This window comes from Melanostigma gelatinosum (genome assembly GCF_949748355.1).
Source record: "Melanostigma gelatinosum genome assembly, chromosome: 8".
Classification (NCBI taxonomy): domain Eukaryota; kingdom Metazoa; phylum Chordata; class Actinopteri; order Perciformes; family Zoarcidae; genus Melanostigma; species Melanostigma gelatinosum.
In genome coordinates, this window is record NC_136641.1 from 4,736,726 (window position 1) to 4,879,081 (window position 142,356).

Sequence of the window (142,356 nt, forward strand, 5' to 3'; positions counted from 1 at the left end):
TTTAACTTGCTGCTAGGACCACTGGTTCACCAAACCTGCTTGCTTGCAGTCTGTGTTCCACCACAGTCCCCGACGCTGCTCTCGTGATTCATTTTGTTTCTAAAGATAGATTTGATTTTGTAGCGAGTAACGAAGGTTTCAGGGGAAATGTATCGGAGTCAAAGTATCAGTTTTCTTTGCAAAATGTAGTGAAGTAAAAGTAAAAGTCAACAGAAATATAAATAGTAAAGTACAGATATCCAAAAAAAACGACTTAAGTACAGTAACGAAGTATTTCTACTTCGTTACTGTACACCACTGCCTGTATGTCTCACTCACACTAATAATATAACTAATTTCCTGTCGGTTGCTGACGGGGAACTCTTGTGCGTTTATGCTCTCCAGCGTTGTCATGACAATTTAAAAAATGAATGGGAAGTGCACCATGTGACTGTCCCGACTGCAGTTGCAAAAGCAGTTAACTGGGTGAATAATGGATTCTTTCTCAGTACAGTCACATTTTCTTTTTCAAATTCAAGTTCCCTTTTTCTTTCTTTTTCTTTTTTTGTTGCTGGTGTATGATTAGCCAGACAGAAACTGTGCTGTCCAGACAAAAAGACAAGCATTTGTCCTTGGTGGTACGTTAATGAAAACCATATCAAACGGTCTGCAGTAGCTCAGGTCCAGCAGCTACTGCTGGAATGTGTGGGGGAGTCACTGTTGCCAAAACAAGGACTCAACTGTTTGGGAGTTACTAAGACTTCCAGGATTCGGCTTTTTGGTGACCAGCAGGAAACAAATCTGAGGAGAACGAAAAACCGTCCTGAGCTGATGTTCTTTTGTGTTCTCTCTCTCTCTCATCTTCTCTCAGGTTCACCCTCATGCTCACACAGATTATATGGCCCCTATAAACACACTTTTGTAGACTTCCCTATTCAGACCAGGCTGTTCTCATACAGTGTTTGCAGCTTTACCTAAAGTAATGCACTATAATTTGTTTATAACTCATGTAATCAATTTTATAAGTAATCGCTGTAATGGTGAGCCCGTCAGGTGATGTGTAGTATAAAGAGTGACAAAGTTTGCATACGGAGGAGGTCGGGTTGGTCTAGAAAACACAGGACTGCTGTTTGTGTCCCGTGCAAAACCAGAAGTCAACGATGACTTATGTGTCACACAACATGTGTACTTAAGAAATGCCTTTTTCATTGTTATTCGAACCCAATGTTGACTTATTTGTCATTATACTTATTTGTCATTATACGTGTGAGGCAGTGAAAGGAGATGAACATGACGACCCTGTGACACGTTGACTCAGCAGCTGCTCGGTCCACTGTCCCTTCAGTCACATGGGACTTTCAAGACACACAACATTGAATGTTCTTTTTTCCTGTAGAAATAAGAATCTGAGCATTTTTGTGTCATTTGACAACATAGACACCCAACAATTGAGCCATATATTGTTTCACACTACACCAAATACATCATAAAAGGTCTGTCCTAAGGTTTGCCTCGAAGTGGGAAAAGTCAAATTTGACTCTATGGGACAACGAATACACTACTTTGTATCTCCCATTCACTGATCTCCCCCTCAAATGCAAAGCCCAGAGCCCATTGGATAGTTCAGCTACACGTATTTCAGACACACAAAAATATCCTTGGAAGATTATAGTCACGGTGGAATAATGAAACTCATGCAGTGACGGCAGTAAACTGAGAGCAGAGATTCAGAGAAATGGAACTTAAATTGAAAGCAGGAGAAGAGTGACCCTTCTGATGTCTTGGCCTGCACTGCTCCCTGGTGATGTTTGAGTCGAAGGACGTGGAGGGTTTTTCTTTTTTATTGAGTTTGACCACAAGATGCCACTGTTACAGTATGCTCAGTAGTCTCACAAAGACTCCGGGAAGAAGCAAAGTTAGTAATGTGCATTAATGGGACATGAATTGATACAGAAGGAGAGAGAGAAGAGGAGAGAGGATCTCAGTTGATCCTAGGAAGTCCCCCGGCAGTCTAGGCCTATAGCAGCTTATCTAGGGACTGGACCAATCATAGGTAGGGACCTATCAATCACAAGGTAGCCCCGCCCTAAAGCATACCCTGCTTTATGGTCTATGTGACTGTAAATGGACCATAATGTACTAAATGAACATCATGCTGTGTTAAAGAAGACTTGAAACTAGAGATTGAGACCATAAACTCATGTTTACTGAGGTTATAAGTCAAGCGAGTAGTAGAGTCATCTTCTCATAGACTTCTATACAATCAGACATATTTTTGCAAGCGGAGTCGCCCCCCCCCCCCCCCCCCCCCGATGGTCAGTAGAGAGAATGCACTTCACTTTTCAGAACTGGGCGATGTGGAATAGATTACAAAATAGTTTTAGAAAAATCATTAGGATTAAATGGTCACCATGACCATTGTATGACTCCAGAAACCCGAGATGCATTTCATAGTAGATGTGATGTTTTCATTTGTTATTACTAAAATATACACAAAAAGATTTGATGTATTTGTAGTGGCATGACTGTCATGCTGATTTGCTGTTCAGTCCGTCTGCTACTTGGTCATTTATGTTGGTGGCCTGTTGCAGAAGGAAAGCGTGTTTCCATCATCTGAGTTTGTTTCATACATCACAGCTGTCAAAGCCAATGAGATCAGTTAAAACTCTGCCATTAGGCCTGGTGTCTACTAGGTATGTCAAGGATTGCAGTGCAGTGCTGCTGTGTGAAGTATGTAGAGACAACGTTCTACCACATGGTGGTGCTCTTTCCATACAGAATAGTTCTGCTGTCAGGAATAGAAGCAATGGTTCATGACGTTACTGTACTTGGACTTTCACATTAGGAGATGTAGGCAGCAGCATCAGAATGCAAACAAACAACAAACAAATACACTGCCAAGAATTGTACTATTTGTAAATCTGTAAAATGTACTGACATCGTACGTCTAACAATTTGCAAATTAAAACTGTAAACACACTTTCACATAATTGTAATGTCATGCATTTTCGAGAAATATCAGAAAAATATACTTAACAGAGAGCAAAACATCTTGTGATTTAAGTTGACATGGTACATGTATTGCTAAACAACACAGAATGACCATGTTTCAGAATAAAACAACACAGAACACTGAACAATCAAAAGAACTGCACCGCTGCAGACTCTCGCTCACTAAATAGAAACACAAATATGCTCCACATTATGCTCCTTTCTGTTGGTCGTGTCATGGGAGTTCACGGTTAGGACCAAATAGCAAGACCACAGGAGACAGAGTACGGTAAAACTGATTTTATTTGCCAGAATAAAGACAGGAAGGTGTGGAGCCCGTGGTCCGACACCGGAGGTCAGGCAGATCCACGGTGTGAGTCCCGTGGCTCGACACTATAGTCACTATGGATATCTTAACGTCCAATGTTACACCCTGAGAAACAAATAACCGTAGCCGTGGCGCCATCATGAGGTTATTAGGTGGTGTTTCAGCTGCAGGACAGCACTGAAGGCCCAGGTATAAAATGCACGGCCCGCCACTGATGGAACCCGGAGAGAGGACCGGCCACACAAACACATAACAGGCAGAACTCAGTCCACACAACAAATTTACATCTTTGATGTTTCCACACTGAGCAGCAGTGGAGGGAAAGTATGTGGTTCCATTTCCACAATACTGAGATATTGGGTACGTGTTAAATCGCCAAGCAGCAGTAAAGGCGGTGTGAAGGAACGCAGATAGTTTGTGGGATTGTTATTGTGACAGGAAGATGAAGTTCATTGTGATGGGCATATTCACACCGCATCCTAAGCTGAACGAATGTGAAACTCCACACAAGGCCTCGGAGAATCGGTTTACAAAAAGGATCTGCATGCAAAAGCATGCCCATCGTACAATGTTCATAAACCCGCAAAAGTGCTGCAATCATCCGCAGATTATGTTCATTTAGCGTATTAACAATATTGCATTTGTCATTTCACGCCAAGGCGATAGAGTGCTGCAGGGATGACGTAGTTAGCGTCACACTGGTTCCCTCTACAAACGGTAATGGACTGTACTTGTTGAGCACTTTTCTAGTCTTTCCGCGCACTCAAAGCGCTTTCACACTACTTGTCATCATTCACACACTGATGGCAGCCAAGTGCCACCTGCTCAGCCTAACTCATTCACACACCGTAGTTTTGGAGTTAAGTGTCTTGCTCAAGGACACATCGACATGCAACTAGTGGAGCCGGGGATCGAACCGCCGATCCTCTGATTGAAGGAGGACCCTGCTCTCCACTTAACCACAGTCACCCTAAAAACAACAACACAATGAACGGGATTTCTTATGATTGTTGAAGCGTCAATGCAATCAGCAGAAAAAGCTCACTCTATGAACAAACTACGGTCACATGACTTTGCTGTGATGATGTTTTCTGGTGTCGAGACACTTGTTAGCAACCGCTTTTTTACGACACGTAAAAGCTTTAAAATTCACCAGAGGTGTATCTACTGCCGTATTTTATATCGTAGAACAAAACATTAAAATCACTTAAGCGTGTGTTAATCACAGACCTTATTTTGGGCATCTTACCAAAAACTATTGATGTTACGAGATGTGCCGACGCTTCGAAGCGTGTGTCGAGTAATGGAGGGGGCGTTTCCTCGAAGCGCGTATCGAGGCTTGCTTCATTTAGGGGAGGAGCCAAAAATGATGACGTCCGAAGCCTCGCTGCCCGGCTGTACCACGTGACTGCTTCGGGAAGTGGTTCAGATTTTGCCGGGAGGTTTGACAGCAATATAAACCCCTCAGGCTCCATTCAAAATGTGGGTTGTTGGTGGAGAGTTGCGGTCAGTTGAGAGTTTGGATAGTTTGGAGAGAGAGAGATAGTTTGGAGAGTTTAGAGAGAGAGAGATAGTTTGGAGAGTTTAGAGAGAGATAGTTTGGAGAGTTTAGAGAGAGAGAGATAGTTAGGAGAGTTAGAGTGAGGAGAGAAGGATAGGTGATAAGATGGAGCCAACTAGGAAGAGGAGGATTTCCCCTGTGTGGGAACACTTTGATTTGATAACTCCTAATAAGGTAAGCTAAATCTAACTCTATTTCAGACACATTAGGTTTGCTTATCAAGAACTGTATTTTTCACAGTTTCTTATTTTATTCAAAGGTGAGGTGTTTATTGTGCTCCAAGGAGTTGGGGTACAATAACAACACCTCATCCATGCTAAGGCATCACCGTGCCTTGCATGAGAATAAGGAGGAAACTGGAGCTTCAGCCAGCCATTGTAAGTCATTACAATATTACAAATGCACCATCACAATTTTTCCCTGTTCACTTTTGTTTATTGTGCAAATAAAGACAGGTAACAGACACTGTATTTATTCTCTTTTAACCAGCCACCAGAAAAGAAGAGCTGGATGAAGCCCTCGTCTCCATGATAGTGAAGGACACACAGCCCTTCAGTATTGTGGATGATGTTGGATTCAGGGCATTTGTGTTTGCATTTTTGTGCACGCTAGCATCTTCTACCATAGTTAAACAGACAGTTTGCAGAATCAAACCATTAAATTATAGCCATTTTGATTAAATGTTTATGAATAATTGGTCAAAGTACAATACTGAGCAACTTGTTGCTCAGTATTGTACTTTGTGAAAGGGTGTTTTCAAAGGCCGGAGAGGTTGTGTCAAAAAAAAAGGAATCGTTTAAAACTAAAAACTGTTGAGAAACTGTTATTTCTGAATAAAAATGAATAAAATGTCCCCTGTCCTGTACATCACTGTCCAAGTTACACAAGCATATTCAGTCCCCTCTTCCTCGTTCCACAAGCACTTTCACTGTCCTCTGCCTGCTTAAGCCCATGCCATTTTCCTAAAGTGACATAATAACATTATTACACAACCTGCCATATCATATGATACTACCATTTTGGGAAAAATTTACACACACAGAATACTTTCAAAAAATATTTTATTCTGCACATATGTGATAATTTATGTATAGAAATGATTTGGTCATACATTTTTGTAATTCATAGTCATTCCCAACAGCCATAACAGACACAACAATTCAATGCATCACATTATGTGGTTCAGATACAGCTGCCTGTGATTATACACTTGGCCAGTAGGTGGTATCGTGTGCACATGAAGCTTCGAGAAATGAACCCTTTCTCGAACCAATTGGCTGAAGTGGTTCGATGCCTCATGAGGCTTCATCTCGCCATCACCACCAAAAACCCTTTGGCTTTCAATTTGAGACAAGGGAACCGGAAGTGCAAAAATGCTGACTCATATCCAGGCTTATGTATACAATGACGGGTGTGACAAGTTCGGAGTGAGACCCGTTCGTTAAATCCCACTTAAATTGCTGAAGTGATTAAAAAGCCCTTAAAAGTGGCGCGCTATTCATATCGCTTACCAAGAGATCACGCTGTCGTGTCACACCTGCTGGGATGTCTGCTGCTTCATGCCGTCCTGACATTAGTGCCATTCGGTTCTCCCTGGGTAACCAGTTTACATGAGCCATTGAAGACAGCACTGTCTTTAAGATGGGGGTGCAGGCGCTGCGTGTGAACACTGGAAGTTTACTTGATGAAAGACTAATGTGCCAACCAACTTCTTTATGTTCAAACTGACAATGAGTACCAGAGTTTTGAGCTTAACTGAAAGCTTTATATGTTTTTCAACAAGGCAGTAACCTGCTTCTGAATACTACTGTAACCTGCTGGAGAGTTACAGTGCACATTTACTGGAAGAGGGTTTTTATTCTCTGACACAAGAGAATGCAGCGGCGGACCCAATCAGCCAGAGGATTTGGATGAATTTGTAGTATAGCTTAGCTCTTATATTTCACTTTCCCCCTCATATTTTCCGTGCTGACTAAAAGGCAGAAGCCTTTCAGATCGCAACACTCTGTTTCCGGCTTTTGTAGTCGCTGAGTGCTCTGTGTCAAATCTGACTCAGTCACAAATGTCCCTGACTTTGGTGCATATGAGCAAAAACGTTGCCGCCCTCATATGCACTGAACAAAACCATTAAGGCACATCCTTTGTTTTTGCTCCCGTTTTGTACAAGTTGAAATAAGAGACTTTTTCTATACACACAAAACTCTCAAATTTTGGGCACAAATGTGTTAAAATTTTGGCAATATGCTCGGCACCAATGTTGACACGTTACACATTTACGTAATGACGCTTCCTTATTTTATAATTTCCTTGAATACACAGTTGTTGTACTAGTTGCATGTAAAAGTTGTGGCTGACTGATGTGTTTCAATAGCTGTTGGACATCAGTGGAGCTGTATGGCAGCACAGAGGAAGAAGATATATCAGGCGTTGGATACTCAGTGGTCAGTGGTTCTGGTCTTTTGGTGGGATTTGTTGACTACAAGAAGGATATCACCACCCTTGTCCTTTACATGTTGAATCTGCATTAAGTTATTGTTGCCCACTAAGGGCAGACCAACTCCAAGACAAACCCAGACAAATACAGCTCTCATGTATTAAACATCATATCGAGGGTCTTACAGAAAAATGTAATTCAAGTGACAATTCTATCAGCAATTGATTATGTTGATATCATATACATGCTGGTTCATCGTCTTTGAAAATGTTAAATTCATTAAATCCTGCTGCTCTACGATTTGTCTTTGATTCAGGTCTATGCACACATCAATGCAGTTTGTATGACAAGGTTGGTTTGTCCTCTTTTTACAACCAAAGGATGGAACATTGGTACTTTTTCTGTGTATGGCCATATTAGACGTACTGCCTCCTTATCTATGTTCTCTTCTGACTCCTAAAACTATCAGCAGCTGCAACCTTCGACCATGCAGACAAATTGAGTACGTCATACCTAAACTGACACCTTGTTTGTCGAAAGTGCTTTTACAGTTTTTGGACCATCTCAGTGTAACCTACAGAGACATTTTAAACTAGATTATTTTATCAGCATGTACGATTTTAAAAACAGAATTTAGGGTTAATTTGAGCATTGAATGAAACTTGATGCAATTTGTTGGTTTATTTTATATGATTTTTTAAAATGTATATTTAGGTTGTTTTTAAGTTTGTGCTGTTTAAAAAAAATCCTTTGGGTCTCATGCTTGATGAGATGTGAGCTAGACCCTTGGCATGGCTGTCCTAAAAAATGTTGTTGCTGTGCACATCCAACACCAACCCTGAAGTTATGGTGTAGTTCAAGACTGACCCACAAAATAAGATGCTTGGACACAGCAAAGAGGCCAAATAGAGGGTGCGAGAGGGTTGATTGGCATGAGGAGACGTTAACGTGGGCACACCACACGACTATTTTACAACTTCGGGAAGATGATGGAAGTCATCAACTTGAGATAAATCTTCAGTCAAAGATGTTCTGACATATAGACTGTTTGGGTAGCGTCATCCCCGACATCGTCACAACTATTTCTGTACTCCTTTGTGTCTTCAGATTGCACAATCCCTTCTCTTTCTTTCTGTTTCAGGGGTGTAAATATAGAGATTACAGGCAAGGCAGATGCATCGGGGCCCATCCGACAATGCGTTGAAAGAAGAACGAGCTGATGAGAGTGATTCCAGTTGCCACCCTGTAAATATGTCTGTATACAAAGAAGAACCATAGACTGTATATAAGAAATGCATAGTCACAGAGGAATGCAGTTTTAAAGCCTGGACTTAAAAACTGAGCCATCGCCATCTCGGTTTCTAGCGTCCCCATCTTGTTTTTTTCTCCGTTGCCATTTTTCTTTTTGGCCATCGCAATCTTGGTATTTGTCCGTTGCCCTCTCACTTTGGTAAAATAGTAAGTCGCGATTATTTGCTTATTCTACATGAACTGTGTGCTTTTTGACTGGTAACTAGTGTGACCCATGGTCACTACCTTGCGACACTGCTCTGTGTTCTCCATATTTGGACTTGGTTTATCTTGTCTCTCTGAAGTCTTCTAAGTCTTCTCTCCCTCCATTCCTCCTTAAAACTCCTGGAAAACTCTCCTTAATCTTCACTGATCCAGATTGAAACTGGTTTCTGCCAAGACTCCTAACGGGGGCCAAATATGCTGCAACGGAATGCAGCCATATCTTTGCCCAAAAAGACTTAGCATTAGTACCATATTTCCGAATCAAATCTTATTTGGCAGTATAGGCCTCCTAGATAATGGCTCTCTCGTCTTTCTCTATACTTTCCAGATGCAAAAGCAGGATTATTGACCAGAGTTGATTAGAAGGAGTTAATTTCATGGTATGTAAAACCAGTGGGGGGGGGGGGGGGGGTGCTAAATGCTGTCTGCAGCCTGAGCTCATGTCTGAGACCTTGCGTGAGTGGGAGGAGTTGGATTGATGGTAGGGTATAGGCGACTGTGGCTAAGTGGAGAGCAGGGCCGTCCATCAATCACAGGATCGGCGGTGCAAGCTCCGGCTCCGGCTCCACGACTCGCATGTCGATGTGTCCTTGAGGAAGACACTTAACCCCTTAGGTTACCACCTACGGTATGATAGAATCTGAATTGTAAGTCACTTTGGATAAAAGCATCTGCTAAATGACAGTAATGTAATGTATAGGAAGGGTGTAAAAGGAAGGACACCTGGAAGGCCTGTCTGGGGCAAAGTGCCTGTAACAACAAGACTGCCTCGCTGCTGCTTTCTGTCTGAGGAGAGGAAAATAAAGGAACGAGGGAGTCACGGAGGAGAAACACAAAGAAGGGGGGGCCTTTGGAGCTGCATCAAGAATTTGCCTTTTAAGGGGTACAGTCTCACTCGTCCAGGCCTCGTGAGCTCTGGCACAGTGGCCAAAAACCACTCTGGGGAGAAGAAATAAACAACAGCAAAGAGGCCGGCGAGGGGGAGAAACTTGAGTGACGCTAATGTTTCTTACACTTTTAGCAATATTAAACATCCACAGGGCCTCTTTGTGCTTGAAATCCCTCTCCGTTATTTGGGCAGCAATCATCAAAAACAAAAGACAAGGATGCCTCTGACATGCCTTGGTACAACTCCTAGCATCCTTTGTAATATGTTAGGTGCACACATTCTGGGGTGAAAGAGAGCTTGTTTCACACTCGCAACATGGTAAACAATGGGGAGGCTCAGGCCAGCGAAGGGCCCGGCCCGCTCTGAATCACTGGTTTGCCCGGCATCACAACAGCTGCCCTCACTGTTTGGTTTTCTTGGTTTTCTGGACAATACCAACAATGTGTACGCCCGAGCTAAAAGGAGACTCTGCCTGTGTCTGGGGGTGGGGTAGTGGGGGGCAGGAAACCGCTGAGAAGAGAGGTGGGTGGGGGTGAGAACAGAGAGGTAATTGTATATGTAAGAGTGAGGCAACCCTAGTGGAGAGGTGGGAGAGGGAGGAGAGAGCGAGCGAGAGAGAGGAGGAAAGGGGAGAGATGTGTGTTCTCGGGATGGGAGGACTGGGAGAGAGGAAGAGGAGCAACAGGAGGGGGAGAGTGAGAGAAAAGGGTGAAGATGCAAAAGGAGAAGGAGAGCGAAGCAGGATCCTTGAGCGTTGACTTTCTTGAGTCGAGGGTCATGCGCCTGCGTCCCGGGGGATGTAGTGAGTGCAATCGACTGACAACAACAACAAAAAAGAGAGAGAAAAAGTAAAGTAGGGAGCTTAAGTGTGTGAAACAAAGAAAGCACCGTGAGAGAAGGGGGGGCGGAGGCAGAACAAATGAGGAGTCCACATGTGACTGCAGCATGACGGAGTTGGAGAGAGAGAGGTGTTTTTCAAAGTGTGTGTTGAAAAAGAGAAGGGTGGTGGGTGATCGAGAGTGTGTATCCTTCCCTCTGTCCCTGCAGCGGGGCTGAACGAGAGCCAGCAAAAGGGGGACGGACCTCCCTGTCCTCCAACTCCAGCTGACAAAAACAGCTGCCCCGGAGCTGGAGCCTGCATCGAGGACAGAGAGGAGGAGGGAAAAAAGTGTCCAGAGTCCAGGACCCCCGTCCATCTACATGGGTTGCGTCCTGAGTTCGGACTGGTGCGGGGAGGACGAGGCACAACATCTGGTGGCGGTTAGAAGCTCGTCCCTGAAGAGAAGGAGTCTGGAGAGGAGCGAGAGTGGCAGGATGAGGCTGACGAAGGTCAGTGTGCATGCAGGGTTCATGTGAGTGTGTGATGGCATGTCCACAGTGAGTGATTGGGCGTTTGTAGTCAGTGCTGTTGGACATCGCATGGCACAGAGTGATATTTGTTGATCAAAGGTACATTTAAGGGAAAATAGATGAGTCTCTTTACAGGTGTTGGGAGTAGTAGTGCACATGTGTTTTGCACTCGGTCAGAGCAAGTGACGCAGTATACTGAGCAACTGTGATTGAAAGATACGTAAACAAACACAGGACTTTGATCCGGGAGGCCGCTGTTCGTGTCCCGTGTTAAACCAAATGCAAGCAGTGACATTATGTTTTTTTCCATAACATTGTTACGCTTGTTACGCAACGTTACTTAAGAAAGTCCACTACGGACGGTTGTTTATTTATGGTAGTTACATTTTTACTCTTGTTACGTGATATTTAACACAATCCTTTTTCTAACTTCAACGTAGCAGTTGTGTTGCCTAAACCCAACCAATCGTTTCACGTTAACCACGTGGCATTGTACGTTTTTGCAGGCGTGATATGAGGCTGATTTGAAGCGTATTTTAGAAACGCTGTTTTGGTTCAGAAATGTCGACAATCAACTCATCCTGTTGTTTGCAGAAATGTCCAATGCCAACATTTTGTCTGCCGACTGTGTCGTGTGAAATCTGATAAATTGAAAAGAAAAAAGTGACGATGTGGAGCAGCTCGTGGCTAGCAGCTGGAGGCTACATCAGTTCAGTCGCTACTAGCATAGCAAATTTGCGACCAAACTCTCGGCAAGCTAGTTGAACTGTGGTTAATGTGTGCGACAAATTTTGACAAGGAATAAGAATAAAAAAAGACGATATCTCTGGCTCTGCTGCATAGATTTTGATACTTTTGTGAAACTGCTGATTGTAAATCCAACCAATGCTAAATCAGTGAAGTTCTCTTTTGATACAATTTTGAAGGTTGGTGTGTTGAAGTTAATCCAATGGTATCTAATAATGCGGTTTTTTTATTTTCAAAAATACGTTTTATTTCGTGCAGATCTCCAAGAATACATGTTTGGGGTGAACGTTTTGAATTCCCCTGCCATAAATGTTTAAATGTATGGCATTCTCACAGAAGGTGAAGTAATGACGCTTCATTTCACAACGTACCCCTTGTTAGCAGATGAGCAGGCACGTTTGAGTATTTTGTTTTTGCTTTAGTTGATTTTATTTTGAAACAAAATGATGCTTCGCATTTTTATGGAACCAAAATTAAGTGGGAATCAGTAGTGAAGAACTGGGTATGTCAAAGTTCAATGCGATGTTATTTACGTTACACATGCCTCATGGACATGTGCGGGACATCTGAAGTTTGAAGAGGGATTGTTTATCTCCTTACAAGGAGTGTGTGTGTGTGTTTTGTTCGAACCCTTGATTTACAAGATGATGCGGATGACCAGAGCTGAGCTCACATCTGTGCAGACACAATGGCACTGTTGTGGCGGCCTTCGGCATCTGCTGGGGAATTACCGCTGTGTAAACAGAGGCATGCTAGCTGGCCGGAGTCATCGTAAAATTGCCATTAGCCACCAAGAGGACATTGTCATCCTTGACCTCAGGTCTACCAGTTTACATCACATGGAAGCACATACGGACACATGAGTCTCTGTGGCTTTCGCATCCAGATGTGTGAATTATCTAAATGTGTTTGCGTGCATTTTTCTAAACGTGTGTGTGTGCGTGCATGTTCGGTTGCACCACACCACAGTCCCAGTGGCTCCATATCACATGCCGAGCAGCGTGGGAATGTGGAGCCCTCTGGACGACGTCATCCCGCAGTGACTGACCCCGCTACAGGGGTGTGGGAACCAGTCGGATCCCACCGATCATCCTAGAGGAGTAGACGTCTTCTCGTCTATTTATGCTCATTTGTTTTCATTAACTAGTTCTTTTCCACCTCTTTGCAGACAATCGTAGTTGTGACACCAGAATGTGACTTGACTTGAAATGATCCACACGCTGCTCTCAGTATGATTACATAATGATATGATGTTATATCAGGCACATGGGAAAGGGATGTTTTTTGTGCGTAAGAGCTGTATATATGCTTGCAGTTTGCAGGGTGGGGTCCAAACACATCCTCCAGTGTCAGCAATATTATTTACTTTCTTTTTGTTTATTTCATTCTGTGCCCTTAGAATAGGCCTCACTGCCTCACCGTCCAATGCTTCTTGGACAGCTGTTGACGGAGAGTATCTGAGCATCAATAAACAACTTTCTAAAAATGGATTCCTGAAATAAACTCTGGTCTCTGGTGGTTGGACACGGTAGTTCATATGGTTCTCTTTGAAAAATAAAGTGCCAATCTGTGTCGAATGATGCAGGTTTTTAAATATTTTTTTGTGTGTTATAACAAACAGATCACTTTGGCATTGAAAGTTAAATGTGAATATCTTCCCCGACGTCACAGCCGAGTGTGGCTCAAGTCTGAGAGTCACGAACGGAATCACTCGGCAGTTGAATTCTAATATAAAACATACTCTAGCACTGCCTCCATTGCTGTGGAATGGCAGGGTGTTTTTAGCCACGCTAGCAGATAGCATTGTCAGCCGATCCACCACTTTGGTCCAGACTAAAATATCTACTAAATGATGGATTGCTGTGATATTCAGTATATATGCCCGAATGACTTTGGTGATCCAAAGACTTTTCCTCTCGTGCAACCGTAAGGTGGACACTTTTGGTTTTTACTGAAATACCTATTGGATGGATTGCCATGAAATGTGTTTCGTGCTAACTAGTGCTACCTTGCTAACACACTGAAACTCAGCCGGTTAACGTGGTATTGTGCATGCTAAACATTCGGGGGTTAGCGTCGTCACTGTAAGTACATTAGCATGCTGGCGTTAGCATTTAGCGCAAAGCATTGCTGTTTCCGAGCTGTTTTCACAGAGTCGCTGGCGCGGCTGTAGAATCTCATGTCTTGCTCTCGTCGCATGGTTCGACTCCGACTTGATTCAACTGACTTTTGGTGCCAGGTCCTTTTTCTATAATTTGTTTTTTTCACTGCGATTAGTACCCTCTCAGTGTGGGCGGGATTCTATGCTGGTCACCACAGGAGGTTGAGTTAAGCTGCCGTGACATCATCTTCAATGCTACACTCGCTTAAATCCTCTTCATCAGAGGAACGTCTGCGCTTGGTCAATCGTACGGCGTAGTTTTTATGGGCTGCCATGTTGTAAAATCTAAGTCAAGCAAATAATAAAGTTGTGGCCGATATTGACGGTAGCTTGTCTATTTAGAAATGGTGTGTTTGTGTGGGAAGTCTCGTGTCGCGCAAATATGATTCTCTCTGACCAGTTGGACAGAGGTGGCACGAGAAAAAAGTACCAGACCAGGTGCTATGATCCACAATTTTTGCAAATGTAAAACCAATAAACAGGAAGTCAAGTCAGGTTGAGCTGTGCCGTACCAGGCGGTGGAAGTGTGGCTTTAGTCTAGTTCAGGGGTGATATGTTGATTTATTTTTCTGTAAAGTTATACTGCTTTTGTTCCTAACTATACAGGAAGTGTTATGGCTTCCAACGTTGCTTATTTATTATGCTAATGATCTACAAGTTTAAGTTCATCCTACTCTTTCAACACGCTGTTTGTACCACTGAGAATACTATAGTAAAATTTCGCAATCCCACTAGTTCTGTTTTCTTTTTGTGTTGTTGTCTCTAGAAAGACATAGAGAACTGGCGTTGTGACAGTGGTTTTATGTGTATTTGTCCAGCTTCCTTGTAATTTCTCATGAGCAACAAAGTTTAGATTGGCCGTGACCAATACTGAGGCCTTGAGCCACAGGCATTCACTACAAACACACACCCAACACAGGAAGGAGCACTGACCGGTTAGGGTTAAATATAGAGGTAATTCTCACACACACACAAAAAGATGAATTCCTATGTAAACTCCGGACTCGGCAGGTGGCCGACTAGATTGAAAGCAATGATCGGACCACAAATCGAGAAGGATTTTTAAAGGAATGCTTGTTGTTGTGTGTCGCGGGCGAGCAGATGGAAGCTGATCAAGGGAAAAGAGAAATACATAAACCATTTCCTCTCTTGGAAAGTCTGGGAAAGAAAAAAAACAACAAATCCCAGCACGGCCCTTAAGAGCAACACCTCGCGGCAAACTATGCACGGGATATTTTCTTCTCTTACACTCAAAAATGACTTGACGTTTGCCCCAGTTTTGAGAAATGTATTTTGGGCCTACAGAAAGGATTTTTGTTGAACTCATTGGCACAAACTGTGACGTCAGCGTCTCGCCCACTGCTTTTCTCGCTCTTTCGCTCCTTCAACAGCTGCACCTTATCAGTGTCTGGCGTAGCGCTGTCCCACGCGATCCTTCGTCCAGACACGTGGCCCCCCCTTTTTTCTAGCCTCCTCCTCCCCTCATTTCCTCTTGCCCCGTCTCCCACTCCGGCCACCTCTTTATCTCCATGCGTGATCCAAGTCCTTCCACTTCCCAAATTCCCTGTTCCAGACACCTGGTATCCGACACCGAGCGCCTTGTTTCATGACGTCGACCGCGGCCTTTCAGCCTTTTAGCTCTAAGCGCAGAGGAAGCTTGATTCTGGATTCGCTCCGTGTTTCTGCAAAAGCGTCCCCCTCCCTCTTTCCTCATCTCCATCTTTCTTCCAACACGACCCTCCCCCACTTTACTCATTCCAAACCCAAGTACCGGTTTCCTGTCTCTCTGTATTTTTTCATGTGGCCTCCTTCTACCACCTTGCTTCTTAATCCATCCCTGCCCCCTCTTCCAACGCTCTCCTCTTCATCCCCCTCCCATCACCCTGTAACAATCCAAAAGAAAAGGGAGCAAAAGAATTCCAGAAACAATTAAACTCCCCAACCCCTCCCCTTTTTTATGTCATGAGCCGGAAATTCTCTGGTTATGAGCAAAAGGAATGGACTGCATTACTGCATGTGTTGTTTGAGGGGGATGGTGTGGGGGGGGGGTCGCCGCATACGCCGTGACTTACAGTCATGTTTCACATGTGCTGTACCTGCACGTCGATCCAACATATATGGAAGCGTCTTGGGGATCAAGGCAACAGACAGAAGTCATGCTCTGTGCATTAGCGAGTCTGAAGCTGGGGAATATCACGGGCTAACAAACAAAAAGTCTCAACGGGAATGAACGTCCACGCACACACATGGGCCTATGTGTGGAGTGTAAACACAGCTGTTAGCAGTTAGCATGCACAGAAAGGTTGGTAAGGACGCAAAGATGTATATCATCAATCTCAGACTGGTTTTGCCAGATGATAAAAGAAAAAGAAAAGTTGCTTTATTAGTGTTTTCAAGCTAATTTCAAACATCTATCACTGCATTATTAGATGTTTGTAGGTTTCTGAGGAAACTCACGAGCTACAGAGAAGGCATGTTTAAACTGTCAAGACCATACCTCACCTGCTGCATTTCTCTTATTCCACCACTTGGTGCTGCTACTAGCACACTAGTGACCCAGCAGTGTCCACGCATGTTGATCAAGGCACATGTGTGTGTGTGTGTGTGTGTGTGTGTGTGTGTGTGTGTGTGTGTGTGTGTGTTGAGGGGCATGATGTGAGAGAACAGGGGTGCTGACAGCGTCCAAGTTGAGGGAGGGACCTTTGAACAAGGACTTCCAACCATCAGTTAGCAGGGTTTTACGAGGTCAGATTGTAGAGTAGATCAGGTCGAGGTCATTTGAAAAAAAAAAAGATTTATGAAGAGAACCACTGAGCTAGAGTGTCTTGACTAAAACACCTTTCGTTCGGACTGCATTAAGTTCATGCACTATGTGTTGACATGAACATGTCTGTTACACATGTAATAATGGTGGTGTTATACTGTTGGAGGAGAGGAGGAGGCCCCGGAGCCACCTCGCGCACACAAGGCCCGTAATTTAAAAAAAGCCTCAATATGTGTGTGTGTGTGTGTGAGCTGGATACATGTTTGTTTACATGCTAAGGCCTATTTTATGACTGAGTCACACCCAGATCCACTACCACAGTTTTGACCTTGTTATGAAGGTAAGGGGGTTGATTCTGTGGTTAACAGTTATTTATATTTGTTTTTTTTTAACTTCTTATGACCATAATATTGCACAACCATATCATTCATGTATTACTACCACTTTGGCACTCTTGTTGCTGTCTCTCTGTCACTTTGTGTGGTATCGCTGCTGCACAGTTCTCTCTTGAGAATACAACACCTGGCGTTTTAATGTGATCACCTTTATAAATAAAGTTTCAATACAAATAAATACTGTAAAGGTATGTGATAATGATGTGAAAAAATAAAAAAGATACTATGAAGGGGATACTGGATCCGGTAATGACCTAAATCACACCAGAGGTTTTATTTTCCAGGGACTATCACAGTGTTTAATTCAGTCAATCCAGATCCAGTATCCTTGAAATCCCAGTAATTGTCCTCCACACATGCTTTTTCAGCCGCGTGTAGCTCCGCCCAGCAGCCCCTGTACGGAGGGGCTGGACCGGAGCAAAAGAAAACAAGTTATCTCAGTGGCAGGCCATGTTATTGAGGGTCTCCTCTGAGAATGAGGGGCAGCTCTTGAAAACCAGAGGATATGATTAGCGGGAAAACGAACAAGGTAAGACCGTACAGTCTGTGAGCCCGCGGAGAGAGAACGTGAGGGTCCGGTTGAGTTCCAGTTCCCTAAAAGTCAGCATGGAGGATTTCTGGATGTCCGTGTGATGCTGAGTTTTCATGCGTTGGCTGCGCAGTTGCGCTCTCGGGTGAATGTGTATTCTTGTTGCCGCTTTGCCCCGAATGAGCTGTCTGCTTGCTGCTTAGTTTTCGCAGGCGGCTCCATTATGAGAAAATATATTTGAGTTTGTTCAATAGAGAGATTTAATGTGACCTGACGGTTTACTCAAGCTATATTCTCCTTTTGATAACCCCGCGTTATAGAAGGCTATGCTTATTAATGTGTTGGCTGTAATTTCACTGCAAACATTTTGAAAAAACCGTGGTGACTAAAGTGGACTTGTTCTCTGATGCGTCGCACTTCATTAAACTGACAGAGAAGTGTTCTGAATAAAGTCATGATGCGTTTAGCGCCCCCTCCACGAGCCCCTCAGTTACGTCAGCGCCGGCCAGTTATTGTCAATGTCGCAAAGTCATGTTGGGGGGGGGGGGGGGGGGGCGCATGTTTCTTATGAGTGCGTGTGTGCAAGGTTTTAACCGAAAATGACTGGGATTTTAATTGTTTTTGAAGGGAGACAACGTATGTTTAAATTGAAAGCAGCAAATCTTAAAGTATTTTGATTAACTTTACTAATTAGTAAAGTTAATATGTATTAGTCAAATGTTACAGCCAAGGACAAGAGCTCCTTGCCTTGTTTCTCTTACTCACACTGACTTGAGTGACACAAACGCGTGTAATGCACAATTTTCCAAAGGCCACACCAGGAGCACAAGTTCACTGAAAGGATGCTTTCAACCAACACATGTTTTCATTGTGTGCATGATCACACTATACTGTAGGTGCGTGTACGCATGGCTGCACTGATTAATGCCTATTGATGGCGGTTTGCACACCCCTCAATTAGTGTTGGCTCCGTATCAGGATCCCTTGTCAGAGTTCCCATCCTGCCTTTGCGACATGAGGAAAGCGGCTACGCATTAACAACAAGATAACATTGTCCAACCTCTCCAAGCTTTCCTCTGCTGATAACGGGTCATGAGCACTTTATTCTCCTGTGTGGTCCGTATGTAATGTGGATAGGCGGTGGTCAGTCGGCATTCTGATCGGATTGAAAAAGGAGCTTATATATATATATATATATAAACTTCTCTTTGGAAAACCTGGGCAACAACAAACACTGTTACATTGGCGCAAATCACGGGAGTGCTCCACTGGAGTAAGCAGCAGCAGCACAATACTGATGTTGTACCCGGTGTGCAGTCGGTATTCTATATTTGTAATTATTGGGTGTGACTGAGTGGTTTGATGGTCCAGAAATGGCCCATGATGGCTGTTCACTGCCAAGCTGAGAGGCTGAAACAGAGTCTGTTTCACATTCCCTCGTGCCGGATGCAGTTACGCTGAGGTCCAATCTACAGTGGCGGCCATTCAGTCTCACCTGGAAAAATCCTGCAGGAATAAAACAGAATGGTTCCAAGTGATTCACGTTTTAATTCAGCAGGACCAGCTACAGGTTTCCTTGAAACAGAACTTCTGCGAATAAAGGGGCGACCTCACGGTCTGAATACTTCTCTCTTGATTTATTACCTCAGTAAACATTGTAAACATGAGTTTATGTCTCAATCTCTCGTTTCAAGTCTTCTTCAATGCAGCATGATGTTCATTTAGTACATTATGGTCCATTTAGAGTCAAATAGACCATAAACAGAGTATGCTTTAGGGCGGGGCCAACATGTTGTGTTCTGCCAGTAAATATCAACAACTGCAGCAGTGTGTGCTGGTGGTGGTGCTGGAGCAATAAGGCCATCGTGCGTGTGTACCTTCCTATCCAACAGTGGACTTCGGCCTCACTACACATTCACCAACAGGGGACATTTTGGAAGTCCCCAGTTGGTCATGCTTTAAATCATGCTAACATGATGTCTAAAAACCTCTTTAAAAATGTAGCCAAGAGCAGACTTGTGTGCGTGTTTAAGTCCATGCTCAGGATTTTAACAATTCACAACCTCCAAATTCCAAACCTGGAGTCAGAGACCAATGAAACCAAGACTCGCCAGAGAGAGAAGGCCAAGGGTCATGGGCAGTACACCCGGAGCATCCAACTGGACCAACAGCTGGAAGACAGTTGGCTCATCAGAATAACATTTCCTTAACCTTATTCACAATTTAGTTTTCACAAGGAAGCATCTTTTTCCCAATAGTCTATATATAATTTACAAACCGATTCCAATATGCCACGACATGTGGAATAGAGACGTCTCATTGAAATAGGGCACGTACAATCGTTTCAATGTTTTTTATTCATAGCAAATGAGAGAGAAAAATGTTTTTTTTAAACAGTACTGAGTTTTGGTCATGATTTATTTCAACCAATTACTCACGAAAAAAGAGGAGGAGCAACCTCCTCTTCCTCTATGGAGCAGCCAGGCAAAACAGTTGAGAACAGATTAGCATCTGATTCCACAGTCGGCTTCAGAGATGTCCTGCTAATTATGAACCACGGTACACGGCGTCAGTGTGTTTTTGGATGCCGCTGTGTGTGTGTGTATGTGTGTGTGTGTGTGTGTGTGTGTGTGTTTGTTTGTTTCTGTGCGTTAGCAGCAGGAGTCCAAGTGACCGGAAGTGCATCACGCTGACCTCACCTCGGGAACAGGCAGTCTCTGTTCCCTCACAGCCTGTCCCACCCTTTTGGACACACACACCCACCCGTGCACACTCGCATACGAGTGAATTGACACACATTTTATTAACACACACGCTGGCCTTGATGGCCAACAGAATGAGGCAGGAACTCGGATGCCCAGACCCATGTGAGACGCTCTCAATGGAGGGCGGGGTTTAAGTATGCGAGGAGTCATAAACACACTACTGAATTGAATGGCTGTTTGAGTTGTAGTGCATAAAACATACTTTAATAAGCAGACATTACAAAGATCTGGCTTGTTGTCCACTTCTAATGAACATTCAATGTTCCTTTCACAGAAAAGGAGACTCAGGGTATAATCCATGGAAAATGAGGCTCAAGTCTGTTCATTTCTTGAGATTATTCCCTCTTATTTTAGTAGACTAGGTATATGGTTTTCAGTGGGAAAACCTGCTTTGCACTCAAACTTTTGCCGAACATGATGCAATTTGATCTGTCAAATGGCTCAAACTATTAATTGATTGGTCTTCTGATGGAATAATAATCAGCTTCGCTTTTGATAGTTGATTAATCATCAACTCATCAGCAGAAATGTTGCTGCCCGTCTTCGTCGATACGATATTAAAGTAATTATCTTTAAAGGTTTGGACCGTAACAAATACATCTCTTGAATAATCTTTGTGAAATAGTTGTCCTATTACCAGCCATACACTGTAAAGTGGACTTAGTCACCGTGACGTCACCCGTTGGTTTTGGGACTGCCAAATTTGAGGCCTCGCCTTTTCGTAAATGGACCATCATCTACTAAATGAACATCATGCTGCATTGAAGAAGACTTGAAACTGAGATTGAGACCATAAACTCATGTTTACAATGTTTACTGAGGGAATAAATCAAGAGAGAAGTAGAGTCATTTTCTCATAGACTCCTATACAACCAGAGGAGTCGCCCCTGGTGGTCAGTAGAGAGAATGCAGGTTGCGGTCACTTCTGCATTGGATTCACTTTTCAGATCTGGAGGTTGATACTTGTTTGCAACAGAGCTAACAAGCGTGCTAACTATCTGTGGAGGGGAGAGCATGTTACCCTGCATTGACTCTATGTTGAATGAAATGATGTCCTGAGAACAAAAACCAGGGAGGAGAGATAACAGTCCAGTACACTGAAAATAGAAAGAAACCCAGAGAGCTTTTGTCACTGACGAGTGCTAGCATGTTGCCGCTGTCATCCCTACGTCACCAAGCTATAGAACAACACATTTCTTGAAGATCTGCCAAAGAATTTAGCTTTGCCACTTGAAGACACAATCTAGAGTCAGACTAAACAAGCAATTTCAACATGTTACTTAAAATGTAGGATATTATGATGTCAGTTTTTCCGGGACTTTCTGCATTTGTATTAAACTCCAGGTGTTGCAGAGCACGACTGCATGACGAATAGTTTGTATAAAGCCTGTTGTGGCTGCAGAGGGAGCGGCACAAAGTCTGATAAATATACTTCCATGATGTCACTTGAGCCATTGACGACGTTTATATGCACAAAACATTCTGGGTTTTGCCCATTATCTGAAATAAAAAAATCTTTTTTTAAACTATCCATCGTACATCCGACAACGTGAGTAAAGCTAAATCAGAGGAGTGCTCTTTTAATCCAGAAGTTAATCAGCATCTTTATTTATTAAAGAAAACTGAGTTGCAGTTGTCAGTGAGTGGGCGATGATGAAATGATGAGAAAGTTTTCATGCAGTTTTGACCTGGTGCTTATCAGACGTTCAAATTCAAGTGTCTCACATAGAAAACAGGTCAGCGCCATCAAATGATCAGACCTCTGGTTTGAGCAAAGCTACTGACAAAAGTGATCTGAAGACAAAAGGTACATTCACAGAGTTCTTCTAATGACAAAATCAGTAGGAAGACTTTCCCCTCAAGGCTTCCTCCAATGCGTGCCCTCACTGACCATCTGCAGCTGAAGCTGAGGTCACAGGCCGGTAGTCAGTAATGTACCAGTTCCACACAATGCCCATCATTGTGTAAATATCAAGACTATTTTTAGAGAGAAAAGGAGCGAGAGAGTTTCCAGGGATGTGCGTGTGTGCGTGTGCGCACAAATAGCTTCTGTGTGTCTTGTTTTTTACATTCGTACGCATACATGGCTGCCGTGTGTGTGTGCGTCTGTTGTGCGAGCGGCCGACCCCTCCCTCGTTCAATCCAGCTACTGTTCTGCGACGGGTGGCAGACGTTCAGCGAGGAAAGGGGAGGAATCTCTGCTTAGAAAGCGTTTCTTTGACTCCAGTAAACCTCTGGGTCCTTTTTTTTTCTGCCAAAAAACCTACAAATATTAGAAAAAGGACCTTCTTGTGAGTAGGAGAGGTGGGGCCTGTCCTGGCTCAGGGGGGGGGGGGCAGAAAAGAGGAAAGGGGAAGGCTGTCTGTTTCCACCGGACTGTCTTGGAGGGATACACGTCTGCACGTGAGTTTTTCTTCCTGTGGTCTCAGGTGGCTGTTTACAACTCGAGTCACTTCTGTGGAGATGTGGGCAGTTTCCCAGCTGGTTGCTCAGATGGTCACATGTGCTGATGTTATTGTCTGTGAAGGCAGATGGTCCTGGTCTGGTTCACCTGCGTGCATCTACAGCACGAGTGAACGGATTTACATGTTCATTTCCTGCTAAGTAGATGATAATTGTGCTCTTGTTTTGAACGTTTCATCCTGTTGTTCAGCTCTTTTCTCTCCGGCAGCAGAAATGATCTAACCCGGTGTCTTTATTAACCCACTCCGTGACAAATAACACATGTTTCTACCGGGGGAAGATGTTTTTCATCCATTACCGTGGTCACGGTAATTACTATCCTGGGGACCGGGCTCAGCATCACAGGTTGCTTTTTTTGAAGTACTTATACACTCTACACTCTTCCAGCTGTTTTCTGCTTCCTCTGTTGAAGTCATCCTTAAAGTTGTAAACCTCCCTCACTGAGGTTTCCTCTGGCCGGACTCCCGAGTTGTGAAGAGTTGTTTGGAGAGATTTGGTAGTTAACCAAGTTTGCTTTCCTTATTTTGAGGTGATGATGCATTTGGAAATATTTCTGTTGGGCATTTCTTTGTTCTTTCTTAGCATAATATGTTAATGTTAAAGTTGCTAAATTCAAAATTCTGAGCATTAATACAGCAGCAAACAACTACTTTCTCTGAATATTAGTTGCGGAGTTCAAACCTGCAGCCTTTTTGGAAAAGAGTTGGCTCACGTATCACGTTTCATTTGACACAGAAAAGCAGCTCTCCCAACTGCAACATTTGGAAGATACTTGTTTCTTTCAGCACGTCATGCCTTTATACTCAAAATTCAGTTCATGGCATGAACCAGAGTATGGCAGCTGATCCACACCAGACTTTACACAGCATCCCGTAGCGTAGTGGTGTATCACTGCCTGACCGTGAGTGCCTGTGGTCTTGATTGTGTCTGTAACAGGAAGAGTGCTGCCAACCTCTCATCTATGTGTTTATCTCTCAGCCCACATCACCGCTGTGGTTTAGCTGACAGTAACTGTTGCTTTTTTAAACTCAGTCTATAGACTCATGCATGCCTCTATCCACACACACACACACACACACACACACTTCACGAGATTATTGCACACGTTCACGGAATAGAAGGACTGCATGCTAAAGATTAAATCTACAAAAAGACAAGAATCATTTTGTGACAATGGGTCAAAGTTTATATCCAACACGTGTGGTCAGCAGCAGGCATAAAAGTCCAGGCAGAGATAATGAGCGAGGTATACGTGACGTTGTTGAATTGGTCGTGAGGCGAAGCGGCATTTGTCATGTTTAGGGTTCAGGAAAGGGTGGACTTGGAGTAAGGAAGGAGAGATGAAGCAAGGATTCATCAAAACGGGATCGAGATGAGTTGAGAACTTTCATGAAGTCTGTGGATTTTGGTTTGTTGCTGCTAGAAAAGTGAATAGGCTGAGTCATGCTGAGGTTAATAAAACTATAAGAAATGTGCGATTTTCCACAAAGTAATGACGACACAGTTTTAAAATCCCAATCCTCATGACCACACCATGTTACATAACCGCCCACCGCCAGCCCCTGAGCCGCCCACTCAGTTCCACTTCCACCATCCGTGCTGCGGCTGTAGTACACTTGTACTGCAGCAGGGCCAGCTGCCGCTTGACACGGCGGGCAGAGGGTGATGCCAGGCAGGCAGCTGTCCAAACACCGTCCAGCCCCTAGAACAGAGCCAAGAGCGCCAGGATAATGGAAAAGGAGTGTGTAAACAGCACCCTTTCTTTGTTACCGAGGAGGAATAGCACGCACAGAGGACAAAAAAAAAGCTTTGTGTATCAGCTTAATTATCCAAAGCTACAGACACTGATACAAGATTACATTCGAACACATCATGATAGCGTCATAATTGACCTTTGCCCAGTACCCATTTTTCCTGAAAAGAGCTTGAATGCATCATAATGTAAGTCAATGCATCCTCCGTTAACGTTAGCTGTTAGCCAAGCAGGACTGTGCTGCCCACCGGCTGCTAACAGCTAACCTTAACTAGCTCTCCTCCTGCTTATTTCAACGCAGATGTGTTGTTCACAGTGCATTATCATCATCAGTTTGCACTTGTGCAGTCCGGATCTGGCACGATGTACGGACTGGATAGCCAGTGACGTGTGTTGTTGTTCCTGTGTAGCATAAATGAAATGACATGACGTGACATCCAATCAGTGCATGCACTCACGTACTCGCTGATATCTGGTCCAGCTTTTTAGGTTGTATCGCAGGCCTTTACCCTACCAGTATTAGTGTCGCAACAACTCTCATTTGCTCTCAGAGCGGATAGAACTTTCTGCCACAAGTCCTACCCCTTTGACTGGATTCCTGCCAGTTTCCAGAATATGCATGCTTCCCCTCAGCATTACATTGCACACACTGTTAATTCACAGGCCCACCCCCCCCCCCCCCCCCACACTTACTTTTCTCCTGACGTCATTCAGCCATGCAAGAAAACATGCAAAGCAATCCCCACACTTAGCCCTGGGTTGGTAGAGTTCTCATGTTCAAAGCCTCCACAGAGTCACGTCGGGCCCAGTCATCTGTAGACGCAATCCCATGTTGGGTAACAAAGAGGCACTAGGCGGGAATACCACAAACACACACGTCCCTTTATTCCTATCTTTGTTAGGACCCTCATTGAAATACTGCTTGTCAAGCCCCTTATCCTAACCTTAACCATCACCACTAACCTTAACCTAATTCCAACCCTAGACCTTAAACAAAGTCTGAACCCTCAAACAGGCCCTCTGAAGGTGTGAGGACCGGCGAAAATGTCCTCACTTAAACGTCTACATTCAAATGGGTCCTCACAAAGACAGACATACAAACACTTAAACACACGCAGACTGAGGTATACACACACACACATTGTGAGAAATATGGACATGAGAAAGAATTGCGATGAAGAATTAGACCAACACATTTCCTCCTTTTTTCTCTTTCCCAAACCACACACACACACACACACACACACACACACACACACACACACACACACACACGCACACACACACACACACACACACACACACACTAAGGATTATAGTGTGGTATGGGCGGGAACCACAAGGATTATTACTGGAAGACAGTTACACAACCAGCACAGGAGTTCAAGAAGCAAAGGGAGTAGAGAATGGATGTAGTCATATTATGCACATGCATACCATGCACCCAAGTCTGTCTTACACACAGGTTAAAGCTGACAGTCCTGAGCTCCTGTCATTATTACAGTCCGCTAACTCACACACCATTACTTTGCTTTCTTCCTCTCCTTTTATGAAAAAAGTTGGGGGTGTTGAATTTCTTTCTTGGTTTCATCCTGTCCGACGGAGGAGGATAGAGGGTTAAACTCTTGGATGAATGTCAAACAAGGATTCTTGCATTTGTTTCCGAGAGTAGGCAGCTCTAACAGACTGCGTTGCCACGTCTGGTTCTGTGCTGTATCGGGTTTCTAACTGAGCCTGAATTTCGTTTTCCCGTGTGTGTGTGTGTGTGTGTGTGTGTGTAGGGGGGGAAGGGAGAGCCCCACGTCTTCAAGGAAAAGACCTTCAAGAAGAAGCGGCAGTGCAGCGTGTGCCGCCAGAATGTGGACAACGTCGGCTCCTTCTGCAGAGGTAAATGTTGCGAGCATTGCGTAGTTGTTGGTGGTAGAGCAGTTTGGTCACTCAGGACCAAGTGAGTCTGAAGCACCAAGACGAAACGTGCTAAGCGTCATAATGGCAGGCTGCAGGATGTAGGATGTGTCACGTATGAATGAATGAAGGGCAGCGCACACACCAGCTGTGTCACGTTGCATCCTGTCAATCCCTGTCGATCATACTGGACTTTGACATTCGGACAAAATACGAGTACGGATGCCAAACCTGGTGAGCGAATGAAACGACTAAACTCGGTCAATTTTACTTTAAATGGACCATAATTCACTAAATTAACATCATGCTGTATTGAAGAAGACTTGAACATAAACTCATGTTCACAATGTTTGCTGAGGTAGTAAATGAAGTGAAAAGTAGGAGGAGTCGCCTCCTGATGGCCATTAGAAAGCATGCAGGCTGAAGGCACATCCACGATGACTTCACTTTTCAGGATCCGAGGTTTCCGCCTGGTTTCTAGAGTTTCATCACGAGTTGACGCAAAGTAGGACTGTTATATATTGGGTCGATATTGTAAGAGCACATTCAAAAAAAGGAACTGGTGTTTTGACACGTGTCATAATCTCGGCGTGTGTTGCTGTTCAGCATGCAGAGATTATGTATTGTGTGGTAATACAGCAGGATGATGTCAAGATCTTTACTTGGGTCTCGCTGTAGAATTTGTCATGCAACTAAACAAAGATTGTAGTTGCGTTTCTGACAAATACAAAGCAGGTTGACCTCATTACTTCATATGTAGACTAAACTCATACTATATACTCATTTTGTTGTCTTTCTTTTTTTCCCCCCTCCCTCCTCTATTCACTCCTCTTAGTATGCAAGACAGCCACCCACAGGAAGTGTGAGGCCAAGGTAAGGATCCACCTCACACGCACGCTTTCAGAGCACAGCCTCAGAAGACTCAGTGTATCATCAGTTGTGAAACACTCATGGACAGTATTGAATGTGCTGTAATCAGCCGGGCCAGAGGATATCATTATTGTTTTACTAACCCAAATTTTTACCTTTTATTCTCCACTGAGCAGTTGGTTATTACCGCATGCGTTTTCAGCCACGATCATTTTCCATTTTCATTTATTTGTTTTTCGATATGCGCATAAAAAAACAAAGCAGAAACAATGCAAAGTTAGAGAGAAAAACGCTGAAATATTGCAAATTTTTACGCTTAGCTGTGGTGAAAAAATTGACAGCGACTTAGTGCAAAGGAAAAAGGAGACATTCATTTGTATTTGCTTTTGCCTTTTTTTTCTGTAAACTGTAAAGACGGAAAAATGACGACTGTCAAGCTCCGCCCAAATGAGATGGATTCAAGTAGTGACCTGAGAGATGTCACATGAAACAAGGTCAAAACACTCAAGTAACAAACAGATTAGGGCTGGGCGATAAATCGATTTAATCGATTAATTCGAATGTGTGCTTTAAGGCGATGTGTTTTATTGAAAATCGAGAAAATCGCCCCCACCCCTCCCCCCCGTTGGGTTCCCGTAGTAGAGTGCGCGCGCATTGTTTACAAACGAAAACAATGGCGGCCAGCAGTGAAGCTCTCGTTCTTAAGAGAGGGAAGAATGTGTCTTCGGTGGTCTGGAAATGGTTCGGGTTCGTGTCATCTGACACAGAACAAACAGCACCACGATGTAAGGTCTGTCTAAAAGCTATTGCTACAAAATCAAGCAGCACAACAAATTTAATGCAGCACCTCAAACAGAGGCATGCCGCCGAGTGGGAGAAGTGTTGTTGCCCTGAGGAGGGAGAAAGGACCGCGGGAGCACAAGCGCCGCCGCCGCCACCTCACAACAACAACCCAGCATTTTGGAGACATTCACCAACTGTACTCCGCATGAGAAGAAGAGTGCCCGGTGGAAAGCCATCACGGATGCAGTCGCGATGTATATCGCAAAAGATATGGTGCCCATATACACCGTGGAAAAGCCGGGGTTTATTCACCTTCTCAAAGCTTTGGACCCCAGGTACGTGCTACCAAGCCGTAAACATTTTTCTGACGTTGCCTTGCCTCGGCTGTACAATAGTACACGCCAAAGGATCTCTGCGGAGCTGGAGGGGATGTCATTCTACTCCGCAACAACTGACCTGTGGTCCAGCAGGTTGACCCAGACACCGATCCACTTGACTGGTGGAAGCGTCACCAACTTAACTTTCCAAGGCTAAGTACTTTAGCAAAGAAATACCTCTCTGTGCCAGCTACAAGTGCCCCCTCTGAGAGGCTTTTCAGTGTGTGGGGGGGGCATTGTTACATGCCACCGTGCATGCCTGAAGCCAGAGGTAGTAGACAGGCTTGTCTTCCTGGCAAAAAATATTTAGAAAAAACATGCACTACTGTTTAATACTGTTGGTTATGTTGTGAATGCACTTGATTTTGTTTACATGCACTTATTTACTGTGCAAAATATGTTATGTTGATGTTAGATCAGATGTTGCACTTTTGAAAATGTGAATGTTAAAGGGTCACATACATTTTATTTCATGCTGTGTTTGTATCAGTGTATTCAGTTAGAAAAGCTTACTGTAAAAAGTTACATTTGCACAGTTGTTTACAATGGAAGGCTACTATTTAATGCCATTTAATGTTATGTTTAATTTAATTTTATATTTAAATGATTCAGGGAAACAAAAGAGTGACCAAATACTTTTTGTATACTACAGGCACCTTTCTACAATGTTCAGGTTTTGTTTGCACTTTATTTTTATCAACCTACTTGGGAAAATCATCACAAAATAAAAGAAAAAATTGTTTTCAACAGCTTCTGTCATCTGCAAAAAAATTTTGGGGAAAAAATCGATTTAAATCGTGAATCGGATTTTTTGTAAAAAAATCGGAGATTTTTTTTTTAGGCCATATCGCCCAGCCCTAAAACAGATGAAGAAAAATAGAACATAAATGTGAAAGGCAATGCTACTTGTAAGCCATAAAAGGATTACGTACCTAAATATAGGTCATATAAATAAGCATTGGTGACACATTTCCAGTAATAATTCCGGTAAATCTTATAAATTCGATATAATTCCATGAAATCAATACAGCTTGATATTAAATAAATCAATCAGTATTGTTCACTGTAGTATGACAAACTATTTGAAGTCCTCAGTTTTGGCACAGCCTTCTCTGTAGCAGGTTGAATGAACTCACTAATTCAAGGTTAAGGCCAGATGCTGATCCGCTAATCTTACTGGGACAGGCCCTCTTGGGAGATAGCCGCCCGTGTCAAGGAATAACATGTGAATGCGTATCTGAGCTGTTTAGTTGATTGTCATGCCAGTGAGGTGTGAAAATTGACACACAGCAGTAGTACGAGGGTCAGGAGTCTGGACATCTCTGCTCATGTGAAGGCCGCTCGGTCGCATTCCTCAGAAAGAGCTGCGAGCCGCGCTCCGACCCCACGCTGCTGCCCCTGTGAAAGGATCATTGACGGAGGGGACGGCGCCATGAATAGACAGAGGGATGCAGAGGGGGAGAATGCCAGCCGGGGCCAAAGTGATGAAGAGGGGGTATGGAGGCTGAGGCAGCGAGCCAGCGGGCGAAGGAGGAACGGCTAGGGGCGAAGGCATGTGGCAAAGCCGGTCCTCATTCCTTGAGCATCACTCCGTCCTCTCGTCTTTTATCTGAGGAGAGCCGAGCCCTGAGGATGATTTCAGAAACGAAAGCTTTGAATCACGCTTTTCACGACAACTTGTGATGTATGCTTTTGTCCTTGACTAGGGTTTACAAGTTGGTTTGCTTCTGGACAAGTTTTTCTTTTGTTTTTGAGTGGCATTATGGGAAATGTGCCTATTTATTACTAGCAGAGTTACGGTCTTAACACACCGGAAATGTTAATTCTTTCGCCATTAATTTGTACATCAATATATTTTTTTCCAACTATTATTTCTGTCATAAGTATACATAAGAACATGAATATCAGAGGCAGAAAAGTGACACATTTCTTTTTCATAGCAAGGTTGATTTTCCTGAGCTTTTGGCTCCTCAAATAAAGGCATCAACCATCCACGTTTGGCGGAAAAGACGTATCCAAAGCGCACACTACACAAATACTAGATCCAATCCTTCCGTCCTTACCTTTTCACAATAAAAGCCCTCGACATATATACTGCGTAACTGTTTACCAGAGAGAACTCAAATTCACTCATAGCATTTTGCTCAAAGGAAACTCAATAAAATAGCTCACAGTTGCTTAGACTTTAAAACATTTGTTGAAAAAATGTCGATATGAATAGTTTTGATGCAAAATATTCGCAGGCTAGTATTTCAAATGTGCTTGTTTTTTATTCATGCCCCCTGCGTGTTTGTATTTGTACACTAAACTGAAACTACAGCCTGTGTGCTACTTGGCTGAGCACAAACCCTTAAAGCAGTGGAAAGCAGCTTCCTTAGGTTGTTATAGCTTTAAAGATACAACTTAGTAAAGTTAAAAGGTGCTTGAGGTGTATTTTGTTGCCTTTGAACCATCTCATTAGTCGTAGTGTTATTCTCTTTTGGAAAGAAAAGCTGAAACAGCAAAGAAATGTATCTCAGTACAGAAAGGAGCGGGTCCTTGACGTCTGGTTGTTGACGGGTTGTTAGACAGTGATTTCCATCGCTGCTGCCCAGGAAGGGAGAGGTCTGATAAGGCCGGCTGCTGTGTCCATCTCACATGGCATGTAGGGGGGAGACGGCGCTGGGACGCCATCAATCTGTTGGCTTCTAAAAATCTGGATTATTTTGCAACGATGCAGACATTCATTCATGTGAATAGCAGATCCCAGCGGTCTGCCTGCCAAGCTGATTAGCTTTAGACCTCCTCCAGAGAGCGGTTTTTCTTACACGCCCTTATTAGTTCAAGGTGTTTCTCCTCGCTTTGCACCTCATTCACATTTGGCAGTTATTACCAATAACCTTGTGTACGGATCTTTCCCCCTGCACCCTCCTCCACGAGCGTATTCACCGTGAAGATCTGTCATCTGTAAACCATCCCGCTCTCCCCAGGCTTCTATTTACATTTCCGCCCAGCATGGGGTTGCCGTAACTTTGGTGACCAATCATTTTACCACACCGTCCGGTACGCCATTAGTGCGTCTGCTCCAGTTCTCTGGAAAAACCCTTCACTTAATTGTGAAACTCCCTTCTCTTCTGTCACTGTGTTCCCTGATCTTTGGCCACAACAGCCTCCAGCTGACTCATCTCTGTTCTATTAAAAACACAGACTGTAGAACAGAAGGTCATCAACCGCTTTACCCCGGCATGTTCTTCTCTCAGATAACCGTTCCTCCTTATCTTTGATCCCAAGTGGAAAATCTAGTCCGCAGGGACTTGAAGGTTGTTGAAAGACATGGGGAGGGGGGGGAGGTGTAACAGTGGGAGGAAGAAGGATTCGAATTAGTGAAATGCAGCCCGTGACGAGTTGACTGGCATGCCGGCCTAATTAGGCAAGAAGAGACATTTCCGCTGGTCAGAGGAAAAAGACAGGGAGACCCAGGAGAAATGGTTCACTGAATGTATAAAAGATTTTCTTTTCAATATTTATTACTGTGAACATGGTATTTACACTTTGTTACATCTTTTTTTTTCATTTTGAGACAGCTTAATGTATTAAGGACCATTGGTTGAAAACAAGATGCCGAATTTACCACATTGTGTGGCATAGCTGAAACCCAAGGACTGGGCTGGCTCACGAGGAGACTAGAAATTGACACGGACTCACTCAAAGTATTTGGCGATCGTCTGACCGTCATGCCTAAGCAGACCGCGTGTGACCACTTTGAGTTTCTTTATGAGATCAAAGACTCACCAACACGATACCTAAATGACAGAACAAGTTGTTTGCCGCTGATTCCCAAAACGACATGTATGACCGTTGTTTTTAACGTTTGTAAAACGGTCACAGTTTTAAGCACGTGGTTAATGTTGTGGAACGGAACTACTCGGCTAGGTTTAGGCTCTAAAACTAAGGTTTACGAAAAGATTGTGGTTTGTTTAGTTCGGTACGGAACTTTAAATGACTCGACATGTTGACTTCTGGTTTTACGTGGGACAGGAGCAGCGGTGTCCTGGGTGAAAGTCCTGTTTGTTTGACCCAACCTTCTCTCCACGCGGACTTTTTCAATTTTCACACTACATCAGCTGACTTCCTCCTTTGCGCCTGTCATAATTACTGAGGCCACTAGATGTCGCCATCTAACGACAAACGTAACATTTTAGCAACACGTGTCAATTTACGCACGTTACATGCTTACGGTCTTTTCAAAATAAAGTTCCGTCTTCACAGGAAACTAACGCTACTCAGTTAGGTTTAGGCAACAAAACTACTTAGTTAGGTTTAGGAAATATCATTGTTTGGATAAAAAGAAATCACGTTAGTGCCGTAACTTAAGTTACGTGACAAATGAATCAGCATTGACTCGTTTCCCACGGGGAGCGATCAGCGGTCTCCTGGGTGAAAGATAAAAAATCGCTGTTTGTTTGTAGATCTCTGTAGAAAAATGGACCCATTTAGCTCACATTTGCGAAGATGTTACATTCCTGGTGTACTTGACATCAATCAATAAGAATGATATCACAGAACCATCGACATTTGTGCGATTCTTCACAAATGCGACTAACAGACTCAAGCTCCAACTGATTGACTGATAAACCATCCTACAGATGGTGCATGTTGGCAGAGCCGTGTACCACTGTAATTACAATCCCTGCTTCCCCTCTGCGCATTAGGATCCGTCCTCGTCTCTCGTCCTTATCCGCTGAACACGGAAAAAAAACATTTGACATGAGACCGAGCTGAGAACTGCTCCTCTTTACATGAAGAGGATGTCCAATCAAGTACAGATAGATGGAGCGGAAGTGGGGGAGGATGCAGGGATGAGAGGAAGAGCAACAACTTTTGATGTTTCTCCGACATAAAAGGACAGATGCGGTTTGGAGTCCCGCTCCCTCCGCAGCCCCTCTTTATTTTTAGTAAAGAACATGCATTCTAGATGAGAGGGCAGCAGCGGGAGGGGGGGGGGGCAGCAGTCTGCTAACTAAACGTATTGTTTCAGCCCCGTTCTTTCTTTGCTGGAACCATTCTCCATTTACATATATTTTAGGAAGCGATGAGGAGACTGAATGATGGCGGCATTGTCAGAAAAAGACCACCGTGTTTTCCACCCAACGGGCAGCTCAAACATCACAGCTGACCCTAACCCGACAGACTTCCTGTCAGATGGCTTCCTGTGATGTTGCTCCAGGAATATGTCACTCGTTGCTGTTAAAACATGTCCGCCGCAGCTTAGCGTTCAGTGGTTTTCAGTGCCAAGGCTACAAGTTAAGGTATTGAACCATGCATTGAAACAGTTTACTGTAAGCAACCTTCTGAATCTATTCAATAAGCGGTGGAGGGGGGGGGGGGGATCTAAGTGACATCAATACGTGAGTAATCTCTCGTTGGAGTTTTGTGGCCTTGCTCTCCAGGGCCTCTGGTTTCCCTCCTGCAGGCTCTGCACTTCACCAGATAATCAGCGTGAGTCGCTCTGGATAACAGGATCCAACTGTATCGCTTTGACATCACAGAGGCCATGACTACAGGAGCCGCCACCTCGTCAGAGACGGCCTCGGTAATTGCCGAGATAGGCCGGCGTGTTTCGAGTCAGAGCCGTGAGCGACGTTGATGAGAGTTAAAACCATAAGCATGACTGAGCTAAGTTAGCCTCTATGGGACCCGGCCAACATACTAATTGGCTGGTGGGATCGGCCCTTCATGAATCTAACGGGGAAGAGACCCATTTGGATGTCTACGTTGCCGGGGACAAATCGACCATTGATTCCCACACCTCCTGGTGCGGGACACGAGTCACAGATTTTAGCGATGGCAAATGTCTCAGTGTCTTTCTAAATTTGACTCCTCGGAAGATGAAAATAAATAATCACAGGGAGACAATAAAGACGACAGAGCCGGCCTGTTTGTGAGCCCCGGCGCTCCGGCAGAGATCGGAGCAACTGTGCACAATGTCTGTCTGAATGCGTTTTTTGTGGTAAACACTGAGGCTGCAGAGGAGGGGAAGTTACGCTCTGGCGAATAGCATTCATTCTCTTTAACAGGATAAATGACAGAGACGACGCTCAGCCGCGGAGCGAGGGAAGGCCTGATCTGTAATAAAGCCCCGTGGTGGTCGGTGCACAGGAGGCTTTCCCATTGTCGACCTCTCCGACAATCTCAACCCGAACCACTTCCTGCTTTGTTTATTTACCCGCGTTTATTGTCGTCCGGCTCAGGGCTTCCAGCCCGTGTTTGGAGGGTAAAGATGGGCGGACGTCTGCATATCTTTAGGAGTATATCTGCGCATGTGTGTAAAGTGTTGACCCAGCTCCATAAGAGGGAATTGCGTCCCCCCTCAGTCATTAAAAAGCTCCACCGCGGGGAACCCACGTGACCTGCGATGTCTTCGGCCTCCCTCTCAGCTGCTCGGAGCGAGAACCGAAAGGGCTGCAGACCAAGACTTTTTCCTTCTGGGGGTCAAAAGAAAGTGTGGGAATGAGGGACGAACGGGTGAGAGAACGGGAAACACGTGCTGAAAAATACAAAGAAGGAAAGAAAACACGGATAACATACAGAGTCCAGAGGATAGAAGTGTTTCACCCAGAGGTGTTGTTTTTGCTCAGCCGTGGCCCTTGAAGTCCCCTCGCGCTATAGGCTGGCTGCTTTTCTGCTTTTCTCCCGAAGCCCACCTTGTCACGATTAAGGGGCGTTAGACATGTGGGGTGCATTTGACGGGTAGTGGTGAAAGCGAGCCAGGTGACTCTGTGCTTGCACGTGTAGCCCACAGGACAACGTTTAGGTTTAAGAGACACAGAATGCTATACAGAGTGGACCAAGAGCAAAGGAAAACCATAAGGGCTTTAGTTAACAGGTGGATACACATGTGGAAATGTCCAAACATAGAGCATGTGATTGCCAACCTCTAGTCCCAACACACACACACACACACCATCATTCCTTGTTATGTATTTTCCTCCCCTTTAAAATTATTCTATGACAGGAAACAGGTGTAAGACATTGAGACATTTCAATGAATAACGTAGTAAATATTTGTTATTCTTCACACATGTACACTGAATCGCTCTCAGACTGGCGGGCCCGTTTCTCACACTAATAACATACCAAGGCTGCTACCTCACCCCCTAGTTATCCCTCTCTGAGCCCACAGCTCTTAAGCCATGCGTTGAGAGCAGAGAGCTGTGCATTATCCATTAGCACTGCTGCTTCTGGCTCTGTTGGATCAAACGGCGTGTCAAAGAGCTGGAGAAGCCAGAGCGAGCGTGACACAGAGGAAGAGGACAGAGGGCTGGTCGGACGGACATGAAGAGGGCAGGGAAAGGGATGGAGGGAGGGAGGGGGGGGGGGGCTGCTCCAGTGTTTACTTTTCTATTTGTTAAGAACATTTTAGACATGTAACGGGCAGTATGAAACCGGAGCAAGTCAGAACAAGCTAGGTGTGGGTCTTTTGTCTCTTTCGATGATATTTGGTTTCAAACCTGTCTGATCTTCTAGGTTTTTTTTTGAGACACTTTGAGACCGGGGACCAACAAAGATGCAAGAACAGCAGCGCAGGTTCAGAAAGGGAGGCGCAGGGAACAAGCTTTTCAAGGTGAAGACAAACGGGAAGGTGTTTGTTGGAAAATCAATTAGAGGAGAAGAGAAAGGGGGGAGGAAGAAGAAAGGAAGGTTAGGAGAAATTGGAGAGAGAATCAAGAACGAAAGAGATGAAAAGATAGAGGGAAAGAAAAAATGTCAGGAAAAGAGAGAAAATGAAAGTACAAGATTTGGAACAGCTGAAGTTGCAGAAACACGACGTAGAAAAGAGAGATGTGAACAGGGATGAGAGCTGGATGAGTTGAGATGGGTGGAGGTCTGTTAGCAGGAAGTTTGTGCGTAAGTGTTGGCCCAGGGAGATGGAATCTGGCTCGCTGTGTTTGCTCTGGCTTAGCGACCGCCCCCTTCACTGGGCACTGGGAGAGAGGGATGAACGAATGGAGGAGAGGAGGGAGAGATTAGAAAGAGATATAGCAACCCAGGTGTCGCCTGATTCACGCTGTAATCAGAAATAAAAGCAGTTCAGGGTTTAAAACGCTTGTTTAAACTTGAAGTGATGTGGACTATTTCCAGGATTAAGGAGAAGCTGGAACCAGTAGATGATTCCAGAAGGTTTTTATTTGTCTCGTGAGGAGTTTAAATGCTGAATTGCTTGGAATTTTCCAACAGTACCTCCAGATTTCATCAAGACTTTTGCGCCCTGGCTTTCATCGACTGTCTGGCAAAGCGGGAAATGATGCGTTCGCTGACCCGCTGACGGGCAGTACTCGCCGAACCTCTCCGATTTCCGAGAACTTTCCCAATTTACATAGTCCTCGCTTGGTAGAAAAATACTCATGGAACAATACATTTCACCATCGTCATGGCTTTCTGAGGCCCTAAAGCACACATGCAGCCTTACCCATTTCTGAATGACAACGTGATGCTGTGCTCTGGGAGGCGGAGAAATGTTGAACTGTCATCACATTCTGCACTCCAAACGTTTTTTATGCCACACAGCTGTTCTAAAGAACTTGCTCTTTGAGGTCAGACTGTCTCACAGTTGCGCAAATGTGTCAATGAGGTTCTGGAGCAGGCGCCTGTGTTTTAGTAAATGCAGGCGCACGCAAACAAACAAGCAAATACATTGAAAACAATCCCAGGATCCCACGGGAATTCATGCCGGGAAAGGAGAATATTCAACCCTGCATCCAACTGTGGACATGTGTTCTGCAAAATACCAGTGCTGCTATCTGTAAAGAGACATTTGACCGGGACAGGAAGTAGGGTAATTGCTTGCTTGCCATGACAGTTGGATATTTAGTTCACAAGAATGACAGGGCACAGCATGCAAAGGGCCCAGAAATCAAGCTCGGCCCTGTTCTGAAGAACACAGACCCGATGGAAAAGCACATTTGTGTCATGGCAGATGAGTTTCACATGTCGCTGCAGAGTCAAGCCCCCTGTCTTTATAAACCGGGACTTTTAGATGTGCTATCTAAACACAACGCATTGTTTCACATGCTCTTGATTTAAGAAAGAAAAAGACTGATATCCATCAGCCAGAGGGAACTAAGAAATTAGAGCCCGGCTCCAAACTATCTGGTTGTGAATTGGGTTCAGGCAGGGAATTAAAAAGAAAGAATAATAACCACAACACAGGATACGATTTGAGATTCAATTCCTGACAGAAATGGAAAAAAAACATTAATTCTGCAAGTGAGTCACACAGGAACATTGTCCAAATAGTCGTTTGATAGCCGCACCTGAACCCTGTTTCCTGCGACTTCTGCCCAACGAGGAGAGTCTGGATTTAGCTCATTATCTGTTCCTCTGGCTTCCTGTTGATGTCTGTAGCTACGTACGAGCATCGGTAGGAGACTGGGCTAGATCGCTTGAGAAAGACTGAAGAAAGAAAGATTAACAGTACAACACACAAACACCCACGCACACACACTGTGGTGACACACCCACAGGTTCAGGGCCTGTGCAACTTCCCCTTTGTGCACAATGAGATATACACAAGCCCTTGCCCTTTTCCTGTATCCAAATAAACAGTCCAAAAAAGGGCTATGTTGCGGGAACACTGCTGTGTGTGTGTGTGTGTGTGTGTGTGTGTGTGTGTGTGTGTGTGTGTGTTACGTAAGCATGACTGTGGCCCTTCATTAGGGCTGCTGTTTGGCTCCTGCTTCCTTTGGTCACAGTTCACCAACCTGTCGGCCCATAACAGAGATGGGAGTTGGACGCGTCGCTGTGTTTCTGTCCCGGTGCTCCTCCAGCTGTGTATTTAGCCTCAGTATGCTTTACATGTTACAGACATGCCCTCAAACATCAGCTGCACTTGTATGCACCCGGCGCTTAAGTGCGTCTAAGTAGCTTCACAGACAGTGTTTGGGTTCCGTTCACTGTCGTGTAGCTCTTAAAAATGTCGTTCTCTGTGTATGCCCCCCCCCCCCCACAGCCTGGCCTCAACAAGTTGCACTGCTGAGCTGTAAGTGGTGAAATACTATCTTGAGCTTAGATTGGGCAGCGTTGCCATTGGCGGTTGACAAATTGAGATACAATGTCAAAATGTCAGGATTTTTTTACACCTGATTTTCCTGCACAACAATACAGAGGCAGTTACTGTCTATTGTACATTATTTATTTCCTCCCTGTGCACAAGGTTTGGTCCCCTGCCTTGCTTGAGTGACAAACGTCATGGCTACAGTGCTAAGCTAGATACATATTAGCCAGACTTTTTTGTTTTCTTAAAAATCTTAAAATGTTAGTTTGGTATTTTAAGAAATATCCATTTAATTCCTTGCCAAATGTTGAATGAGAGGATTGATACCACTCTCCTGTCCGTCAGTTAGGCAAAATATGGTGCGAGGAGACGATTAGCTTAGCTAAGCACAAAGACTAGAAGCAGGGGGAAACGGCAAGCCTAGCTCTGTCTGCTTTGAAGGTAAAAAGAATACACCTACCAACACCTATACAATTCACTAATTTACACATTATGTCTCTTTTGTTAAATCCCGTACAAAAAAAGAAAGTAAAAACAGTAAGTTGGAGTTTAGGTGCTGCAACTTTATTTTCGTAGCCAGTCTAGCGAAGCTAGTAAAGTTAATGTTCCAAGCTAACATTGCAGGAAGCTCACATTACTGTGAGGCAGTCGCATTTTTACCACTTTTACATTTTTTTTTAAAAGTGCTCTCTCACATTACGTCTGAGACGCTTCAGTTTCATAACTATGTGTTTGGCGCGACATGCTAATATTTTTTTAGCAAAGCGAACAGCATAGCATAGCCTGAGTGAGGCTAACAGTCTCCTGGCCCCGGCGTCATATTCAGTGAATATTCTCATCAACTCTAAGCAAGAAAGCGAAAAAGTACATTTCCCTACTCCTATAACGTGAGCTTTAGGTTTTATTTCTGGATGTTTCCATCTTCATTTTTTTTGTCTGAGGAAGCATTTGCTCTTCATCATTTACCAACTCTGACTCCTTCCCTCTGCATTCACATGTGGCTGTCTGTCTCTGTCTGTTCCAGGTGACCTCCGCGTGCATCCCGGTCCCTGCCAATGATCTGGTGAGTTTCCTTTTCTTTTCCTCAATAGCATTCTGTTTACAACGACGAGTTTTCCCTCTTCGTCTGGTCTTATTACAAGGTATGGCTTCCCAAAAACCACCCTATGGTTTCCTCCGGCTGAATTTCTTTTGGGAAGCCGAGCCCTCAACCCGGTTAGAGCTCGGGTTTATTCCTGGAGCACTGGAGGGTTCCAGTCTCGAAGAAAGAAAAAGAAAATTGTTGATGTTGCTACAGGAAGTAGTAGTGTTTATCCATTAGAGAGTCTGTTTGTTTAATTAACTCTCCTTTCCTTCCTCTGATGCCCCCCTCTTTTTCGCTTCCTTCTCTCCTCTTTTCTTCCTCTCTCTCACCTCCGTTCGACCTCCTTCTTTTGCCCTACTTCCTTCCCACCATCCTCCCCTTTCTCTTCTCCCTCGTCCTGTCACCGCTTCTTCCACGCATCCAGCAGCGTAGAGGGACCGCTCCGTCCCGACACATCCAGCACCTGGTGAGCACACCTCCCATTCTTTCTCCTTGTCCTCCCAACCCGCATACTTTCTTTCTCTGCATCTTCCCTTTTTCCTCCCCCCAGTGTCACGCTATCCCTCTTGAGAATGTCCAAACATGTCAGAGAAAAACCTGTTTGTGGCTTCATTAAATTTGATGTAGCACATAGACCTGCTGAAATAATCAATAGGAACGTGTCAGACAGGTTTGTTCTGATGGTTGCGCTGGAGTTCAAGTCATGAAAAGTCATTCAAGTCAAAAGGTGATGTTGAATGTGCTCAGCAGATTTGATGGCAATCTGCCGACTAGATGACGAGACGTGTTAGAGCTGATGTGTTGTGTCAGTGGATGATCTGGCCTGGTGGTGGCGCTAGAAGGAAGGTCAGGGGGACACCAAAAACATTATAATTCAATCCTTGGGGATGTGAATACTGACGTCATTGTTTAAATAATAAATGGAATGGAATAATGTTTTGGCATGTATTGATTGAGGGCAAATATTTGAGGGAATATTTTTGTGTGGAGGGGTTTGATAAGCAACAAAGGTCCCAAGGCCGGAATCGAACCTGGGAGGTTTAGGTGATGTGGCGTGCGCTGTGATCCCTTAGCTACCGTGTATTTTTAGCTTTAACAGTCTAAATTTATAATAAGACCGTTAGCTCGGGTCAGTGCTGTTAGCTACTAGCTGCCGGCTCAGTCGTCGCCACGTCAAGAGAGCGCGTGGAGGCAATCCCTCAATCATAGACGTGCTCTGAATTTAGAATGAAGCACCTTTAATACAAAAACTCATTTCTTTCTGATGAGTCTGATAAGAATAAAACTGTAAATCTGACATTTTAAAAAATCTAAATAGAATATTGTATTTTTTTATCAATGATTTTGAGAAGTATGTTCCTTCACTAAATAATTGTATCAGAGAGAAAATAAAACCTCCAGATAACTCAATTTAAATGCTTCAGTAATTTACTCCCTCCTTGTTTTTTTATGTGATTGTAACTAGATAAATACTGTATGGTTGATCTGATGTATTGGTTCAATATGTGGAAATAAAATAAAAGCATTTGAGTTTGACTGCACCATGTATGTGGATTATGGGATGGCCTCATGAACCAACCTTATCTTTTTTCCCCACAGGGGTCCACCAAGTCGCTGACCTACACCAAACAGAGAAACACCCTGCCGAGGTAAAGGTCATCTCATTCATTTGTTGTGATGAAAGCATGCTGTTGAAGTCGCTTTGCTCCAAAGAGCAATTTATTCTACAGAAAGCATTCAACGCAAATCACGGCAATGGGTTTCCACGTCTGCGCCGCTCCCCTCCCCCCCGTCCGTTTTATTCTCCTCCCCGTTCCTCCAGGAGCTTCAGCGTGGACCGCGTGATGGAGAGAGTGATGGAGCGCCACTACGACTTCGACCTGACCTACATCACCGAGAGGATCATCTCCGTGTTCTTCCCCCCGAAGCTGGAGGAGCAGAGGTACCGCCTCAACCTGAAGGAGGTGGCTGCCATGCTCAAGTCCAAACACCAGGACAAGTTTCTGGTGAGCGAGCAGAGATGCGCCGCACAGTAATTACAGGAGTAGTAGTTTGTCTGTAGTGTTTTGTTGGAGCATAGATTCTACCTCCCTCCGTAGAGTTTCATTCAGCTGAGGATGCTTGTTGCACAATAGAGACGATCAATTTTGACACTGAGCAACCCACAAATTAGCAGTCTGTTTTTCTTTGCCACACCCACAATAAACCCGCTGAAACGATAACTGGTCACAGTGATAAACATTGTTTCTCCTTCAGCTCCTGAACCTCTCCGAGAGGCGCCATGACATTAACCGGCTGAATACTAAGGTAGTTTTTCTTCTTGTAGTTCTCGTCACTGAATTCAGTTCACAGCCTTTGGTTTAATCTCCTTTAACCACACGATCTCTGCCCTCCTTCTCGACCACCAGGTCCATGACTTTGGCTGGCCCGACCTCCACGCCCCACCGCTGGATAAGATCTGTGCCATATGCAAGGCCATGGAGACGTGGCTGACCTCCGACCCCCAGCACGTGGTGGTCCTGCACTGCAAGGTCAGAGTTCAGGGGACCGCCAAGGTTTTTCCATCCACACCGTTTCCCAGCCTTAGAAACGGGCAGAAGTATCGAAGTGTAGTGATGAGTGAAGTTTTGAAGTATCACAGCAGAATTGTAGTGCACAGAATACTTTGAGCATTTTCATTATCTGACATCAGCATTTTCAACATATGTTTTAAGCAGTGGTGTATAAAGTACCCAAAAGCCATACTTGAGTAAAAGTAAAGATACCTTACTGGAAAATGACTCCAGTAAAAGAAAGTCACCGATTAGAATACTACTTGAGTAAAAGTCTTAAAGTATCTGATATTTATTGTACTTAAGAATCAAAAGTAATTTTCTGATATTAAATGAACATCATAACCTGTTCATTGAAAGTAAAAGTACAAGTAAATGCTGTTAATAAAAAAGCAAAGGGTCAGAATTTTGAGAATTATGAAGTTTATTCTTTTAAGTGCTGTGGCACCATGACCAAGGACATGGAGCTGTGTTGAACATAATTGGGTTGCTGTGATCCATTCAGGAGCAACAATGTTCAACATAATATATTGTACATAAGTATACTTTTGCATCTACTATGAACTTATCATCATAATTCTCCGAAAAGCAATATGACACTATGAAGGAGTTGTAACAGTGCGTTTATAAGTCTGCTCATTAGACTAGAGGATGTAGAGGACAAATGCATAATATTATGTTCAGCAAAACATATCCACTTGATGCATCAGGTCAGTGTTTAGAGAAAGGACGCCTGCCTTGTAAACTCCTATGGGCCTGATTTGAACACAATAGACAAAGGTTTTGCTCAAGATGAATCTGCAATTGGGCGACTGCTGCCATCATAACTCCATCTGATCATCCACAACATGACTCAAATATCAAAACATGATCAATACTAAAGCAGCACCGAAAGGAACAACCCAGTCATTACTTGAAACTGAAAAATGTCCTGTTCATCTTCAGAAGACAATTCTATTAGAATGTAAAGAAGTTACATTGTATTCTAATACAATGTAACTTCTTTACATTCTGTTAGAATGTAAAGAAGTTACATTGTAATACAATGTAACTTCTTTACATTCTGTTAGAATGTAAAGAAGTTACATTCTATTAGAATGTAACTTCTTGACATTCTAGTAGAATGTCAAGAAGTTACATTGTATTAGAATACAATGTAAAGAAGTTACGGTACATTGTATTAGAATACAATGTAAAGAAGTTACATTGTATTAGAATACAATGTAACTTCTTTACATTCTAACAGAATGTAAAGAAGTTACATTGTAATACAATGTAACTTCTTCACATTCTGAGTTACATTGTATTACAATGTAACTTCTTTACATTCTAACAGAATGTAAAGAAGTTACATTGTAATACAATGTAACTTCTTCACATTCTGAGTTACATTGTATTACAATGTAACTTCTTTACATTCTAACAGAATGTAAGCTACAGTGTGTAGAATGATTCTATTGAAGTTATTCCTTTTGTAAATGTTTTAGACGAGTCACTAATCACTTTTAAAGAGTGATTATAGCTGATTTAACTTACAGACATGAGATTGATCTTCTCATGTCACTCTCTTTATACAATGATATAAATTCATCCCCGTTTTATTGATATCTTATGAAAAGTTACTCCTCATTTTTCCTGTGTTTTTCCTGCAAAAGTCCAGCAACATGAGTCTGTTTTGGCTTGTTACATGCATACTGTCTTTTCAAAATAAACTTCCATCTTCACAGGAAACAACTGAGGTTTAGGCGATGAAACTACTTAGTCAGGTTTAGGAAAAGATCGTGGTTTGCGTTAAAATACTACGGAAGTGGCGTTGCTTAAGTACGGAAGTCACGTCACAAATAAATCAACATTGGCTTCTCGTTTCACACGCGGCACAAACTGCGGCCTCCTGGAGGAAACACAGTGTTAGTTTGACCGTCCACCTCTCCTCATCCCACCCGTCCTGAGTGGAATGCTACTCATGTAGTCGCTCGCTAGCTTATAGCATGTAGCATCCTGGCATCACTGGGAATCACAACACCGCGGCTTTGAGAGCACTTGTTTGCAATTGTGCATTAACGTGATTAACCAATGATTTAACTTGCTGCTAGGACCACTGGTTCACCAAACCTGCTTGCTTGCAGTCTGTGTTCCACCACAGTCCCCGACGCTGCTCTCGTGATTCATTTTGTTTCTAAAGATAGATTTGATTTTGTAGCGAGTAACGAAGGTTTCAGGGGAAATGTATCGGAGTCAAAGTATCAGTTTTCTTTGCAAAATGTAGTGAAGTAAAAGTAAAAGTCAACAGAAATATAAGTAGTAAAGTAAAGTACAGATACCCAAAAAAATTACTTAAGTACAGTAACGAAGTATTTCTACTTCGTTACTATACACCACTGGTTTTAAGTTATAACAAACAAACAAACAAACAAAAGGTCCTGCAATTTAAAGTTTCACAGTGGAAAATGTGAAGTGTAATACAGATGTCACATCAGAAAAATGTAATTAAGCTGTCAAGAGTAAGAGTTCTCTTTGTGCAACACAATTGTGTAACTACACTGCTTGCAGTCTGGTGTGTAACAATGTGTCATCGGCAAAGTGACTAGCAACTGAATTACTGCCAGAAGTGTATAATGGAGTTAAAGTGCAATATTTCCCTTTGAAATGGAGTGGGGGTAGAAGTATAAAGTAGCATGAATTACCCAGGAACAAGTACATCAAAATGATACTAAAGTATGCTGAATGTTCTTAGTTGCATTCCACCTCTGCCAGATAGCTGCTAACACAGTATGGAACAATGTTCCAGAAATATACAACCAACCACCTGAATGCTTATTGATGATTACATTCTGCAGCTGCCATCATGGATCAATATGAACATGTGTGATAATGTATCTCACTAGCTTGTACGTTCAATCAATCCTAATTTCTCCATCCACTTGATGTACTACTGATGTAAAAGTGCTATAAATTCAGTTACATATTGCAGTGAAAATATAACTTGACTAAAACCAAAATTGCAGAGTGCACCACATAATCAATGAGCCAGAAAATGAACCCTACAATCTGCGTCGCACTGTGTCAACTCGATGCTTAACTCCCAATTTACGTCACCCTGAAGGAAAGAAGTGTCAATGTGAACTTTTTCCCCGCTACCAGGCGGGTGACCAGCTAACACTGAGAGCGACCGAGCTCACACGGCTTGTCTGGTCGTTTTTATTGATTGGTTTTGGTCAGGAGAATTTAAACGCTAAAAGCAGACTGCTTCTGTGGTCCGCTGACTTCCCAGAACATTCCAGCTGTACAGGCAATTCTTTCCCAGCTGCACATCACGCCAGGGACGGGAGTAAACACAAGTTTGTGTCAATGAAGAATCTTCCGTTGAAAGGCACACGGAGCAAAACAAGCTTTAATTTGTGCTCCGAGCAGAAGTGCAGCCTCCTTATTGGTATCTGGAGGGGTCGCATTAGGAGCTTGAGGCTGGGATGTCTTCGGAATGTGTCAGGAAGTACGGAGCACCCGGAGTGACAAAAAAACAACCACAGGGAGCTTTTTAATTTGAATCCAAAGCTGCTTGTCCCTGGCGTGTCTCCGTCATTTCTCTCTGTCTAACCCCTGCAGAAATAAAATGTCACATATTACAAGCTGTGGAAATCAGATGTCTCAGCGCAAAACCAGCTCATCATCACTTCCCTCTCTCTCCCTACAGGGCCACAAAGGTAAAACAGGCGTGATTATTGCAGCCTACATGCACTACAGCAAGATCTCCGCGGGGTGAGTGTGGAGGCATCCAAAAGCCACAATTTAACATTTTTTGGTTCGTCAGAATATCCACACATGGAACACATTCACGGTTATTTGAACTGACGAGCTAAAACACACTGGATTTAAGGTCAACATCTCACAAGTGTGTTTAAAAACTCGTGCATCTAGTGGCTGATCTCTAATTCAAGTATACGCAGCACAATGATTTCCATTCAGGCGTTTGTTGATAGGGCGTTTGATGAATTAAGCCCAGTGGATTTTGTGCAGGAACAGTGGAAACTGGTTCATCCTGTAGCCAATTCCAGCTGTATCCTCTCCATGTACTCTCTGGCATCTGGAGGGTCTGGTGCAAGTCCCATGATGGAAATTGTTGGCTTAAAGCGTGTGTGTGTGTGTTTGTTGGTGTGTGCAGGGCGGACCAGGCTCTCAGTACTCTGGCCATGAGGAAGTTCTGTGAAGATAAGGTGTCCTCGTCCCTCCAGCCGTCCCAAAACAGGTGAGGGGAAATTGGCAAGGGGGGGGGTGGTTGTTATGGGATTCCACATCATAACAGAAGTTATTAAATGCATCCCCATTTAGCATCCTATTTAAGGGAAAGAGAACACTGCTTTTAGCTTCGAGCTCTTCATACGTACATCTGCAGGATGTGATTGATCTGTAACATCAGGTTTAGGTCTTTTTCACATCTGACATTCTTGTTGATAATAAGATGGCCAAATTCCATTTCGCTGCTTCAGTTGGAGGGTCCTGGTATTGTGCATGCTGCCTCACTGTCACGGCTTACTGGGACGCTTGAATAGAACAGAGGCCTTGTTAGTGTTATCAGTAACACATGGGTTTTTCCTACTATGAGTCAAAATGTCTCCTGTGACATAGAAAACAGTCAAAATAAATGTAAGGAAGCAATGTGATAGTCATTGAGAGTAAAGAAAATGATTAAATAATGATAATAAAATGAAACAAAGTTCAAAGTGCTTTCCCATTTCATTCACTGCAAACAAATGTCTATTTGTACACTAAAGAGAATGATACACAACAATACATTCTCACATTGTCACAGAGAATAGTTTCAACATTTTGGAGAATACACTTAATTGCTTTCTTGCCGAGATTTGGATGAGAAGATCTGCTCTCATGTCTGTATGAAGCTAGAACCAGGAGGTGGTTAGCTTAGCTCAGCTTAGCTTAGCCTAGCTTAGCATTTGGACAGGAAGCAGGGGGAGCCAGCCCTGGCTCTAGGTGTCTGAAATTCCAAACACACTTACAGATTTACATTAATCTCACACTGCAACCCAGTCGGCAGACATTTTTCAGACATTATACATTTCGGCAAACCACTGGATAAGTTGAATAACAGATGTTTCAGAAGCAAAAAATATGTTTCATATCAGCCTCGTATCACATGCAGAAACGCACTTTGCCATGTGGTTAACGATGTGAAACGATTGATGAGGTTTAGGCAACACAACTACTTGAATAAAGTTAGAAAAACAGTCATGGTTTGTGTTAAAATGATTACTTAAGAACGCCGCGTAGCAACGCGGCGTAGCAACGCGGCGTAGCAACGCGGCGTAGCAACGCGGCGTAGCAACGCGGCGTAGCAACGCCGCGTAGCAACGCCGCGTAGCAACGCCGCGTAGCAACGCCGCGTAGCAACGCCGCGTAGCAACGCCGCGTAGCAACGCCGCGTAGCAACGCCGCGTAGCAACGCCGCGTAGCAACGCCGCGTAGCAACGCCGCGTAGCAACGCCGCGTAGCAACGCCGCGTAGCAACGCAGCGTAACAACGCAGCGTAGCAACGCAGCGTAGCAACGCAGCGTAACAACGCAGCGTAACAACGCAGCGTAACAACGCAGCGTAACAACTACTGCTTGCTGGCTATCTGACAACAGCTCCTTCCACGTCTCCATCTGTTATTGTTATTCCACATGTTGGTCTCACTCATTTCGTATCGCATCAATCTGTCTCTTTCAGGTACATCTATTACTTTGGGGGCCTTCTGTCCGGGGCGATCAAGATGAACAGCAGCCCTCTCTTCCTCCACCAAGTTCTCATCCCGTCACTCCCCAACTTCCAGGGTGAAGGAGGTGTGTTTATTTAGTCTTTTTAGCCAAAACACCAGGTCTAGTTACACAATGTAGCCAACTATATTATATCTCAAAATGATGGGGCCGAGAGTATTAAATGGTAATTTTACATTCAGAATATCAACACAATCAGAAGCAAATCATGAATACATTTAATGATTGTATTGCTGCTAGTGGAAATGGTTTGAGCAGTTTACAAAATGTGGTCTGACTAGTTGTACAGCAAACACAGTAAGAATTACCTTTTTAATGTTTGTGTGGGTGGATTTTAAGTGCAAATTAGTAACGGGTAGTAGTAGTAGTAGTAGTAATGACATCACATTATCTGCAAATACAAACTCCAATGCATAGAAAGTCATTCTGATAAGCAGATATCTATGTGAATGTAGAATCTGTCTGCAACGGGACAAGATTTTGGTGTCTGACGTGTCCTGGTTTTGTTTGTAGTCCGAGTGGTATTGTCCAATCACGTTTGAGCGTGGGGCATTTAGGCTTCACAAGTGGTCGCGGAGCTTGGTCGTGCACTTGTTAGTAAGATGGTGCGGCATGTGCGATCACGTGACTGTCACAAATAGTTCACTTATAAAAGCAGGGATTATACAAAGAAGGCCAATTCAAATTTAAATGTTTTAAATGCACTTAAAAATCATAATTTGAGTAAATATTTTGCAGCCAAATCAAATAGTTTACAGGATATTCAACCTTAGTTTCTTTTATAATACATGTAATAATTGACTTCTTTCTTTACGGAGCTTGTACAAAGGCAATAAAGTAGTCTATGAATATGAGATATGAGTTTACAGATATTGTTACAATCCCTCCTCGGCCTTGTGGAGGTTGCTTTATGGCATAGACTTCTATGGGCCAGTCTCTGGGTTATGCTCATTGTATGTTTCATTCCTCACAGTTCATTTAGTTTGTTTGCCTAAGAGGCATCTTTAAATGTACATGTGATGTGACGGCGCTCTGACAGGCTTTCCCTGCTGAATCACAGTGATGCTGCTCTGCTGACTGCAGAGCGCTCATAAGTGGTCACATTCACCCTCCACCCACGCAAACCATTCTAGTCTTGTTTATCTTTAATCTGCTGATCGAGTCCTTGGCAGGCATCACATTCCTCTATCTTCATGTCGATAAAGATTGCTCAGTCTGAATTTCTCTCCTCCTCTTCCTCCTCTTAGGTTACTACCCCTTCTTGAAGATCTACCAGTCCATGCAGCTGGTCTACACTTCAGGCATATAGTGAGTCTCTCTTGCCGTCACATGGCCAACTGATGGCACAGATCATGTACTTGTTGGCTCTGGGGTGTTTTTGGCTCATGAGCTGAGGTTTCAACACCGCCATGGAGTGATTAAAGAGATTGGAGTGAAGGAAATTACACAAAGGACATCTTTCTTCTTCGATCCAGCTTTGAAGTCATATATTGTAACTTGATTGTTTACGTCAAGGCCTTTCCAAGCTGATACTCTGGAATATAGCCACTGTCAAGTCAAAACATGATGAAAATGTCTGTGACACACAAACAAAGAGATCAGTTGGTCCCACACTATCTGCTTGCGTTCCTTATATATTGTACTTATTTAACGGGCTTGTTTGTGTCTGCTGTGTTGTCGACAGTGACCTTCAGGGCACCGGAGGCCGGCGGCTGTGTGTGACCATCGAACCGGCGCTGCTGCTGAAGGGTGACATCATGGTGAGTCCACATGGGAAGGAAATGACAAACGGAGGAACCCGTGGTGTGGGTGGGGTCGCAATAATGACTTATTAGCTTTTTAATCTTCAACAGAGAGGAGAAATATTTAAATAAATAAAACATACACTGACTTTTTTTAAACTTTTGCCATATCTCATCTCTGAATTATACATGTTGGTCTGGAAAAAGGTTTTGTCGCTTTGTTAACAAGGAGTCACAATGTGGCCGTCATTTCGGAAAGTGTAGGTGCCGCTCCGTTTGGAGCACAAAGCCTCCGATTTACTGCCCTCGTTATCCCACATGCATTGTGAGCTGCGTCTCCCCCCCCCCCCCCCCCCCCCTCTCTGCCGCCCTCTGCAGGTCAAATGCTACCACAGGCGAGCCCAGAGCGCTGACAGAGACACCGTGTTCAGGTTGCAGTTTCACACCTGCACCATCCACGGATCCCAGCTCTGGTTTGGCAAAGGGGAGTTGGACGAAGCTTGTACTGGTACGTTTATTTAGGTGGTATAGAGCATGTTTTAATCCTCTCCCTGTGTAAATTTGGTACTACAGTATTTGATTAACTTTTCCTCTTTTGGGAAGCAGGTATCCTGTGTAGTATGGGGCGTGTACAATGGCTACAATGTTATCAGGATCCCCTTAAAGCATCTATAATAGTCTCTAATATTTTCAGTATTTACAATGCATCACACGACTACTCAAACATACAAGATAAGAGACTTTGCCATGCGGTTATTTCATATTGACTATGTACTGAATTAGCAGAAAACATGCTATACCGTGATATACATCGTTATCGAGATATTAATGACCTATACAGAGAAAGAAGATGTTGGCTATATCACCCAGACCTAGATTCATGTAAAGTTAGCTAACATTAGCCACATTAAGCTCACTGGCCATACCTGACCAATTCAGGCTTGATTAAAAGTGTATTGAATTGAGCCTGTGTGCTCCTTATTATCTCCACCAGGAGATTATGTAATTGGTCACGTGTGAGTATGTTTGTCTGTCCGTCTACTTTTAATCTATACTGCTGGACCCTTCAGTATGGTCAAGGACCTCTTGTGGTTGCTACTCATGTCGGTAGGAGGAGAGCTAGTTGGTTGTTCGTAGCCGATGGGCTGCAGTGTGTTTGGCTAACAGAGCTAACAGCTAACGGGACTAAGCACACGGCAGAAAAATACCTCTGGTACTCTTGCAATCTAGACAGGGGGACATTAGAGTTTATATTCATGTAAACCAGTGATTTTCAACCGGTGTGCCGCTGCACACTAGTGTGCCGCGAGAGATCGTCAGGTGTGCCGTGGGAAATTTTCTAATATCACCTAATTAACCATTGTCGGGTGTCTGTGCTGTAATAAAGTGTCGCAGATAATGTAATACTCTTCTATGGCAGTGGGTGGCAGCAGAGGGATTTAAATACCTGTAAAGACAATAGAGTTAGTGCTGCGCGACACGTGACAGTGACAGTTTGGGATCAAAGCAAGACGAGCAAGTGACAGTGATGAAAAACAAAACAAAAAAAGTGACAGTGATGGAGAAGTTTTTGAGAAGGGAAAATGCAAATGCCGAACAGGGCCCTGGACAAAATTCTGACCCAGATGAAGGCCCAAGTATGAGTGGTCGACAAAAGAAAAAAGACAAGACGGTGAGCTCGAGGCAATACAGCGAAAGCTATCTTTCATTTGGGTTTACGTTCACCGGGGATGCAACGGCACCGAGTCCGCTGTGCTTGGTGTGTGGTGAGAAGCTATCCAATAGCGCCATGGTGCCAAGCAAGCTTAAACGCCATCTCCAAACGAAACACCCTTCCGTTCAAAACAAGTCGATGGACTATTTTGTACGCTTACGTACAAACAATGAGAAACAGGCAACTGTTTTGAGAAAAACCACAAAGGTAAACGAGAGAGCCCTCGAAGCTAGCTACCTTGTTGCTGAACTCGTAGCTAAAACAAAGACGTCCCACACCGTGGCAGAAACATAAATACTGCAGCTTGTAAAGCCATTGTGAATGAGATGCTCGGCCCTGACGCGGCCAAAGAGATCGCTAAAGTGCCTCTCAGATAACACAATTGCCAGACGTATTGATGACATGTCTGCGGACATAGAAACTGTTGTTTTGGAAAAGATGCGCATCAGTAAGAAATTTGCCTTGCAACTTGATGAGTCGACGGATATTAGTGGACATTGTCAGCTCTTGGCCAACGTGCGTTTTGTGGATGGAGAAGCCATTAGAGAAAACTTCCTATTTTGCAAGGCACTGCCAGAAAAATCAACAGGAGATGAAATATTTCGGGTCACGTCGGAATATCTTGACAAAAGCGGGCTTACGTGGGAAAACTGCACAGGTGTCTGCACTGATGGAGCCGCAGCCATGGTCGGGCGCATCAAAGGCTTCGTAAGTAGGGTCAAAGAAAGAAACCCAGCTGTTACTGTTACGCACTGTTTTTTGCACCGTGAGGCCCTCGTTGCAAAGACCTTACCAGCAGATCTAGGTCCTGTGTTGGATGATGTTGTGCGCTTAGTGAACTTTGTGAAGACGCGACCTTTGAAATCTCGCTTATTTGCGTCTCTGTGTGAGGAAATGGGAGCGGAACATAAAGTGTTATTGCTCCACACGGAGGTCCGGTGGCTGTCGCGCGGCAAAGTGCTGGCCCGTGTGTATGAGCTCCGAGAGGAACATAAAGTGTTTCTGACAGACGAGAGGCCCGATTTCTCAAAGCTGCTTGCAAGTGATCAGTGGTGTGCAAAGCTGGCATACCTGGCTGATATATTTCATCATCTGAATGAACTGAACACACGGATGCAAGGCCGAAATGAAAACCTGCTTACAAGCACTGACAAAATGAACGGATTCCGTTTAAAGGTGCAGCTCTGGCAACATGTGCAGCGTGGCAACCTTGAGATGTTCCCACTCACCGAGAAACTGCAGGATGGCAACACTGCTGCAATGTGCGAGGTGATTGGCAAACATTTGAAAGCTCTGGAGGAGAAGTTGTCATTTTATTTCTCTTCAGCCTTCACAGAATGCCTTGACTGGGTTAGGGACCCATACAGCTCAGCATCCGTTGCTGGAAAGGACATGACTTTAACGGAGCAAGAGGAACTCATTGAACTGAAACAAGATCGTGGTTTAAAGCTAAACTTTGCTGATCTTCCTTTGGACAGTTTTTGGTTAGCTGTTGCCAAGGAGTTCCCCATTCTGGCCAACAAAGCTATTTTGACATTGCTCCCGTTTTCAACCACATATCTGTGTGAGCTGAGCTTCTCAAGCTTGACAGCGATAAAAACTAAAAACAGAGAGAGACTGAGAGCTGTTGAGGAAGAGCTTCGTGTGTGTCTTTCTACCATTCCTGCCAGGATATCCATGTTGTGTTCATCGAAACAGGCCCAGGTTTCACACTAAGTGAGTACAAATACATTTAGAAACTATATTATTAACTATATGTATTATATGTACTGTGTTAGTGTCTTTTTGTGTCATTTTGGTTGGTGGTGTGCCCCAGGATTTTGTAAATGTAAAAAGTGTGCCGCGGCTCAAAAAAGGTTGAAAATCACTGATGTAAACATTACAGCAGTGGTGCTTGCAGACACACCTGGCAGAGATCTTAGTGCACTAGTTGCTTATGAGTTCATCTTTTGATTCATAAAATGAAGTTTGTGTTAAATCTTAAAATCAAAGGTTATACAGTCTCCCTTCAGATGTAAAATTAAGTATTTTGCTCACTCAATGCCAGATTGGATTTGTTCTTCCTTTGATATAAATTGTTATAGGATAATCCTCACATACAACTAACTGACATAGTCCTTGAAAATACCCATTGTGTGAATGTGTTCACAGTGGTTTGCTGCCTAGAATGCCCTCATGTTACTGTGGTTGAATAAATCCCTTAATAGTAGTATCTTAAGCTCCATCCTGGACATAATAACAGCTATATCGAGAATGAGTTGTACTGTGTGCAGGGAGGGAGTGTCTCTAACCACCCCTCAGAGAGAGCAAAGAGGCTTGGTGAGCACCGGCCTGTCTGTAATGAATATGCTCATTACCTCATTTCCTCCTTGGTTTCACTTTCTCTGAAATGAAAAATGTCTGTTGTGTATGTGGTCTTCAATCCATAACACTATTTGTTTCATGAATCTGTGACTGTGATGTAGAGAAACTTTATTTTTATGTTAGGATATTGGGATATTTGGCATGTTCTTTGAGAATTTTAACATATTTTTCCCTCTATGTTTTGGTTTTCCTTCCCTTCTCCCCAGATGAGCGTTTTCCATCTGATGCCACAGTTGAGTTTGTCTTCTCCTCTGGACCTGAGAAAATGAAAGGTGGGTTCTCTCTACTTCAAATCCTCCTTCATAGCTGTTCCACTTTGAAAGTTTAGTTCATATTTGTCAAATGGGTGAAAGATACGTTGAATGAAATGCTCAACTGCACTAATACTAATAGCCAAAGTAATGTAAAGTGGATGCGTCTTTCCCCAGGCCGCGAGTACCAGAAGAACGACCCGGCTGTCACAGTCGACTACAACACAGCTGACCCTGTGGTCCGCTGGGATTCCTATGAGAACTTTAACCAGCGATACCAGGACAGCCTGGAGGGTAACACACTAACTGTTCTCTTCAGATCCAATCTCAGCATGATGTTATGTAATTACTGAAGAGGGATGAGTACAAGAAGTTGGCAGACATCAGTAAAAACAGACTTCAAGTAGATTTCAGGCTCATAAATGGCAATATGCCAATGACTACTGTCAATTTGAGAGCTGATCGTCGTCATCTTCTTTCTCTTACAGCAGATATTGCCCACACCAGAGGTCCCGTAGACGGCAGTCTCTACGCTCAGATAAAGAAGCGCCGAGGGGGCGGCTCTGGTTCCCTCACCTCAACCAATGGCAGCAGCCCAGCGGCGGGCCCTGAGGAAGACAGGCCAGATCATGTTACCGCTCACGGTTCTGACTCCGCCCTCTCAGCCCACTCCGTCCATTTGAACCAATCATCCGTCCATCCAGAGCGCAAGGAGGATCCCATCCGCCTGCTGCCCCCGACCAGGCACGAGAGAGAGGAGCTGGAGCGTCTTCTCGGAGGCATAGAGGGAAACCGGGATGGAGAGCGAGAGACGGCCATCTTGGACGACGGCGATTCTTTGCCCTCCGAGAGAAGTGGAACGCTGAGGCTCAGTCGGTCCTGCTCCTGCCGGAATGGGTACCGGTCCCAGCGTTGCGCCGAGCCTGGCTGCGACCGCACCCTCCTCATGCCCAATGGTTACTGCCTCGACCGGGCCCCCGGCACCAATGGGCACCACGGGGCGACCCCTTCTGCCAGCCCCAACCCAGCTTCTCCTCCGTCACACATGGATCTGTGCCAGCACTACAGCCCCCACTCCCACCAGAACCTTCCGCCTCCAGATCTGGTGTGGGACCGCCAGAGTGGCCCTCCGCACTACCTGCACCGCTCTTGCTCGGAGGCTCCCTCATCTCGACTTATGTGCCCCTACCCATCGCCAGACCCTCACTCTCACAACCACCCGCTTCACCACCCCCTGTCTGCCCCGGGTCGCCTCTGCTGTCGAGAGGACGACTACGGCCCCTATCACCACCCTCCTCCACCTCACAGCCACCACCATCCCCACCCGCACCACCCCAAACCCTCCACCAGCCCTACCTACCACGATATAATGCTGATGGATGGCCTGCCCTCCCCTGGCTGCCCTTGCAGAGACTGCAGCATCAGGAGAGACGACTCGGCGGCCTATCACAGCCTGAGGCTGGACCAAGGTGACGGCTTCCACTGGGACAGAGAGGCGGAGCTTCAGCAGAGGGAGGTGGGGCTTAGGAGAGCCAGGGAGGCGGAGTTACCTAGAGGGTCAGAGCTCCACTGGGAGAGGGATCCTGGGATGAGACGAGGCCGAGAGATGTCCCTCCACTGGGAGAGAGACAGGGAGGCGGAGCTGCAGTGGGAGCGGGACAGAGAGGCGGAGTATTGGCGCAGGAGGGCCACCGTGGCCTCCTACGGCCCACAGGGCCACGATCTTCCAGCCTTCACGTTTGACCCCTTGCCATCGGGTCACCCGGCTTATCCAGAGGCGTCGAGGTCGCATGCTCATTCCCACATGGACCTGAAGTACAGCAACAGCAGCAGCGGTTACCAAACGCCCCGCCAGGTGTGCCCCTGCTCACCGTACCAGCCCTCACCGTCTGAAAGCAGGGGCTACGCCTCGGGCTACCAGTCTGAGTCCACGTCCCCGCTGCCCCCGGCTTCCTCCATGACGGGGCCCTGCAGCCACAGCAACGGGCCGGCAGACCACAACCATCACCATCCAGACTCACAGCAGTCATACGGCTCTGACTCACACACTGGTGAGTCACACTGAATCAGACACACTGAAAAATGTGAACAACATGTTTGAATTATCCATAACCAACAACAGCATGCACTCAATCAGTAATGCTTAACCAGACAGATGCCTTACACATTACTCACAATGTCTTCTCGCCATCGTTTCTTGATTTTACATTTGCCTCATATAAGCTCATAATATCTCCACTGAGCTTCCTTCTTTTTGTTGATGTTCTCCATTGGTCCCGTCCTTTTCAGACGGCCTCCGGAGCTCCGGTGAAAGTGTGGGCTGGAGGGATCACATTACCCACGGTTCCTTTAAGAGGGTCCACAGAGACGGCCACGCCGCATGCTCCACGCCGTCCGACATGTCTGGACCGCCCACCCCTGTCCACACCAGCAGCCCTCTACGCACACAGGAAAGGTATTCCACGCTTTCTCTTACTGAGGAGGGATGGTGGCGTCGGTCAGGGTGCTCCTCACCACCAGGGTGGAGAGAAACATGAATGAATGTATCTGACAGGATCATATTGGTATTATAACATGATGGAAAGAACCCGACAGAGAAAATTACCTTTCTGGCCTGTTTATTTGTTGCAAAATACAGAAAGGCTCCTTTAATAAGCAAATGTGATCGGACCGCATTTACACCCGGCAGAGATCTAACCACAATGCGAGCCAGACCGCCTCCAGATGTGATCTGGCTGATCCGATCATATGGCATTCATCATTTACACATCAGTCATCATCCGCTGTTCCTTATCCTTAGATAGGATATCCAGATACAGCTCGCATGTTACAGCACGGTGAAAATTGAGCATTGATGACAATGAAGATTTATTTATTCTTCCATGTCGAAACATTTCACTGGTTTGTGCAGGTCTGAGATAGTAATTGTCATCATAACTGTCTGTCCCTTTAAGCCCCAGTCCAGGAGGGAGGGAGTATGAGATCCGGACCACAGACATCATCGGCAGTGACTACGAGACTTCCGGGCCCCAGGACGGACACTATCGCGCCGATCTCATCGCCCGGGAATCTCCTCAAAGCCAAAGAAGCAGCACGGAGCCGCTGTCGGCCAGACATACGCAACCACACACAACCACACCTGCGCAAACTGAGCCCCACAACCACTGCACTGCACCAACAGACCCGTCCCCGACCGCGCCCCAACAGCAGCACTGTCGCCCAAATACACCGCCAGCTTCAGCGACGCAGAACCCGTCTCCTTTTGATTCTGCAGCGCCGACCGCATCAAACCAGCGGCTCTGTCGGGCTCCCTCATCCCCGATCCGTGCTTTGTCGGCACCAGACGCACACTCCCAGTCTGGCCCTCTCGCTCTCCAGACCCCCCATCCCTCCGAGGCTGCCGCTCTGCCTTCCACTGTGGCTCAGGCGGTGCCCCAGCCTCAGAGCCAGACCCAAACCCAGGTCCCCGGATCTTCTCCCACCAGGGAGCCACACCCAGAAGCCGCAAAACCCGCGATAACCCACACCGCCACGTCTGCCCCCGCGTCTCCCGCCTCAGCTTCATCTTTATCCGCCCAGCCGGCCTCCAGCAGGATGGAGGGCTCCCCGGTCTCTGATGCCCCAGTCCCTGGCTTTGCCACTTTGGGTAGGAGGCTACTGTTGAGTGGGCCTGACCCCCACCACCCCAACCACATCCAGCAGCACGGACCCCCGCACCACCACTACCCAGGCACGGAGCACAGCGCTGCCGGGCACACATCCGCTCCGGACACCAACAAGAGGCCCTGCTACTCCGCTCACGCTCCTCAGCTCTCCCCGCCCTCCTACTCCAATTACTCCACCATCTCCATCCCCCTTCCTCACCCCCAGCCGCCGCTGCCAGAGAAGCGCCACCCACCCGTTCAGTCGGGCTCACCCAACGACGGGGCGTCAACTCTGAGGCCGGCCGCAGGCCACGCGCCTCCCTCCTCCGCCGCCGCCGCCGCCCAGCATCAGCTCCATGTCACCTTCTCTCCCACCGTGGGGGAAATTGCGCCCCCCACAGGCAAAACCGACGGAGTGGCGTCTGTGGAGAGTGAGAACGCGAACAGGGTCAGTGTGAAGTTTGTCCAGGACAGTTCAAGGTTCTGGTACAAGCCTGGAATCTCCAGAGAGCAAGGTAGGCCATTCTTTTTTAAATTTCAACAAATAAAAATGTTTGCTGCGAACGCATTTCACTGTATAAATTTCCTTGGTTGTGTTTCGCTGCAGCAATCGCTGCTCTGAAGGAGAGAGAGCCGGGAACCTTCCTGATCAGGGACAGCAACTCTTTCCAGGGGGCCTACGGCCTGGCCCTGAAGGTGGCTACCCCTCCCCCCAATGCCAACAACCACAGCAGCAAGGGTAAAGACCACCTCCAACTGCGTTAGGCAGCATTTGACTTCTTCAGCAGTTGCTTTGTCCTTGGTACACAATGACACTTGCAGCTCGTTCACAGTGAATCTCTGCTGTTACAGTGAGCGACCCTCTGGAGCAGCTGGTCAGACACTTCCTGATAGAAACCGGCCCTCGGGGAGTCAAGATTAAAGGGTGCCAGAATGAGCCCTACTTCGGTCGGTTTTCCTGTGGACATTTTTCTTAAAAACATCAAGAATACATTGTTGGTGGTAATGAATCTTTTAGATATGATGATGTCATAGGACTGGACTGTTATTTCAAAAGAGCAAAAAGAAATGTAAGTCTCTCTCTACTGTATTCTAGATATCTACTCGCTCTGTAATTGGACTTTTTCATGATGAGTTTGAGGATGATTTCACATCTGTGTTTCTAGGACAATACTTTTAGTACCAGGAATGGGGCGCCTTCAGGAAAGATGGTTTTTTTATTTGTACGTCTTGTTACTTCCGGGGGATGTAAAATCTATTTGTACTGCTGTCTGTTACCCACAGGGAGTCTGTCTGCACTCGTCTACCAGCACTCCATCACACCCATCTCTTTGCCCTGCGCCCTTAGGATCACGGAGAAAGGTCGGTACTCCAGCGGCTGCAACAAGATCATCTTTTTGATTGATCTCCAGATTCTTTTCTCCATTCATCATTTTGTCTGTAAATACATACAATGAATAGATTGTCACTGTTGTGGTTGATTCATTTCCTGTTGATGTACAAATTGTTTGAGATTAGTCAAATTTGAACATAGCGACCCTTTAAACCTCACATTGATAAATAAGCTCTACGTGTTCGGAGATGAACTTTGACGTATTTTACAGGAAATCTTCTTTTATCCGATGTAACCGTTCTTATTCTATTCATCTCAGATCTAACAGGCGAGGTGCTGGAGGCTCAACCGGTGAATAACATCAGCACGGCCGCTGACCTGCTGAAACAAGGAGCAGGTGACTTCTCCATCCGGCCTTCTCTTCCTGAGACACAGAAACACCTTTTGAGGCGTGGTCATCATGCTCACCTCTCTCGCCTCTCTGATCCCCCCCCCCCTCAGCCTGCAACGTCCTCTACCTGAACTCGGTGGAAACGGAGTCCCTAACCGGCCCCCAGGCCATCGCCAAGGCGACAGACGCTTCCTTGGGTCGTAACCCTCGTCCCGCCGCCACTGTGGTCCAGTTCAAGGTGACGTTGCAGGGCATCACGCTGACTGACAGCCAGCGCAGGTAAGTCCTTCCTAGGCATTCCCTGATAAACAACGGACAGCACTGTAGCGACAGAGTGTGACAGACTGTGCTGTCATTTCACTTCAGTGATGTCTCGCTCCATCTGTGTCTTTCTTCTTCTAGGGTTTTCTTCAGGAGACATTACCCAGTGAGCAGCGTAACCTTCAGCAGCATTGATCCTAAGGACAGGAGGTAGGCAATGAAAATACAATTTTTTTATATATATATATATATATATATATATATATATATATATATATAATCTCCTTTGATTCCTGTAGCTGCAGTTTGAGCCATAACTAACCTCAAATCAGCGGGAATCAAAGACTCGTCCACCGCAGTCCGTTGCACCCGTGATCGTTCACTGCATTTGCTGCTATGAGCCCTCGCATGGACCCTACGTCTGTCTTTGTTATCGAGCATGACGGCCGAGGCTGAGGCTGCATCGGCCTGTGTTTGTGTGTGTGTCTGAGTCTGGTTTCTCTCTCTCTCTCTTGGCCTTAGGTGGACTAACTCAGACTACACCGCCGTTAAGTAAGTGCTCTGTTTGTGTTTGATGACGGAGAGAAAGGAGGAAGTGGGTGCATGTTTAAAAATAAAGGGGAGTGTAGATTAACCCCCCGTGGCTGAGAAGTGACAGAAGAGCCTCTGCATGGCATCAGATTGTGTGTGAGTCTTGGCAAAAATTTATTCCAGCAAACAGGATTTAACAATGAAATCAAGTTTCCCGTGACCCCTATATTACATAATACCAATTATTTGATGGAAGTCAACTCAACAGAAGCCCTGAGAGACGAGTGAGAAAAAGAATAATGCAGGAGATCCACTTTCTAACTCTGATCTAAACTGTTTTCTCTCCTGTGTTCATGACTTAAGAACAAGTCAGTTCCTTACAACAAAAAAATCTTTATATATATAATCTTTTATCGTATATCGTGGCATAGAAAGGAAAAAATCTAAACGTTTTTTTAAAAATTTAGGGGAGGAGAAAATCGACTACTATATATACTTATGGGTTGTGTTGCTCTCCAGCCCCCTATGGCTGAAATTAGCATTACAACAACAAACACTTGAATATCATGATGTTGACATGTCATTTTCCACTACCAAAATGTTTTTCCCCACCTGTTTTCACAGATGGGAAAAAAGGAACTTAAAAAAATGTTTCCCCTTTTCTTAAAGGGACAGTGTGTAGGATTTAACGGCATCTAGCAATGTGGTTGCAGATTGCAACCAGCTGAACCCCGCTGCTCACTCCTCCCCGTGGTAACGTGAGACGCTGACTGTATAAACCCGCGGGAGCGCCGCTCAGAGGCCATCCATACCATAACAAACACTACTTTAGGAGCAGCAGAAGTCAGACTGCAGCTGGCGGTACCACGTTTTTATGGGGCTCACGTTACTGCAGTTTCACTAGCGATATACGTTGGTGTTTGATGTTTGTATTTGGTTCTGTAGTAGCACTAGAACCAGTGTTTTGTTTGAAATGCTACACCCTGGCCCTTTAAGTCAATAAAACCCCAGGAGAGAGAGAACTATTTCGATCAGACCTAGAAAATGGATCACCATTTAAATTTTCCTAGCCTGACCGGAGCTTCCTCTCACGCTCAGTAACTTGTATCCTCGCACCCTTCTTCCTCTTCCTTCGACTCCCTCCCCTCTCAGGGTGTTCGGTTTCGTGGCCAAGAAGCCGGGCAGCTTGGCCGAGAACGTGTGCCACCTGTTTGCCGAGTTGGACCCCGAACAGCCGGCCTCCGCCATCGTCAACTTCATCAACAAGGTCATGTTGTCACAGCGCCGGTAGAGGGCGACGGAGAGGAGAGCCAGCTCAGAGCAGACGAGCGGAGGCAGAAGTGACTGCTTATGTTGTGCAGAAGTGGCCGAGTGCCAGTGCTTGTTCGGGCCGTGACGCTAACGCAGTCTTTGTCAACCAGCTGGCATGAAGACCATTTTGAAGGCTGAAAATCCTAGTCCATGATCCCTACTGATGCTTTTTCATTTGTTCAGTTTTCCACTGTCTGCTCCGGAAATGTCCACCTTTCCCTGAAAGGTTGGTTGGCGTTATAACACTCCATGTCATTTTTATTCTAATATGTTCAGTGTTACAACTCCTCCAAGGACAGGGAGGCTTCAGAAGAATCCACTGAAGCTTTCCAAGAACACAAAACCATCTACCAGGGGCCTGTGCCATGAAGAAGAAATGAGTGGGTTATCCAGCCGTATTTGGGCATAACTCTGGGTTCACTGGTGTCATGAAGCTGGCTCTCTATTCAGAGCGGGTTCAGTTCAGAGTCAACATGGATCAAGATGCTGACTTGGACAAAAACTACAAAACGAAGTGACGTGTGATGGTCTGATAATTATGTCAAGAGATAGATGACACGTGTCAAAGCGGGACTTTTAGCGCCACATTAACAGACTTATAGATGTCAAGTATAGATGCATACTAATAGTGCACACCGTTAATAAGCTCAGTAAATCATAAATCTAACATCCTGGTAAGATTGGTCTTAGTCAGCATTCATTTCTCTTCTTGAGATATTTTATTATTTTACTCTGTACTCAAGTATCACTTATGCATAATACACATGATTCATGAGAAAAGACACACCAGAATGTGACGATACTCGTTGCTCGACTGGGTATGGAGTAATGAGTCTTGAATGTTTCATGTCACTGGTGAATTAAAGCCTCGCTGTGCGTTCCAGTACCCGTAATACTAAACTATTTGGAGCGCCAGAAGAAAGATTTAGTACGTCCCAATACAAAGTATGTCAAATGCAGTGTACGTCACAAATACCAGGATGTTCTGCTACATATTGCGATACGCAAGCCAGCGGGCTTTCCTGGCTGTTCTGACCCACAATCCTTGATGTTGCAGAGCAAGAAGGGCAAAGTTCAAGGTGCCAATGTTATGAGGAAGCAGTTAGTCCCAATTTAGTGCATACTGCTTCCAACAGTACGTACGAAAAGGAAAAAGTTTGCGATTTGGAACGCAGCTCAAGTGTCCAGAGACTCGCTCATGCTCCTGCTTATGGAACAGCTTCATGACACCGGTTATCCAGAGTCCCAGACGCCCTGGTTGAACACAGCTTTCATCATCTGGTTTACCTGACGATGTAATTTAGTTCCTATATCTAGAGATGTTCAGGTATATCAGACGCATTTACAGCCACTCTTGCCTTTCGACAGCACCTTTTATAAGTTGTGACACGTTTAATCACAATCGACAATCGTGGTTGTTTTTCCAACTCACATACACTTAATAATCAGAGCGAGCGAGAGACGAAAGTCTCTGATGAAAGCAAACGTGAATGTGAGGTTTTTAACAAGTGTGAGTGTGTATGTGTGTATGTGTGAGGGAGTGGCGTGCGTGCGTGTTGAGGGTATTTTCGGAAGGTAATGTCTGGTAAGGGAATCAGTAACATCCATTTTTAAAGAGAAAGGTATGTGAAAGCGCTAGATGGGGAAAGGACGTCGTGTTTGGAGCACACCTTTGCTGTGAAATGTTTGGTGTCCACAGATTATAAAACATTCACACAAGAGAGGACCGGTAAACACAAGTTAAAGAGAGGACCGGTAAACACAAGTTAAAGAGAGGACCGGTAAACACACAAGTTAAAGAGAGGACCGGTAAACACACACAAGTTAAAGAGAGGACCGGTAAACACAAGTTAAAGAGAGGACCGGTAAACACAAGTTAAAGAGAGGACCGGTAAACACAAGTTAAAGAGAGGACCGGTAAACACAAGTTAAAGAGAGGACCGGTAAACACAAGTTAAAGAGAGGACCGGTAAACACACACGTTAAAGAGAGGACCGGTAAACACACACAAGTTAAAGAGAGGACCGGTAAACACACACGTTAAAGAGAGGACCGGTAAACACACACAAGTTAAAGAGAGGACCGGTAAACACACACAAGTTAAAGAGAGGACCGGTAAACACACACAAGTTAAAGAGAGGACCGGTAAACACACACAAGTTAACAGAGGACCGGTAAACACGAGCGAGGCGCTGGCCTAAAGACAGATGTACTTAACCAAAGACAAAGCACTCTTGTATTAATAAGCTTTTTATCCAGCTATATTTTTGTACTTATTGCATTTAGTTAGTGTGTTGCCTTGTTTGGTATAAATAAAATAAAAACTAGAAAAACACCATTTGTATTACAGCGATAATATATCGTCTGTTGTCTTGTCGATCTGTATTATGTAGTAATATATTTTCACATGCAGCTATAGGACAACGTATGAGACATAAAAAAGGAAACATTTGTATGTTTGAAAAGGACATTATGCTATTTTGTATGCAAAAAAAAGAGAAAAGAATTAAACTGAAATGATGTGGTACCTGAAGTGCTTTTGGGTCGCTGTTTTATTTGGAGTTAATGGTCGTAAGGGCCGCAGCTATTGATTCATTTACACGGGTAATATATTCACTGTAAGACAAGGCTTCTAGTTTCCAGCGACTAATTGAAAAACAAACAAATCTGAAACAAGCATTGGAGTCCATCAGTTTTATTTATTCACACGTCCCTTTAATTGCATGACAATATAAACGATTCTTTGAAAACCAGAGTAAAAATTCTCACTCACAAATTTACAAATAACTGTCCCTTTAAAAAAAAAAAAAAAAAAAAAAAGGTAATCACAATTGCTTTGACACCGTTATGACGCATCCACTGTAGCAGAATACTTTGACGTTAAATCCACCACCAAGATGTGTAATAAACGTACTTCCTGGAGCAGTTTCCCTCTATGACACGAATATGGGCGTACACTCCGAATCTAAAAGCAGTGTGCTTAGACCTGCTGTGAAAGCACTTTTAATAACATTTAAAAACATCTGGGATATGTTGAATGTTGTTAAATAACACCGTAAAAGCAGTATGTTTAAGAATGTGTCCCGGGTTCTTGGGTGCCAAAAAAATAAATAAATACATCGGCCATTAAATTATCCCTCCTTTGCATCGCATCCAAAAACAGAAAAAAAAACAGCAGTCTTCATATTTTTTAAAGAAATGTCAGCAGGACTGTCCGAGACTGTTGCAATGACTCGGGACAAATTCTCCCCAGTGGAACATTCAGCAGGTCTGAAACAGCTCAATGAGCCGTTACACTGGTATTGTAGACATGGTGAGTTCAGGCAATCAGCCCCAGTAACAAGTGGCAAGGAAACTATGCGACAAACCCCTATATCTGTTGCATTCTGGGATGTCCGCTGAAAGCCAATGTGTAGTTTAAAACAGACTTCATCATTCACTGGCACAAGTTAACACTTAGGGTCCCTGTGTCGGAGTGAGCTCAACAGAAAGCACCATTTGGTATTTTGCCCGCTGGTGACGGAGAAGGGATCCGTCCACTCACAGCAGAGGCGGCGGCGCTGGCGGCGAGCGGTGCTGCCCGTCCGCCCGGTAGCGCGTGGTGTTGGAGCCACAGTCTATGTAGCGGTAGGCCTCCAGGCTGTTCTGGGACGTTCGCACCATGTACGAGGTTTTCACCGTGGTTCTGGAAACAAGCAGCGCATTCCAGTAGTTATCACAAAGAGCATGATGTGGCAGCAGGAACGACCATAACTCTCTCTGTGCCGTCATATTTCATAACAACTAGCGAGGAAAGGCTCAGAAAGAACGCTTCAGTCTCCAGTGTGGAGATGACACAGAGTGGGTTTTTCTGTTTAAACTACAAAAGCAACGATTCTAGAAGTACTGGTGTCACACAAGCACTGACGTTGAGGAAGTGGCTCTTGTGTGAACACACAGCTGCCTCTTGACTGATTAGCACTCGAGTGCTGCTGCTTCATGCTTCTGCGTTTCAGAGGGAAATAGAGTTCCCGTTACTCAGCTGTGTTCATCTGACAGCTGGACTTACTCTGCAGATTTTGTACTTTTATTTTTAACAAAATATGTTTTCAGCTTCTAAAATGTGATGATTCCCCAACGGTCAAGTCAACAAAAAAAAGACAAATGTTTGTAGTTGGTTGAGGATTGGCTAAAGACATTCGTGTGTTGCAACCTGCAGCATCATCTCATGTCCGAGGAAAAGATTAGAACAGAATGAAATAACACTTTTGAGGTTTTTGCACAGAACTTTACAAAGTAGGAAACAAGAACTCTACTTTTACTTTTGATAATTAAGTGTGCAGTAGTTTGCTGCCAGTGCTTCTTAGCTTCTACTTGAGTAACATTTTCAACACAGGACTTGTACTGGAGTACTTTCACACAGTAGTCTCAATACCTTTACTCAAGTATAGCATCAAAGTACTCCTGAAAGGTAGAGAGATACTTACCGCATATATACGACAATGTTGTGGACCTTAATGCTGGGCATGGAGCAGAAGGCGCTGGAAGAGAAACAGAAAAGTTTTAGATTGGAATACTGACTTGGAGCGTTATTCCACCAGTGTTCTCTTTGTGTAATTTACACGCGGCTTTATCGCCAACACAGCAAAAAACAAAAACACTTTAATGTGTTTTAAGTAAAACAGAAAAGGAAAAAAAGCCTGTGCTACAAACTGGAGGTGTGGAGCTGAAAAGACATTTAGGAGACAGGGAGGCTCCAACAGAAGATGCTGTCGCGTTGCATCGTGGGAAACGTAGGATCGGCCGTGTTTAGAGCTTGAGCCACACTAGACTTAAAGCCGGGGGGGGAACTCAACCTGTGCTGCTTCAACCTCGACCACTCCTTCATTATCCGTCTCTCTCTCTCCCTACTTAATGGAAGTCTACATGTAGAAACCACCGGAGTTACCCTTGAAGCCGATGAGAACCGCTCATAAGGAGATCATCATCAAATATAGAAAAAGAGAAGTTGTATTTCTACGAAGCCACTAGAACAATCAGTTTGAGCAGGTTTGGGTGGAGACACTTACTAGACGTAGGGCGCGCTGCTGCCGATCTTCACGCTGACGGTGTAGTTCACCTGCAGGAGACAAACACAGCACGCTTAACGGGTTAGCTAGAGCCGAGGACGACGTCATACTCGACTGTGAGGAGCAGCTGGGAAAGTCAAGGGATGAAGTTCGACATCTTTGCTGTTGGAAACAAATCCAATGAGAAGACCAAAAACCAACAATGTGTTCTCTCAATCTGTCCACGGCGGTGAGCAGCGAGCAGTTCATTCCTGCCAGACTTGTTTACAAAGGCTCCAGCCGTTCCTAGATCAGCTGGTCCTGCAGTATTCAGCAGACGGTACCGACACACATCCATTTTGTACGTGTACTTGTTTTCCCCGCCAAAGATGTATGAGTCTACGGCTGTAACTAACGGTTATCTTTCATTAGCCATTAAGCTGCCGACTACTCCCTAGATATTCTTTTCGGCGATAATATAAAGAAAATATTTTAAAATGTCCGTCCCGGTTTCTCAAAGCCCAAGACGATGTCTTTACATGTCTTCAAAACGTTAAAGAGCTCCACATTAGGGAGGCTAAAAACAGCATTATTTATATTAAAAATGACTTAACGGTGAATCAGTTATCAAAATAGCAGCAATTACTTTTCTGTCTGTTGACTTATTGTTGCAGCTCTAGGTTGTCATATTAGAGAGTGCTGTTCTGCTGTTGGATGATTATGAACTCCAGCTCCCATCTCTGTGCTGGTCAACAGTGAGCAGGACGAGTCAGCCCTGGTGTTGACAGTAATGAATGACGTCAGCCTCATTCTGTCAGTGTGTTGTTCTTCAGGAGAATTTAACCCTTTAGCTCGTGTTGTAAACGCGTCTATGCATGCTTTAAAAGTGATTGTTGGCATACTGAACTCTGTACTGGGAGCAGTGTCTGGAGCAACCAGTGATAATGTTTATTATGCACAAAGTACACATCTCCACTGGTTGGTTGGTGTGTGTGTGTGTGTGAGTGAGACACACACACAGTATGAATGAGTGGGTTTCACCTGACTGTGACCGAGCGGCAGGATGGTGGTGACACTGTCTAGCTGCTGAGTTCCGATCTCCGTCTTCATGTAAAGGACCTGGCAGCTCACACTCTGCACCAGCACCGAGAAGAAGTTTGGGTTGCTGAGGTTCAATGTACTCTGGGGGGGAAGAGAGTAGCTTGACAAAAGGAAACATGTCTTGCGTGGATCCTGTACCAGATTAAAAACAGGCCTCTCGTATGATAACAGAGGCTCTATTTACAGAGAACCGCTCCAATGAGACCCTTCAGGTTCAGACCAGGATCATATTTATTCATCACACAGGTACGTGTACCCATACGAGGAGTTAGACTGTTCTTTTGCATCCCTCTTAATATACTTACACAGAAACAGAATAAGAGTTAGGAACCAGGAAACATATGAAACATGAATCATTTATGGGAACATTTGGATTAGGGCTGCAAGTAACAACTACTTTCAACACTATTATCAAATATTCTCTAAATGCATCGATTCATCGTTCTGTCAACATTTAATAACTAAAAATTATAATTTAGGTTAAAAAACAAACAAAAAAAAAACCACTCATTTTTGTCATTATGACAAAAACAAAAGCATCCAATCAGCTCGACTGAAGAGGAAGCATTTGCACACGTTGAGCCTTTGATCTATTCATCACATGAGCTCTCATTTAAGGACTCCGCTGAACCGGATCACTCACTCTGCCACAAAGTGAGGATGCAAACAAATAAGATTTATTATCACACAAATCTGACTTCAGAGAGTTGAAGTTTTTAGAATCGCTGAGGGAGAAACACCGCTGTGTGTGATGCCACAACCTTCATCCTCCAAAATGAGAAGCAACCCTACCGTCATGTTCATGAGGACGTTCATGCCGGAGGGGTTGAGGAGCACGGTCACCGAGTGCATCCCATCGTCCACCACCACCACGGAGCGAGGGAAGAGGAAGAAGGCCACGAGCGAGGATGCAAGGAGGCACAACACCACCGACAGGACCACGTACAGCTTCCTACGACACAACGCCAACAAACAAAAGGTAGATCCTCTCTCACCGAACGCTTGGATACACATTTTGAATGACGTAGAAAAACAACTTGACTTGAGACCTTTGAGAACCACAGAGAATGTACAGCGCGCAACAGAAAGCTTCTCATCTTTCTCCAGCATGGTCGAGATCCTCCTCGTGCCACAATGTGTGAGAACACCTATTGTTGTCACGGCAGGTCAGCTGTTGTAAATTGTTTTTATGATTCTAGTTAAGTCATTCCTTCTCTTCATGCATCCTTAGAGCAACCACTCTGTGTTTCTCATTCATTTGATTTATCAACGGTTTCACTCGTTTTGGAAGAAAACATACCGGTACTCTTTACAAATAATTACTTTTACAGTCATTTACAACAATCGGCAATAATAATAATGAAAAGAATTATTTTAAATAAAAGTCCAAGTTAGTTAACGTAAATCAAAGTTATATAATTTGGGATTGATGAGTTACCCTTCACAGCACATTCTTCTATTCTTGTTTTGAGATGGTTTTATCTTTCTTAGAGCTCTGGGGAAGTTTCATTAACAATGGCTCATGTCTGACCGCGCTCTAAGCCCAATTTACTACGAAATAAAACGATATAACACAATAGGGTGCTCCATGATTGTATAATATACACTGTGTATGTGTATGTGCATACATACATACATGTATACAATATATATGTAATATATAATTGCATGCACACAATGACTATATATTATCAGGGGTGTGGATATCTAGAAAATGTATTTAAGATTCCCATGTTCTATCGACTTACTTTTATAAATTATTTCACTTTTTTTTTCAAAACAAAAGCAGAGGCAGGACATTCCGTTGTATCTCGAGAGATGCGTGACAGCCATTTCTCGCGACGTCGCTTGGATAGCTCCTTCGTGTCATTTCCTTGATGTGTAATGACCGCTGGCAAACCAAAGAATGATTTCTTGTCTCTATCAGCTCTGCTGCCACAACCAAAGACAGCACAAAAGTTCACCACCGATAGGTTATGCGACTCAGCCGTGCATGCCAGTGGCTTTGTGTGTACTCCAACATGGCCGACAGCTAAACTGTGACGTCACACGAGACCACTCTATACACGCCGTAAGATTACTCACGTTCTTTGGGGCCGCAGCCTTTGGTCGCTGTACGGGATCAATGCGACCAGTTCATTCACTTGATCTATCGGGAGGGGAGATAGCGGGTCATGCAACATGCTGATTAGTGTCTCCCTGATTAGTGTACATTTGATGGGACACAGGGCGAAGCCTCTGAGATTGCATCAATGCATTCAAGTCTGCTCATCAAATGTTCAAGCAAAAACAACAACAAAGTATTGAGTCTGAAATTGAATATGTATTACATGTGTATTCATCAGGCCTTGGTGTAAGTTTAATTATCAATAGTTCGTCCAGGTTAGGGTCCATCTTCAGTGAGGTGCTTAGCTTCATTCGCGCTAGCGTTGGTCCTACTCACCTGAGGGTATCCGTCCGCTGCCTTGGCACGTTGGACACGTTATGCTGTCCCTGCCGGTGAACTCTACGTAGGGGAACTGAGCTATGTCCTCCGGTCGGACGAGCCCGTCCAGAGAGGCGTTGTCCGAATCCTCCTCTTTCCGCTCGGAGCGCTGCCTCTCCGGGAGGAGCGACAGGATGCTGCCGCTGCGAGACCACAGTGTCCCCATGGCAGAGGGCTCAACGCGCGGACGGTCAAGCCAGTTTCCCACCGAGTACCAGGGCGATCTGCGTGGGAGTGAGAGCGAGCCGTTCAGCCATGAATACACACGCCAGCATATTGACTCGGGCGCGATAGGTCAGCTGGTTATCGACATAATGCCCCTCCTGTGTCCGCCAGTAACGATACAGCTGACGGAGTGAAAATGTAACCTTAGCGGGCTGCAATGTTGTTCTCTGCTAACTAGTTTGCTAACAGAGGTGTTCTACAAGTGAGCTCTTAGAGTTCAGTGACTGTAGCCATCCGTAACGTTAGTTAGCTTACTTACAAACTTGACTTACATTTTAGACCAAACAGCTCAACGTATCCATCCCAAAGTTGGGTTTACACCGGCGTACACTCTGTGCCCTCCGTCATACCTGCGTTCATGATGTGCTGCCTTCAAGTACAGCTGCGTACATCCGTCTTCTGCTTCTTTTTCTTCTTCTGTGGTGTTTAACGGCAGCTTGCATCCTATTAGTTGCATTACTGCCACCTTCCGGTCTATTGTAAGTGGTGATAGCATGTTAGCACAGTTTCTGGTGCCGGGCAGTGCTCACAGAGGCCGGTTGGGGGATTCCACTGTTCTATTCTCAGCCTTGATCCTTGATATTGGGGATGATATTTGTTTCCTCCCCTATATCTTACACTGCCCACTTTACCTTGCATTGGGTCCCTTCTCCCCCTCGTCCCAATGTTGTTTCCATATTTGTTCCTGATGCTGCCCTTTCCCCTCTGCTTTGGATTGATACAGATGTCCATATTATTTTTCTTCAGTGCTTGTTCAGCTAGGTTGTCCACTTTTTGTATTCCCTCTGATACCCGTGTGAGCTGGAATCCATATAAATAAATAAATAAATGCATACAACTCAACTGTATACAGAGCAAAACAAATATGCGTTGAAATATTTCTATTTAGTAACTCAGTAAACAGTCTGTAGCTGGGTCTTCTGATCCATCGGTAAAAACACGCGTTCTGCTTCTTTGAGGTTTTACAGCAGTTCAATGCATCACTCCTGGATGTACTCCTCCCCAATGTTGGTTCCTTTCAACGTCGGTTTCTGCCCTCCACACGTTTATGTTCATGATTAACACTTGAAATGAGGAAGGCACTTGGAAATATCAAGGACAATGACACTATAACATTGGTATTAACGAATTAAATCAGATTGTATGTTTTTGTTTAATATTCCAGTTTCCGTTTCACACATGAACACATGTTCCAATACCAGCTTCAAGCTATAAAATACAGTATACACCACACATGCACATTTGATTTATTATCCACTTGTACAGAAGCAAATCAGTAGTTGCTGGCATCAAGATCATTAGATGGTGGATTAAGCTGCGATTTTCTACTTATCCTGCTTTCATTTAGCCGTGAATCTGGTTCACGAAAGAGATTCAACTATTCTGTGCAGCTAGCCGGCTCCAGATCCGTCTCACAGCCAGCCTGGATTATTTTGACGACCTATTAACATATATTACTTTTTTAAACCATACAGTCTGCTTTACTGAGGCAAATAAACTGAAAATGAGTCAGACTAACTAAAATAAGCCTGGCTTAATTGGTAAACTCGCTTTTTGGAACAGGCCCCAGGACACGACAAATGGAACTGAGACTTTTGTATATATGATCAAACTTTCTGCCCTTCATTGTTTATATATATATATATATATATATATTTCTCTGTGGTACTTCAGACTTTCTTTTGTTCTTCCTGAAGGCACAGGAACACACCTACAATTGAGTCAACATGAAAAAGAATAACACATTATTGCTATTATTAAGTACGAGGGTAAACAGTATATACCAGGGTCAGTAGTTTATCTTTCACAAGTGTTTTAGAATGTGTGCAGAAGTGCAACAGCATATATTAGTAGCAGGAGTTAGTTAGTCTGTCCTGCAAGCAGCCTCTTCAGCTCAGCATTCTCTCTTTGCAGCATTTTGTTCTGCGAGAAAAAGAGAAAAGAATGAGAAAAACGAAGGTAAACTGAGAACCAAGAAATGAACAGAATAAATTCCGACCCAAGCTCTGATAGGAATGTCAAATCCAAAGCAGAACTGACCTTATGTCTGAGGGCCTCCACGATCAGGTCTCTTCCTCCCCTGATGCTCTCCTCCTTCTTTGAAGCTCGGAAGGCATCCCCGATTACTGAGACCAGCACGTGAGACTGAAAAATTCATACTTCCAATATTAATATCGGTGATCTCCCACTCAAATAACAAAACAATAAACCACCAAATTGCTCCTGTAGGGAATGGATGGCTGCACTGGATTAACTCACAAACGTCTTGCTCTGGAACAGATAACAGTGGTTCATGTCTGCTGCAGGGTGTCTGGCCACAAACCCAAAGACTTTGGGCGAAGACGGCAGGACGGCACAGAAGGAAACGGTGGACAGAGGGCACGAGTACAACAAAAACTGAGGGTAGGAGAGACAACGGGGAGATTACAAGCGATAATTCAACAGTAAAGAAAAGGTGCACTATCGAATCTCGTGCACCCTCGGACCTGTGCGATTAACTGGCACACACCTTGGTTTTGTTTTCCAACACGTCGATTCCACTCAGCGACAGGAAGAGATGGACTTTGCTCTTCTTCGCTGCCTTTTCTGAGGAGAATTGATCTGGCGTCTGGGGATGAGAGTCGATGGATTACACGTCATGTTAGTCAGTGACAGCATCTGTAGAGCCGAACACGTTCATATAGAGATATAATATAGTGGATACAAACTCAGTTTCCCACTACAATACAAGTTACTGATGTGCAGAAGAATCCCAGCATCCAAGTCAGAGAGTTGCATTAACATGTACATGGAAATGATAGAAAGGGAAAGTCTGTTTCCCTGTTAATGGGGAATAACAGACTCAAATGGGATGTGAGCGGTAGTGGCTGACCTTTAGGCTCTGAGCCGCTTCAGACAGGATCTGTAGTCCATCGGGGCGGACCACCTCAACGCGCCCAAGAAACTGCAGTTTGGAGAAAGAAATACACATGCAAGTGTGAAAGAAGGCTGATTATCGGATTAAAGTGACATGAAGAAAAGCTGCTGATACAGGCCAAACGGAACCAAGTGCACACACTATTGATCAGCCGCCATTATTAATCACAAGTGTCTCACCTTCTACTTGATTCGCTACATTCAGAATGCCGTTTTTAGCTGTCAAAAATCCGTATTTACCTTTACCGTAAAGGAAATTTCATTCTCATCCTCCGAGGCGTCACTCATCTTTAACCCGTCTGGTGTCAGACTGAACCCTGCAGGCGGACGTACAGATGAAAAATGAAGACAGTGATGGTGACATGAATGTCTTAAACATGAAAGACTTACTGCAAAGTTGTCTTACCTGTGTGCAAATGTGCTTTCACCGGAGGAGAGCCGCTTTTTATTGCACTTCAAACTTCAGGGTGTAAAGTCTGTTGGTGTCAATGAGTAACTCTTGTGTCTTCCTTATTGCTCACTCAGAGGTGCATGGCTTGAAATGGTGTAAATATGAACGGGACTAACCCTAACTCTAACCCACGGTCTGACTGGAGACTGGATTTGGTCATTCTCAGGTTCTTTTTGCTAAAACAAGGCTACGCTGCCGACCCCAACATGGTAAGCTGGTGTTTCCTGCTATGAGATGTTTGAGAAACAGATTCTACATCAGAGTTGTGTAAATGAACCCAGTGAGTTCCCACAGACACTGAGCTGACTCACATCGTAGTGTTCTTTCTTGTGTACATGCATACTTCAAGTAATTCACCGTAAATATACACATACTGCACAAATAACCCACATATACTGTAGACTCACTGGGAAAAAAACACAAAATGTCTTCCATATCAACCGTTTTTAATATTTGTTTTACAATAAGTGCCACTTCTTGAATGCTCAATCATATATATAGATATTTATATGTAGATATCTTTAGCGAGTTCATACAATGTCTTAATCATAAGCCAGGAAGAGCATTATGGTCGCGCATCAATGGTTAAAGACGATGATGATTGTGGTCAGAGAAGACGAAGGGAAGCCTAAATACCCGATCATTGATTGATTTCTGAAGAGTAGAATTTAGATCAACTGTAAAACCGTTCCAGACTCAAAGAAAGACGTTTCACAGAAGAGATGCAGGCGTCGTTCTCGTAAAGATTTCAGTTACCGATCACCTTTTATTGTCCATTGCAGATCCCAAAAAGCTGAGGAAAACATTAGCTTGCAATGTTTAAGTTTTCCTAACGACTGCAATGATGTGAAGCCGGAATTTTACCAGCAGTGTCATCTGTGCGTTTGCTGCAGAGGTGAGAGTGAACAGTAGATGTAGGAGGCCTTCGTCAGTGCGCTCTATGTGATCGTGGGGAGGAACAGCTGAGATGAACACCTTCCATTCAGATAGACACCGATGTGACGGAGCTCCCCTTCACGAGGACGACAGTCGTCCCCCGGGAGGCCCCGTTCCACCCGTGTCTACCTGCGGCCTACGAGTCGTCGACGCACATGGTCTCCATGGCGTTGGGAAGGTTCTGGCCCGCCCCTCCCTGCTTCTTCTTCTTCCCTCCGTCGTTGTGTTTCTTGGCTTTCTTAGACATCTCCTGGTCGATGGGAGCGGGCTTCACGAACTTCAGGATCTCCGTCAAACCTGGAGGTGAAGGAAATGAAATGAAATACACCCTGGAAAACACCACCACATTGTTTTTACTGTGAAGGCACTTAAAGGAATAGTTTACCAGCGTAGCGCTAATTAATACACTGACCAAAAGAACTACAAGCCAAGCTAACAAGCGGCCCCTTCATTATTCACTTTGCCTGAAGGTCTTCATTGACCACAATGCGTCACAGCATCCGTTAGTCATACTCGACACACACCGGCTGTGAAACCCTTCGGCGCAGCTTACCAGGAGGCATGAACGGCCGGAGCATCTCTGGAACGACGATGCCTTCCTCGGTTTGGTAATTCTCCAGGATGGCGCACATCACGCGAGTGGTGGCACACATGGTGGCGTTCAACATGTGCACATACTCGGCCTGCGTGACGCACAGAGAGGAGTGTTTAGAGCAGCTGCAGTCTGGATAAAGCCTCGACCGTATTCTGGAGCTAAACCTTCCGCCCAACGACAGCCGAGGCCGCGTTGTCGGGAAAAAACAAAGCTGCGGAACAGCGCAACTCACCTTGTCCATCATCTTCTTGGTCTGACCGTAGCGGATGCGGAGGCGCCGGGCCTGGTAGTCCGTGCAGTTTGAGCAGGAGACCAGCTCTCTGAAGGCACCAGAGCCGGGGAACCAGGCCTCCAGGTCCAGCTTCTTGCTGGCGGCGTGATTCAGGGCACCTGTGCGGACGTAGAGCAGCAGACGGTTAGCCGGTAGCACGGTAGGATCTCCACGCTCCAACAGCAGCTGGTGAGTCCTGAGTTCTCTCCAGTGATCATAGAGCAGCAGACATGTTACACACGGAGCAAACCAAAACCCTCCCGGCTGCCCCAAATTAAAATCATTGCCTCGACGGAAAAAGCTTTTGGTAAACACTGGACATATTATATCAAACAAACAATATGTTCCTTTCGGAATTGATTCGTCTGCAGATTATTTCCTCCGCTGACCATTTGGTTTCTAAAATGTCCGAAGACTGAATAACGCTGATCACACTTTTCCAAAGCCAAATGTGACGTCTGCAATGTACGATCTACAAACGTCTATTTCTAGAGTACGTCTTCACTCCATCACCGTTACATTATGGGGCAGACATGTGTGCTCTCCACCTCATTATCAGTCATATTTAGAGCCAGTATCTGTTTTTAAATATTGTTTTCATTCTCCTCTGAACCCCAAAACTGAGTTTTTCCCTCCCGTCACATCTTCCTCTCTGTGGTCTTGATGTTCACTGCAGTTCATAAGTTCTGCACCTCTATGGAAACAATCATGGCTCGAAGTAGAGAACTCAAAACGGTATTTTGTGCAATATAAGTTACAATGCCAGAAATAATAATTAAAAAAATGATGTGTTCACGGACCACGGGAAAGAAGAAAATGTGCCGATTATGTTTTTAGCTTCTGGCTATGATAAACTGTAGTTTTCTTCCATCCCTCGGGTGGGTTTTGGGTTCAGAGGGTTTTAAGATGTGTTCACTTACTTTGGCGATAAAGTGGAGATTAGTAGAATCATGTTTTGAGCCGAGTATCCCTTTTGTAATACCGTGATGAATTACCATCACCGCAGTACCCCCACCCCCCCCCCGCAAACAGCCTGTAGGAGGGGCTACGAGTGCGTGCTGAAGACCTACCAGAGACGATGTTGACGATGCGATAAGGAATTTCCAGAGTCTGGTAGAACTCTTCAGCTGTCCCGATCATCTCGTCAAACAGCTCCCACGATTTGCCGTCGTGCGGGGAGGCGAAGATGAACTGCTCAATCTGCAAAGAGATCCTCCGTCACTTATTTATGTGAACGTTGTACTCCGATGACGATGAAAAGTCACAGAAAACACGACCGACCTTCTCAAACTGGTGGACCCTGAAGATGCCGCGGGTGTCTCGGCCATGGGAGCCCACTTCCTGCCTGAAGCAGGTGGAGAAGCCGGCGTAGCGGATGGGCAGGTCCTCGGGTTTCAGCCACTCGTCCCTCAGGAAGGCCGCGATGGGCTGCTCGGAGGTGGCGATGAGGTACTTCTCGTCGATGGAGTTGTCGTCAGACTTCTCGCTGCCCTTACCGATGACCTGGGGAAAAGGAGTGCAATGGACAGAAAGGTTCACGGTCATCAACAGTCGTTGAATTTGTATTTTTCCAGGTTCAGGTGAGTTTGGGGAAGAAGTGAAATCATAGTACTATCTAACGATGCGCAGTTCCCCGTTTGGGCCTCCAGGTGGCACTTCGTGACCACAAGTATGTGGACGCCTGAACATCTCATTCCAAAACAATGGCTGTTGTTTGATTTCCAAACTAGTTAAAATAATGCTCGTCTGCAGGACAGAATATCTTTGAGAGGGAAAGTTGAGGAACTCAGTAAACCTTGTAGAGCTCGTCGTCAAACTGGCTGAGCTGGGCGACTTCCTGCATGACCTCTTTCTTCATGAAGAAGGGCGTGTAGAGCATGGTGTAGTTCTTGCTGTGGAGTATCCTCATGGCATACGTGATCAGGGCCTGCTCCAGGAACACCAGGGGGCCCTGAACACACCGGAGGAGGGGAAGAACAACGGCTTTCGTTATTTGCAGGACACAAAGGGGCAGTTACGAGTCTTCTGTGGATGCAAGTGTTTCTCCTATGTGGGGAGAAACGGCTCAAAAGTAGAGGGACCGTTGGTCCGTCTGCAGTGATGTCCTCCTGTGTGTGTGTGTGTGTGTGTCATGAATGTGTTGACACTCTGACCCATTGTATTCTACTTGTCTCATTCAAAATCTGCCCCCAAATCAAGCGTTTGCTCTCACCTTCAGGAAGTAGCCTCTGCTCCCAGCCACAACAGCTCCTCTCTCGCCATCAAAGCCATCGATCATGACCACCAGGTCCACGTGGGAGTACTTCTTCTGGACGCTGCAGTCGCCCCAGGTACGCTCCACCTTGTTGTCTGCGTCCTGTCAGGAGGAAACAACAGCGAGTATGACATTAAGACAATTAGTCGGCTGTCAGAAAGTCAATCTACGACACTTTTAGATGAATAAATGGGTCATTTATCGAACAAGAATGCCAAAAAAACTCTGGTTCTAACTTCTAAAATGTGAGGATCGGCTTCTTTCTGTTTTTACATCATTACGAACTGAATGTCAAGATTCTCTTCATTTCTTTCTCTCGAGCTAAATTGAACAGTTAAGGTAGAGATGGGTACCGGCAATGGCGGCGCACGTACGTGCTGCGGCCGGTAGCTCCCATCAATTTCACTATATTTCTGTCTTTGTTGTTTTTTTCTTGTTTATAACTAATGGCGTGTGACAGAATACATTCATCCACATCTGAAAAGGAAGCATGGGGCTTGGATTAAGTGCGAGAAAAGTAATAATTCAAGACTGATCCGTGTGTGAAGCAGCATCGATAATTTACACGACGAGGTGTAGCATCCTGTGTGCGGGAGTCCAGCAGAACTGCAGACGACGACGTTTCAAGTCTCTAATACCCCCAGAAACACGAGAGAACTGTATGACTGAGTCAGCGTGATGTAACATGCTGCTCCTTGAACCAGACTGCGTCTCACCTCATTGTTACTGATGGGCACAGACGGGTGCAGAAGGTTGCCGAGCTCCCTCAGGTACTCCAAGCGCTCCGCCTCCAGCTTTATCCTCTCGCTGTCGCTTTTCTCCACCGCCGCTTCCACCAACACACGCACCTTCTTGACCTGGGTAACCGTCAGGGGCTGACAGAATATATACACGTGTAGACGTACAAAGAGAGAGAGAGGGGGGAAGAAATGCATGTGTTCCGTCTGTTTTTATTTTTGCTGAGATTTGTGTGTAACAACATGCAAAAAAAGCACCGCCACACAGGTGGGGGGGGCTTAGCGCAGGAACCCGTCATACCGAGAGCGTTTCAGCTGTTAGGGACTCCACGTTCTGTGCTTCTTCAGGTACAGACTCATCCTCCCCAACTGGCTCCTTTCTCTGCATTTACAACGTGAGCAAGGTGTTAAAGAGGAACTCCCTCTCAGGACACATAATACTGACAGAGGGTTTTATTCCTCCCGTCTCAATCTACATCAACAATGACTCATTGTGTCTTCTTAATGGCCAGATGTGTCCGTACCTTCATCTTCTCCCCAATGCTCTTGCTGCAGAGGTTCTTCGCTTTGTTCAGGTTGTCTGCAGTGAAGCGGCCTGTTAGGAGGTTAAATAAAAGTCAGTCAGTGCATGGGACTGTGCTTACGTGTGTGTGTGTGTGCGAGCTGGAATTACAGGACTGGTAACAGGTGACAGGTGTGAGTGTCTGTGGCAACTCACCCTCACGCAGTCAAAACTGATTAAAAGATGTAAAAACAAAAAACTACCGTTGTCACTTAAACACCAGCAACAATGCACCGATACAAATCATTGGTGCCATCATGCTGGGTCAGAATGACTCTTTGCAGCTACACTGCGGGGCGAGGTTGACCTGTGTGTTGCAGGCTGGGATTGCATCAGATCTCACGTTATGAGCCGGCATCGCTAAGCTAACCCTGCATTAGCCAACCTTCTGTATCGTATCCGCCGATACAACTTACGGGAATGTGTGATTAACTACAGCCTGGCTTCTCTCTCTTAGCAGCCAGATATTAAGTAACCACAGTTCGCTCCGTGGAGAGTAACCATATGGTTCATTTGGATTCTTAGACGCCGCTAGTCGCGCTAGCATTAGCCCCCCTGCGTGCTGCTCTCTTCCTCTGTGGTATCATCACGCCAAGCCTCGTTCAAATCCGGCTATGAATTGTTGCCAACGCTTCTGACAAAAACCCGCTCATTGTACAAGGTACATTAGTTTACACCCCGTTCAAATAGTATCCAGTGGTTAATACGGCGTAAATATAATGCACCAAGCAGCACTCTAACTAGTTCACTAGTTTACTTTCTGAAATGTTTCGCTGCACTGCATTGAGCGATCCTTCGGCGTTACTGCCGTAGCAGCGCGTGGAGTTAACAAGCAAATTCGTTGTAAAAATACATTTTTAGAGCAGTTTTAAAACATTTCAAGGTACCGAATAGAAGACGTGGTCCTATAAATGCGTGAAGTCTTTAAATGTCCCAGATGGGATGTAACAGACAGCTATATTTATGTACGAACAATACAAATGCCAGACTTTTTAAAGGAGTTGGGCGTGAGCGCTTCTCCAGCGGAAGATACACTGACGCTACGTTGGCATCATTAGCCACCGCGCTAACGTTAGCCACTATGACTAAACTGACAGGGCGCTTACATTTTCTCCACTCCGTGTCTGCGGCGACCAGTTTATCGACCAGCGTTACATCTTTAAACCTCTTCCTTTGGGTTTCACGGATGGCTTCCGGATCGCCACCTTTGTCGGTGCGAAACAGGTCCAAGTCGAGCACCATCTTTTGTCCACGCTGTCTGTCAGAGAGAGAGCCGGACTGAGCTCACAATGACGACGCCTCCAACCGGGTTGCCAGGTCTGGTTGGTCAAGTCACTAAACCGTATTCCCAATTTGAGTTGTTAATTACACAGAAATGGAAGGCTCATTATTAAGACACTAATGCGTTCCTTGAAAACACAATCAAATTTTATTCAGATGAAGTTGATCATATTTTGGTGATTGTTTTCGATACAAAAAGACGGGAGCTTTTCCACTTGACGACACAATATCATCCACTGAGATTCTGCTGCTTCCTCAGGATGCCACATGAGTGACGTTTAAAAAATTAGAGCTATCAGACAGTGAGACCCTCCTAACACAGCCCAGTGGATTCTCTATGTGACTTCATGTTTTCACTGATACAGAGAGACACCTTTTTGTTGTGATCATAGTTGTATCATTGCTTTATTAACACTGATACAATTCAATTCAATTTATTGTTGTATCGCCCAAAATCACAAACAACAAATTTGCCTCAGAGGGCTATTGCTACACTATTGCTTGAGGCGGAGGAAAAAGTGTTTGCAGATCAATCAAAGTTTACAGCAGTGATTCTCAAAGACTGGGTCGGGACCCACATGCTGGGTCGCAGGGGAATTTATTAGGGTCGCCAAATAAATCTGCACAATTTCTTCCACAGTCTTTTAATTGAACATTTATATCTGCAGTTCACCTTTTGAGCCACACGAGGGAGCCTGAATGTTCATATTGTCCGTTTTAAGACACTTCGGTATGGCTTCATTTGGCAGAACCAGAGGTTGCTTCCTGCTTGGTGTCCTTGAGCAAAACACTGAACCCTATAGGCTCCCCGGGCCGCTTCAGCCCACTGCTCCTAAAGGCTAAGGGTTAAATGCTGAGGTCAGATGTGTATGTACCTTTATGTATATGACCATTGTAATAAGGTTTAATTTTTTTTTACATTTTAATCAGGAGGAGACCATTGATGTGTGAAGGGATTTTGGCAACACTACAATGCATAATAATTAAGTTAGGGAATGCTTATCCCAATAAAAAAACACCAAATATGCAAAGCACGTTTTTTTTCTGAAATAAGTGTTGTCGTATAACCAGGAGGAGTTCATTGATGCAAGGACTGATTTTGGTCTCACGTGACAGTTGAGTTATTGAACATGTTTACCGTGTGTCTTTTCAGCGTTGCTCTTTGTGGACGGTCCCTGCTCACTCCGCTCACCGTTGACAGAAACCAGTATTATGAGCTCCTTCTGAGGAAACATTAGGGTGGAGTTTGTTACGGCATCGTTCATGTTTTAACAACATGTTGCTTATGAGTTATTATTTTGAGCAAACTATGGCTGGATAGGCCCACAGCTAGATCCCTAACAATTCACATACCAGTGGTGTATAAAGTACTGAAAAGCCATACTTGAGTAACAGTAAAGATACCTTACTGGAAAACTACTCCAGTAAAAGTAAAAAGTCACCTATTAGAATACTACTTGAGTAAAAGTCTTAAAGTATCTGATATTTATTGTACTGAAGTATCAACAGTACTGAAGTATCAAAAGTAATTTTCTGATTAAATGTACATCATAACCTGAACATTAAATGAACATCATAACCTGTTCATTGGAAGTAAAAGTACAAGTAAATGCTGTTAATAAAAAAGCAAAGGGTCAGAATTTTGAGAATGATGAAGTTTATTCTTTTAAGTGCTGTGGCACCATGACCAAGGACATGGAGCTGTGTTGAACATAATTGGGTTGCTGTGATCCATCCAGGAGCAACAATGTTCAACATAATATATTGTACATAAGTATACTTTTGCATCTACTATGAACTTATCATCATAATTCTCCGAAAAGCAATATGACACTATGAAGGAGTTGTAACAGTGTGTTTATAAGTCTGCTCATTAGACTAGAGGATGTAGAGGACCAATGCATAATATTATGTTCAGCAAAACATATCCACTTGATGCATCAGGTCAGTGTTTAGAGAAAGGACACCTGCCTTGTAAACTCCTATGGGCCTGATTTGAACACAACAGACAAAGGTTTTGCTCAAGCTGAATCTGCAATTGGGCGACTGCTGCCATCATAACTCCATCTGATCATCCACAACATGACTCAAATATCAAAACATGATCAATACTAAAGCAGCACCGAAAGGAACAACCCAGTCATTACTTGAAACTGAAAAATGTCCTGTTCATCTTCAGAAGACAATTCTATTAGAATGTGTACAACATTCTTTCATCATTTAAACGCATACTAATTAGTCATTTAGATTTTTGCCAACATATCTACACCTGAAGCTGCTGGAGGGGATGGCTGCTGTGGTCCACCTGCTGATCGGAGGTCTGCTTTACCCGGACCACCATCGTGGAGGTGAGAGAACTAAATTCATGTTTCCTTACTTTCTTTACTGAACCTCCCTGAGAACTGAGAAAGCTTCCTCAGCACAGAAATGAACACACTTGTTGAATCTAAAGGTGAAAAAGTGTCAGAATATGTGGTGGGCTGTTGGGTGAATCTCTGCGTTTTCTGAGTGTAAAATTAATATAAGTGGGTTTTAATGTATACAAAGTTGTCGGACACATACATAAACAATGCATGGTGCAGGGATTTGAAAAACATAAGATGGCGACCGGGCAGATTTTCTTAAAATGAAATGCAGTGAGGGGCCCCGTTCCTCTGTGTGGACGGAGCATCGGGTCCTTTTAGGTTTAAAGTTCATCTCTTTTATGAACTAATGTACAGATATTCATTAAACGCATAATCAGATCTATAATTTCATGAGAATGAAAGCTAAATTGAACTGCACGTGTCTGGTTCAATGCAGTGTTACTGAAATATTAATCTATTAATTTCAGTCATCATATATATATATATATATATATATATATATATATATATATATATATATATCATTAAATTGACCTGATGCTAAACACACCCTAATAGTTGTAGCTATTGTTAATGACAATGTAACGTGTGTGATTCATGTTATGTGAAAATAGTTTAGAGCACGTGTCAAACTCAAGGCCCGCGGGCCGAATCCGGCCCGCCTCGTCATTTTATGTGGCCCAAGAATCCGCCAGGAAAAAAATAAAATAAAAATATTAATATTTTTTTATTTTATTTTTTGGAAAAATAATTAAAAGTTAGACTTGAAAATAAAAGTATCCCCATGGTCGAAATTATGAGATGTGAGCAGAGCTCCGACCAGATACAGACTTTTACAAATGTCAGTTTGTGAAGAAACACCATCGCAGACCGAGTTCATGAACTAGCAGCAATCTAACAACACAGCTAGCTAAGAGACGAGCAGGTACTTGTGTTTGTAATGAACTGTTGATGAAAGCACAGACAACACGGCTACATCATCTATCATGTTCATCAGACCTGACTCTCAGTGAGCAGCTCTTGGATGTAGCTGCATGCACAGGACGACGACAGGGAGGAACATTAGTGATGCAGAGAGGTGACACAAACAGCTTTGAACAACGTTCATGTAATAACTTGTGTTTGATATTTGTCTTTGTTATTTTCTTTAATAGTTTGATCTTTGATAGAGTCATGTGGGTTTCTTAACCCTCAATTAAAGTGATTTATGTTATAATAACAGAAATGTGTTTAAATATCATTTTTCATTTATATAACTGCATGTACAATATTTTTACACTTGAATAAACAATAATAAAATGCAGAGAGTTATTTAACAATATGTTAGGAGAAGTTACAGTTATACAGTCTTACAACCGGTCCTTTGAGGGCGACCGTGATGCTGATGTGGCCCAGAGTGGAAATGAGTTTGACACCCCTGGTTTAGAGCATATGGAGTCCCAGCTAGTCTGACTCAGCAGATGTAGACGTCACACTGCACTCTGTCTGTGCTTTGATGCACCGATGTGATCGACAAATGTAAATAGTCCTTTTAGTTGCTGTGCGTAAACCGTTCTCCTGATATCTGCTCACACAGACTCCATCCAGCACGGCGTGACTTTTAATCCAGTTCATCGATACAACTGTCATTGATTAAAAAACAAACGCATATCTGCTCTCTACTCATCATCTCCAACTGTGACCACAGCAGCTTCATCAACATGGTCATTCCAACACTTCTTTGTTTTCTGTGAATGTTGAATGAATGAACCTGTGCTCCAGATGTTTGGCATAGACTTGTGCGTGATCCTCGGTCTGGTAATACTTTCTGGTAACGCGTCTGGTTTTGGTCCCTGTAAATGTTTGTTTTTTGAACATTTGTTGTTGATAAAAAGCTGACATTCTGTGTGATGTCATCTTGTTGTTACATCCGTATCACTGCTCCTTGATGTTGATAGGAGCCAGTGGAGGTATTTGATTGAAATATCTCCACTGGCTCCTATGTGTGCCATGTTGCTCTGAGGTTCAGTGGGCTTCCCGCTGATCCCAGATCATTTGGGGAAAATGGTGAGGACAAAATTCTGACTTGGATAGAAAGTGACCATGTGATATACCAGTTTATTCATTTAATATAACTCATAAGTTAAAGATCACTCACTCTTTTGTTCTTTCATTTCTTTGTTGTTATTTTACTGAGGTGAAGATATCTTGAGATACAGGTATGGAGATCATTAATAACATCATTAAAAGAGTCTAATCATCAGTAGTTAATACATTATTCATTATTTATCTTTCAATTTATAATATTTTGATGTCAGGCCAGGACTCCTGTGTCTCCTGAGGGTGGATGTCAACCACCCAATCATCCCAAGAAGCTGTGGCAGCACACTGAACACCAAACTGTCTTGCAGACCCCCATCAGCTGGATCCCTAAAGTGCCAGCCCCACCAACACCCTACCTCCCCCCAGCAGTCAAGAGGATGAGCAGGGCAAACTGGACAGGTGTTTCAGTCATTTGAACTGCACATGACGCCATAACTGTCAGACCCTGCTGCAGTAAAATGAGGTTTTATAAAGGCGCTCAGAAACACTACCACTTTGGTCCACAGGGACCGCCAGAATCACAGACAATGAATGGTCTTCATCGTAGCTCATTACATCCAGTTTGTAGATTAAATATTCTACATATCATGTTATTTAATCACACATTATTCATGATCTGTTTTTGAGTGTCAGGGCAGGACTGCTTCCAGAACCAGTGCGTCACCATTGAGATGAAGACGACGGCAGATCCTTTACCCCCCAGTGAAGTCGGGTTAACATGAAGCTTCTTAAAGCTACGACCAGGAACTTTAAAAGTTGCGCTTGATGGATCAGACCCGGTTTTATTTCTGCCTGATGTAACTGTCACATCTTCACCCTGCTGATGATCAGCACTCTTTGTTTGTGAAATACCTTCTTTGGCCAAGTATGTCATGGATACATATGTGATGATGCAGAGAACACTTTGTTTTATTAGATACACGATAACAAATCCATATATCCATACATAGAATAAAATACAGAACAGTCACTTTTATCCTTACATCAGCATAAAGTAAAATAAAATATATGACTTAATAATCCATTCCTAAGTATATGAGCGATGCACATGGATAAGTAAACAGCCAAGACAGTGTACTTCAAGTCACACGTTATCACAGAAGAACTTCAATAACTTGTGTATGAGATAGTTAATAGTAAGTATAGTCAATATATATATATATATACACATTACAATGCTTATATTACAAATATACTTATGCTTATATTACAAATATACTTATAACTATTGTTCTTCGAATCTTTATTCAACTTCTTCTTCTTCCGTCCCACCTCTTCTTCTCCTTCATTTTTTAAGCTACAGAAACCATTCAACGATTAAAATGTTCAGCTCTTTCACCAGAGGTCTGCTATGACTTTTCATATTTCTAACCTTTAAACTTTTTGAATTATTAAGCTTTTTATTTTCAATAGGATCTCTATGGAGAATATTTTCAAATGGCTTTAGGCACACAGGTGTTCGCGATTGAGCCAATTAGTGATGTTGATAAACACACAAACTCACAGACACACGCGCACATACACTCCTCTCCCTCTCTCTCTCTGTGTCTCTCATACAGTCATTCAGGTCTTAGGGATCTTTAGAGGTCTCTCTCACTCACTCACTCACTCATTGTTAAGCATTCCAACTATTGTTATCCTGTTTCTTTATTCAACTTCTTCTATTTCTTCCGTCGCACCGCTTCTCCTCCTTCATTTTTTAAGCTACATAAACCGTTCAACTATTAAAATGTTCAGCTCTTTCACCAGAGGTGTGCTATGACTTTTATATTTCTAACCTTTAAACTTTTTGAATTGTTAAGCTTTTTATTTTTTCAATAGGATCTCTATGGAGAATATTTTCAAATGGCTTCAGGCACACAGGTGTTCGCGATTGAGCCAATTAGTGATGTTTATAAACACAGACTCAAGTGCACATACACTCCTCTCCCTCTCTCTCTCTGTGTCTCTCTCATACAGTCATTCAGGTCTTAGGGATCTTTAGAGGTCTTTCCCCCCTCCTCCACCCCCCCCCCCCCACACACACACACGCCATTTTAGGGAGAGGTGAGGAAAGACATGGCAGAGCAGGACAACAGTCATTTAAGCTGTAAAAGATAAAATATCGGGCAATCTCCAAATGAGAAAGTTTGCCAGAGATATCAGAGCCTCTCTCTCTCTCTCACAAATTCTTTCTTCTCTCTCTCTCTCTCGCTCACAAATTCTTTCTTCTCTCTCTCACAAATTCTTTCTTCTCTCTCTCTCTCTCACAAATTCTTTCTTCTCTCTCTCTCTCTCTCTCACAAATTCTTTCTTCTCTCTCTCTCTCACAAATTCTTTCTTCTCTCTCTCGCTCTCTCTCTCTCAATGTCTCTCTCTCATACAGTCATTCAGGTCTTAGAGACTTTTAGAGGACCCCCCCCACACACACCCCATTTCAAAATAAAAGCCCCAAAGAGTGAATTCTAATTGAAATGCTTGTGATGAAGCCAGGCATTTAATAACCTCTGTTTATGTGTGTCAGACATTATGATTATGTCTCCTCTCCCCCACCCAGCACCACCCTTTCAAAATAAAAGCCCCATGGATTAACTGTATTTAAACAAACTCATAATTAGGCTTTTTTGTTAAAAAAATGAATGCTCTTACTAATACTGCGACAACTACTACTGCTGCTGCTAATATAGTATTAATACTTCGACGATAATTTTTGCTGTTGCTACTATTACTGCTACTACTGCTACCATCAATATTATTACTACCACTACTACTATTACTTATACGACAACTGCTACTAGTACGACTGCTACTGCTACATCTTCTACTACTTCTTCTAATTACTAATACTTCTACTTCTAATAATACTTCTACTACAACTTCTACTATGACTACAAATATCACTACTACTAGTACTTATTCTAATGCTACTAATACTTCTACGAATAATACTTATACTACAACTTATACAACTACAAATATCACCACTGATGAATTTTTTTAAGCCACAGAAACTGTTCAAATATCAAAATGTTCAGCTCTTTCAGGAGAGGTGTGATATGACTTTTCATATTTGTAATCTTTAAACTCTTTGAATTATTAAGGTTTTTGCAATTTGTTTTTGAATTGGATATCTATTTTCAGCAATGTTTTTGCGATTAATTTCAGTTTTCAGCATTCCAACGCATTTTCAGCAGGAAATACTTTTTCTAGTTTTTACATGACATAGGAAGAAAACAGAGGAAATGTCCATCAAGTACGTCGGTAAGACTTACTTAGAGATTTACTACATTTACCATCACACACACAACACTGTTCTTATTTTACAAATCCTTCCAGTACGCACACATGTGGCATGTAAACGCACTTTGGAGGTCAAAGTGCACAGCTGAGGCAGAGGTTATCAGTTAGTTGATTGCTTAAGGGCACATCAGCAGGGACTGTGGAAGTACGACTCTCACAGCTTCGATTTGCACTGCAAGCACTCCATTTAATGCGACGTGTGATTGGTCCACTACCGCAGCAGCTACTACCCCTACAGCGGGCTCTGAACACCGAGATGTCAGAGTAGCTAACGGTGCTAAAGGCGCTAATATCAGTGCTGACAGAGCTGACGTGGGAGGTTGGGAACCGTTAACGGTGGGCGTTGAGCGTGACTCCTGCTTGCCGTATCCGCGAGGATCACGAGTGTTGGTGCGGCCAGAGTGACGTCACACCGTCATACTCGGCCCCCTTTGATTTCTAGCTACGCGGGACGGCGGGGAAAATGGAGGACTCTTGAGAATGCGTGCTGTATAAAAGATGGAAACGTTCGTCCCAGCGGAAAAGTATAACTGAGGTTTTACGCTTCCGCTCCGATGCGGTGTGGGAATGCGGTTAACAGCAGTGATCGCTGTGCAGGGCCGCGGCAATATGCTAGCCAGTGGGACACACACACGCACACAGCATCCATTCATATGTTGGGTATCGAATAAGGTATTGGTATTGGTATCACTTTAACGGTATTGGTACACGCTTCCTAATTTTCTAATTGACACCCAGCCCTGCCACAGAGTGATGCCTCTTTGCCGTCATTGCCTGCCGAGCCTCACAGATAGCCCACTGCAGAGCTTGTCCGGCTGGCAACTCAGTATACCCTTCCTCTGAGATATGGTTGATCTTCAGGTAATGCCCCGGCCCGTGCAGAGCCACTGTATGGAGGTGTGAGAAGAGCAGTTGCAAGTCCCTTGTCAGCGTGTAGTAAGACACCAGCCTCAGCTCAGTGGGGATGTCCGCTTCCTCGGAGTAATCAAAAATGGCCGCCATGTACTTGGACAGGTCCTGGCCCCCGGCTTTGGCTCGGCCCACCTCCTCTCCGATAAGCTGGACGGCTGCGTTGGAGCTGAAGGCGTCGGACCCGAAGCAGAGCCCTCCGTCTGCCTCCTCGTCTACGCCGCCACCATCGTCACCACCTGGAGGCTTCGGCCTATGGTTGAGGCCCGGTGAGCACATCACCAAGATGAAGTCGCTGTCCCGGATCTGCCGGCAGTGCCAGGCCATGCTGCCCTCCTCAGCAACGCTCAAAGACTCCCAAAGGTCCAGGCACACCTGGGGAGCAAAATAAAAGAACATGGTCGCAACAAAATAATCTAACAACATTTACATCATATTAAAGAAACAAAGAATTGAACAATATCGTAATTCGCTTAGTAAGATCTGTTTCTGTAGCACAATGCATCATGAAACATCACGTCCGCTACCTGAGTGGCCATGTGCTGTTGTATGAAGGCCCCCAACTGCATGACGGCTCTGACGTGTGCGGGGCCATCGTAGCTGCTGTAGCAAATCAGAAGACGAGGAGGGGTCAGCCTCTTCCTGGTCAATGACATCACTTCCTCCTGAGTCCCGCTCTCCTGATGCTTGATGACATCTGAATGGATGAGAAACAGAAATCTGGCTGCTCGGTGATGACGAAGAGGAAAACACAGTCGTGAAAAGAACGGGTTTCCAATTAATTATAATTACTTATTCAGTTAGCTTTCATGAGATGCAAACAGTGATTTTACACAAAGCACTTGGTTTGTCTTGGCACCTGGTTTGATGTCAAGTTTTTTCATCCAGAACTTGGGCCTCCTGGTGAGAGCAGCCAATGAGACTACAAACATGGCTACCACGGCCAGGGATAGCGGAAGAATCAGAGCCAATGAGGGAGTGACAGAGAGTGGCAGGGAGCCTCCTGAGGATGGGGGAGTTGAGATTACATGACAATTCAGTGACAGAGACATTTTGGGTAACGTGCTTCTCTGATATATATTTTTTGTTGCGAATGGCGCTCTTTATATCTCCACAACAAAAAGATGTATACATTGTGAGGATCAGCAACAACCTCCCCTACCTTTTTGAATGTGCAAGACCTGAACATTGAATGTTTTCCTCACGGCATCCACTTCGTTAGCTGCAATCTGTGACACGAGAAATGTTATTCCTGACGTTGGACACCTTGTAGTTTGACGAAATGATCTTAAACCTGCATTCATTGATTATTTTTGGCCACTTAGCTGGAACACGATACTGACTTTAGAATCACCTTAAGTTGAGGTGGCGAACGTGTTAGCAAACAGTGAGAACTGGCGACTGCTTCTGACATTACACTTGTCATTTCATCGATAGTTAATAAAAACATATTGAACAGTGCAGCTTTAACTCAAGGTCCACTTCTGGCATCGTCAACCATATCTCATAAAAGGTGACATAATGCTAACTGGGCCATCTCCACCACACTTGAGGAAACTCCATCTACTGATGAAGTTCATCAAATGTGGTGGAAAGCTCCAGAAACCTTTGAGTTAAGATTATTTGTTTAGCAACGAGAAAGAAAGAATAAAAATGTATGAAGTGGCATAGCCCATATAAAACATATATATGACACAGGTATTTTAATATCACATGTTTAATACAGGGTTTAATACCTTGAGGTTTTTATATATGCAAATAGTGTCAAGCATAGATGAAGTTATAATTCATTTTACCTCGCAGGAGTAGTTGGTTCCTTCTTCGAGGTCATTCAGCTGATAGCTGTGGTGAGTTTGGTTTTTGGTGGAATTCTAAGGAAATACAATTCATAGCACATGATTAGGTTCAAGTGGGAGTCAAATATTTCTACAATGCAAATAACGGTATTCATTTAAAGTTGAAACCACTGACAGGTGTGATGTCTGTGTATTTCTTCAAGCCGTTGGCGTAACACAGTGAGAAGTAGCCTCTGATGCCCAGGTTTGGGGGAGCCAGGTTAAAGGTCACAGTGATGGCACTCCCTTCCTGCTGGACCTCGATGTTTTTGGGGTACCAGTCTACAACAACCAGACCGTGAAATAATGACAGATGTAAAGCTGATCAGCACAAGATGGCATTGTACCAGTTTATTTGGGAACAATGAGAAGCATGTTCTCTCACCCTTTTTGCACTGCTCAAGACCATTCTTCTCTGCACATGCTGCGGAACCACAATGCACACATTGTTACAGATTCAACATTGTTTCGGCAATAGACTCAGAGCTAAAAGTTGCCTTACAGCGGGTGGAGAAGAACTCGCTGCGGTAGAACTTCTCCCACTCCTCAGGCACTGGCAGAGCCATGACGGTAACAGCATACTGGGACCCAAGGGAGAGGCCGGGGAAAGGGTCCGACTTGTACATCTGCAGAATGCAGCGGCAACCGTGACCTTGGTTTCAATTCAAAGTTTTATCTGATAAGGAGAGTTACTGACAGGTGCTTTATTAATGTTTTAGAACGGCATTAATGTGATAGGTCCCCTATCTTCAACTTTTAGGGCCACGCCCTGGTAGTCTAGAAGTCGACTAATCGGTCAATTTGGTCTCAGCCAAAGATTTCTTTCGTCAATTAGTTGTTTTTTATGACGTTTAGTTGTTTTCAAGGTATTCAACATGAACTCAAGTGGACGTTTGTGCCCAATTTGAAGAAATTCCCTCAACGTGTTCCTGAGATATCATGAGCACGGGGCGGATGTTACACACTGACCTTGACCTTTGACCTCCAAAATCGAAATGAGATCATCCTTGAGTCTAAGTGGATGTTTGTGCGAAAATGGAATAAATGCCCTCCTGGGAATTTGCGTCCACAAGAATGGACATAAATAAAAGGCCCCCTTTGTGAAATTTACAGCTTCTGGGTGACCTTCAACAAAAAACACAGCTGTTTCCTCTCAGCACATATTTTTACAGTTTTTAGAACGATGATGCCACTGCGATCTGCCCTAAAATATAGCAGCATTCCACAATCGCCCGGTCATGATTTGTGAGCACTAAAAGATTTATTTCACTTTTGTAAGGCAGTTGGAAAGATTACGGATCCACTCTGAATAGAAGTATATTTATTTAAAAAGTATGGTTTTAGAAACTTTGTTTGTAGCAAGAATTTGTGTCAAAAACAACATGCTAGACGGGGCCCTACCTACCCTTTGAGCATGTGAAGCCGGGAGGGAGAGGTTTCGGTGGAAGAGAAAGAGCTGACAGGCAACACTGGTCCCTCCCAGGGCCTGGAGGGAAACCTGAAAGCCTCGCAGGAAGGCGATCCCTGTGCAAAAACACCATAATAATGTCAAATACGTGGGTGCGCTTATTTGTGCTTCAAACAGTTCAGTTCATGGTCTCTTAAGCTTTTGACTTGACAGTCTGTTAAACTGTCACCTGTCAAAGACCCAGTCATACACTGAATAATCAATGGAGCTGTTTCTCACATGTTGAAGCATTCTCACGAGGTGAGTCATACTTTTGTTACCTTTCAGTAATAACTCACTGTGTTTCACCTGCAATAAATCTCGTTTATGTCACCCTAATATGAGAAATTACTTCTGGTGAGGAGAGTTCGTCCCCGACATTATGGATGTGTTTCAAAACTGCCTAGAGACTTTAAAACCAACCGAACCACTTCATGACGTGCTTGCGTGAAACTGTCTTTGCCGATCCATAACAACATACCATAGTAGCTGGGCTTCCAGGAGACAACAACGGTGTCCGATTTGGGGTCTAGCTCATTTACGAACTCGACCTTCACATCATTCGGCGCTTGGACGTAGTGCTGACAGAGTTTACGGTCTTCTTTTCCAAGCAACTCAAAACACGGCCAGGGAATGCAACCTGAGGAGGGAAAAACAATGGATACATTCAATGTCAAACTGTTTGCCATTCAATGTCTCAGTATATCAAAGCAAGAGTAGTCTGCAACCATGCTAGCTGCTCGGTGAGGCTGTACTTAATTGCTACGCCCACAATCACAATGTTAACATGCTAATGTTTAAACAGGAAACATATACCTTGTTTATTTACATTTACCTAGCGAGTTAGCATGCTAACCTTAGCTATTTAGCACCGAACACAAAGTACAGCTGAGGCTGATGGGAATGTCAGCAGTTTTGCAGACCTTGTTCTTAAAATACGTCAATGGAAAAGTGAATATTTTGACCTGATTGTGGCTAGCTAGCGTAGCGTTAAACCATTCATCCTTTGAAATGTGAAAGTCTGAACCGAATTTCTTGGTAATACATCTAATAGCTGTTGAAATATTTTAGTTTAGTGGTGGACCGACCAACTGATGGATATTGCCACCCAGAGAGCTACACCGCTAGCTTGGCTAAAAATAATCGTGGGGTTGGTTCACGTGACTCCAGTTGGACCAAATGTTGTTGATCTTGGCATAAAAATAAAATATTAGCAGCATGGTTGCCAATGCCAGCAGCAGGCGGTAATCATGGTCTCAAAAGTGAAGCCGATGCGGAAATGACTTAACCTTGCATTCTCTCTACTGGCCACCAGGGGGCGACTCCTCTGGCAGCAAGACACAAATATCTCACCTATAATTACCAGCAATTAATTTGTTTCTGTCACTAGATGCCATGGGCACAATCCAGCTGTCATTTATTTATTATGACCTCAGGGATAATAAGAACTGGTTCACCCTTTCTGTGTTTACTATGGAGGTTAGCCTAGTGTTCCAATCCTGGTATGAACTTGTGCAAACAATGTGGCATCTGCTCATTATGACTCAGTGAAGTGTCACTTCAGGTTATGGACAAAAAAGACTCTATAGAGAACATCTCACCGCTGCCAAAATATGTTTACGCAATTAAGGATTCAGTGCATTGAAGGCTTGCCAAAGCTATGAGTTCCAGTGCAGCCCGTCGGAATCAGACTTACTTCCAAACCCTTTGATGGAGTTAAAGCCCAGAGCCCTCCTGAGATCAGCTCTGGTTATTCTGCAGTATTCACAACCAGGTCCTCCCTGCAGAGGAGAAAACAATAATTAATTCAGACTGAACACTTTCAACTGCATTTTTTACCAATGCATATTGCATGTTGTTTGCAAATCGTGTCAGTTTCACGCCAGGTGAACAGTCTGGCTGAACGAAGGTCAACACTCTAATGGAAACAAGCACAAAAACAGACAGACACACAGTCGTACGCCCCGACAGAAACAGATACAATAATTGTGTTGAATTTTAACATCACCTTAATTAAACTCACATCAACACTATTCCAGGAGTGAGCACATTCTTGTTCAGCTGCCAAGAGTAAGGAGGATTGGATCAGAGGCGAGATAGGAAAGAAACTCTGTTTATGCAAATTACGACTTCACAGCAGAAAAAAAAAAAGAAATGAACAAAACCATATATTATGAAACATTGTTATAGTAGATGTTATATTAGATTGATAAGTAGCACTACAGGTAAGTGAAAAAATAAGTCCCTTTAAGACGTGATCAGATGCCAAAAACATTAGCTGTCTTGGATCACAACAATCTCATAAACAGTGACATCAGTGGATACACTACATGCACACCGTGGCTTGCCATTAGCTGGCTCCAGCGATCTCGGAATCCATTTTACAAAACATCTGAGAGGGACAGACACACATTGCATTCGTCAATAAGACCTCATGATTACTAGAGGTGAAGCCTCAGGAGACCACAATCACAATGCCAGAAAACATTTACCTTGTTCGTTTACACTTACCTAGTGTATTAGCAAGCTAACATTTGCTACTTAGCACCAAACAGATTATGGCTGAGGCTGATGGGAATGACTTGTAGTTTTGCAAACCGTATTCTTGAAATGTAGTATTGGACAAACAAAACATTTTGACCTGAGCGTGGCTAGCAAAGTTAAATTATACCATTCATCCTTTGGAAACATGAATGTCTGAACCAAATTCTTTGGTAATACACGTGAGGCTTCTGGAGACAACGACCTGCCAGCGAGTGAAATGCTAGCTAGCAACCGTGTTGACATCTCATCGCAGGGTAAACAAGTGTAACTATGGCCCTGTTCCATTGAGGTGGGCTGGTGTCGTGCATGTTGGCTGAGTGTAATAGCGGTGACACACTGAATAGAATGGTACCATAGTTCATTTCGTCAATTACACCTGTGTTTACTCTGCTATGACGGGTCAAAATAACTGCTTTGCAAAGGGACTCTTGTGTGACCTGGGCTGTGTTCATTACATGCTAACATGCTATTTATGCCAAGTATGACAGAAAATTGAGAATGTATTTCGTTCACACTGCATACTTTGTGGACTTTGTGTTTGCGAGAAATGCCCTGATATGTACTACTAATTCATAGTGAAAGCGAAGGCATGAATTCAGACGTCATACCATTGACCTGAAATAGACTGACAGGTAGAGAAGATTAAAGAGGCGACAGAGAAAGTGTGTGTGTGTGTGGTGCGTCACACAATGGCAGTGTGTGTGTGTGTGTGTGGTGCGTCACACAATGGCAGTTAACCTGTCAGGTTGGGTACTCACCGTCAGCCTATAAGAAGCCTAACTAAGTGCTTGCACGCAAGCCGCCAGCATTATAAACGTTCCCAGTGTGAGAGGCCCTCAACAGGCACGCTCACAATGTGGGTGATGCTCTCAAGTAACAGGACACACATGGACGAGTGCGTCTCAAGAGTTGTTTGCCAAAGTGAATCTCATCACATATCTGCACCCTCTAAGGGGAAAGAGGTTTTTAAAAAATAAAACTCTTACACAGATGAATTAAATTTGATGTGCTTCCAACATCAGATTTGAACCTTGCATACTTTTTTTCGTCTATTTTCTCCTCACTGAGGCAAACAGCTCTGTGCTGAAGGATCCAGCCCATGATGGTTGCCTGGAGCAAACCGATTCAAAACGATGTGTTAACGATGTGTCCACCATGTCACCCAGAGGAGAGCCGTTCTGGCCATAGCACGTTTACAAGAAGAGGGGCATCTTGTCTGGTCTTTAGTAAAGGGGGAGGTTTCGTACTTGTAGATATTAGAAAATGACAAAGACAAAATTGTTTAGTATCTGAGACGCTGGGAGATACAGTATCTATAACAATTGAAGTAGAAAAAAACTTTCTTCAGTGAAAAGAGATATTTTAGCCGTGTGAGTAAGATGTAGATAACACACCAGTCCCGAGCACATTTGAGATGTTTTCTGCAGAAATGTGCTTGCAATTTGAGATTTTGTTCTTCCTTTCTGAGGACATATGGCAATACATTAAATATGATACAATCCTCTTTAGTTTCCTTTACAACATAAACAGAATTTTAATTGGCCAAATTTAAACATAAACACCAATTAATTAAATGATAAATTAACAGACTTTTTGGGCGATCTATATAGTCTCCCAAAGCTGCAAAAACACGATCATCTTTGATGAGCTCCTGGCTGGAGATTTACATCTTATATAGACTTATACAGCAGACTATCTGCGGAGGTCCTCAGGAGTGAAAAAATGATAGAAAAAATGATCTCCCAGTCAAGTAGAGATGACTCAGACATTATATAGAATTCGATTCTATTATATTATATATAGATTTAATGTTTTGGTAAATTTAGTTGAGGGTTACTTGTGGGACAGGATTTTGTTCAAATGTATCGGTCTGCATTTCATTGTATTTTGCACCACCTAGAAAGCTTGCATAGGATTACAGTACCTGTCTTCTAGGTTAGCGGGTCTGAACCGTTTTTCCCTTGGGACCCTTTAAATAAAGTTGTGTTGTTCTGGTCAACCAAAGAGCAATTCTTCCTCCTCAGATTTGATGGATTTTTAAAAGGTCCGGGGCATCAGGACATGAACATGTCCAGTCATCCACAAGCAAAATCAATGATTAGAAAAAAAGTCAGAGAAAATGACGTGACATTATGAAAGATATTTCTTCTGCTCTCCCATTCCCGTCACTCGTGACCCTTCAGATTTCTCTCGTGGACCGCGTGGGGGCCCCTGACCCCCAGGTTGGGAACCACTGCTCTGGGTTCTAACTGAGTTGACCAAAGTTTGTTATTTGAATAAGTCAGGTAGAATGTTCCGATAAGTCAAATGAATAACGCTTTGAAGAACATCGAAGAAAACGCAGATCTATATATTGTCACATAAATCGATGTTTAATCTATTTAAAGCACCTATTTTGTCTCTTCAGGTTTCTGGATACAAAACCGCGGAGTTGGAGCGAAGACTCAATCTGAGGCTCGCATTGTTGGAATCACAATGACGTGTTGGATGAAAATGAACCATTTATGTCATATATGTACTGCGGGATGAAAGCCAGTTACAAATGAATCCCAACGACTGTGCAGATTCAGAAACGTCTACTTCGCCAAGATAAGAATTTCAGTGATTAAACTTTAAAGCACAAACATAACGTGCATGTTTGCTGTCTGAGCAGGAGGACGGCTCCTCCTCTGGCGACGGCAGGCCAAAGGAAGAAGAAGCAGCATGTTTTTTCAAAAGTAGTATACATCTTAGCTCGGCATTACAGAAGACTTAGTTTGCGCGTATGTCAACGTCGTAACGCAGAATTTACACTCAAGGGCAGATACACAGCGGATGGGATTATCCTGTTTACCTGCTGCACACAGTTCAGACTGCAGTCCTGGGGAGTGATGGCGGCGGCGGCGGGGACGTCATCCTGAGCCAGGAGCGGCCGGCCTAGTGCAAAGAGCTGGTACAAAACAAGAGTCGTCTTCCACATGCTGCTACAGCCAGCGAGGCTTGGTCCAACTGTGAGCACTGGAACCTCAAACCCACACACACACACACACACACACCGAGTGGACTAAGAAGCCTCACAGCCGGTGCGAAAGGTGGAATCTGAAGTGTTCTCGTGGTGAGGGAGAGTAAGTGACAGGAACCTGGGAGGAAGCAGAGAAGATGAGGGGGAGTGGTGTCTTCAGGCTATGGGCGGAGGTAAAGCCTTCTTTCTTTTAATCGTCACGCTGCCTGACTCGTTGGTCTTGTGCTGCGGCAGCAGGAGGCACGGAGCGGGTTCGGATCCCAAAAGTCTGACGGATAACAACAGCGCGTTCTCACTTGACCTAAAAGTGTGAGGGAATGACAAACATCCTTTCAACGGGAGCCAAGAGAATCCTCAGCCAGGTTCATTTTATTCGGCATCGATGCTGAGACATGTTCATGAGCTGTACACATGTGAGCGTGGGGTTTGTTTTCACAGGAAACATTGCATTGGTAGTTCAAATACATGTTGGAGGGAAAACCAGTATTTCAAATACCAAGTAAAAAAAAAAAATCAATACTTTGATCAAATCCTGATGAAGCATTGATGAAATATGTAGAGTAAAATAAGAAGAACGTTAACAACAAAAAGTTTGCATCTGGGATTCCAGAGGCTGGAGAGGACAGCTGTTTCACCGGATCTGAAAAACAAACAAATGCAATATGAGGGCTGAAGTATGTCACAAAGATGAACACATCCAAACATATCTGTGCCCTTCTTCAGCAGATCTAGTCATGCGGACATGAGTGTTTTTGATTTTATGTTTCCGACGTTGACCTTAAATTAAACTTCAAACTGCCGTGTGATGCAACATTATTTCTTCATCAACAGGCGGTAGAAAAAACGTCTGTGTGTGTGTGTGTGTGACAGTTAGTCTGGGTGGGCCAGTGGTATGCCATAGCGTGCGCATGCAAGAAGAAGTAGGCAGCTCCACCACGCTGGGGAGCTTTATGGCCTCGCAGAACAATCGGAACGGACGGAGCGGTGATGTACTGCAACCACAGGGCACAGATGTATTTCAGCCACATGCGTTTTTGTGAAAACATGATCTCGGAGTTTACCTCCAAGGCTCCAAGGCTCCAAGGCTTTCGGCCCCTAGTTCACTTGTTCTGTTTTTCTGACTGTTTGTCTAAACTGTTTTTGTCTAACTGTTACTCTTGTAAAGCGGCCTTGGGTTCCCTGAAAGGCGCTATATAAATTAAAGTTATTATTATTATTATTATTGTCCTATATCATCATTTACAAAATAAGTACAGATGCTGCCTCGGCCCACAGGGCCGAAAATGACAAAGCCTCAATCAGACTGGATACAATTAAATATAAAGCCCACGGGAGACAAAGGGAGAGTTTGGGTTCTTTGAAGTTGGGTTATATGAGGTACGACTCCATGGTCAGTGTATTACTGCCTACAGTAGTTTGGAGTTGGAGAGTCAGACAGAAGTACCAGCATGGGAGCAAAGCAATGTACTACTTACACACCTAAAACCAATCAGTGTGACGCCAACTTTGGAATATGTTCAACGCTTAGACAGACAGCCCTTTGAAGCCTTTGAAGACGGGGAACTGAAGCCGTTGTGGTTTACACAACATCACGAACAAACTAACCGCTCAAGGCCGCGGTAGACCAGCAGCTCCTGCTTGCTTCTGTTTATGCTGATGATCAAATCTGACAAACGTGCACATCATCAGGTTACAGATTTGTGCAGCTAAGAGAGACCAACCTCCGCTTGTTTTGTTCTTTTAAATGAGTTCTGGATAGTTTAACAAAGTGAAGACAGGAGGGTTCGTCACGGTCAACATTGTGATTGGTAACAGTTTCTAAATCCTCCAATTTAAGTTCAACTCAAAATCAAAAAAACACATTTTTCCTCCAAGGAAAAGTGCTTTTTATACGTTCTAGACGTATAACTCGATCACACTGAGCTCAGAATCATGCAGAGATGTGAAATGACAGAACACTCAAGAGGAACTGTTGAAACCTGTTGGCTACACAGCAAGTCCAGCTGCCTTTGACTCGCTACTCGACGTGCACGCCACAGTGTCAACCTCAGAACAAACAGCTACAAATCATTTACCACGGAACATACGCGCCAGCCTTTGTACTCGCGTGAAAGATGAGATTTAAGATCAGAGGAAACTGGAATGATGCTTGAGGGGGAACTGGGTAAGGAATGCTGACGTTTAAAGACTCTCACCGTATATTTGTCCCATTTCTTCTCTGGATCGTACGGCTCCCAGCGACTAGCGGGGAAGATGTGCTTGTTCTTCTCATACCAGCTCCTCAGCACCACTTTACCTGCATGAGACTTGAGGCAAAATAACAAGGCTGGATTAGCTCTTTAAACACAGTGACGATGACAAAGGAAACATCAGTCATGTGGATTATAAGAATAGTTGCGCTTCATAGTCGTGTCAGCAGCTCCACCGTGAATATGGACAGAAGAGGACCGTTTAGCAGGAACGTTACATTGACAAAAATATCAATCTAACAGCAGCCGATCGTGAAATGTAGAAAAAGAAAACAGATTTCCAGACATTCATCCGACAATAAATAAAGCAGAGATATTGTGAGCCACTCCCGCATTTAAGCCTTAAAAAGACAGAAAGAAACCAGTGGTCTTGGTCATTGTTAGGGTTTCGGTGTTGGCCGTGGTTGCACTCGTCTTTTTAATGCTTCTTTTGTGATCAGATGTGCCACCTCGACACGAGGCCTGGCTGATGGGATCGGTCTGATCTCGGAGCGTACAGACTCGACAGTTGATGGTGATCGGACGACACGGGTCGCATTGAAAAGACAAAGTGTAACAACGGCCTTCGACCGATACGTAGCTGTTCTGTTGACCATCTTTAGTTCCTTCGGACGTCAGGATTGGTTCAGATCGACCAAAGAATTCGGTTAATTTCTTCTCACAATCTCTTGTTTTTGCTGTAAAAATAAAATCGTCACCTCGTCTTTCTCAACGGTGGCGTCGTTCACCAGTCGAATGTCATCGTGGACGTCAAAGCTGAAGAGAGGACCTGTGGGAGGAAACACAGCTCAACCTCATGGTGTTCCATATATAGTACAGAGCAAACACTCGTTTGATGTTCTTTAAAAGTGCAACAAAAACAAATCACGGTTTTGTAAGAGAACAGGGCTGAAAGATGTTCACTTACCAGATTTGCCTCTGGCTTTGGTTACAATGAAGTCGTAGAAACTGTGGTGCTGAATGAGAAACAGACAAAGACAAATTAAACTCTTTCTCTACACGAGAACATCCTCAAATATTTGGAATAAAAAACAGCAACGTCCACGCAGAGCATGTCTTGAGGTATGTCGCACTCCGTCAAATTTCAAGATGTTTCAAGATGTTTCAAGATGTTTCAAGGTGTTTCAAGGTGTTTCAAGGTGTTTCAAGGTGTTTCAAGATGTTTCAAGATGTTTCAAGGTGTTTCAAGGTGTTTCAAGATGTTTCAAGGTGTTTCAAGGTGTTTCAAGGTGTTTCAAGATGTTTCAAGATGTTTCAAGATGTTTCAAGGTGTTTCAAGGTGTTTCAAGGTGTTTCAAGGTGTTTCAAGGTGTTTCAAGATGTTTCAAGATGTTTCAAGATGTTCCAAGGTGTTTCAAGATGTTTCAAGGTGTTTCAAGATGTTTCAAGATGTTTCAAGGTGTTTTGGCTTTACTTTGGGGAGCTGTCATGCTAGAGCCTATGAGAAAGAAGAGTAATATAATGGATGTCACGCGTTTGAACATTTCTTCATTAACAGGAATGTAGCACAACAGTAAAGTGAAAGCAGTGCTTTGTTGATTTGATTCTATTTTGCTTCTAGGAGATGAACTGTGACAGGGGGCCAGTCTCACTGTCTGCAATAATCCAACTGGCTCTCTGTCGAGGGAACCAGAGCGATGCTAAGTTCCTGGGTTTCCCTCCAAAGATACGTCATCTCTGCAGCACTTTATGTGGAAGTGGAATCTAAATATCTTCTCCCTAAAGTCGATGACTAACCGAGAGAGTAAACGTGATCTGAATATGGATCAAAATAACCTGGATAATCATGTTGGTCTCCTGAGTGAGAAGACAGTTTGCATCATGAATAACTCGAGAGGAGCTTTGCTGGTTAGGAGGGCTATAAGTAACAATGATGATGAATTATAAAATGAATGAATTATTTGTTTTTGAAAGTCGGAGCTTACATGTGGGATGATCAGATCCTCTTTGATGTACATCAGCTGCTCCACTCCTGCAGACCTGCACACAGAAGAGATGAAGTCAAAGGAATTCACACATTCATGGAGAATAAATGTGAACCGACATTTCCCCGGTTCAAAGCCTCTGTGTGCGGGGTTGGAAGGTCATCAGAGCATCGCTGTGGCAGACCACAGAGCTTGATGTCATCATTGCAGTGGGAGAAGGGAGACAGTGTGTGTGTGTGTGTGTGTGTGTGTGTGTGTGTGTGTGTGTGTGTGTGTGTGTGTGTGTGTGTGTGTGTGTGTGTGTAGCTGAGCGAGTTCTAGCATGTGTGTCTATCTATCTCTGTTATATGCGTTGGTTTGGTTTCAAATAAGAGTTTCAACTGCATCTGGAGGTTCTGAAGGACTGGGGCGATGCGGTCTCTGGTGGAGTGGGAGAGCACACGGCCTGCTGAGTTCTGGATGTATTGTAGTTTATTGATGATGTTGGTGGATGAGCCGTACAGGATGCTGTTGCAATATAATAGTTAATATAATATAATATGGTACGAACCATCTACATGCTTCCACTAGCTCAGATTATGGAAAACAACAAAGTGTGTTGTCATAATTATGCAGACGACACACAAATCTACATAACTGTATCACCAGGGGAGTATAATCCCACACAAGGGCTTTCAAGGATATTATTCCACTCCCTGCATTTCTGCATGTTATGCTGCGTTCACACCGGTCGCGTTGATTTTTTGACGCGCGTCGAGATTACATACAAAGTCTATGCACAGACGCGATGAGACTGGCGCGCCTCGATTTTGCGATCCCGCGGCGCGTTGGACGCGTTATTGCAGTGCGGTGGACGCGGTGGACGCGTTGGACGCCGCAAAATCGCCAACGCGCGAGTTGAAATTTTTCAACTTCAGCGACATAATCGCGTGACGCTGTGGCGCGATAGCCTATCAGCGTTGAGTTGCTCCCCCTGTCGTCACTGGCTTCCTGCCGTTGTTGAATCAGGAAATAAATCCTGTCGCCGTCTGTGTTCACCCAGAGCGCTACGATACCTCATATCAATAGAGACCGGACCAAACTATGTGTATGCATGTGTGTGTGTAAACCATACGGTACAAACAATAAATAGACGCTGCCGTATTTACGTCTACGTGACGTTATTGAGTGCTGGTGGAGCTGCTACGATGTTAGCATAGCCCAGCACCGATCCATCAGAGCTACATTGAGAAGACCAGTAATCTACAAATCGGCATCATTACGTAGTTATTTCGGAGTCCCTTTTTGTCGGTTTATTGCCGTTGAATCACAGCCAAATCAGTTTATTTTGTGTTCCTACAGCTGTAGTAAACAGCGACCGGTGGCTTGCTAGACACAGTGAATACAGCTCGATGAAATCCACGGAGCTCCTCTGAACAATATTATGAACCAGACATGACGGCGTTTGGCATTCCGATGTTTAAGGGACTTCCACAACACGTACAAAGCAGCAATTGTCCTTATTCCTGTCATGGTTGACGGCGGAAAACAATGGCGGCCAGATCGAGGCTTCCAGGACGATAAACCACGCCCCCTCTCCGGCGCTACGAGATTTTGCGGCGACCGGTGTGAACACGACGGCGGCGCGTTGGACGCTTTTTTGCAGTGCGTTGGACGCTTTTTTGCAGTGCGTCAAAAAATCAACGCGACCGGTGTGAACGCAGCATTACACTGCTTTTTAGTGTTTCAATGAATGTTCTTAATTGTTTTTAAATCTTCTTTTCTTTTGCCTTCTGTTTTAATGGTTTTATGTGAAGCACTTTGAATGTTTAAATGTTGATGTTGAAATGTGCTGTACAAATAAACTTGCCTTGCGACATTTGATGTTTCCTCTCCTGCAACTATTCACTGATGTTGTTTTGACCGTGTGTGTTTGGTCGACGCTACTTTTCGTCCTCTCACCTGAGCTCGCTGAAGTCCTTTCTGAGGACCTCCAGCGCCCTCTGCAGGAAGTTCTGGATGGTGTTTCCCTTCTTCATCTGCAGGCGAAAAATACACACAAAGACATGATGAAGACTCAAAGAGAGTAAACACGATGTTAAGTGTACAGTGTGACCATGGGACCGGTGGGGAAAGTGGGCTGCTCTCTGCCCGTACATGTCCCCGTTATCAATTCTCTTCATCAGCTTCTGTGGCCTTTTACGAACTGACCAACAGCGAACCGGTGCTGCGGCCCGACGTGCTTTACCTTGACAGTCTTACGATGTCCAGAGCCGTCCCAGTAGCTGAACGTGATCTCAATCTCCTCACCTGGAGACAGAGAAACGTTATTTGGTACTGAGAGCGTGCATGTTTGAGCGTGTAAAGCGGGGAAACGACAGAAAAAGGGAGGAATTCTTCACAGCTGACACGTTTGACCAAAGCGGGACACGCTGTGCACGGAATGTCTGCTTGTGATGAGAGACACGCTCGACTCACTCTTAATCTTCTCCTGCTTGAGCTCCCACTCCTGCCTGAGCTCCTCTCTGAGACGATTCTCCTCCTCCTGAACACAGAAAGCAGACAAAAACACAAGAAGTGAAAATGTAACCTGTTCGTTTTAGAGGAGGGCCATGTTGCATTCACGGAACATTAGAGAGAGGATACGTGACAAATGAGCAGGGCAACAGTTAAAGACTGTAAACTTTACTGCTGTGTGAACTAGATGAAGACTCTCTGAGGGTACGGCTGTAGGATGCTCCAGCCGACTATAGAGGCCGATCACATCACACAACAATACTCGTTCGCCTGCTTTCTCGCCAGTAGGCTCGGGTGGCATTACGGTACTCCAGGGTGTTCAGATACAGTCATAAATAAACAACGCTGACCTTTCTATGATGCCGTATTGATGAGCTGTAGTGCAGCGCCAGAGGTCGGTCTCTGCGGCGTCACAGGCAGCTGAGCTCAGAGATGGCAGCGTTCTTCATTAGCTTACACTTTATAGTCACATCTACCACCAGCAGCCGCTCTGTTCAGCCCACTGATGTGTCGGTACTGTCGATATCGCGGCCTGTGTGTACGTTAGCATCAGTGACGTTACAGCTGTGAGCTTTACGCCCCTCTATGTATGATTCAAAGTTAGAGGTCCGTTACGCAGCATTTCGTTTGATCGGACGATGCTAACAGAATAAGAACAGTAGAGTGAGCCTGTATTTAACCCCAAAAGTCCCGATCGGAGCACCGTTAGAAAGCTTTGGTCAATCCAAGCTTTCTGTTGAAATGAGAGCCAAGTAGGATGGTTTCCCTCGAAAAATAAATAAATAAATGCATTTACAAAATGAAGCAGAAGATTAATTCCCATTCGCCTCACCTCTCTGTCTCGATCGGGAAGGAAACTTGTGTCCACGTCTGGGTTTTTGCCAAGATACTTCTTCCTAGCTGGAGAGTCTGAGAGACAAACGTGTTATATCTTCTTTAATCTGTGCAAAACCAAAGTGTAAATACGAACAGATGACATTTTTTGTTATTTTACAATAAATAAGCAACAAAATAGCTAATTCTGCAACATAGGCATGTTTTTTTACAAGGAACAATTCATCAAATCTGACATTAAAAGCTCGGCTTGGAAATCTAAAAAACAGTGATGTTATATTTGCTGATTTGCAATCAATATTTGCAATCAATAAATCAAACGCTCTGAGAAAATAGTCTCGAGGCCGTCGCAGGACTGAAATGATTTAATGGGAAAATCACTCAAGACACAAATCAAATGAGAAAAGCTTGAGCGAGGTACAGCACACAGCCGATCCTCTGCGTGTGTTTCCTGATCACCACAACGCAAACACTCACAGTCCAGCTCTTCGTCTTCGTTCTCCTCCTCCTCCTCTTCCTCTTCGCCCTCGTCCTCCGGGTTGAACGATAAACTGGCTATCTTCCTCTTCTGTTCCTCCTTTCGCTTCTTCTCCTTCTGCTTCTCCAGCTTGCTGCACACAGGAAGGCGTGAGTGATGAACAACCCCAATAGAAAGGTAGATGTACCACAAAGGAAAAAAGAAAAAAGAGATGATGGCCAAACAGTCCTCATTTCAAACGGTGCTTTCATGAATCTGGATCCTAAATTCAGAGTGTTATTTATCCCCCTTCCTGACAAACCAGACACGGCCACTTCCTTCACTGCAGCTCTAAAAGCTGCCACAGCCTCTGAGAGACGGGGAAGTCGGCCCGAGGACGACCGCCTTCCACAAGGAGTGGATTTGAGGACCGCCCGTTACAAATCGGGAATTGACAACAGCATCTAGCTCGTGAGGTTACGATTATGAAGTCTCATGCAACTTGGAAACGAAAGAAGATGCGAAGAAAATCATTCTCGCCCACATAACTGCTTATTAACAGGAGAAGCAGAACGATCTGTAGAAAGGACTCGATAGTCTACGAAACCACCTGCGCCCATTTTACCGTAAGAGACATTGACCTGCTATAGAACCTCTCTCTCCAGCTCTCTTTCGTCACCCTAGAGTTCACGATATTACCTCAGCTCCCGACTTTTCAACTCTGCCTTCCAGAACAATAATATCGACACTTTACATTTCCACTGTGGTCAGACGACACGGCGCACTAAAATAGTTCTGATAGAGTCTACCCCGCCCGTAATAAAGTTCAGCTTTTAGAGGTTTCCCACCAGAGGGCATTTATGAGGTCCAACCGTGACGTGATGTAAAGCCTTTGATTTGAATTAATAAGGCCCGGCTCACGGCGGGTGCCCCGGTTCATCCTGAAGTTGTCGGACGCTGCTGAGGTCAGCACTATGTGCAGGCCGGTCAAGTTTCTCCACACAGAACCAGCCTGGGTTTGGAACCACTGCTCTAAAATATGGTTGCATGCTGTAGCATTAAATGTAAGTTTTGTTTGTCTCAACATGGGCTGTATTGTCAAATGATTCTGCTTATGAGGGACGACAAATCTTGAAAGCGAAAGCACAGAGACAACGGCAGTCGCTCTGTACTGTAAGTTGCAATGTAATGTAATTTACGTCCACTAAAGGTGCTTGTGTTTTGCCACTGACAGGCTCGTACTGTTATTATAAGTGTCTGGCAACATCCCGGAAAGGGTCTCGCTACAGGAAAAGCCTCGATCTGAAATCTGGTGAGGTGACGGGTTGACGGAAGACATGGGCGGGAACGCGAGTGCCGGCTGGAGCCGAGCTTGTTGTGTTGGGAGGACAGAAAGCACAGCTCGGTGTTATCTAAAAGCAACCCCCGAGGAGGAACGCTGTAAAGACTGGGACTGTTGCTGCCTGATATTCAGCTTTCACAACGAGACTTCTCCTTGAGCGGGACTTGGACACACTAACAAACAGACCGGCTCATGCCATAGGTATAGAAAATATTCTGTCGGGTTCTCTCCATTATGTTGTCAGACACTAACAATAACTGAGTCTATCAGCGGCCACAACAAGCACTTTTAGTGACGCTCTCACAGGTGCCGGCTACAGCCTGCTCCCCAAAAACTTGACTTATTTCAAACAGCTGTTGTCCGCAATAGTCCCTTCGACACAAACACATTGGAAAGGGGTTGAAAGAGTTGAAAAATAACAAAGTTACTCTTCCCTTAAAGGGGCCTTGCTCAAACCATAAAAAACTAAAGTACACAAAAGGACAGCCCTGTCCACATAGTTTGGGCTAAATGTTAAATATCTGTTTAAGATACAATCTGCAGGATTTTGTGCTTTGGTGCTATTGTTTGGTCAGATATATTTTTGAACTGCTGGGAGCAGCAATCAATGGTTTGTCTCTTGCTACAATGCATCGAATTGATGTGCACCATTTGTTTTGAACCGGTGCAGAGCCTCGTGCTCTACATCACCAACCAAAAGCTTCTGGGCTGACAGCGATCCAACTCACAGCTGGAGCTCCTTGGACTGCTCCTTCTTGGCCAGCTGTTTCTCCCTCTCCTTCACCAGCGCCTCCTGCTTGGCCTTCATATCATTCAGCGTCACCAGACCTGACGGAGGCACACAAACAGGTCAAACATCCTTTTTGGGTCACGTTGTCGGCCGGTCAAGGCATGCGTGTGTGACAGAATGTAGTGCAACTTCAATACATGAACAACACAAATATAAATACATCTGTATGTGACTGTACAGCTCAAAATGTAAAGGGTTCACGTGACGTCCAACAGCAACAGACTCGTACCAACTGTGCTGGACTTCAGCTCTGCCTCCACGGCATCGTAGTGAGCTGAGAACTTCTTGTCGATGTTGGACTTGACCATGTTGTCCTGCGAGGGGACAGACACACAGCAGAGAGCAGGAGGTGGGTTAAGGTCGTCCTGCCACGTCTTAAAGCAGTACAAGTGACAGCAGGGTGCCTATGGGAGACTGTACGGTAATAATATATGAGCTTTACTTCACATTATCATCAACTGGACTCAAACGTTACGTAGGAGTTTGAAAACACAGCCACGGCTCTCCTTCACTGACGCAGGTCGCTGGCCCCTTCAGGGGTCTCTATGCTATACTTAAGTTAACTAATTGTTTTGACAAACAGTTATGGGGCTGATTTAAGAGGTATTTTAATGAACAAGTTATAACTTAGGGTAAAATGCTAAGTCGCAAACCTCTGCAATCTTCTGCTTCAGCTGTTCAAGCTGCTCTCTTTCTTTTTCTCGCTTTTTCATCAGCTGCATGGCTCTGCCAGCCTCGCTGGCAGCTCCTTTGTACTGCGCCATGTTGCTTTCTTTGCTCTCGACGCTCGCTTGTATGAAAGTTTAATCCACAATGAACAAAGAGAGACGTTAAATTCTGAAATAAAACAGATTGTTTTTCTCCAGAACTGTGAAGGGAGATGCAGACCTCCCCGGCACACCACAACAAGAAAAATGGCCGCGACAAAGTGCATGCTGGGTAGTTAAGGGGTATATATATATGATGCTTTCAGGTACCTCAGGAAACCTCGGAATTATGCCGCCCCACAGCAACAGCCAAATGTATTGATGTAAAATTGAGAGAGAAGAATAAAGATATGTATGTTGGATTGTTCAAATCACCAATGAAATATGCAACAGGAATATAGAAACAGAAAAAAAGACAGGTGAAAGCTTAGAAGTCTTGCAAATAACTTTTATTTCCCTCATTGAAGATTGATTTATTAAATGATAAATTAAAAATAAACATTTTTATACAAATTAATTTAAATGTTTTGCTTGATAAATGAAGACCAGAATTATACATTTCCGAAAAATGTTCTGCTAATTAGCTAAAAAGCTAAAACATTCTACTATTAAATCAACTTTATTCTCATCTGTGAAAATATCTGTAAAATCCATTCGCATAGTACACAATAATAACAACAACAACAGTAATAATCATAATAATACAAATAATTGTAAGAATTGGCTTTATATAGAAAACATTTCAAATGGCATTCACAGTCTGCAGAACTATGCCAATTAAAAATCACAATAAAAGACAATAATTTCTCTCACTCACTCACTAACTCACTCACTCGATATCACTCGTCATGTCTCACATTCATACAGTCACTTTGTCTCTCACTTGATGCCAGTCCCTGTGCGACAGTGAAACGGTGAATTGACTGCAGCAGAGAGCGAGAGACGTACAGAAGGGAGCGATGAAAGCATTCACAGCACACATACACAGGGACCGTAGGCATGGAAGGAAGGTGTTGCTCAGCTGTAGGCAAGGCACCACAAACCTAGAGCGAGAGAGGGCGAGAATTGTTCAAAGGAATCTAGTGTCAGGACATACAGAGGAGTTAAGATACCGATTTATTACTCATTATTTTGAAGGAGTGTAAATTACAGTGAGGCCCTTGTCGCCTAAGGTCAGGTAGGGAGCAGCGAGCGTAGCATGCATAAGTTAATTCATTTGACTGTAGGTCGCAAATCCCTGACCAGGTAATGCTTCTGGTGCAAAACATGCAGATTGTTAACCCATGACTCGATTTCTGCTGGTTGCTGAGCAAACCTCACGGTGATAACAAGACTCCATCTTCAACTAATGTTTGTAGAGATTCAACAAATGAGATATAATGTGTCAACTCGTGAGCTTTAGAGGTGCTGGTAGGTGGCTTTTGTTACCTTTGGACAAAGCCAGGGTAGCTGGTTTGAGTCTTTGTGCTAAGCTAATCACCTGTTGGCTGTAGCTTCATATTACTATTACTGTAATATCTGAGAGTGGTATCAATCTTCTCATGATTCTCGGCAAGATAGTCAATTAACGTGATTTCTAAAATGCTCAACTGTTTTAACAACCGGAACATTCAGACACATTAAAGAAATACTGTAATTTACACAGTTTTGAAAGAAAATTCTGCATTCGATTTGTCAGGGAACCAGATAAATCTGAAAGCTTTGTTTTCTCTGTTAGATGCAGCGGTAAATAAGAGTGCAGATTACAAACTCATAAAATACCATCTGATCTTGGCACACTGTACTGTGATTGGCCATCGACACAGACAGACATGGCTGCTGGTTTCTTGCTACGCCTCCCATTGACAACACCCCTTGGAAAATAAACTGGGAGGTTCCAAACTAGTTCACGTTGGCAATTTGGCCTAGTGATGTAGGCTCACATCGACGTAAAATTACTTCCATTTATGTTGATTTCTTGTGGCTGGACAGACTCAGACGATTTTCAATCGTCTCCGCGACCAAACAGGGCAACAGTGAAAAAACGCCAGAAGTCCTTCTATTCCGAAACCCAAGAGATTGAAAACTAGTGAGTAATGACCCTTGTCTGTAAAGCTATTTTGTTCTTTTACCACAAGAGAATATTCATTTCATACCCTGTAAATACTTGTAGCTATCAACGCACCGCAGCCCAGGATAGATAGATAGATATATATTATTTTGTTTCATCAGGGTGCTGACTGAGAGGACTCGGCCATACGATCCACGACCCGGGTCGATCCGTTGGGAAGGTGTAGCTGCTACCCATAGCAGTGGAAGCGCTCATCCACGCTGAGGATGTCACGGGAGTTCACAGGTAGGACCCAAACGCAAGACCACAGGAGACAGAAGTGAATAGTAACAGGTTTTATTTAGACTGTGCGTGCAGGTGTGGAGCCCGTGGTCCGACACCCGAGCGGCAGATCGACGGTGTGAGGCCGGTGGCTCGACACCGGAGGGCTGGTGGGTTGACGCCGTGAAGTCCCGTGGCTCGATACCAGAGAGTAGCCAGATCGACGGTGTGAGTCCCGTGGCTCGACACCGGAGGGCTGGCAGCTTGACGGCGAGTGTAGTCCGTTTACCACAAGGCGGGTAGAGCGGCGGAGTGGAATCCGTAGACCACAAGGAGGGCAGAGCGGCGGAGTGTAATCCACAAACACAAGGAGGGCAGAGGATGCCACGGGGTTTCAGCAGGTGAAAGACGGTACGACCTGACAACCCCAGACTGCAGTGAGTACGACACACTTTCGCCACTCGCGGAATTGCTGTTTGATATTGTACAGTTTGCGTTTGAGCAATGTATTGGCGCTGATGATAGGTGTATCGATACCCCTGTGACTATTGCACCTGCACAGGTTGGTGCCGATGTAGACAGCCCCCCTGGGCTGTATGATTTGTTTCTTAGCTTAGAAGATACATTGTTACCACAACCAGATCTGATTGAATTGTGTGCTTTGAGCGGGATTGACCGTGATGTAGACAGCCCCCCTGAGCTATATGATTTGTTTCTTAGCCTGGGAGATACAGTGTTACCAGACACTGTTTTGTCATCACAACCAGAACTGATTGAATTGTGTGCTTTGAGCGGGTTTGACCGTGATGTTACGGAGTCCGTGATACATGTGCATCATCAGCAGGGCCAAAATATACGCCTTGCAAAATCAATATCGTCTGCGTGTTGTTGTGATGTGGGAGTGTGAGTGGACATCATTAAAGAAGTACAGCCAGAGTGTGCAGACATTCATGTCTACATACAGAACGCCTCGACCCCAGAAATGCACTCTTTGGCGGTCGTACAAATGCTATGGGATGTAAACCAGCGTTAGACTGGTTTACATCTTACCTCAATGACCGAAGTTTCAATGTCTCTGTGGATGATTTTGTGTCTGTTACCTCTCCACTGTCTTGTGGTGTACCGCAGGGCTCGGTTCTGGGGCCTCTGTTATTTTCCCTTTATCTGTTACCTTTGGGGCCGATTATAAAAAGTTATAATGTGTCCTATCATTTATATGCAGATGATATCCAACTCCATCTGTCATTCAAACCCAGCGAGGCATTCACATTAACTAGGCTCCTGGACTTTGTCAATGCCATCAGAGACTGGACGGCAGAAAACTGCTTACAACTCAACGACTCTAAGACGGAGGTCCTAGTTATTGCTCCAGAGGAGTTTGTCCCCATGATCAGGCAGATTATTAGTCCTCTCTCCTCTGCTTCCCATTGCAACCTGCGCAATCTTGGGATTTTCTTTGATCGATCCATGTCATTTGACCCTCATGTTAAGCTGCTGTCCAGGTCATGTTTCTTCCATCTAAGAAATATCAGTAAACTGAGATCTGTAGTATCAACACCTGAATTAGAAATGATCATACACACATTTATCTCCTCTCGCATTGACTACTGTAACTCACTTTTTACATCACTCAGTGTATCTGCTCTTAACCGTCTGCAGGTCATCCAAAACGCTGCCGCCAGATTACTCACCAGGACAAATTGACGGTCTCACATCACCCCCGTACTCCGATCTCTCCACTGGCTCCCTGTAGCATCTAGGATACACTTCCAAATTCTCACCATCACTTACAGAGCACTTCATGGTCAGGCTCCTACTTATGTAGCTGATCTACTTCGCCCCTATTCACCCGCCCGCACTCTCAGGTCAAATGCTCTAGGTCTTCTGTCAGTCCCACGCACACGATTTAAGACCCGTGGTGACCGAGCCTTTGAGGCAGTGGCCCCGAGGCTCTGGAATGCTCTGCCTGCAACTCTGCGCCTCGCAGATACTGTGAATGCTTTTAAGAACCAGCTCAAAACCCACCTGTTTAGGCTGCCGTTTGAGTAAAAAGTAAACCCATGTCCTAGACCTGCTCTTAAAATATGTTTTACATTTTAATTTAATTTTAATTTAATTTTTTATTATTTTTTATTTTATTTTTTATTTTTTGGATATGTAATGTATGTCGTGTATGTAATTTATTGACCCTAGGGTCACATTGTGTTTCTTATGCTTTTAAATGTCTGCTCTGTTAAGCACTTTGTGATGTTATGTCTGTGAAAAGCGCTCTATAAATAAAATTCATTCATTCATGAAGTTACACCATCAGGTTGGTGATGATGAAAAAGTCAGATACCACGACTTTACAAGTCTGTATCCGACTGTTCAGGCCACAAAGCAGTACCCGGTTGGCCATCCGTAGATTATCTTAAAGGATTTTGATTCTATCGATAATTATTTTGGGTTTGTAAAGTGCACTGTGCTCCCCTCTAAAGGCTTGTACCATCCTGTCCTGCCCTACCGCTGTCACAACAAACTCATGTTCCCTCTGTGCAGCAAGTGTGCTAAAGAGTTGAACCAGACAAGTGCATGTACACACAGTGACAGAGACAGACAGCAGATTGTGTCCATTGATGAAGTGTGGCATTTCCCCAGCACAACAGATACTCTGTTTTGGGGTCAAGACATTTCTGAAATGTAAACAGGAGGCCTCGGGCTACCCTGGACATGTCAGAACCCCTGCAGATCAGGAGAAATACGTCGCTGACTATTTTGAAAAGGAGGGCATTTAACTTGATCCCAGCAAAATCAAGGTCAACAAGGCGATGAGAAGTTGTAATAAACTTCTCCTAAACTCTTTGTGGGGCCGGTTTAGGTACTGCTGCCTGATGAACGATGCCAGTAATAACATAGATGTTCAAAATGTTTTTACCTAATATGTGCAACATAGAAATCTCAGCTGTATATATTTAGTACAAAATGTAATCATTCAAGGCAAGTCAAGTCGTACTGTCAGTTTAAACACAAATGATCTAATTTTGTTCATAACCTTTAGCCATATACAACTGCAAGTAGGTGTTGCTTTACGTCAGGGGTCACAAGCCAAAAAGCATTGGGAGCCACTGAGCAACGATAGTTCTATTCTGCATTTACTGTATTTGATGAATGAGTGAGCATTTGACCGTCTCAGAGACACTGATGTACATGATATCACGGGGCATTTTTACTGCACCAGCGTACCAGACGTGTAGACAGGCGAGAATGGCCAGGAAAATACCACATAGGAGAGCGAAGGGCACGGCAAGCAGCAAGGAGAGGCAGCGGTACGTCCAGATACGAGTTGTCTCGAAGCCAGCGACACTGTAAAGCCACACTTGGTCTATGCTGTGAGGTGTGGCCGGCTCCGCCAGCACGTCACTGACCTCCACCTACAGACAAGGGACGAGAGTGTCGAGTCAAGTCAGTTTATTCATGGAGTAAGTGTTGACTGAAGTTCTTTTTGGCACAAGAGATTTAACGTTTTGCTCTACGTCAATATATATTATCCTTCTCGTTCATTTTGAAGATTTTTGTTGACGACCGTGGTGGAGTTTGTTTATTGGCTAGCTATTGGTTAGCTTTTTTACTTCTGGCTATGTCATTCACGCTTCAAAAATCATAAAAGTGGTCTTCATTTGTGAAGATTATCTTGCTGAACTGCAATAATTTCCGGGACAGAGGCCCAAGGAATTTGCCGACACAACTAGTGAAATCTATGCAACTGGGGATTAAGACCTCTATCTTAAAATGTTGGCCATTGACATCTTCAAGAGAACTTAGAAGTGACTGAACATCATGTGTTTTGCTTGGTGTTAAGGGAAAATAAAACAGCTTTTCATGAACTTAGCAACAATAAGGGATGATCTAAATCTTCTAAAAAGAGTCTCCAGTCAAAGCAGATATAATCTAAATAAAATAGGGCCTAAAATGGAACCCTGGGGTACACCCAACACGTCCCCATACCTAGACGACAGAGTACATCGTTTGCCGACGACTCCCAAAGCAACATAGATATGACATTAACATTGTGAAACGTTCGCAATTTTAAACACTTGCTTGTCATTGTGAAACGGAGCTACTGGGTTACATTTAGGGGAAAGATCGTGGTTTGGGTGTACGTTGGTTACGTAAGCATGTTTGTGACATACCGGTAGTTATCACGTTACGTGACGCAGTACATGACATGGTTACGTACCAACATAGCTACATACGTACTAACATAGCTACATCCGTACTAACGTAGTTACATACGTACTAACGTAGTAACATAGTACACAACTTAAAATAATTACGACGGCCACCAGAGCTCGCCACCTAACAAAAAAGACGTAAATACGAGTTGTCGTAAGCTTCTTGCAGAGACGTCCTATACCTTGTGGATGTTATTTTCGTTGAGACTGCACCACACGTGAAAGCAGCAGAGGGGGATGAGAAATTATTATTTGATATATTATTATCCATCAAACCGACTGCGAACACGGCTCTGGAATACAAAATAGAGAGAGGGTGGAAAAGGGGGAAGCGAACCTTTAGGTGCTGGTTGATGCCATATGGGTCCCTGTTGACAGGAAGGGTTGGCGTGGGCCTGGGCGTGGCAGGGGCCGTGGGAGGGGTCGGAGGCTCAGGCGCTGGGGTTGGGGCTTTGGACGCAAACTCCGGGGGAGGAGGAGGCGTGTTTATCTGTTCTTCATCGCTGTCATCATCAATCTTACACTCCACCAGGCAGTCGTTGCTCACCATCATCATCCTCGCCCGAGGGAAGAGAGAGGCACACGTTTGTTTTCACACGAAGATAGATGGAGGCACAAACAATTCGACACATGGGCAAACCTGCAGTCGCCCTCTCCTGGTCTTGTCTGACATTGACATACAGACATTCATACCAATGCACACACACACACACACACACACACACACACACACACACACACACACACACACACACACATACACAAATACACTCCTGCAGCAGGCATGTAGCAGTGAGCCGAGCGCTGCCACCTGTTCTTTAGCCCCCCAAAAAAGAAGCCATACCAAAGTCTGTAAATAGCTGCTGGTCGTTTTAAAAGCTGAATTGTGTTATTTTCATCTTGAGACATGGTTCAAAGTCTTTTACAGCTTGCATGAAAGACTTTTAATCAAATCACATGTATCAGATTTTATACAAAATGTGCATGAACCGAAGGTGTAAAACTGTATTTGCAACTCATACCCTCATCGCAGCAGACCTACAACAGGGTCGGCAGCAGTAGAAACGATGAATCTTGTGTCTGACTTACCTTTCTCAAAGTGCTATCTTAATCCTGTATCAGTGACAGAGGCCCTAGCAGAGAGACAAGGTAGGGGAGCCCTGCAGAGAGTGCTAATCTGGAATGTCAATGAGATCAGTTCAACCGCTTAATCACAAATGTCCCTCAGAGCTGAGCTGGCTCATGAGAGCTCATAGGCACAGACACACACACACACACACACACACACACACACACACACACACACACACACACACACACACACACACACACACACACACCAGAAGTGCGAATGTGTTTCAGTGCTTCTTATTCCGTGTGTGTGTGTGTGTGTGTGTGTGTGTGTGTGTGTTGGGTGGAAGGGGTTATTTTAGGAGGAGCGGTTGGGCCCGGAAAGATCGCCTTACAGCACTCGGGTGCCGTCGTCAAACAGAAATTTAAAACAATCAAACATGCACTCCAACAATACAGGAAACAAGTGTCAATTCAGACTCAGACTTATCCAGCCGTACTTCTTTTGTGTGTGTATATAGCTAACGCTGCATGCTGCTCTAAAATACTGACTTACTCCATAACAGTCAAGATGTGAAATGACCTCGTGGTTCAAACCTATGTTTTATATTGTTGGACCATGTTTTTATTGATTAACAGGTAGGTCACTTGGAAGTATATTTATTTCAATATTTGCTTTTTTCTGAAAATAATCGATCTCCTTGCACTTACAGTGTAGCTTTGTCTCGGCAAGATCTTCACCAAAATCCATTCACTGAGAATAAACACTCCCAAACCTTTTTACTATCTCTACTCGTCACACCTCGGCCTTGTTGTCCAAGGTTGCATTGCATGTCTCTGACTCTCGAGCAGCTCAAATCAGAGTGCGTGTTCCCTTCTTAGATTGTGTCATTTGAAGAGTTTTAAGAAAGTGGGCAAAACTTGCTCGTATTTCGTAATGAAGAAGCAAAGAGTTGAGAGAAGTCAGACAAAATAAATCTATATTTTCTTATTTTCAAACGTTATTAATTATCTTGAGATTCCTCATATTTAACATCAGCGTGCTCCCAACATGCAATCACTGCCCTGAGCATCATCAGATCAAACCACGGACTGTATAAGAAGTAGTCACTGTGACGTTGTCCACTGGTTTGTGGACTGCCGTTTTGATGCCTCGACTTCTGCGATTTGGCCGTCGCCATATTGTTTTTTTGCAACCAGAGGTGACACGAGAGGGTGGAGCTAAGGAGAACAGAACGCTGAGTAAGACCTTTTCAGGAGACCATAATGTTACAATTTCATTTCATGAGCTGACAACACACTGTGAAACGGGAAAGTTCTAAAAGGAAAGCACTACAACTCCCACACCGGGAGCGACCTGTTAATCACAGGAAGCCCCGCCCTAAAGCATACTCTGCTTTATTCTATGTGACTCTAAATGGATCATAATGTACTAAATGAGCATCATGCTGTATTGAAGAAGACTTGAAACTGGAGATTGAGACCATGAACTCATGTTTACAATGTTTACTGAGGTAATAAATCAAGAGAGAAGTAGAATCATTCTCTCATAGACTTCTATACAACCAGACTTCTTTTGCAACCGGCCAGTAGAGAGAATGCACGTTTAAGGAACTTCCACATTGGCTTTACTTTGCGACCTGGTTCAACGCGACAACTTACATTGCAACTGGGCACCTGCAGCTCGTTGGCGTTAATTAAGTTCAGCTGTGTTCCAAGTCACGCGTAGTAATGAACTGGAGTTACAAAAAGAAAGTTGAGGAATCATCCCCAGCTCTGTTGCAACTGAACTCGATTGAGATAATGAACAAACTCTTGAGTATTGAATCCAATTTAGCGTTCCATTCATGACTGACTTGGTTTTAGTTTAACTTCACTCAAAGAAGTTGTAACTTCACTCAGATGCAGGAGCACTTAGGGCTGGCTCACTGGGGGATTTGACGGTGCTGTGCCCAGCATTCATTGCCTATTTTGGTCCTCTGGATACAGAAGCCCAGTGAGGCCAGTGAGATAAAAACATATTCTGGTGATCTATTATCTGAGTCTGATCTCAATCGTTTTCTCTCCTGTGTTCATGAACAGGTTTGCCAGAACAATCATTCCAAGTTCCTGCATGTTTGAAAAAGATGGACGTTGCTGTACAAAAAAGTTTTGCCAAGATCATTTTTAAGAGTTGAAAGAGATGAAAAATGTATTTCTAGTCAAATGAAAGACATGTCAATGGTGTTACATAACTTGCCAGCACACATGTACCTTGTGTTTAGAGTGCATGGAGAAATTAAAACATGCTTTTTGTCCTATTTAGAACGTGCTGCACACTAGCAGTGTGTCCCAAATGAGTATTACATCACCAACACCAAAAAATGATTTCATCTGGTTTTAAGGAAGAAAATAAGCAAAAAATATTCAAAACTTCATTTAACTTTTTTTTCTTCACCTGTTTCAGAGATGGAAAGAAAGGAAACAGGAAATAAGGAAAGATGATCCAGGTAAAACCTTTTTCTTCACCTGTTCTTAAGTCCTAAACCAGAGGTCTTCAACAGGGGGTCCGCAAAATATTTGGTTTTTCTCTAAACATTTTCCACATTTGTTTAAAATTAAAACATCAATTTGAATAGCTTGTATGCATGATTATCAAGCAATTAACAGACAATGTTGATATTGGCATTGGTATCAGCTGACAAGGTATGTTTATGAATGGCAGTGGCACGGCCTCCCTACTCACTGTACCTTGCACATGTTTAAAATAACAACATGAATATATGAACCTGGAATACAGTCGTTAAAGCTGTTTAAATACACGACAACCCTTGATCATTCATCTCTTTATCATCTTTATTGAATTTAGTTTCTTTTTTAACCACATATACAATTGGACACAGTCAATTTAGTGACATTATCAAACAGTGATCCAGAAGAACAGGGTGTTTTAATCACAGAGGCAGAATCGATTTTAAAAAAAGGATTCAACTTCTGTTTCCAATACTGAAACACGACAGAGGGGCGATGCCATGAGAACAAAGTAAATGTACACCTCACTGCAAACATCCTGAAACAAGGAGACCTGTGGACGGTGCTATAGATCTATCCAGAGCGGGGCCAAAATGTGTGGATGGATGAGACAAGAGTTTCCAAAGTGGCGACAGAAATGTCGCCCGTTGCATTCACAGTTTAAACCAGAGGAAGTCACTGAATCCTCTCTGGTGTGGGGCCCGTTTTTTGGCTCTTGAGGCTGTAGGGCACATGTTTCCAGTTGAGGAGCGAGTCAACCAAAGCCCTGAGTGTAGAAAATCGTACTTGTTCCTTTCGAAGCCAAACCTGAGTTAGCCCGGCTCTAACTCTGCGAAAAGCCCTGAGTTTTGGCCTGCGTATCAGGCCATGTATCACATATGAAGGGGATATGTTTTCTGTCTTTGTGTGTGTGTGTGTGTGCTAACGCTGCATGCTGCTATAAAGTACTGACCGAACTGCTAACATCTATGGGGCGCCAAAATGTCCAGTATTAAATAAATAAATCATTGTGATATAAGTATACACATGAATAAACTGTGTAAGATATACAAATAAAACAATCATCTGTGATATCATGACTAAGACATTATTCTTATCATTACAATGAAATGTTATGTCATCATAAGTGATGAAATATCCGATTTTTATAGATTGCATTGGCCCGTCGTGAAAAGTCATGAAAGACATGAAATTATAAAACGGGACTTTATGAAATGAAACTCTAAATGACACAAAAGCGTCATCGGGAAAAGCAGACCCTTTTGATACAAACATGTCCATTATAAATGATATCCAATCAAATTAAGTTTTTATAAAAAATGAATAAATGGTGAAATAGCATTTTAAAAATGTCTTTAATTATTCCATAAAATTCTGGATAATTTCCTAATTTTACATAGTTTATTCATAGATGCTTATTCATTGCATATTGTCTTATTTATTCTTGAACATTGACTTTTTATTAACATAATACGCAGAGCTCAACCCTACTGGATCTCTTCAGGTGGAATAAGAGTGAAAGACGTGAAGGCACTCAGGCCCCCGGATCAGTTTTCTGTTATTTTCAATGAAGCAAACATCATCAGGGGAGAGCTGATCTCACAACCTGCCACTAGGGGGCAGCTTAAGTACTTTGTTGCTGCTCGAAGTATCATGGCAACCGCTTTAAAAAGTCATGGTGATGTCACATCCCTGATTCTCCAAAAAGAAAAAGAAAAGATCACAAAAGCCTGGAGAACAAAAAACCGACCTGAACGAAAAAGCAGCTGGAGAACAGACACACTGGACGCACAGTAACACGGCACCGACACTAGTGGCACTATGAGATGGCAGCGACGCAAATATCATACACGAGTCAATAAAAAATAAATCAACATCTTCACCAAATGTATCAGCATAATCAACGTCAAACAATGAATCAGCAATTCCAACCTCTCCCCCTCCCTTAGTCCATCGGCCTGAAAAGGGCCCGTCCTCTGAGGCCGAATCCGACTTTTTTGGCAGTGGGGGCAGCTTGAGGAAGAGAGGAGGAGGAGGAGGAGGAGGAGGAGGAGGAGGAGGGAGCAGTGGCGGCGAGGGCGGATGTCGGCACGGCAGGCTGGCGAGACAGGAGCTCCTTGAACACGGAGTTCATCTGACGGCTGATTATGTCCTGAGAGGGAGGGAGAGAGAGGGGGTGAGGCAAACAGTTAGGGGGAGACACATGGAGGATAACGAAAATGTAGCATTAAAGCATTTATTTTCAAGTATTTCTCTTATTTAGAATCATGGCCTTTGGCTCAACCGTCACAACAGTTTCAATGTGCAAAGACAAAGAGCCGAGCTGACTCGCTGAGCTCTTAGTCCTCAGAATACACAGAGCTCTCATTAGCACACGTTTCAGTGCTGTTTTACTGACACACACATCACTGCATTCATGCAAACCATACAAACTGCTTTTTTCTTTTCTTTTCTGGTATTAAGCATTGTTTGAGATGTCTTATGATCTTGTTTTACGGAAGCCCTGAGAGGCAAGTGAGATAAAAGAAAAAGTCTGATCGAGATTGCTTCTCTCCTGTGTTTATAAATTAAAAACAGGTAAAAAAAAGCGTTTGTTGTTGTGATGTAAATAAAAACTCAACTGGAAGAAAACATGAATGCTTTGAGTATCCTGGATTTTTTTTAATTCACCTGTCAAAAACGTTTTCCTACCTGTTTCACAGAAGAAGAAGCTGTTCTTGAATCAGACCCGAATTGTATTTTTTCTCTGAAACTTTTCATTTCGGTCAATGTAAATAGATAAATTGAAATGTCTCTCCTCTGAACGGAGAAGTCCCCTGGTAGCAATTCATTGCACCACATGGCTAGTTTCCAGGCTGCTGGACCCTGAATACAAAGGTTTTGAGAGCAAAACTAGGGCCGACAGAATCTACGCTTTCTCAAGATTCGAGGGCTTCACGGGTGTGACGTGTCAGCCTGCAGAGCCCAGGACGAACCACCAACCTTGTCGGCTGCTGGTCTGTCCGCCTGACCAAACGGAGGTTTGTCTGTGGGTCTGAAGGCGCCCTGTCTCACAGTGTCCAAAGTGTGCCTTCGCTCCTGAGACCTAAAAGACAAGCGGCAACACGGGTTAGACAAAACCACGAGTGACGACGGATGGAGGTTACTGAAGATCTGATCTGAGCCATGTTTCATGTTTTGGAGAGAGAACACTACACACTACAAAGATAATTCACATCAGATCATGGCAACTGTTCACATTTCAGTCAAAACTTGAATGCAGAATGTCTTTCCCTGTATGTGTTCCTCTGTAGCAGCTTAATTGGCAACTTGGCAAGACTAAAGCTTTGTTTATCCTCGCGCTTGGCGCCATAGCACGAGCTCTGAGCATGCACGGAGGCGTCTATGCTCTGCGCTGTGCGCCGCATTCGTCTCCGAAAAATGCCAGAGGGCAAACAAACAAAATAAACTGTGAGGAAGCAAACAGACAACGAGTGTAACTCATAGATATGCCCATAGACTGTAGGTGCAACCGGCAAAAAGCCATGAATCAACCTCCACCATAGTGTTTCTGTAGTGTCTGTTTGAACTATTTGTGACAGTCACGTCATCGTGTGCGCCAAGTTACAATAAATCAAAGGTGCCCGACCAAGCGCCGCGGCCACCTTCACCGCACGAGTATACCAGGTCGAGTACAAACTGAGCTTACCGCTGCCGCCCATCTCGTGTTGATGCTGTGTGCAGGACTGTTGTTAGGGTGCCTATTATTAGCTGGTATGTCTGATTTCCATTGACGCCCTTTGATTCTAAACCTGCAACAATTGATTTTTTGGTCACTTGTGGGCGGCGGAAACAAGCTGTGACCACAACACTGACGTATTATCGACTTCAGTCGATACCATGAGCCGTTGTTCTGTCCCTCTTTTAGCTGTGTTTGGGTCTCCACCAGCCCCTGAGGGAAATACCTGGCTCTTTTAGCTGCATCAATGCTCGACGCTTTGTTCACCAGCTAAGCCCTAACTTTGGTCTGACCGCTGTGTGGTGATGCTGGGTAGGTAGCGTACAGCGGGTTCATCAAAGCCTTTTCACTGAAAAACGACACTGAAAAGGACGTGGTGAGGGTGAACCAAAGCAGTCGAGTTGTGAGTCGTTAAAGCAACAAAACAGTGCGCTGAAAGACACTAAACAGACACATACAGCTGAGCTGAACCGCGGAGTCAGCTGATGATTGCCTGTGGGTTCGCCGATACGAGCGACCCCTTTAAATATACGTAGTCATACGATCCATTGTCCATTAAAAACATTGCTCACAGCTGCTTTCAAGTACATGTCAGTGCATGTCAGTCTTACACTGGCAGGTGTCGCGCAGCAGGAGAGGTTGGCGGCTTTTGACCGGGGCTCCCCTCGCTTCCTCTCTGTCTCCCAGGCAACGAAGCGCTGTCGCTGTTCACCCGCATCCTGTCGAGACACGCACAGAAACTTTGCAAATACTTGTGTGCATCTATGTGAGTTTGCTCGTGTGTGTGAGACCGTGTGCAATAATGAGAAGGTGAGTATTTCTGTCTTTGTGTGAGTGTGTGTGTGTGTGTGTGTGTACCGGGTTGTGTTCTCAGTCTGTAGATCGTCTGCTGTCAGGTTTCCAGTGCTGCCTCCGCCTCCTCTGTCCTCTCTTTTCCCTCGCTCTGATCTGAGGGAGGAGAAGAAGAGGGACACTCAGAAGATAGTTCACTACGAGAAATATGGGATATGGGTTGAGTGACAGAATAACCGTAGGTGGGAGCAGGAGTGATATTAAACGTGACCAGATTTTTACACAGAAAATTTTGAAGATGAGACAGAAATCTATAGCGAGTGGACAAAATAATGCCAAAGAAAATGCAATGTAACAACTCTTCAAAAACACTATCTTTGTTAATTTGTCCACCCCTTGTTTATGCAACCTGCTCTTTCTCTGTACAACTCATAGACTGTATATAAGAAGTGGACGTAGTCTTCCTGACCTCGCCCACTGGTCTGTGGACTGCCTCCGGTTCTGCCGAGTGAAGCCAATGCAGAAGTGTCTTAAAACCTGCATTCTCTCTACTGACCAGCAGGGGGCGACTCCTCTGGTTGTATAGAAGTCTATGAGGAAATGACTCTACTTCTCTCTTGATTTATTACCTCAGTAAACATTGTAAACATGAGTTCATGGTCTCAATCTCTTCAAGTCTTCTTCAATACAGCATGATGTTCATTTAGTAAATTATGGTCCATTTTAGAGTCAAATAGACCATGAACAGATTATGCTTTAGGGCGGGCTTACTGTGATTGACAGGCCTCTGCCGCTACCAGAGACGTATACGGCGTCTCTACGTCACTCCTCCACATTCCAAATATGGTAACTTCTGTTCATTGGTTGCAAAAAAACAACATGGCGACGGCCGCAATCCAAGATGGCCGCAGCGAAATCACAGAACTTGAGGCTTCAAAACAGCAGTCCATAAAGCAATAGGTGACGTCACGATGACTATGTTCACTTCTTATATACAGTCTGTTGTTACAATGGTCACAATGGCAACGGTAGACATGAAAATGGCCGGCGCGCCTCTAACCATCTGACTACGTTGATTTGAATGAATGTGTAAGTTCCGCCGGTTAAAAACAATGCACCAGGTCTTTGCGAACAAAAATGGTGTGACGTGTTATCTGCATGTAGGGCGAAGAAGCGAGATCCGACCCAAATTGATGGAAATTTCTAATTCAGACTCTGGTCTGAGAGGCAAACACAGTCTTCTTCCAAGACTCAAATGAAATGTAGTGTCTCAAATTGGGATCGAGGCCTCCGAAATCCACTTCAAGAGCCACTGCCTGTCATAAAGGAAGGTCGTCTTGGCAGCTGTTCTGGATGAGTCCCACAGTGGTCGGTAGGGCTGGGCGATATGGCCTAAAAAAAAAATCTCCGATTTTTTTACAAAAAATCCGATTCACGATTTAAATCGATTTTTTTCCCCCACAAATTTTTGCAGATGACAGAAGCTGTTGAAAACAATTTTTTATTTTATTTTGTGATGATTTTCCCTCGTAGGTTGATAAAAATAAAGTGCAAACAAAACCTGAACATTGTAGAAAGGTGCCTGTAGTATACAAAAAGTATTTGGTCACTCTTTTGTTTCCCTGAATCATTTAAATATCAAATTAAATTAAACATAACATTAAATGGCATTAAATAGTAGCCTTCCATTGTAAACAACTGTGCAAATGTAACTTTTTACAGTAAGCTTTTCTAACTGAATACACTGATACAAACACAGCATGAAATAAAATGTATGTGACCCTTTAACATTCACATTTTCAAAAGTGCAACATCTGATCTAACATCAACATAACATATTTTGCACAGTAAATAAGTGCATGTAAACAAAATCAAGTGCATTCACAACATAACCAACAGTATTAAACAGTAGTGCATGTTTTTTCTAAATATTTTTTGCCAGGAAGACAGCGTCGCTTGTGCTCCCGCGGTCCTGCTCCCTCCTCAGGGTGCAACGCTTCTCCCACTCGGCGGCATGCCTCTGTTTGAGGCTGTTTGTTCTGTGTCAGATGACACGAACCCGAACCATTTCCAGACCACCGAAGACACATTCTTCCCTCTCTTAAGAACGAGAGCTTCACTGCTGGCCGCCATTGTTTTCGTTTGTAAACAATGCGCGCGCACTCAACTACGGGAACCCAACGGGGGGGGGAGGGTGGGGGCGATTTTCTCGATTTTCAATAAAACACATCGCCTTAAAGCACACATTCGAATTAATCGATTAAATCGATTTATCGCCCAGCCCTAGTGGTCGGTGAACGGTTGTGAAGTGGAAATGTCACTCACCCTTCCAGCACGCTGATGTACTTGTGAGGGATGAGACCCTTAGCCCCTCCCACTTCGCCTCTCCACCAATCACAGGAGGCCTTGCTGTGAAGGATGAGAAGCTCCCCTTGCTTGAAGGACAGCTCTGCTGGAGATCTCGCCGTGTAGTCAAACATAGCCACCGCCTCCCACTCTGCACACACATGCAGGGTTACAATCAGCTTAGGCCCAACACATGTATTCTTACGAATCCTAATCTTAAATCTTTGTTGTACATTTATGTGAAGTATAGGGAGTGATGCATAGCCTATGTTTAATGGAATCCGGCCTCTGGTGCGTGTGTGTGTGTGTGTGTGCGTGTGTGCACTGTATATCCTCACCGTCCTCACTGGGCAGATGCTCGGTCTCTCCGTCTCCCTCCTCTGTGATTGGTTCACTGCGGACAAGCAGAAGACCCAAAGTCTGTGGTCACTGCACAGTTCCTGTTGTGTTCGACTTTCAACCGCTCATGAAATGTCACATAATATTTCACACTGCTGTGAGATTTCTCAAATGACAACTAACACCTTCAAATCACTGATGATGCTCTGTCAAATGTCAAAAAGTTTAATACATATAAATATTCAGGAATTACTCAAGAGCTGATTTTGGCGTGTTAGAGGTTTCTATGGACACCATGGACGGGCTTTGTTTTCAGTAGTGAGCAATCAGCTCAATAGTATTGAGCTGTCTTTACACTAGCATGGTGTGAAATTCTGTTTCAAGAGGATGAGCCATGAAAAGAGGGGCAAGGGGGGGAAGCTTGGAACCATCTTTGTCTTAAACTCTGACATGACCAACAAAGCTCTGGGCAACGTGAGGCTGTTGCCCAGTCATTCGTTTATGATAAGAAGACAGAGATGAGTGGAGGTGACATTCTGTTTAAATGTGAATAATGGAAGCCGGTTTAATCACATCGTTAGATTAATTCAACCATTCAACCAGATTTGACCAAAATACATCAAGACCATTTTCGTACCAAGCCCCGAAACTGACTAAATGTTGCATAAGGTTATTAAACAAGTCAAGAACATAACGAAAAAAATGAATCTAGAATATAAAGAAATAAAAAGCTTCCGAATTTTTCTTTAACCTGCAATCTGTTAGTTGAAAAGCAAAACGCTTTTAATATTTGTCTTGCTACTATCAGTTGCTAAATTGAAATAGCATTAGCTAGCTAACACTTTTAGCCTTAGCACTTTGCCAGCTAAAATAATAATACTTTTTTTATTGATGTTGTAATTTATTTTATCAATCAGAATTCTGTTGGCCTCCATTTTAATTATTTAACAATAAACATTCATTATTGATTCAATTATATTTTTGACTTGTCAGATGATTTTCCTAAATGTTGTCACTAGTGGGGTATGAAGCTTTTGGCCGAATATTTGCAACAAATGATGTTGCATTGGCATTTCATCACAACAAATACCACATCAATGACGACTCATCTCTCACCAGTACTCCTGCTCCAGAGTCATGTGCTTCTCGTAGACGGGGCCCGGCAGCTCTGATTGGCTGGGGTAGATGATGTCATGCTGGAGGATCATGGTTTTGACAAGATCATTGACCTGCGGCTGCCTGGCAACGGCGTCATCGGAGTCCAACCCCCTCAGCAGGCTCGGACCGAAGCAAACGGCCAGGTTGTAGGGCTGCATCATGTTCTCGTCACTGTACTGAGTCACACTGGAAAAAATCTGATTGTTTTATTTGTAAACTTTTATGACCATAGCAGGGAGTGCATGTGATAGAATATCCCACACTGGGTGACGTTGTAGCTTACTGATTGAGGAAAGCGAAAAGGTAGCGCATCACGATGAGGAGAGGCCGCGGGAAGGTGGAGATGATCACCTTAATCTGGGCATCTTTCTCCGTCACCTCCTCGATTTCTGATCATGATAGAGAGGAGAGGAGCAGGATGAGTAAAGATTCAGCTTGTGTTTGTTGCAGTCGCAGTCTCTCCATGCCCGCAGCTGTTAGAAACCGTGTCACATGCATAAACCCCTCAAAGTTCAGACTTAAAGCAAGTACTTACACTACTGAGGTTGCAATGGCTAGGTTGATTTAGTATGCAGCTGACGGGAAACACAAGCATTTATGGGGAGTAAACAACCAGCGGGCAGGTTCACAACCCTGATTAGGTGTGCTGATTCTGACTCAGATTTTCTGTTTTTGGAAAACAGAATTGGGCCTACAGGAATAACGGAGGCAGTGAGAGAGAGCGAAACAGAGACAGTGCAAACAAGACAGTGAGATGCACCGGTAGACAGGAGACGTTGCACCATCTTGCATCAACAGTCAGTATTTTGCAGGGGAGAATTGCCTCACCAAGTAACTTTGTGCTTGGAGCGTCAGCGACGTATCCTCATACAACAGGTCGTATTATATCTTACGGAAAGTTCATTTTGGATTTGTGCATCCAGCAACACGAGCAATCGGCCCCTGCAGAACCTGTTTAGTTAGGTTTCGAAAAAACATGGTGGTTTGGGTTCAAATAAGTACGTCTCAGTGGTGTCCCCAGCTAAGAATTTAAATTGAATGGCAAATGGACTTGAATTTGTATCGCGCCTTTCTAGTCTTCCGACCAGTCAAAGCGCTGGGCCATTTTTTCACCCATTCACACACACACTTTCATGCACTGATGGCAGAGGCTACCGCGCAAGGTGCCACCTGCACATCAGGAGCAACTTGGGGTCAAGTGTCTTGCCCAAGGACACTTTGACATGGACTGGAGGAGACGAGGTACGAACCGCCGATTTCGCGGTTGTAAACAGAACGACGACCGCTTTGATTGGCTCTGTGGGTACAAGAATGGGACCTTCCAATGGCGCGCAGTGAGGCGGAGAGACGAGGGGTGGGCCAGCTAGCTAACGCTAATTCCTGTCTCATCCATGTCTCATCCATGTAGGCCTACCGCGCGTACTTTATCGTAAAAACACACAAAAAAATTAACGCAAACAAGAGTTTTATTCATATGCTTTGACACTTATAGTTAATAGGTATCTTGTGTTGGCTATGTGAGGACATTATTACATTATAACCATCAACGGATGTTCAATAGCGGACTAGCTTTGTAAAGCTAGCAAGCTAGCTAGCTTTGTTAAGTTTGTCCCACATGTTTCATTAAAGTCACAAACAATGTTACAATTTTTTATTTAAAAAATAGTTAAATCGTACTTAAGACAGCATAGCCACTGATTTGACTGACACTAACAGGACGATGAAGTTGCTTGGCTGAAAAAGAAAACTAGTCAGTCGTTAATGGGTGTTCATTGGTGTCTATACACTGTAGCTTCTTTACATGCCATTAGAATGTAAAGAAGTTACATTCTAATACAATGTAAATAAGTTACAGTGTTGCCTTTTCTTTTCTTTCCACAAGAACGTAATTTTGTCAGGTTGATAAAAAAATGTCACTTTACTTCCTGACATTATTGTTATTAAACTAATGATCCACGAGGGGCTCCGCGGCTGGAATCAGACCCGTCTCAAGCTCAATCATAATTAGCAGGATTATTCATTTGCAGAAAGGTAGGAGTGTACATGAGGAGGCGGATCAGCTAAATGGAGGTAGACTATGCAGCCTAAATAACCGAGTAACCAAAAGAAACACACACACAGACATCGAGGTCGTATACGGGGGACTTACGGACACACTCCAGCAGCTGAGAGTAGCTGTCGTAAGGGAAGAGAGGAGGCTCAAGGCCCCTGAAGTAAAGCTTCAACACACCGGCCACAGAGTCCAGGTCACACTCACTGTCCGACAGAGGATCCTCTCCTACGGGGAGTTTAAAAGAATGTTAGTCACTTGAATGCGTTAACGTAGACACTTGTGTACACTTTTTTTCGTGCTTAAAAAAGGATTGCAGAACAACAACAAAAAGACGAATAACACGGAAACGTGATACAAATCATAATAAAAATTAAGTTTTCTCCATCAGAGGAAAACGTGATGCAATTTCAGAAGCTCACTTACCTCTCTCAAATGCATCTCTGATGTGGTTAACCTCCCTCTGTGACCCAGGAACTCTGAATATCCCCTCATGGTGGAGGCCTGAGACACACAACACATTGCATGTTCGTAGATGCACGATGTTTCATACAGGACATAACATACAGGATTGATCACGGATACACAAATCAAGTGCTTCCACCTTCTCATTCTGTGTGTCCAAAGCTCTCTCAACATAACTCATTGCTTCATCATAAAGACGGACTCACCGTGAAGGTTGATGAAACGGATGCAGCTCTCAACCACCACAGGAATCTGCTGCCCAGAGCTCTGGAGACAGAAGATGAGTAGAGAAGGAGAGATGAGAGCGCGGATGGAGATGGCGATAAAGACGAAGGCAAGGTCAACGTAATAATCAACAGGCGTAACAGCAAGAAAGGAAGATACGATGCAAGGGAAACGGTGCTTAAACAGGAGTTTCTAAAATTCCCAGACAATAAGTTTGGGAAACACTGGGCGAGGTATTTACAGGCAAAAACATAATTTATCATGCACTGATGCAATTGGAGATTTTGGGCTATTTTGCTTCCATAATTTGTCTTGTTTCAGACTAGTAGAAATAAAACATCCAAAAACACATTCAGGTAAAATACCATTAGGTCGTGCCTCATTTGCATATAAAACAATTATGTAAGTAATCAAGTGAGGAAATGTCCTGGTGATATCCTTTCATCACTTTATTTACCCTGTTTTAAGTCTTGCAAAATATGTAATTTTACAGTAAAAGGCCGTTTTCTCAAAATGAGTTTTTTCTCAGAATCTGAACCAGAAGTCTCCACTTCAGCAGCCCCTACATCCACCAAACTTTCCACTTTCATTCCTTTCTATATTCTGAAGGTTTTTACAGAGAAGTTTTTAATGGATGTTGAAAGTATTTTCTGATGAAAATAAAAAACCTTGAATCTAATATATTCTTACAGTCTTTGTGCTGAGCTAAACTAAACTGCTTATTTATCAGATGTGAGAGTGCTGTCATTCTTCTTATCTAACTTTCGGCAAAAAAAACGCATGTCTCCCAAAATGACAAACTATTCCTTTTTAACTGCAGAACGTAACCCCCCCCCCAAGGTTGCTAAACCCAACGTTCCCAGAAAACAAATCCAGGGCCTCTAAGTGGTCACAGTTGGGGTTCGCTACCTGTGTCCGAGACATTCTCCTTCTTCTCCTGTAACCGAGCCGAGCCAAGCGCGGCAAAGAGGAGACAGAGAGAGAGAGAGAGAGGGGGGAAAAAAGCACGGATCAGAAAAAGGCAGAGTGGGAAATAAGGGGGAATAGAGATTTAGAAGAGGCGCACAACAAGCACAGGCGCTCTCAGAAGAGGAGCCGAGAGAGGAGGCAACAAAGAGGCCAGTGCATTTTAATCCCCTCCACAAGAGAGGAAGAGATAAAAAAGGAGGAGGAGTGGGGGGGGGGGGGGGGGGGTAGTGGATTTAAAGGAGAAAAAAGACAGCAATAAACTATAAGCATCACCATGCACATGAAGGCACACCGCGTGCATGTGCTGCAAGAAGCCCCCGCCAATTCCTCTGGTTCGGTGTGACACGATTTACTAAATCATTCCCTTCTGAGGGTTGAACAGCAGTGCAGAGCAGCAAGCCAATCAAAAATGAGGTAAAGACAGGGGATGTTTATTTATTTGTCTTATTTGCATGTGTGTGTGTGCATGTGTGTGTGTGTGTGTGTGTGAGTGTGTTACCTGTATGTAGGAGAGTATGTCTGTGGTGAAGAGTGTGTGGCAGAATTGGGAAACAGGTCTGGACTTCCGAATGCGCACTGACCGAGCACATTGCATTCTGGGAAATATAACAATAATAAAATGCATAATGCCATTTTACATCTTACATGCAGTGATTTGCTAACGGTTATTATTAGTTACACTACACTTCACACCCCCCTCCCCCCTCTTTTTTTTGTTTTACATAATAGGAAGAATTGGCCAAAATGGCATTTGTGGTTCCAGTTTGGGAGTCTCTTCCTTTCCTCCTTGTCCTCTCTGCTACCTCCTTGCCTCTACACCTCTCTCAGTCACACTGGCTTTATTTCAAGCTACGTGAAGACACGGTTTACCTGGAGGGGTCACTGTCGACAGACTCAGCTGGAAGAAAGAGAGAGAAAACAGGCAAGAGAGTGAGGTCTGGTTCAGGGTCAACAAGTCTGTCTACAGGTCTTAAGATACGGCTCTGGTAGCAACCTGTCAATCACAGTAGGCCCGCCCTAAAGCATACTCTGCTTTATGGTCTGTTTGACTCTAAATGGATCATAATTTACGAAATGGACATCATGCTGTATTGAAGAAGATTTGACACTCGAGATTGAGACCATAAACTCATGTTTACAATGTTTACTGAGGTAATAAATCAAGAGAGAAGTAGAGTCATTTTCTCATAGACTTCTATACAACCAGAGGAGTCGCCCCCTGCTGGTCAGTAGAGAGAATGCAAGTTTTAAGACACTTCCGCATCTGTTTCACAGAAGTCTGGGTTGTGGCTAAAGGTCACGAGCACAACAGACTCAAATCTCTGTTGGCCGCACCAGTTGCATTGTAGGTAATGTAGTCACCAGATTTAGAAACCGTAAAAGAACATTTTTTCTCGTTGTGCTGGAACGATTTTGATATTTATCTTTTCAAACCGACGAGTCTGACGGCATTATAGCGCAGTGCCACATCAGTGCAGTGCACTGGCTTTATTTGTAAAAACCGATCACAGATTCAAACGGTACCTTTCTGTATGGCATCTTGTAGAAGGTCGTGTTTGGCTTGAAGTTTGAAGGTCAGAGAACTGCTGATGAGGAAGTCTTTCACTTTCTGAGACAAAAAACAGAACAAAGTATTACAGTTTTCCCTCGACCGCTTCAACACAGTTTCTGAAACTACGTTAAAATTCAACACTTTTTCAGACATTTTCTTTTTCCAAACTCATGTGTCAAGTGTAAACACATTCATCAATGAGCAGCTCGCCACCAACAAGATGATATTCCCCTCTAGTGTTGCTTAAAGGGTAGCAGTATGTTTTCTACCTGGACCCTGGATTTTCTGGGGACTAATGGGGACAAACAAGGATTCACATTGATCCGATGTTGAGTGACAACGCTGCAGCCGCTAAACTGGCTGCAATGTAATCATATCGGGCAACTTCTCACCATAGATGTACCAATGACTCATAATGGCTCATACTGTTATTCTAAGTGGCTTGACAACATTATGGAAAGAACCCGATGGAGAAACAAAACCGTTTTCTTCACCTTTTAGCTTGATCTGGTTTGTTTGTTATTGTGTCCAACAAAGTCTCTCTCAAAGAGAAGTCTCGTTCTGAAATCTCGCGTCACATCCACATTGTAGAAATCAGCTCAACATTCAGCCATGACGTTGAAGACCTTTTCGAGAACACAAAGCAACGCTGTCTGTTCTCCTACACAACAATCTCTGACAACACGGCGCTCCTCTCTCTCCGACTCTCACACACGTTTCCACCGTTGTCTCCCAGCAACAAGTCACATGACACCAGAACGAACAGACTGGATCAAGCCAAAGGGAAAGAAAAACGCTTTTATTTGAGAACTCTGGATTTGACAAACTCAAACGGTGTTTGGGGAATTCTAATTCTCATTCAAGGGTTGTGTCAAAGCAAATGAGAAATGAATCATTGTCAGGGTGGAATCCCATAGAAATGGTATTAATACTACAAGCATTCAAATGATCTCCCAACCCATGTCCACCTTTAGCCAACTGCAGTGACTCACTGTAAAGTAGTAGGTCTCTGTCTCCTGCTGATTGGCTCGACGCTTGGCGAGGGCAAGTTTTGGGGCGGTGTTTCCTCCAGGCAGCTCATGCAATAGGCTGCTGGGCACGTCGGGGGAGGGGTTACAGTCGCTTTCACACATATTTTCCAGCAGGGCTGCGAGTGTGGCTTTCAGCGTTTTACTGACCTGAGAAAGGGAGAGAAATGTCGATTGCTTCATTTGTTTCCGAGATACAACTTTTTCGTCAAGGTTCATGGCTGAAAAAAACAGGCGGTGAGAATAATTCTGCTGACCTCCTCTGTTTCCAAGGTAACGGCAGCGAGTCGAGACTGAAGCTGCTGGAACCTGGTCTCCAGCTCGTATCTCACCTGGCTCTCCGCACTCACCTCGCACACCTGAAATACAAAAATAAAACATAAAATACTCTTCCAAGTTCAAACCACTGGGACGTTGTGATGGGAGGGGCAGAGGGTGGGATTCATTTCTGGTCAACTTCACAAACACCAACGAGTTAGAGACGGATAGCTTAGATTATTTTGTGCGGGATTGTAAAAAAATCAATATTAGTTTAAGTGTACGCTACATTTAGACTATTTTCAACACCTTGCCGGCAGACAACCCTCTGAACTGAAGCCCAAAGACTCCATTCAATAACAGTAAGTTTACCTCGCAGAACGCGGGAGTTGCTGGTGTACCGCTGGGTCGATCGGTCAGTTTCTTTGTGTAGTTGTGTGACTTTGGTGTTTCAAAGGATGAGCTCGGATTCACCAAAGTCACACAATAAGACAAACAAACTAACCAGTCGGGGCAGCGGCAGACCAGCAACTTCTGTGTTCTGCGAGGTAAAAATACCTGTTTTTGTCAATGACGTCTGTCATAGATGATAAAACGGCTTCAGTTCCACGTCGGAGAGTCTGGCGGCAAGGTAAAGCCATGAATACATTGTAAATAAAGCTTACAGATATATCTATAAAGCTTTTTTCTTTTTAGGTGGTTTTAGTCTTCAGGTGGTTTTGCTGCGTCCCCTGTTGTCCCCTCCAGTCTGTGAGTGCTGCGCAGCAATTATTTTTCTCCACCTGGTCTCCCTCGTGCGGGTGGTAGCTGAATCTGAACGGCAGACAGAAGGCGGCGTCGTGTTGCTGCAGCAACGCATCTCTGTCTCCACCCTGGTCCAGGGACGTCACGGCAGCCTCCAGCTGCTTAAGACCCATCTCCTCCGTCTTCTGGATGCGCCCCCTGCTGGTCAGGTAGCACTTCATCACCCTCTCCACGGACAGATGGAAACCCAGGTCGCAGCACTGCCAGGAGCGGGGGAGGAGGGGATGGAAGGGGGCGGTGAGGTAGGGCGAAAAAGGGAGGAGGAAACGGGAATGGAGGGGAGGTAGGAGAGGAAGACAGGAAATGATGGAGAAGAGAGGTAAAAACAGAGAGGGAAAGGGAGAAAGAATTGTTTTTAATTGTGGTGATTGTGGGACAAAGAGAGAAACTATTCTTTCTCTCCATAATAGATCTACTTTCTTCAGATAATAACAGGAGAGAGTGGCACAATTGGGTAGCTCTAAACCACCAAATGGCACACACAGACAATCGCACAACGCAAATCTCATGTTTCTCACGTCGATGAGCGTGCTGATGTCCTGCAGGTAGTACTTGTTCATGGCTGCGTTGGCTGCCGCAAGATTCAGCAGGTAGTCGTTACGAGCCTTGGTGCACTTCAGCTGGTTCTCCTGCACTCTGCCGTGCCTCTGTGCACGCACAAACACACACGAGGAAAGTGAGCGAAGGTAAGAACACAGACGACCGCGACATGCCCCATCTCACTCACAACACACACCTAAAAGAGACATGCATTTACAGAAGTAAGTTACGTTTTGACACACTCAGACAAAACAACAGGAACGGGTTTGTTCTGTGGGAGAGAAAAAAACCCCAGTTCAAGACTTCCTGTGACTCACACACACACGCCAACACACACACTCACTTTCTCCATCAATCTCTCCATCTTCTTGACGGAGCTCCGCCTCTGCCCTCCCAATGGGCCGGGGCCGAGCTCGGCTGACTTGCCGGTGTGTCTCTCCTCCAACCGCTCGGCTTCCTTCAGCTTCCCCTCGGCTGTCAGACAGTCCATGTGGTACAGGTTGTACGTCTTCAGAGCCTTCAGTAGCACACATAGTGGAGACATCCACATCAGCATTGTATGCATTTGTCATGATAGCACGCAAAGACGACAATATCGACACGCTCACCGTCTGCATTTCAGTGGTGACCTTCAGCAGCTCATCCTGCATCTGGATTCCAACTTCTTTGCTCTGCAATGTAAAGAATATTTAAACACCTTTGAGACTTGCCAATTGCTATTGTATTATATTATATTATATGAAAGCACAGCTCAATGTGTGAGCAGTGGTGATGAAATGTACGCATTATACTCAAATCATATGGGATCCATTTCAATACTTTTACATTCAAGAGTTAATACACTACTCAGCTACTGACACTACATCCCCCTCTAACAAGCGTATGTCAGGTTGGGAGTTGCACGGAGACTCGTGGCTCATGACTCGTGTCCCTCAATCGTATGCTGGCTACCTCATTTGGCATTCGGTCAGTCATCAACGTTTGACGTTTTGGAATGTACACATCTAAGCTTTCTTGCTTGTAAGATGAGAACATCGATGCAAAATACATAGACTGTGTATAAGAAGTGGACGTAGTCATCGTGACGTCACCCATTGGTTTGTGGACTGATGTTTTGAAGCCTTGAGTTCGCAGATTTTGACGTCGCCATCTTGGATTATGTTTTTTTTTTTTTTTGCAACCAATAAACAGAAGTTCCCATATTTGGAATGCGGAGGAGTGACGTAGAGACGATGTACGGCTCTGGTAGCGGCAGCGACCTGTTAATCACAGTAAGCCCGCCCTAAAGCATCCCCTGCTTTATGGTCTGTTTGACTCTAAATGGATCATAATGTACTAAATGAACATCATGCTGTATTGAAGAAGACTTGAAACTAGAGATTGAGACATAAACTCATGTTTACAATGTTTACTGAGGTAATAAATCAAGAGAGAAGTAGAGTCATTTTCTCATAGACTTTTATACAACCAGAGGAGTCACCCCCTGGTGGTCAGTAGAGAGAATGCAAGTGTAAGACATTTCTGCATTGGCTTCACTCGACAGAACTGAAGGTTGGCGCCTGGCTAGATATAATATTAAGCCTAATCAAGTGACATATTATCAGCTTTTATTAACAGCACTCAAAACTTTCTTTCTTGAGTTTTACTTCGAGTGAAGGGCGAGACAGAGGCGCTATTAGCATAATATACTTACATTTACTTAACTTTGTTCATTGTAATATGATGCTCGATAGTTTAGCGAATAATAATGCATTATATTTGACTTCTTACATTTTGTGAGCCAAATCTGAATCTGCAATGTAACCAGCAGTAGTTGTACAATGTAGTACAACATTGTTTTCCTCTGAGGTAGAAGTACACAGTAAGTAGTGTCGTATAAAGTTAATAAGCATGTTGCTTATTTTTAAGGGCTTTGGAGGCTTTGGCTTTTTATCAAAGTTATTTTGGGGTAAAATGAGTTTGTGTAGTAACATAATTCAGGCAGCCCCTTCTGAAGTGGCCTGTTTTAAACATCACTCATGTTTATTCTAATCAAGCCATCATCACTTGTGTTTGTACAACTGCATAGAACTGCTTTGATGGCAGCAATAATGGAGAAGCTTGCTGTGGTTGGCGTCGGGCCTCTGAGCTGCTCTGAAATGACAGTTGTGGCTTAATTTATATTGTGCTCACTTTTCAACGATGAGAAGGCACAGAGTGCGTGTCTGACAACCAGTCATTTGAGTCTGTGTGCTGTGTAAAATATTTGAGACTGCAGATGCCACTGCAGTACCGGGACAGATAAGAAGACTTCATTGAGTTCAGTTATGTGTCAACTTGTACAGGCCGGCAACTAACATCTGGGCTTATTTGAGTGTGCTATGTTACAAAATGAATGTGGCAGAAATCCGTCTTCAATAATTTATGCATCGATGTGCTTTGGCGTAGAGCAGCGGTTCCCAAACTTTTTAGGCCGCGCACCCCCTTCTACATCCCGACTGGGTTCGCGCACCCGCCCCCCCCCCTTAATAAAAAAAATAAAAAAAGAAGCAACAGAGCCTTTTAAGCCTTCATAGCCGCATAAGAATCGGACCAATGAGAGAACAGTTTGCTCGCGCGTGGCATTTGTTTACAAGATTTAGTCCGCTGTTAAATGTTGCAGTGTGAACACAAACCGAACAAAGGAGCAACTGCAACATTGTATCACATTAATCCCTGAATCAGAACAAAGCAAACGAACTGAAGGTGTGAAAACGCCCTGAAACACTGCAACAAAGTTTCAATAACTTTCAGTGACACAAGGCGTCACTTTTAAAGAGCAATACGGATGCGAGCACACACGCACATGGCTCAGAGGCAGATTATCACATTTAATTTACAATTAATGAGCGACTAATGTAGCCAGGATGTCTTCGGACAAAGCATCGATGCGGCGACACAGTGTTGTTGGACACCGGGATCATGTCCAACTTGTTTGCTTCTTTCTCCCCAATCATACATTCCACCATCTCTCTGGCAGCTGCCAAGCTCACGTCTTCGGCGATTGTGTGCGGTAGCCCCTTTCTCACTATTCTGTAACCAGATATGAAGCCCGTAGTGCGTCATTTATAGACCAACACATGAATGAGACTGCAGTTGTTTTTGGCTGTTTTGTAACTCCTCCAATTTCGATATAAAGAATGTAAGGGGCTTTTGACTTGCACTGGCATGCTTGGTGTTCAGGTGGCGACGTAAATAAGAGCTTCAGACTGTTAGCCAGAACCTCACTGCACACCACGCACTGTGGCTTTGGGCAATCTGCGTTGCCAATCCAAGTGAAGCCCAGACACACATACTTTTCATCATATTTCCTCTTTTTTTTCCCAGTCTGATGCTCACTCTCGTTTCCTCTTTTTCACCTTGACTCCGCGATGGGCCGATGTGCTCTCGATTTGTCTGTGCTGCACCTCTCCGTTCCCCTCGCCTCCGATTCCTCTCTCTCTCTCTGTCCCTCTCCTCTTTTACGACTGATAGCTTCAGATGTCCCACCTGACAGTTTTTAAATTAAAATTACATTTTTTTTTAATATTTAATATTATTACACCATCAGACCGCCATTACACTTTTCCTCTCGCGCACCCCCTAGAGGCAGCCCACTTTGGGAATCCCTGGCGTAGAGGATGTAGAGCTGATAGAGGGGGGTGATTTCAGTTGTTGATTCGTGTAACGTGATAACAGTGAAGTGAGTAGTAAAGTGTACAGTAAAGGACTTATTCAAGAAGACTCCTTAAAACATAATTGTAATGGTTTCTAGCATGTAGGGTAGCCTATATGGCACTGCACCTTGTTTTCTCCACTGGAAGGGTACTCCAGAGGGCACTACATCATGTTGTACCGGCCATACACTTTTGCTGTGTTTCTTTTGAACAAGGCGAGCAGTTGACCTCAAAGGACAGGAGTAACAACCCTTCAAAGTAGGTCTTGCATGTCTAGTGCGTCTGTTTCTGCGAGCATGTGACCCTCCACCAACGATCCACTCACCCGTTTGTGCAGACGGTGTGTATCCTCCGTGCTGTGAGCCAACCGCTGTGTGAGTGTGTTACAGCAGGTGTCACCCAGCGCCGCATGTTCCCGGCTCTCCAGACGAGTCTGAGTCAGCAAAACAGACCAGACCTGACACACTGACTGACCCCACTGCTCCTTCCTGCAGAAAAACAGACAACCTTGCTGAGCTACAGCTTAATGAGACACTTTAAGAATCACCTGAGGAACAGAAGAGACACATGCACACTCCCTCACATACTGTGGACACGCTTACTTCTTGGTCTTGTGGGTGAATCGCTCGGTGAGTTTGTCAAGGGCGCGTGCGTATTCAGCCTCGATGTCGCCTCGGCGCCGGAGAAACTCAGAGAGGTCTGAGAGCTGCTGCTGTTTCACCTCCACCTGGGAGTCTAAAATCTTGATCTGGTCTGTCAGCTGGGCCCGCAGGTCTGACACAGACAGGGACAGACAGAGATGGACAGACAGAGAGAGACACATGGAGAGAAAGAGGAGAGTTATTCAAGTAAATGAGTTTATAACCCTGGAGACATTCGGAAAGGTAACGATAAAGCAAGGAATCTCTGTCAGTCTGTCTGTGTGTCCTTCGCGTGTCACGAGAACTTGTTCATCCGATTTACTTCACACTTGGCGGGTGTACAGATGGGGACCAAAGGGAGTGCCGCTGCGAATGTGGACTCAGGACACGTTCGATATTAATAAACATTGGATAAACAAGCGAACGGCACTCTGTTCAGCAGTAGGGGGCGGAGCTTCAGAGCTCTGCAGACTGGTGCTTGAGTCCAGCATGTCGTCTGCAGAGGGGCTGACTTACTTTCACCGCACTTCCTTTTGCTGCTGGATGCTGGACAACGCAATGAAGTGAAGATGAGCGTACAGCCAACTGGAAGCAGAATGGAACCAGACTGCATTCCACCAGTGTGAGACTTATTACAAACTAATAACAATAATGACGTAACCCGAGAGTGAAACACCTCCGCTAATTAAATCCGCACTCTACTTTATAACGGTGGGTGGTTGAGTCAAAACAACGGCCCATATATGCAAACAAATGACATAAGTATTGCCATGAAAGTGTTTCGGACGCTGGTTTTTGGACATCACAATAGAAACAATACAGCAAAAATATAATCAATAGACATTTTCACATCATATCATATCGCCAAGTACTAATGGCGGTGCAACACGGCGGACTCCGTGGAAGAGAACCTGCTCCGTCTGTAGATGTGAAAGGCCCATCCTCAGCTAACGGGAACGATTCATAGCTTTATCATTATAAACCAATGAAAACAGAGTTGTGAATATTATATTGCATTTCTGCTGATAGATCCCCCTAAATACTACACACTGGACCTTTAAGTCGGATTTTGAATGTGGGACTTTCTACTCAGGATCTGAGTGCTTCTATCACCGATCCTCATTGGGAGTTGGGATTTTATGACACACGCGGATATGCATGAATATGTATGGAACTCCGGGGTGTGTATTTTCCGTCTGGCTTGTTAAAAATATGAAAAAAAGAAGCATGCATATCACACCTGCTCCTTCTTGCAGACATAAGGCGCATAAAGTCTACAAATGAAACGCGTGCAGACAGCACACCTGTGGGAGAACCGACGGCGCCTGGGGACACTCATGGATCCACGACGGAACAGATCATTCGCGCAGTAATTTATCTAATGAGTAGTTATCGTTAGAAGTATGAGAAGAAAATACGACAATGTCTTTTCTAATACCACATTTCCCAAGCAGGGAATGAGAGTTCACAAAACGCCATCCGTGCTGTCATTTGCTTCCGATTGACTGAGACGGCAACGTATCGATTTAGTACGCACAGCTTGTAACAACCCAATTATACACGCATGCGAGCGTGAGTGTACAACACGAGGCCATGCATTGTACACACCAGCTTAAACGCATCCAACCCGCTGCACTTTGGTTTGAAAAGGCCAATACAAACATCGCTCTCTCAAATAACCCCGCCTTCGCTTTGCTCTCTCTCTTCTTCTTCTCTTACCTGTTCTCGGCCTCTCTCGTTCTTTTCTTTCCTCGCTCCCCGGCCCACCCAGCTCTCCTCGCGCTCCCTCTCTCTTTCCTATTTACTCGTCTTCTCCCGTCTCTGCGTGAGCACACGGCCCGGGGCTGACTGGATGTGAGGAGACAGCATCACTAACACCGTCTATAAATACACCCTTGTAGTACAGTAAAGAGAGCCACCCTACAAAAACACACACACACACACACTGCTGTTGTCATGTGAAAAATCCAAAACATCGGTCACGCTCATGTTTTTTACTGTGATTGAGGTACGCTGCTCTCTCCTGTTGGCTTCTAGAGACTCTGCGGGGGGGGGGGGGGGGGGGGGTTGTGATGATGTGCTGTTGCGTCCATACGTGCAAACACGGGGCACAAATACGTTCAGTGAGAGTCCAGGGCTCGGCGAGCGTGTGGAGCAGCTGCACACACTCCTGCGTGCTATATTTTGTCATGCATTCATGCATGTAGGTGTGTGTGCCATCAAGGCCACGGACGAAAACACAGAGATACACACATTCTCACCTTTCATCTGCGACTCGTACTCGGCCAGGCTGCCCTTCTCCCTCCTCAGCTTCACATGTGATGTCATCATCTTCGAGCCCCAGATGGTCCCCTGTCACTGATGAGACCTTCCGATGTCCCGGTTCCCCCTGTAGTCTCCCCTCCCGCCTGCTCCGGCTCTGTCCGTCTGCGACCTCTTTCACCCCTGACCCCCCTCGTCCCTTCGCTGCTCTACGGCTGCGTGCGGCGCATCGGCGTTGGTGTCGCCTGGCTGCGCTCCACAGGGATGTCGGTTGGGTCGATGCGCTGGTGGAATCCCTTAGGTTTCTGGCGGGGATGCTGATCCATAGGTGAACTGGCCTGAGCAGCAGACAGAGGGTTAGAAGATGAGGGGGTGAGAAGAATACAGCAGAGGGTTGACCAGGGTGGGAAAATGAGAGAGCCAGGGGGGGGGGGGGGGAATGAGGCCAGGACGACGAGACAGAAAGGGACAGTGACACCAGAGAAGAGAGGTTTAATATGGTTGGGACAGCACCGAATGGACAGTAAGAGGGCAACGTGATGTGGATGTGAGGGAAGGAAGGGTGGGGGATGGGAAGATGAGAGGTGATGAGTAACAGCAGTAGTGAAGGATATTCAACGCTTCGAGGGGTCGGGGGTTTGCGACGTCCATTGCGGTAATCTTCAAATACACGAGCAAATGTCTCCAATTCTGATTTTTTACACAAACTGCAGCAAGGTCAAGGAGTGGCAGTAGGATGTGGTAAAGCCTCTTGTGTGACCCACGTAAGACTGGCCTGTGATCAACGGT

At 44.3% G+C, this 142,356-nt stretch overlaps 7 protein-coding genes across 13 annotated transcripts in view; 1 reads left to right on the forward strand and 6 right to left on the reverse strand.

The window, feature by feature from the left end:
- Positions 1-10,894: 10,894 nt before the first annotated feature.
- On the forward strand, positions 10,895-64,080 carry tns2a (tensin 2a). 5 transcript variants are annotated; one of them, XR_013772193.1, is made up of 29 exons: positions 10,895-11,026; positions 26,406-26,511; positions 27,365-27,402; positions 39,617-39,655; positions 40,101-40,142; positions 41,276-41,325; positions 41,499-41,682; positions 41,933-41,983; positions 42,085-42,207; positions 45,920-45,984; positions 46,388-46,471; positions 47,950-48,062; positions 49,244-49,304; positions 49,681-49,756; positions 50,117-50,246; positions 54,023-54,088; positions 54,245-54,361; positions 54,556-56,118; positions 56,357-56,522; positions 57,022-58,226; positions 58,319-58,450; positions 58,564-58,659; positions 58,996-59,073; positions 59,364-59,441; positions 59,546-59,714; positions 59,838-59,906; positions 60,219-60,248; positions 61,380-63,361; positions 63,493-64,080. XR_013772193.1 is itself a non-coding variant. In XM_079273885.1 (28 exons), the coding sequence occupies exons 1-28, from the start codon at positions 10,898-10,900 to the stop codon at positions 61,516-61,518; spliced, it is 5,199 nt and encodes a 1,732-aa protein (XP_079130011.1). In that variant the 5' UTR covers positions 10,895-10,897; the 3' UTR covers positions 61,519-64,080. The 5 variants fall into 5 exon arrangements, 4 of the variants coding, with proteins under 4 accessions (XP_079130011.1, XP_079130012.1, XP_079130013.1 ...); XM_079273885.1 differs by having other exon boundaries at positions 61,380-64,080; XM_079273888.1 differs by lacking the exon at positions 10,895-11,026 and adding an exon at positions 17,610-17,643 and having other exon boundaries at positions 61,380-64,080.
- Positions 64,081-64,224: 144 nt separating this feature from the next.
- On the reverse strand, positions 64,225-70,780 carry LOC306780641 (transmembrane protein 106C-like). Of its 2 annotated transcripts, none has more exons than XM_079273076.1 (8): positions 70,727-70,780; positions 70,110-70,375; positions 69,752-69,815; positions 68,459-68,618; positions 67,607-67,747; positions 66,587-66,636; positions 66,005-66,058; positions 64,225-65,223 (listed from the first exon to the last, which is right to left on the reverse strand). In XM_079273076.1, exons 2-8 carry the CDS (start codon positions 70,315-70,317, stop codon positions 65,079-65,081), a joined length of 822 nt encoding a protein of 273 aa, XP_079129202.1. In that variant the 5' UTR covers positions 70,318-70,375; positions 70,727-70,780; the 3' UTR covers positions 64,225-65,078. The 2 variants fall into 2 exon arrangements, with proteins under 2 accessions (XP_079129202.1, XP_079129201.1); XM_079273075.1 differs by having other exon boundaries at positions 70,649-70,763.
- Positions 70,781-74,172: 3,392 nt separating this feature from the next.
- On the reverse strand, positions 74,173-80,374 carry sars1 (seryl-tRNA synthetase 1). 2 transcript variants are annotated; one of them, XM_079273348.1, is made up of 11 exons: positions 80,205-80,374; positions 79,061-79,131; positions 78,838-78,918; positions 78,516-78,674; positions 77,758-77,901; positions 77,341-77,496; positions 76,827-77,048; positions 76,616-76,745; positions 75,507-75,664; positions 75,233-75,362; positions 74,173-74,976 (listed from the first exon to the last, which is right to left on the reverse strand). In XM_079273348.1, exons 1-11 carry the CDS (start codon positions 80,338-80,340, stop codon positions 74,816-74,818), a joined length of 1,548 nt encoding a protein of 515 aa, XP_079129474.1. In that variant the 5' UTR covers positions 80,341-80,374; the 3' UTR covers positions 74,173-74,815. The 2 variants fall into 2 exon arrangements, with proteins under 2 accessions (XP_079129474.1, XP_079129473.1); XM_079273347.1 differs by having other exon boundaries at positions 75,233-75,664.
- Positions 80,375-87,428: 7,054 nt separating this feature from the next.
- On the reverse strand, positions 87,429-97,884 carry LOC306781146 (interleukin-17 receptor D). The gene is made up of 12 exons (XM_079273862.1): positions 97,675-97,884; positions 93,994-94,078; positions 92,779-92,937; positions 92,256-92,374; positions 91,353-91,476; positions 91,236-91,274; positions 90,987-91,132; positions 90,812-90,886; positions 90,178-90,244; positions 89,875-90,018; positions 89,543-89,712; positions 87,429-89,390 (listed from the first exon to the last, which is right to left on the reverse strand). Exons 1-12 carry the CDS (start codon positions 97,798-97,800, stop codon positions 88,830-88,832), a joined length of 1,815 nt encoding a protein of 604 aa, XP_079129988.1. The 5' UTR covers positions 97,801-97,884; the 3' UTR covers positions 87,429-88,829.
- Positions 97,885-98,193: 309 nt separating this feature from the next.
- fam50a (family with sequence similarity 50 member A) lies at positions 98,194-108,835 on the reverse strand. Its single transcript, XM_079274329.1, has 13 exons — positions 108,589-108,835; positions 108,165-108,249; positions 107,874-107,973; positions 105,824-105,957; positions 105,345-105,421; positions 104,474-104,540; positions 104,244-104,305; positions 103,958-104,034; positions 102,017-102,071; positions 100,999-101,047; positions 100,790-100,860; positions 100,038-100,148; positions 98,194-98,482 (listed from the first exon to the last, which is right to left on the reverse strand). The coding sequence occupies exons 1-13, from the start codon at positions 108,697-108,699 to the stop codon at positions 98,474-98,476; spliced, it is 1,008 nt and encodes a 335-aa protein (XP_079130455.1). The 5' UTR covers positions 108,700-108,835; the 3' UTR covers positions 98,194-98,473.
- Positions 108,836-109,501: 666 nt separating this feature from the next.
- cav4b (caveolin 4b) lies at positions 109,502-116,371 on the reverse strand (the record flags this gene model as incomplete). The annotated part of the gene is made up of 4 exons (XM_079272862.1): positions 116,254-116,371; positions 115,502-115,721; positions 114,176-114,363; positions 109,502-109,685 (listed from the first exon to the last, which is right to left on the reverse strand). Exons 2-4 carry the CDS (start codon positions 115,718-115,720, stop codon positions 109,502-109,504), a joined length of 591 nt encoding a protein of 196 aa, XP_079128988.1. The 5' UTR covers position 115,721; positions 116,254-116,371.
- A 2,681-nt stretch (positions 116,372-119,052) lies between these two features.
- The window catches only part of arhgap4b (Rho GTPase activating protein 4b), a 31,602-nt gene continuing 8,298 nt past the window's right edge, over positions 119,053-142,356 (reverse strand). Inside the window, exons 2-24 of the mRNA XM_079272909.1 lie at positions 141,567-141,905; positions 139,267-139,438; positions 138,990-139,152; positions 135,599-135,661; positions 135,334-135,507; positions 134,969-135,097; positions 134,429-134,650; positions 133,646-133,747; positions 133,353-133,538; positions 132,333-132,417; positions 131,679-131,706; positions 131,308-131,404; positions 129,821-129,881; positions 129,576-129,653; positions 129,249-129,377; positions 127,383-127,488; positions 127,058-127,285; positions 125,941-125,996; positions 125,582-125,753; positions 123,323-123,412; positions 123,076-123,183; positions 121,729-121,831; positions 119,053-120,898 (exon numbers count right to left, since the gene is read on the reverse strand). Coding sequence (XP_079129035.1) covers positions 120,692-120,898; positions 121,729-121,831; positions 123,076-123,183; positions 123,323-123,412; positions 125,582-125,753; positions 125,941-125,996; positions 127,058-127,285; positions 127,383-127,488; positions 129,249-129,377; positions 129,576-129,653; positions 129,821-129,881; positions 131,308-131,404; positions 131,679-131,706; positions 132,333-132,417; positions 133,353-133,538; positions 133,646-133,747; positions 134,429-134,650; positions 134,969-135,097; positions 135,334-135,507; positions 135,599-135,661; positions 138,990-139,152; positions 139,267-139,438; positions 141,567-141,636 — 2,829 coding nt within the window. The 5' untranslated portion in view covers positions 141,637-141,905 and the 3' untranslated portion in view covers positions 119,053-120,691. The remainder of the gene's footprint in view (positions 120,899-121,728; positions 121,832-123,075; positions 123,184-123,322; positions 123,413-125,581; positions 125,754-125,940; positions 125,997-127,057; positions 127,286-127,382; positions 127,489-129,248; positions 129,378-129,575; positions 129,654-129,820; positions 129,882-131,307; positions 131,405-131,678; positions 131,707-132,332; positions 132,418-133,352; positions 133,539-133,645; positions 133,748-134,428; positions 134,651-134,968; positions 135,098-135,333; positions 135,508-135,598; positions 135,662-138,989; positions 139,153-139,266; positions 139,439-141,566; positions 141,906-142,356) is intronic.

Excerpts from the sequence above, each read along its gene's own strand:
- LOC306781146 (XM_079273862.1), bottom strand. The coding sequence starts at position 97,800 with ATGTGGAAGACGACTCTTGTTTTGTACCAGCTCTTTGCACTAGGCCGG. Across the intron at positions 94,079-97,674 it reads GTCTGAACTGTGTGCAGCAG|GGAGGACCTGGTTGTGAATA; the intron begins GTAAACAGGATA and ends TCTCCTCTGCAG. Across the intron at positions 90,019-90,177 it reads GGTCTTGCACATTCAAAAAG|GAGGCTCCCTGCCACTCTCT; the intron begins GTAGGGGAGGTT and ends CCCCATCCTCAG.
- LOC306780641 (XM_079273076.1), bottom strand. The coding sequence starts at position 70,317 with ATGGGGACACTGTGGTCTCGCAGCGGCAGCATCCTGTCGCTCCTCCCG. Across the intron at positions 68,619-69,751 it reads AGGCTGCGGCCCCAAAGAAC|GAAGCTGTACGTGGTCCTGT; the intron begins GTGAGTAATCTT and ends GTTGTGTCGTAG. Across the intron at positions 67,748-68,458 it reads ACGTCCTCATGAACATGACG|AGTACATTGAACCTCAGCAA; the intron begins GTAGGGTTGCTT and ends CTTCCCCCCCAG.
- tns2a (XM_079273885.1), top strand. The coding sequence starts at position 10,898 with ATGGGTTGCGTCCTGAGTTCGGACTGGTGCGGGGAGGACGAGGCACAA. Across the intron at positions 26,512-27,364 it reads CGTCGGCTCCTTCTGCAGAG|TATGCAAGACAGCCACCCAC; the intron begins GTAAATGTTGCG and ends CACTCCTCTTAG. Across the intron at positions 45,985-46,387 it reads TACAGCAAGATCTCCGCGGG|GGCGGACCAGGCTCTCAGTA; the intron begins GTGAGTGTGGAG and ends TGGTGTGTGCAG.
- fam50a (XM_079274329.1), bottom strand. The coding sequence starts at position 108,699 with ATGGCGCAGTACAAAGGAGCTGCCAGCGAGGCTGGCAGAGCCATGCAG. Across the intron at positions 100,861-100,998 it reads CAAAGCCAGAGGCAAATCTG|GTCCTCTCTTCAGCTTTGAC; the intron begins GTAAGTGAACAT and ends TTCCTCCCACAG. Across the intron at positions 100,149-100,789 it reads CCACCGTTGAGAAAGACGAG|TCTCATGCAGGTAAAGTGGT; the intron begins GTGACGATTTTA and ends TTTTGCCTCAAG.
- sars1 (XM_079273347.1), bottom strand. The coding sequence starts at position 80,340 with ATGGTGCTCGACTTGGACCTGTTTCGCACCGACAAAGGTGGCGATCCG. Across the intron at positions 79,132-80,204 it reads AGACACGGAGTGGAGAAAAT|GCCGCTTCACTGCAGACAAC; the intron begins GTAAGCGCCCTG and ends ACCTCCTAACAG. Across the intron at positions 77,497-77,757 it reads GCAGAGGCTACTTCCTGAAG|GGCCCCCTGGTGTTCCTGGA; the intron begins GTGAGAGCAAAC and ends CGGTGTGTTCAG.